Genomic DNA, 123,738 nt, shown 5'->3' on the forward strand with positions numbered 1-123,738 from the left:
AACTAAGGCCGGAGCAACTCCACTGATGAAGGCTGTATGTCATGGGCACATAGACGTGTATAGATATCTTTTGGGTATCGGAGCTAATGTGTCACTGGTGGATGATGCTGGTAACACTATCCTTCACTTGGCCTGTATAAGGAGACAATTAAAGATGGTAAAGCACATCTTGTCACAGGAGGTAGTCAACATTAACTGCAGAAACAAGCTGGGGAGGACGCCACTGATGATAACGGCATACAGTGGAAATATGAAAATGTTTGAACTGCTCGCGAGCATTGGTGGTAGTGGTTTCCTTAAAGACACTTTTGGTTCAAACATACTACACCTGGCCTCTTCAACTGGACGTTTGAAGATAGTGAAGTATATCCTATCACATAACATGACAGACATAAATGCCAAGGACAACATCGGGTACACAGCAGCCATGTCAGCACAATCCGCAGGTCACCATAGAGTGTCTAACCTCCTTGTGTCAAAGGGTTGTCCATTACAGTAGGTGCAGCTGTGAACTCGAAGCTTTGTTGTAATACAGCTGGACGGGGATTTATTTGTTCTACACACATTTTGCTATACCTACACGTCAGTGAATTTTTGGGTATTTTTTGTATGTAATCAAAGTGTACCATAATGTGCTAATGGCGTTTTGGGATCATGGCACTATTTCTAACTGATACTGATTTGTCAACTGTACGTTGTATTTTAAATACGCTTGTGGCAATCAGGTAGCAAACGTTGGATATTGTCAATGGTACAAGAATCTGTATCGAAACGTTGCACTCACGTAACAATTAAACTTATCCAGAGGTTGATGAACAATTACTGCAAAGGTTGTCACTGACTAACGAAAATTGATAGCTTAAGTAAGTATCCATGTCTTTAAATATTGTTGAATAAAATATCTTGAAATGTGTGTCAGACACCTGTATCTCTTCATGGTGGGAGAATATGGAAATATATTCGAGTGAGTTTGATGTGCCTTAAGCCTGAAGGCTGCAACAGGTATATCGCGTACAGCGGTTTGACCTGAAGATGTTCCAATATGTTGATAAAATTAGGATTCGAATGGTTCAACAAAATTATCACTTGTCGGTATTCGGAGTGTGTCACAAGTGAACTAACGTATATGGCACTGCTGCCATAAATCTGGCTAATTTAAAATGAATATACTGGGGAAAGTATGGGGGACCCCTAGAAACGTCCTCAGAAATGTGCCCAGCGGAGTGAAATATAAGCACAGTGTTTACGTTGAAAGCTGATTAGTTATTTTACATATAAAATTTGGAAAGTCGTGTTTTTTAGAGTAAAGATTTGTTAGTGAAAACACTCAATTGGGTCAATGAGAATCGTTGTGTAGAGAAACGCACTTGTGTATATGAATCATTCGTCGTTTATGTCATCAATAAAATCGTTTAGACAATAACATTCCGTTAGCTATGTTCCTTATAATGTCAGCACGACGGTACATGCACATATGTCATATTTGGGATTTCACTTTCTTAGTAAAATACAAATTCTAGTACTAGTGGAAGTAGCGGTGGCTGAGCGGGTGAGGCGGCTGACTCTGAGGGTGCGGATTCGAATCCCGGATGGGACTCAACCAAAAATATACTAGAATTTGTACTTTACTATGAAAATGAAATCCCAAATATGACATATGTTACATTTGACCACTTTCTAAAGTGGCATTGTGTATAGAATATTTTTTGTGATTTTGTCAAACAGTCACATAATGCCATAACATATTTACTTAACTCATGTTCAACAGAATCAGAGGCTTTTCCGATACCCCAAAAGAATAGATATGCCTTATCTTCATAAACTTCTAGCAGACTGACCAAGAATGGCTCTGTTTTGTATACATCCTGCTTTCCTCTTTGTCGATTAGATAATCAGTTACAGTCTTAAGCATGTAAGCCATGGCTTTTGCAACCATATGTCTAACGTTGTCGTCTACGTTTGGGAGTTCATAATCGAAAAAAATAATATCTTTACGAGTTGCTGCTAAGGTAGATATCATAATAAACAAATATCTCTTTAAGTATTACATTTTCCACTTTACTAAAGAGCCATCATTTCTATTTAACGATAATAGAACACTTTTTCTTTGCCTATCTCTTTCTAAGTTAGTAACAAAAATAGCGTGTGCCCTTTTCTGCCCATCTTACTATGGATCTGATAAACACACTTTCACGTTTCTCTTCATACAAAACTTTCAGTCCATCTGACAAGTGTTACGTTTATAAATGTAAATGACAAAAGGTATAAGAAATATCCTCAGAACCAGCAAAATAGAATACAGACAAGTCTATTTTCAGTAATACGTATTGAGCAAACAAGAGGAAGATACAAAGAATCACAATAGAGGTTTCATGTACTGTGCAACTGAATGAAATCTAAAGTAATGGGTCACAAATATAACATCAACTCACAAAAGTCTTTGTTGGAGAGTGAGAAACAGTTATAAATACTAAATGTTACACGGCGAGCGGTCAGGCAGCTGTAGGTCAAGCGTGGACGAAGAGACAGGCACATGACGTAGGTCGAATAATGCACTCCAGTTATCCGTGTGTGTCGTCAACACAGCGACCAGCCTTATATCTAGACAGTCGCTGATTCCTGATTATTCGAGAACTGTACGACCACATCGCCAACAGCTTAAAACTTTCTCGCAGGTTCCCTGAAGTAAACGCAAGAAGTCATGATAGGTTACTCTAAAACATTACCTTAAAGGCCTGCCACTAAGCACTGAACATTGTTGATACGAAATATGACCCACAACAACTATCAGTCAAAACAATGTGACAAAATGATAACAATCGCTTAATCATTAACACAATTTACAGAAAATACACCCCCGTAACACAATTCTTTAAGTTTTAGTACATTATCCTCTCTCTGGTTGTCTATTAACATATCCCCTAAAGTAGCTACTTCTTTTATGAGCCTCTTTTCCTCTTTATGGGTATTTTTTATTGTTTATGTTTATTATAATCTCTACTTTATAAGTTGTATGCTTCTCTCGGGGGTAATATGGTATGATGTACTTCTCTTTGTAGCAGTGTCATCACTCGCCTGGTAGATGAATTACCCTCTCGAGAAACATACAACGTTTTCATCTTACCGCCATGTTAATGTACAAAATATTATTTTATTTTGAAGATTGCAAAATGGAGTCTGCCTCCCGACTTTCGACTTGACTTAAAATCAGTGAAACATATTCTGACAAGCTTAAAAACTGCTTTAAAAACTGGGGTTTATGTTTAAGTTTAGTGGTTGCAAACGATTCAATGTATAAAATCGTGTAAATGAAGCAGCGAAAGTCGATAACAAATGTGTACAAAGTGAACTCAAAACCAGCTAATTAAACGGTTTTCTAACACCGTGCACTGCATGCGTCCTATTACTTCACATAAAAGTAAAATCCTCTTTTGAGATTTGATAATGATTCGCCGAATTCTTCGATTTTGTTATCATGGCATGTCATCTGATATATTTGATTATAGATAATTTCCAGGAATGCTTCCGCCCACAGGATGCGTCATATTACCACGTCTTACGATTGTTAGAGATACAGCATCTGGGTGGAGATCTCCGGTCACCTTGGCAGCGGGTAACATTTATTCCAGTTGTCACCCTCTTCTGAGGAGAGCACGGGAACCTGTTACAGCGTCAATGACGAGCGAAATTAAATCAGTTGACATGAAGTTAAAAAACATATTCATAGTTACAAACTTGATCCTTTCCCACTCTGGGAGTGGGTTATTGAGTTCGTCATCTACATGGTCTAAATAATTACTTATTTTGTTAACATAAGCACGTGATAGTTGATCTGGTCTTCAAAAGGTATCTCGACAGAAACTAACTAATGGTATGTATTAATTCTAGGTTTAACTGTACCAGATTCGATATTTTTGTACAAGGGGGCACAATATTCAATCACTGACTGAATATGTAAAACGTTCTTATGAAAATTAAGACTTCTCCAACATCGAGTAAACTATATTCATCGTTTAATTCACGCAGACTTCACTGAGCATCGTTTAATCAAAGACCGTCCTGGGAAGGGTTTAGGACACAATCAGAATCGTTTATTGGCATTTTGGAAGATGCTAAATGATGAATATATACATTTTCCTGGCAAGAACAAGCCCCGAAACTGTGTGGTCAAGAATAAAAAACAAGAAGATGTAAATCAAGGGAATTCTCTATATTCATCACCAGCCATAATAACGCTACGATTGGACTTATAACTTGGACTGAATGATATTCTTCTTAATTCGGAAAAACTAATTGTCCCTATCTCTTATAATATTAGTGACCTAATTATTAATATCCTGGTAATATGTGCCATTAATTTTAATATTCACTAAATCAAGGGACATATTATTCTAAAAGATTTTATATGTTTCATTAATACCAGACACAGCAACTGTCCGCCCTCCCGTGATTAAAAACAATATCACAGCCCCATTGAGCTATCCGAAACCTTTCATCATCCACATAATTAGGGGTTTCTTGGATAAAATAAATGTCTGCATTTATGTCTATCAAAAACAATAAAATATCCCTTCTTTTCTAAGGATTTCTTAGACCCTGGCATTTAGAGATTCTATATTAAGACAAACAGAACTATTTTGAGAACAAACATAACTGATAAAATATTGTTGTACATGCCACATCAGCGAGACACTGCAGAATGTTGTTGAATAAGAAAACTAAACTGGCCCCCGCTGCTAGGTGTTCGATGTATGTTCTGCCAACCAGCCTGATTTATAGGCCAGATTTATTGCTCTGAATGAGCAACACGTTTCTGGTGTTGTGACAATGACACATGTACGGAAAATACGCAGCCAGTCCCATACATACTGAATGCTATCGATTATACTGATAGTGCAACCCATAACACAAACTGCTTTCAGTGTCAATTTGCAAAAGGTGAAAGTGGAAAACTTTAAAATATTTTGGTCGTTTTTACTTTTTTAACAAACAATGCAAGGATTTCACGAGGTAGTATTTACTGGTGAACTGTGCACAAACGGAGGAGTTGAGCATTCCTTGTATATTCTACCCTGGTGTCGTGACCCTGGAGCTATACTCTCGGGTATTTAATGCCTCTTGCAAAAATACAGTTTGACAATAAGAAAATATCAACAGGTTATCCTCTTGAGATAATGATTCGCCGAATTCTTTATTTGTGTCATCATAGCATGTCCTTTCATTATCGATAATTTCCAGGAATGCTTAGCTATTTTCTTCCTGTATATGCATATATACTTCAAAATAACTAGAAGGAAACATATTCGCTTTGAACCTTTTCTGTTAGTTACGTTTCTGTAGCATGTATACTTGTGCAGTGTTGGTAATGAAGCCGAGCAGGACCAGGGTCCGTATTCTTGAAACCGTCATAGCCCTAAAGAATTCTTAACGCTGATCGTAGCCAATGTGTTAAGATCGGGCTCAAGAAGTTCGTAGGGCTACGCAGGTGTCGACATAGCTATCTAAGTCTAAGTAGAAGACACAATGGTGTAGACCGGTTGATCGAACAGGGATATGCATCGTTTGTTGTCAGTCTAAGGCACTTGTTCCTGACTTTTCAGATGAGAAGTTCACTTAATGAGATGACAAAAGGGGTTCTCAGTCTCTTGCGTTGTATAATCACGATGAAGTGACAAAGGTGGTGCATTTGGTACGTCCAAAGCAAGACCATTTTGAACGGTATCATTTGAAAAATGAAAGTGCCAAAAGAGTGAGAATATTTGTCAAATGTAGTCAGAAATAGATCTGGATTTATGTTTCTTATTTTTTGTTTAGGTACATATCTCCTTTCTGTCACGCAGTTTCTGAACATTTTTTTAACGTTACGATATAATCTGAGTGCTTTTTCCCGGTTATCGTAGCAGCAGTTGCTGTGGTATCATTTTGTGATTATCTGTGGCAGTATATTTCACTGGTATTATCGACATGTCTTCTGTGTGGTCTTGTGCTCAGAGTATTGTGCATATTTTCTACCTAATTGTTTCCATTCATAGGCTTGTCTTCGACGTGTACCAGAACGTGAACATTCAGTCCTCTGTGAACACTGCAACATGACACAAGGATGTTTAAGTTGTTTAAGTTGTTTAAGCGACTGTAAAAAACAAATCCTAAATGTATCAGTTATTCTGCTGTTTTTATTTTCCACATCAAGTACCACGGACTGTCGACCTGAGATGACCGAGTCTGTGATGAATGGTTCTGTGACTTTCAGGAACATTGGCATAAAGATGTGCCAACAAAAATGTATTGAACATGGAGCATGTTTGAATTTCGAATACAACACTGAAACATTAACCTGCCGTTTATCAAGAGATGGGTCAAGGAAGACTGACGAAGGATACATTAGTCTGTTGAAGAATCATTCCAATGTAAGTACAATTACTCTCTGATAAAAGCAGGTTTCTTTCACAAACACTTGCAAATGCAAGTCAATTGCTAAGCTTAAAAACACGCCTGTAACCTTGATGCGGGCCCGACATCATTTTCATTACTTTTGCATCTAATTCGAAAATGCATCTGACAAATGCGCTAAAGGTATCCTTCATATCTTTGATAGGAAATCATGATCAAACGTTGTGATATTGTGGGGATATTTCATATTCACCCAATTATCATGCATATTATCATCTGTCACATAATTACCAGTATTTTATGCGCAGATGTATATGTGTTACCGATATAGTTCTTACTCCGATCGCTGGATTGAGATGTTGAATGTTTTGGAGTATCTAGTTTACATCTCACTAAGCTAAAGTTAAGTACCTTATTTGGTCTTAGAAGTTATTCTCTTTCGTATGCAAAACGAAAGAACCATCAGTAAGTAGAATTCAGTTAGTGCCTGAGGGGATGGGTAATTCTAAATATCTTACCCCATCAGTATCATATAGGTACAGTGATTAGAATGGCTTTATTGCTTAAAGCTTATATAGTCTAAACTCCAAACATATTTAAAACAAATATAATTTATTCATGACATAATTTATAATATACATTTCCGATTGCGAAAACAACCCAAATAAACATTATTATAAACATGCAATCGTAAATCCAAAGTGCAATATTTTGTCCTTCTGTTGCCTTCCCTCGAAAAGAAGCAGCCGTGATACCGAACCCAATCAGAACCTATGGGCGTGCACTGAAGTATAACAAAGACTTTCATTGGCTGCTTTATCGGTTAATATGCTGAGTTGTATGTATATAGAGATATTGGGTTTTGTAAATACATGCTTATTTTTTCTACATTTGTGTTCGATTCAATAAACAAATACTGAGATGGTGAACTACTGCGTGGCAGGAAACTATCGTTCGTCCAAGTATAAAGCAGAACTTGAAAGTGACAGCGGTTTCTGTCCGATCCGGTGCATCCGAGAAAAATGCAGAGCAGCATAGCTTTTGAACCACTTCTAAGCTCGGGTGAAATTAGGGAATCGTTTTAACTCCGATTTCACGGGCTTCTTCCTTCACATTAGTTTTCAACTTTACAAGTTGAATTTGCATATTGATAATTTGTTGTAAGTCCATACCTGAAAGTATTAGAATCTTGAAAAAGCACCCATGAGGATCCCCGTTAGAACTGGTCTTCAGCGACCCATGCTTATTTATCGAGGCGATAAATCGGGATCGGATGGTCCGGCTCGCGACTTGGTCAGCATTACATCATAAAAGACGTCGACGCATTTTTACAATACATCCTGTTTTAGATTGGGTGCCATAGTTTACCTCTTTCTTAACAGATGCTGAGCGCTTTTGCCGTGGTGAGATATCTGCAGGATTTCGTGACCAATTGCCCTTCTTACAATTCCACCGCGGATCACCACCCAGTATAACTTTTTGAGTGGGTTTTTTAGTTACCAATATTATTGCAACATCACGGAAGGGGGCACCAGAAATGGGATTCGCACATAATACAGAGGTGGAACCGCACTCCCAAGAAAAGAAATCCCCTGAGGATCATTTCTCCCTTACCTTTGGACTTTATGACTTATTATTAGCTTCTGACCTGAACTTTCAGATACATGTATTTTCTCGTAACTTTAGGTTCCTTTCAAAACGTTGACATTTCAAATATCTTCTCGTCACTTTGTTTCTTTCACAAATTTCAAATTCAACTATTTTCTTGTTACTTCAAGTTTCTGTCAAAAACGCTATTTCAATAATTGTCTCGTTCAATGATTATTTACTCGTTTCTTCAATTATTCCCTCGTTCCTTTAACTTTCTTTCAAAAACTTCAAGTGACGAGAAAATACTCGAAGCAACACCCAAAAATTTCAAGTTTTGGAAAGAAATTTTAAGCAACGAACAATACTTGAAATTTCGAGAATTTGAAAAAAATCAATTGATTCTCGCTTTTGACTGAAACTTGAAGTAATGGGAAAATACTAGAAACAGCGAAAAAAACAGATGAAACAACGAGAAAGTAATCGACTCAAAGCAAAATTATTCGAAGCAATTCTAAAACACCGAGAACATACTCTGAATAAAATATTGGATTACCCTTAAAACTATAACACAAGAACCTATCAATAGGTAAGGCAGAATAGCCTTTCTTAATCTTTAAATGATTAAACGATCTCTATTTTTTACAGAGCTGGAAATTAAAATGTTTTCTATTTTTAGGGTATTGTATTTATTGTCTATTCCGAAATTGTCTTTCTTCCTTTTTAACCTTTTTTTATTATTCTCAAAGTAATAATACGTCTCTAAAACTCATTTGTTGTCAAATGAATCAATGCTGAACCTGATCAGTATCAATCTGATACCAATACCATCTGGCCCCGATTTCTCGAAACAAACTTAAGTCTGAGTTTTGACTTAAGTCTGAGATTTTTCTCAAATTTGAGAAAACACTTTTCACAGAATGAACTGAAATCGGCACAAAACGCAAACTATATTAAACAATTGAGTTTCGTGGATAGATTACTTAATGTGTTTGGGTTTTTATATTTAGAAATGCAGTTGAGTTAAAAATTCAGCTGTTTCAAATTGTGAAACTCAGTTTGAGATTTGAGTGAAAACTTAAGTTATATTTTTCGAGAAATCGGGGCCTGATGTGAATCTAATATCAATACACTATAAACTATACAATGAACAACGCCTGTGCACAACAATCCCTGTACATAACAACACTTGTATATAACAACACTTGCACACTACAACAACTGTATATAGCAACACTTGTACATAGCAACACATTTACCTAACAACAACTGTACATTACAACACCTGTACATAACACCTTTACATTACACCATCTGTACACGTATGCATAAGAAAACGTTTACATAACAACGCTTGTGCATTACAACATTTGTACATAACAATGTGTGCAATACAACACTTGTATATAACAACATCTGTACGTAACAAAGAACGTATCGCCATGTTCCTGTGTTTGAAGGTCTCGGGTTGTGGCTGTACAACCAGAACCTACAATCTCGGGCTACGATGTATAGAAACACGATCTGGTAAAGCTGTCTGTGTACGAGGTAAGGTTTGATCTTATTCACTGTCTCTGCCATGTAATTCTTCAAACGTATTTATAAGTTATAGACACGTACACACATTCACTCACTCACTTGTAGCCGCATACACACTCACTCACTCAACACAGACACATAGACACGCACACACATTCACTCACACACTCGTAGCCGCATACACACGCACTCACTCAACACAGACACATAGACATGCACACACATTCACTCACTCACTTGTAGCCGCATACACATGCACTCACTCAACACAGACACATAGACACGTTCACACATTCACTCACACACTCGTAGCCGCATACACAGACACTCACTCAACACAGACACATAGACACGCACACACATTCACTCACACACTCGTAGCCGCATACACACGCACTCACTCAACACAGACACATAGACACGTTCACACATTCACTCACTCACTCGTAGCCGCATACACACGTACTCACTCAACACAGACACATAGACACGTTCACACATTCACTCACTCACTCGTGGCCGTATACACACTCACTCACTCACTCAACACAGACGCATAGACACGCACACACATTCACTCACACACTCGTAGCCGCATACACACGCACTCACTCAACACAGACACATGGACATGCACACACATTCACTCACTCACTTGTAGCCGCATACACATGCACTCACTCAACAAAGACACATAGACACGTTCACACATTCACTCACACACTCGTAGCCGCATACACACGTACTCACTCAACACAGACACATAGACACGTTCACACATTCACTCACTCACTCGTAGCCGCATACACACGTACTCACTCAACACAGACACATAGACACGTTCACACATTCACTCACACACTCGTAGCCGCATACACACGCACTCACTCAACACAGACACATAGACACGCACACACATTCACTCACACACTCGTAGCCGCATACACAGACACTCACTCAACACAGACACATAGACACGCACACACATTCACTCACACACTCGTAGCCGCATACACACGCACTCACTCAACACAGACACATAGACACGTTCACACATTCACTCACTCACTCGTAGCCGCATACACACGTACTCACTCAACACAGACACATAGACACGTTCACACATTCACTCACTCACTCGTGGCCGTATACACACTCACTCACTCACTCAACACAGACGCATAGACACGCACACACATTCACTCACACACTCGTAGCCGCATACACACGCACTCACTCAACACAGACACATGGACATGCACACACATTCACTCACACACTCGTAGCCGCATACACAGACACTCACTCAACACAGACACATAGACACGCACACACATTCACTCACACACTCGTAGCCGCATACACACGCACTCACTCAACACAGACACATAGACACGTTCACACATTCACTCACTCACTCGTAGCCGCATACACACGTACTCACTCAACACAGACACATAGACACGTTCACACATTCACTCACTCACTCGTGGCCGTATACACACTCACTCACTCACTCAACACAGACGCATAGACACGCACACACATTCACTCACACACTCGTAGCCGCATACACACGCACTCACTCAACACAGACACATGGACATGCACACACATTCACTCACTCACTTGTAGCCGCATACACATGCACTCACTCAACAAAGACACATAGACACGTTCACACATTCACTCACACACTCGTAGCCGCATACACACGTACTCACTCAACACAGACACATAGACACGTTCACACATTCACTCACTCACTCGTAGCCGCATACACACGTACTCACTCAACACAGACACATAGACACGTTCACACATTCACTCACACACTCGTAGCCGCATACACACGCACTCACTCAACACAGACACATAGACACGCACACACATTCACTCACACACTCGTAGCCGCATACACACGCACTCACTCAACACAGACACATAGACACGTTCACACATTCACTCACACACTCGTAGCCGCATACACACGCACTCACTCAACACAGACACATAGACATGCACACACATTCACTCACTCACTTGTAGCCGCATACACATGCACTCACTCAACAAAGACACATAGACACGCACACACATTCACTCACACACTCGTAGCCGCATACACACGTACTCACTCAACACAGACACATAGACACGTTCACACATTCACTCACACACTCGTAGCCGCATACACACGCACTCACTCAACACAGACACATAGACATGCACACACATTCACTCACTCACTTGTAGCCGCATACACAGGCACTCACTCAACACAGACACATAGACACGTTCACACATTCACTCACACACTCGTAGCCGCATACACACGCACTCACTCAACACAGACACATAGACACGTTCACACATTCACTCACTCACTCATAGCCGCATACACACGCACTCACTCAACACAGACACATAGACATGCACACACATTCACTCACTCACTCGTAGCCGCATACACACGCACTCACTCAACACAGACATATAGACATGCACACACATTCACTCACACACTCGTAGCCGCATACACACGCACTCACTCAACACAGACACATAGACACGCACACACATTCACTCACACACTCGTAGCCGCATACACACGCACTCACTCAACACAGACATATAGACACGCACACACATTCACTCACACACTCGCAGACACATAGACACACACAGACACTGCCACACAGACACGCACAAATATATACACACAAAAACAAGTTTGTATCACAGAGGGTTGCAGAAGATTATCGACAAGATTTGGAAGTTTCATCTGTTTGTGAGCTGCCAAGCCACGTAAAAGGGTTAACAGCTTTCATCATCTAGCCTGTAAAAATCTAGACGGAAAACAAGAGCCTAGCGTGCAGGTGCATGTGTGTGTGTTACTGTGTCTGTTTATAGCTTCTATTCTAATTAAGAAAACACATTGCCTTTGTGGACATGTGACGTCAAACAGCGTCACATTATAACTTATAAGTTGGTTACATCCTTGATAGTATCCTAATGCAATGGACGGCTCTGGTACATTGATGTCACTTTACTATTATTATATATTAATCTACAGACGGGAAGCAGAACTACCCCGAGATATCTACACCACCCAAAACGGTCAGTCAGGACACGTCAGAGGACATGTCACTTCACGATGCCTGTAGAAAGGGGCACCTGGGACGAGTGAGGTGCATCCTGTCCCGGAGTGTAGAAGACGTGAACCGTAGAGACAAGAGTGATGGAATGACACCACTCATGTTTGCAGCTCAGACTGGACGAATACAAATATTTGACCTTCTCATTCAAAAAGGGGCTAATCCTTTACTTGTAGATTACTATGGCAACAACATCCTGCATATAGCCTGCATGACAGGGAACATGGATATGGTGAAACACGTTGTCATGGAAACTTATCTTGACATCAACAGTAGATCGAAATCCGGAAAAACACCCTTGATGAACGCTGCGTATAAAGGCCATACAAACGTGTTTGAATTTCTCGTGAGTAGAGGAGCTAATGTATCACAAGTGGACAATTCGGGAGGAAGCATCCTGTCCTGGGCCAAGAAAGGGGGACGTACAGTGATGGAGGAGCATGTACACAAATACCTAAAGGGACAACTCCCCTGAAGATATTGTATATCATGAACAAATAGACATGTATATTATCTTGCTTATGCGGAAACCAATGTGTTACTGGTGGACAGTGACGGTAGTAAACTCCCACACGTGCCCCACATAGGGATACATCTGATGATGGTTAAAGGACAAAATTAGCATTGACGGCAGAGTGAGTGAGTGAGTGAGTTAAGTTTCACGCCGCATTCAGCAATATTCCAGCTAATATGACGGTGGGTTGTAAATAATCGAGTCTGGGACCAGACAATCCTGTGATCAACAACAAGAGTATCGATCTGCGCAACTGGGAACTGATGAGATGTGTCAACCATGCCAGCGAACCTGACGACCCGATCCCGTCGCCTCTTTCGACAAGCACAGTCGCCTTTTATGGCAAGCATGGGTTGCTTGAAGGCCTATTCTAAACCGGATCTTCACGGATCTATTGACGGTAGAGTGAAGTACGGATGGACACAATCAATAATAATGGTGGACACGGATTTGTTTGAACTGTTTGGGAGTAGAAGTGGCGCACGTGCATGGGTGGTTTTCAAGGGCAATAAATCACCGTAGTCCATTAATTATGAAAATAATCTTGCGTCAGACAAATTGAAAAATGAAGTTCCCCTACTGTTTAAGAGCATATTTAATTCGTACCAATTGGTTCTAGATTGAATCAATTTGATACTAAGTGTTCTTCTGGTAACAGACTTTCATAACATCAAATTATTATGGTCAAAGGTATTGATGAGAGAAATGGGCGTAAAAAAAACTTTTGTGCAACCTATGTTATTCAGGTTATTTAAATATTCATTTATTCAGAATACCAAATTGTTTCAGTAAGTTTTCCAACTGTTCTCTTTTGTCTGTTAAACGTTTTCACCTATCTGCTCTTATAAGTGTGCTAGGAAAGGACCCTTAATTCCAAGTGTTGTCAGTATATGTGCATTACATTCTCCTAATGGTCATCAGATGTTCCTTTGTACATATGTACGTTGGTCATTGGTCAATAGCAGACCAGCGACGGATTGCGCGGCAGGTTGGCCAAAGGATGCCGTCCATCAACGACTACATCGACGATGAAAACGTCCAGTGTCCTGCCTGATGTGGAGGTCTCAGCATCGGAAACATTTGCCTCTCAGTCAAAGTCAAAGTCAAAGATGTTTATTGTATTTCAGGCCTCCTGCCCATATACACTGGAGTTACATGCATTATACAGTCACATACAGCTTGAATACACAGATGATAACAGAATATCACGCTTAGACACTGCATTGTGAATGTATTGTGATAGTTTCAGGAATGCTAAATGCTACAGTAGGTGACTTGGAGACGTTCAAGAAAATGCACCTGCTAACCAATATTCAAACCCGCACGGTTTCCGTATGCACTAACCATATCCACTTTTTATGTGATTGTATTGTTGTGTACACCTCGGGAATGAACGAGGCCAATTGCACTACCGCGTCAAAACAGAATACTGTCACCTAAATAATTAACAATGGACTTTTACTTGTTTCCGTTGGCACTTTTTTCCGAGTAAAACCACCCTGTGAATAAGAAGCTCCTCTCACGAAGCAACCTTAACAAAGGATAACTTAACTCTCACCTTTTAACATCGCACTAAGGTTACCTTAGTGACTTACGACCACCTTAGTACTCTGTGAAAGGAGGCCCTGCGTGCTGTTGTACAAAACAACCTTACAGCTAAGGGTACCTTAAGTCTATGTTAAGCCATAGGAATTCCGGTAATCTTTACGCTAAGGTCGCTTTGTACAACGACACCCTGGTCATTTAGTCTAAGACACTAATATCAAATAACTAGGAAGGTGTTAACAGTGAAGTGGCCAGAGTATACCATACAGTTCCTCCCTTGGTTGTTGAGAAATGTAGCCGGAGTGAAAGCACGAGAGAGTGGGTTTAGTTAGGTCGCTTTTATCAATATTCCAGCAATAACATAGCCGAGGACACCAGAAATGGGCCTCACACATAGCACACGTGTGAGAATCAAACCCAGGTCTCCCGTGTGACGAGAAAACACTTTCACCACAAAGCCATCCCACCGCCCCGTGAAAGCATGAGAAATCTCTTGATGGGAGTTTAAAAGGCTTGCTGTTTTCATGAGAGACAGGCATGATAACTCGCAGCTCATCTACTTACCAAAGACTGATGATGTCTGAAAACAGTGAATGTCTCCATCAGGTCTATTAGTCTCAATGTTTACACTGATTAAATTAGGTCATCACAATATTCCTGTGGCGAGTTATTATAAATTATTTTGTGGTATCAATAAGTCGTATTAGTTCACAAAACTCGATGATTTAGTATCTGTGATACAGCATCTGTCCAATGGGACTACACGTTGCTTTGAACTCATTTAAAGACTAGTGTAATTCGTGTAACGTAAAAGTGAATAAAATCAAAACTAAAATAGGAATAATTTAAAAGCATCAAAATTGAATTCCATTTGGATGGTAAAGTACTTGAAATAGGGATCAGGATCGGATCGGATTGGGTTGTGATGCACACTGACGTGGTTGACACATGTCACTCCAACTGTGTAGAGAGATGCTCATGCTATAGATTGGATGTTCACTGGATTGTCTCTTTTAAACTTGATTATTTACAGACCATATAGTTGGGACATTGCTGAGTGCAACGTAAAACTAAACTCACTCACTCACTCGCAATAACTACTGGCTCACGCATCAGAAAGCCGGACCTTTCACATCAAAATGTTTGGTGTTTAATGGCCCTCTAAACAATATCCAAGCTACATTATGACATTCTCTAAATAAGCTAACATGACATCAGGAGCAGCCATCCACACAGTTGAGATGAACACATGTCTCCAAGCCTGACCATCCAATCCAGTTGGTCACCTCAGCAGGACCAGTGTTTACAATACTATTCACTCCTAAGAAAAATAAATTATGACATAACTCGTCAAAACCGTTTCACATGGCAGCAGGTCTTGTAATACCTTGTGTTTAAGCATACACTGCCAAAATACATGTAACTTGCAAGACAAGTCATAGAACAGGCAGTTGACTGTTACTGTTTTCAGTCATTTAAAAAACAAACATCACCCAGCATGAGGAAATTTCCGAGATTTATTTTTCAAACTTTGGTATCTGATGCTGCTGTTGTAACAACAATATGTTACCTGCATGATGAGTATATACAATATGTACAGTTAAAATAATTGGACAGTTCCTCTGTATTTTATCACTTCACAAAGCTGAGAATGTATATAGAAACATGATTCACTGTACACAGAAGAGATTCCTGAAGGTCCTGCTCGACATTGTAGCTTGGAACAGAGTGACAGTTAAACTAAGGTTACAATTCTCAATGACTGGTTACAATATACTTCCAATACCGTATGGATCACATTATTGCCCAGACTCTAGGTTTAAATGGCTGACTCTTAGACAAATTCCAACAACTGCATGGGTCATGACCATATTTTCCTGACTGGCTGTTCCTAGGTTACTCACCTTGATGTACCCACAGTTATAAAAAAAAAAAACATACACTCCGTCACTCTAATGAGTTGTTCAAGTAGTGAAACTAGAGTTTCTGTGATGTTTCCAGGTACTGGATGTATGAGACATTCATAAAATTCATCAGAATAGAATCTGACCAACATTGAGAACCAGCCTGATGGTCTAACCCAATTGAGAGGACAACTGATCAGATGATAAATATAAGTGATATCAGGCACCAGCCTAAAATTAGTCTGATGGTCAGATCAATCATGTTAGATTAATGGTAGGAACACACCAGATGTAAATCAGCAGCTATAACACAGCAACAGATCTCCCCTTCAACATGCCCTGTCATCCACATGTCTGGTTCCTTCAAGAAACTCTTGTTGGACATACTGGTCTGCTGGGGGCACAGGACGCCAGGAGAGACTGTTGATGACAGTGATTGCTGAGTGAGTGAGTGAGTGAGTGAGTTTAGTTTTATGCCACACTCAATATTCCAGCTATATTCCAGCTATATGGAGGCGGTCTGAAAATAATCGAGTATGGACCAGACAATCCAGTGACCAACAACATGAGCATCGATCTGCGCAATTGAGAACCGATGACATGTGTGAACCAAGTCAGCGAGTCTGACCACCTGATCAAGGTAGTGGCCTCTTATGACAAGCAGAGTCGCCTTTTATGGCAAGCATGGGTTGCTGAAGGCCTATTCTACCCCAGACCTTCACGGGTCTCAGTGGTTGCTGGTGGTTAATGAATGTACTGTTCTGCTGAAGGAAGTGAAGGTCACACAACATCACAGGACACCAGGAGAGACTGTTGATGATGGTAGTTGCTGGTGGTTCATGAATATACTGTTCTGAGGGAGGAAGTGAAGGTCAGACAACTTCACAGGACACCAGGAGAGACTGTTGATGATGGTGGTTGCTGGTGGTTCATGAATATACTGTTCTGAGGGAGGAAGTGAAGGTCACACAACTTCATAGGACACCAGGAGAGACTATTGATGATGGTAGTTGCTGGTGGTTCATGAATATACTGTTCTGAGGGAGGAAGTGAAGGTCACACAACTTCACAGGACACCAGGAGAGACTGTTGATGATGGTGGTTGCTGGTGGTTCATGAATATACTGTTCTGAGGGAGGAAGTGAAGGTCACACAACTTCATAGGACACCAGGAGAGACTGTTGATGATGGTAGTTGCTGGTGGTTCATGAATATACTGTTCTGAGGGAGGAAGTGAAGGTCAGACAACTTCACAGGACACCAGGAGAGACTGTTGATGATGGTAGTTGCTGGTGGTTCATGAATATACTGTTCTGAGGGAGGAAGTGAAGGTCAGACAACTTCACAGGACACCAGGAGAGACTGTTGATGATGGTAGTTGCTGGTGGTTCATGAATATACTGTTCTGAGGGAGGAAGTGAAGGTCACACAACTTCATAGGACACCAGGAGAGACTATTGATGATGGTAGTTGTTGGTGGTTCATGAATATACTGTTCTGAGGGAGGAAGTGAAGGTCACACAACTTCATAGGACACCAGGAGAGACTGTTGATGATGGTAGTTGCTGGTGGTTCATGAATATACTGTTCTGAGGGAGGAAGTGAAGGTCAGACAACTTCACAGGACACCAGGAGAGACTGTTGATGATGGTGGTTGCTGGTGGTTCATGAATATACTGTTCTGAGGGAGGAAGTGAAGGTCACACAACTTCATAGGACACCAGGAGAGACTATTGATGATGGTAGTTGCTGGTGGTTCATGAATATACTGTTCTGAGGGAGGAAGTGAAGGTCACACAACTTCACAGGACACCAGGAGAGACTGTTGATGATGGTAGTTGCTGGTGGTTCATGAATATACTGTTCTGAGGGAGGAAGTGAAGGTCACACAACTTCACAGGACACCAGGAGAGACTGTTGATGATGGTGGTTGCTGGTGGTTCATGAATATACTGTTCTGAGGGAGGAAGTGAAGGTCACACAACTTCACAGGACAGCAGGAGAGACTGTTGATGATGGTAGTTGCTGGTGGTTCATGAATATACTGTTCTGAGGGAGGAAGTGAAGGTCACAACTTCACGGGACAGCAGGAGAGACTGTTGATGATGGTAGTTGCTGGTGGTTCATGAATATACTGTTCTGAGGGAGGAAGTGAAGGTCAGACAACTTCACAGGACACCAGGAGAGACTGTTGATGATGGTAGTTGCTGGTGGTTCATGAATATACTGTTCTGAGGGAGGAAGTGAAGGTCACACAACTTCATAGGACACCAGGAGAGACTGTTGATGATGGTAGTTGCTGGTGGTTCATGAATATACTGTTCTGAGGGAGGAAGTGAAGGTCACAACTTCACGGGACAGCAGGAGAGACTGTTGATGATGGTAGTTGCTGGTGGTTCATGAATATACTGTTCTGAGGGAGGAAGTGAAGGTCAGACAACTTCACAGGACACCAGGAGAGACTGTTGATGATGGTAGTTGCTGGTGGTTCATGAATATACTGTTCTGAGGGAGGAAGTGAAGGTCACACAACTTCATAGGACACCAGGAGAGACTATTGATGATGGTAGTTGCTGGTGGTTCATGAATATACTGTTCTGAGGGAGGAAGTGAAGGTCACACAACTTCATAGGACACCAGGAGAGACTGTTGATGATGGTAGTTGCTGGTGGTTCATGAATATACTGTTCTGAGGGAGGAAGTGAAGGTCACACAACTTCACAGGACACCAGGAGAGACTGTTGATGATGGTAGTTGCTGGTGGTTCATGAATATACTGTTCTGAGGGAGGAAGTGAAGGTCACACAACTTCACAGGACAGCAGGAGAGACTGTTGATGATGGTAGTTGCTGGTGGTTCATGAATATACTGTTCTGAGGGAGGAAGTGAAGGTCACTCAACTTCACAGGACACCAGGAGAGACTGTTGATGATGGTAGTTGCTGGTGGTTCATGAATATACTGTTCTGAGGGAGGAAGTGAAGGTCACAACTTCACAGGACAGCAGGAGAGACTGTTGATGATGGTAGTTGCTGGTGGTTCATGAATATACTGTTCTGAGGGAGGAAGTGAAGGTCACACAACTTCACAGGACACCAGGAGAGACTGTTGATGATGGTAGTTGCTGGTGGTTCATGAATATACTGTTCTGAGGGAGGAAGTGAAGGTCACACAACTTCATAGGACACCAGGAGAGACTATTGATGATGGTAGTTGCTGGTGGTTCATGAATATACTGTTCTGAGGGAGGAAGTGAAGGTCACACAACTTCACAGGACAGCAGGAGAGACTGTTGATGATGGTAGTTGCTGGTGGTTCATGAATATACTGTTCTGAGGGAGGAAGTGAAGGTCACACAACTTCACAGGACACCAGGAGAGACTGTTGATGATGGTAGTTGCTGGTGGTTCATGAATATACTGTTCTGAGGGAGGAAGTGAAGGTCAGACAACTTCACAGGACAGCAGGAGAGACTGTTGATGATGGTAGTTGCTGGTGGTTCATGAATATAATGTTCTGAGGGAGGAAGTGAAGGTCAGACAACTTCACAGGACAGCAGGAGAGACTGTTGATGATGGTAGTTGCTGGTGGTTCATGAATATACTGTTCTGAGGGAGGAAGTGAAGGTCAGACAACTTCACAGGACACCAGGAGAGACTGTTGATGATGGTAGTTGCTGGTGGTTCATGAATATACTGTTCTGAGGGAGGAAGTGAAGGTCAGACAACTTCACAGGACACCAGGAGAGACTGTTGATGATGGTAGTTGCTGGTGGTTCATGAATATACTGTTCTGAGGGAGGAAGTGAAGGTCAGACAACTTCACAGGACACCAGGAGAGACTGTTGATGATGGTAGTTGCTGGTGGTTCATGAATATACTGTTCTGAGGGAGGAAGTGAAGGTCACACAACTTCATAGGACACCAGGAGAGACTGTTGATGATGGTAGTTGCTGGTGGTTCATGAATATACTGTTCTGAGGGAGGAAGTGAAGGTCACACAACTTCACAGGACACCAGGAGAGACTGTTGATGATGGTGGTTGCTGGTGGTTCATGAATATACTGTTCTGAGGGAGGAAGTGAAGGTCACACAACTTCATAGGACACCAGGAGAGACTATTGATGATGGTAGTTGCTGGTGGTTCATGAATATACTGTTCTGAGGGAGGAAGTGAAGGTCACACAACTTCACAGGACACCAGGAGAGACTGTTGATGATGGTAGTTGCTGGTGGTTCATGAATATACTGTTCTGAGGGAGGAAGTGAAGGTCACACAACTTCACAGGACACCAGGAGAGACTGTTGATGATGGTGGTTGCTGGTGGTTCATGAATATACTGTTCTGAGGGAGGAAGTGAAGGTCACACAACTTCATAGGACACCAGGAGAGACTATTGATGATGGTAGTTGCTGGTGGTTCATGAATATACTGTTCTGAGGGAGGAAGTGAAGGTCACACAACTTCACAGGACACCAGGAGAGACTGTTGATGATGGTGGTTGCTGGTGGTTCATGAATATACTGTTCTGAGGGAGGAAGTGAAGGTCACACAACTTCACAGGACACCAGGAGAGACTGTTGATGATGGTGGTTGCTGGTGGTTCATGAATATACTGTTCTGAGGGAGGAAGTGAAGGTCACACAACTTCATAGGACACCAGGAGAGACTATTGATGATGGTAGTTGCTGGTGGTTCATGAATATACTGTTCTGAGGGAGGAAGTGAAGGTCACACAACTTCACAGGACAGCAGGAGAGACTGTTGATGATGGTAGTTGCTGGTGGTTCATGAATATACTGTTCTGAGGGAGGAAGTGAAGGTCACAACTTCACAGGACAGCAGGAGAGACTGTTGATGATGGTAGTTGCTGGTGGTTCATGAATATACTGTTCTGAGGGAGGAAGTGAAGGTCACACAACTTCATAGGACACCAGGAGAGACTATTGATGATGGTAGTTGTTGGTGGTTCATGAATATACTGTTCTGAGGGAGGAAGTGAAGGTCAGACAACTTCATAGGACACCAGGAGAGACTATTGATGATGGTAGTTGTTGGTGGTTCATGAATATACTGTTCTGAGGGAGGAAGTGAAGGTCAGACAACTTCACAGGACACCAGGAGAGACTGTTGATGATGGTAGTTGCTGGTGGTTCATGAATATACTGTTCTGAGGGAGGAAGTGAAGGTCAGACAACTTCACAGGACACCAGGAGAGACTGTTGATGATGGTAGTTGCTGGTGGTTCATGAATATACTGTTCTGAGGGAGGAAGTGAAGGTCAGACAACTTCACAGGACACCAGGAGAGACTGTTGATGATGGTAGTTGCTGGTGGTTCATGAATATACTGTTCTGAGGGAGGAAGTGAAGGTCACACAACTTCATAGGACACCAGGAGAGACTATTGATGATGGTAGTTGCTGGTGGTTCATGAATATACTGTTCTGAGGGAGGAAGTGAAGGTCACACAACTTCACAGGACAGCAGGAGAGACTGTTGATGATGGTAGTTGCTGGTGGTTCATGAATATACTGTTCTGAGGGAGGAAGTGAAGGTCACAACTTCACAGGACAGCAGGAGAGACTGTTGATGATGGTAGTTGCTGGTGGTTCATGAATATACTGTTCTGAGGGAGGAAGTGAAGGTCAGACAACTTCACAGGACACCAGGAGAGACTGTTGATGATGGTAGTTGCTGGTGGTTCATGAATATACTGTTCTGAGGGAGGAAGTGAAGGTCACAACTTCACAGGACAGCAGGAGAGACTGTTGATGATGGTAGTTGCTGGTGGTTCATGAATATACTGTTCTGAGGGAGGAAGTGAAGGTCAGACAACTTCACAGGACACCAGGAGAGACTGTTGATGATGGTAGTTGCTGGTGGTTCATGAATATACTGTTCTGAGGGAGGAAGTGAAGGTCAGACAACTTCACAGGACAGCAGGAGAGACTGTTGATGATGGTAGTTGCTGGTGGTTCATGAATATACTGTTCTGAGGGAGGAAGTGAAGGTCACACAACTTCACAGGACACCAGGAGAGACTGTTGATGACGGTGGTAACCAGTGGTTAATGAACATACTGTTCTGCTGGAGGAAGTGAGGGTCAGACGGTTATAGAGCTGTTTGATGGCCATACTAGTTCTGTAGATGAAACGAGGGTCAGACAACTTCACAGGACACCAGCAGAGACTGCAGCGCCTTGGCGTATGCTGAAACATGATAGGATTTAACATAGTGGGCCTGCAGAGATTTTGTCAGTGTCACTGAAACAGCTTTACATTCAGACAAAGCACATGAAATCCAGTCCTTCAACTCATAACACTCATCAACAGATTAGGATAGTTCAGCAAAAAATACAGTTTACCATTTCTCTATAAAATGCTTTTACTGATAACCTAGATTCAAGAGAGGGTGTGAGTGTGTAATGTTTCTTGCTACACACATACCTCTATTGTGTGACATTGGAATGCTCTAGCATCAAGGTTTCCAATTCAACAGCACTCATTCCTGTACCCTACCACTATTGTATGAGTCTGCAATATCAGTTACCCACATATTTTCATAAATAGCAAATTCATTGACTAACAGCACAGGTAAATCTTCCAATATTTTCTGTTGTAAGCAGAAAATGACACAGGCCATCTTTCGTTGCTTATAATGTACTTTCCGGGATGTCTACATGGAAGCTCCACTACAGTGTACTCAACATTCTGGTAACATACTTCCATTTGTTTGTGAACATGACATCTAGTAAACATGGTATTGTTGCTATATCATGATGTGTCAGCTTCATGTGCAACCAAGCCACAAGTGATGTAGGTCTCTCACATACAGCAGTTTTGTGTGTAACTCTCACAAGCATGTGTACTGGCAAATTGGGATTTCAAACCTATGATCCTGCCTACCAAGGGAAGCAACTCTGCACAGGACCTTAAGACAACTCTACCATGCACGACCTCAGCTCCTAAACCAATCTGGCTGCAACTGACAACATCAGTCCTACAGTATATGTTGGTAGGTGTCAGCAGGAATAGAAATTGCCTTCCGTCTGCTAGTGCAATACTGGCAAAATTTTCACAGGATTAGAAACATTTCTTTTTACTATTAAGCAGATGGCAGCACTGAGGCTGATCATATTTACACACAAGTGAAAAGGACTGACCTTTAGGGTTCTTGTAGAAGAAACAGTTGTTGGCACAAGTGTCAGGGTTGGTGTCCCACAGGGTGTCGCCACAGCAACACAAGGGAGGTAACTGTACCCCTTTCTTCACTATCTTTTCACGTAGGTTCTGGCGTAATGCCTCTACATATCTGAAACAGCCACACACAATATAAGTAACTGCTGCTGTAATCATGAAAATCATCGTAAGTGGCATCTGAAGCATTAAACGTATTTAGACATATCTGGAAAATGTAGAATGGATTTCATATCTTCAACAAACATGGGGGCAAATCTATTCAGTGATCCAGTATTTGAAGGGGAGCTCTTAATTCATTAAATGTTTTCATATTTTACATAACCAGGGCCCTGTTCTACAAAGTGGACTGATTGATAAGATTGTCAGATGTACATGCTAAAGTCCATATAAACAAGTACAGACACAAGTTGGTTTCAATCAGAGTTAGTTGTGCCATCAGTAATACTGATGATCATTCGCATAGTCTCAGTAATTTCCGAAAACTACAACCACTTCCACTGCATGATGCACAAACATTTCTTGTGAACAGCACTCGAATAATGACATCACCATTGCCCTTATTAACAATGGGCAAGCTAGTCATTAAATGCTTTCTGTTTGACATCAACAAAAACTCCTTGTTGATTCCTATACTCTCTGCTGGTGTCTGATTTTCAGTTAGACATGAAATAGTGAGTCTATGCTTCGCATGTTGATCAACTAGCTCCAACGGGGCAGACGTATTGGATCGAGGTCAATGTAACACGTGTTCTGATTGGATGGAAAGAAGGGAGATAAGTTTTGTAGCGATTCTTTGCTGCTAGAGGATTTTATGAAAACTGGGATATACAGCCATATTAGAAAACAGGTACATGGGAAGATATGACTGAAGTAACAGTGGATAGAGAATGCTAATGTATTTCTCAATACCACAATGTCAAGGCCATGTTCAGTCAGGTATTCCTATGACTAGTAATAATCATTAATCACATTAGACAACCACATGACATATTTTTTACATTTGTTACTCACTAGTATCACGTACTAGCTTACTTCCTGTCATTACAGTGATTCATGATTGCCATAGCACTAAGATGACTTCAACAAACAGGCCCCTCCATAGGCCATAAGCAGCCAGTGGTTTACCTCTCCATTTCCTTGTGTCTCCGTCGGCTGTGCTCATGTTGTTGCAGGGTGTCCCGTATGTGAGACTGCTCCAGTTGATCCCGGAGGAATGCTTCGCCCGATGTCTCCCCAGTCATCGGGTCACAGGGCTGCACCATGCGCAATGCCAACTCCTCCTCTTCCTTGCGAGCCTCCTCCTTGTCCTGCTTCAGTCTGATAGACACAGACATACCCTTCATAGTCACAGGTCAGATAGGGCACATATATAGTTGGACACAGATCAGAATCATGATTAAACATCTATCACATACCACATCTAAACAAATAAAACCATCTGTAATGTTAATGACTCCATGTGTCCAAAATCAGCTACATAGACAAGATTAATTACTTTTGAATCCGTTTCCGATGTTCCTGCCGACGAAGATTCTCCTTTACTTGCTCACGCTCTTGGTCCATGAAGAGTCGGCGGTAGAGGGCAGTCTGACTCCGCTGTCTGCGTCGGTTCTCTTCCATCGTTACCCCTGAGTAGATGTCTGGGACAGACACAACCGGGGCTGGGCGGTGCAGCTCTGTGCCTGTCATTGTTGGCACTGCAAGACATACATACATGAGTAGGAGAGTGAGTTTAGTCTTATGTCACTTGTAGAAATATTCCTGAAATATCAGGAAATGGGTCTCACACATACTCAAGTGGGGAAAAAAAACCCTGTCAGCATGACAAAAAAATGCTTTATCCACTCTTAAAAAGAGAGAGTGGAGGAGAGACACACTCAGATTCTACTGAGTCTCATGAAGTGGACCTTCCTTCGTTTACAATTTTGTTATGTTATTTACAGATTTGTTATGAATGAATCTAGCATTTTTAACAATGTCTCTAACTTCTTTAGCTTGTATATTCTAGATTTGTTTGTAACCCATGTGGACTTGTTATTACAGTGGATCTACATTTACAGGGATAGCCTGAAACCATGGTTACAACAACCAAAGGGAGATAACTGCATGACAATCACCACTGCGTCGCTGGATCCTCTCTTGTCTTGTCTCTGCCCTTGGGGGTGAAAGATCGAAGTGTACACTCTTCATCTGGCGCCGCCATCGATTTTCACTTTCCTCCTCATTCTCATCTGACAGAAACAGATTGAAATTGAAAAAACGTACTCTCAATTTGATCAAAAAAGGTTATGAACAGTCTCAAAAGTTCAGTCAACAGCTAATAAAAATCTAGAAACCTTCATCTTACCACCAATAATCTATACAGAAGAGCATGAAAAACTTTCATAAATGAATGACAATTCATCATTCCAAAATCAGAAAAAGGACAGAGTGTTTTTGAAATGTAGGAAATGTTTAGAACACTCTCTGTGATCAAGTCCATCTTCTCCAGCCATCATAGTTAGGGTCAGAACTCCTTAGCCAGGGCTGATGTGTTGACATTCATACCATGAGTGTACTTCTCTTCATCAACATCATCATCTCTGTCCTCTGTGTCTTCAGTGTTGCTGTTGTCACTGTCAAGGTCAAGGACATCTCCATCTGCCATGTGTCGAGATGATGGGTGCTGCAATGCAGAGGATCACATACAATGCCCTGATCAGCATAAGTGTTTCTGTCACCACATCTTTGCCCATACCCATGCACTGACTCACATCTCTACAATTACACATGCACTCATATCTCTCAATGCACACTTACTGACATCTCTACCCTTACTCATGGACTCAAAGCTCTACCAATACACACAAACTCTCATCTCTACTCTTACACACTGACTCAAATCTCTACCCTTACACACTGATTCACATCTCTACCCTTACACACTGACTCACATCTCTACCCATGCACACTGATTCACTTCTCCACCCTTACACACTGATTCACTTCTCCACCCTTACACACTGACGCACATCTCTACCCTTACACACTGACTCACATCTCTACCCATGCACACTGACTCACATCTCTACCCTTACACACTGACTCAAATCTCTACTCATACACACTGACACAAATCTCTACCCATACACACTGATTCAAATCTCTACCCTTACACACTGACTCAAATCTCTACCCATGCACACTGACTCAAATCTCTACCCATGCACACTGACTCAAATCTCTACCCATACACACTGACACAAATCTCTACCCATGCACACTGACTCATTTCTCTACCCATACACACTGACTCAAATCTCTACCCATGCACACTGACTCAAATCTCTACCCATGCACACTGACTCAAATCACTACCCTTACACACTGACTCACTTCTCTACCCATCCACACTGACTCAAATCTCTACCCATGCACACTGACTCATATCTCTACCCTCACACACTGACTCAAATCTCTACCCATACACACTGACTCAAATCTCTACCCATGCACACTGACTCACATCTCTACCCTTGCACACTGACTCAAATCTCTACCCATACACACTGACTCACATCTCTACCCATGCACACTGACTCAAATCTCTACCCATCCACACTGACTCACTTCTCTACCCTTACACACTGACTCAAATCTCTACCCATGCACACTGACACACATCTCTACCCTTACACACTGACTCAAATCTCTACCCATACACACTGACTCACATCTCTACCCATGCACACTGACTCAAATCTCTACCCTTACACACTGACTCACTTCTCTACCCTTACACACTGACTCAAATCTCTACCCATGCACACTGACTCACATTTCTACCCATACACACTGACTCAAATCTCTACCCTTACACACTGACTCACTTCTCTACCCTTACACACTGACTCAAATCTCTACCCATGCACACTGACTCACTTCTCTACCCTTACACACTGACTCACATCTCTACCCATGCACACTGAATCTCAACTCATCTTTTGTGGAATTCAACTCAAGAAACTATCACTAGGAAAGAGTAATCCCCAACATAACATATGTTACATATGAACACTTTCTATGAGGCATTGTGTAATCATAGCCTTCAGCCGTGGGCGCCATACCAACAAATACTTATCAGAGGGGTACACAAAGCCTGCAGTGTGGACTACCAGTTGTCCGACTTTTATTTTTGTGGGAGTCACAGTGGCTAAGTGGGTTAGGCAACTGACGGTGTGTGCTGGTGATTAGGTGCCTGACTCTGAGGGTGTGGGTTCAAGTCCTGGATGGGAGTCAGGTCAAAAAGAGTACTAGAATTTATACTTTACTAAGAAAGTGTAATCCCAAATATAACATGTTACAAATGACCACTTTCTAGATGGCATTGTGTAATCATCATCTCCTGTGATTCATACAAATGAGCTTCACTCATATCCCCACACACAGGCACACATCTGAGTATATATGACAAGAACTCACATCTCTTGTATGCGACACCCTCCACACTCCTCCTGGCAGATCATCACTGATGAAGTTGTCTGTCAGTATTTGTCTACCCCCAAGCTTTCGTCTTGCCTCACTCGTGAACTCATGCACCTAAAACAAACCACACACATTTGAGAACAAGTCACTTTTTACACTGATCAAGGGTCAAGGTCATCCATATCTCAGACATCATGGCTGAAGCAACTTGGCATTTCTAAATTTGTGAATCACCAACTAGCGATACTCTGAGGCATTTATTATTGACACATGATGGATTTTAGAAGAGCACCTGTTCAAGTGTTTCCTAAATTAAATACAAGAACGAGTACACACGGACAAGTGTTTTTACACAGGCTCAGATGGCCTGAGTGAGACTTGGTGGGTCATAGAGACATCAGTATGGAAACACCGACCTGGTCTGTCTGGTCCGAGAAGGCGTGTGTCCTAGTTGACGGTTCACTGTGTGCCAAGCCTCCTACACAGAAGTATTGTACATTAGTCACCATTGTTATACATTGTACATTAGTTGCCAGAACTGTAGGCATTGTATATTAGTCACCATTGTTATTAGTCACCATTATTATAGACACTGTACAGTTGCCACCAGTCTTATAAACACATTTTACAGTAGCCATTAGTGTTATGAAGACATTTTTCTTTAACCATCAGTGTTAAAAAGACATTTCACAGTGGCCATTAGTATTGTAAAGACATTTCACAGTAGTCATCAGTGTTATGCAGACATTTCACAGTAGCCATCAGTGTATTAAAGACATCTTACAGTAGCCATCAGTGTTATAAGGACATTTTACAGTAGCCCTCAGTGTTACAGAGACATTTTACACTGGCCATCAGTATTATAAAAATATTTCATAGTAGCCATCGGTGTTATAGAGACATTTTACAGTAGCCTTCGGCATTATAAAAACATTTTACAGCAGCCATCAGTGTCATAAAAACACTTTACAGTAGCCATCAGTATTATAAAGACATATCATAGTAGCCTTTAGTGTTAGTGTGAGTGCAGTCCCTGCCATACCTTGTGTGTTTTGTGTTGCTCGGGACTTAATGCTCAAGCCTTGGTGTAATCTCACTGAACAGCTGTCTTTTCGGGACGACTGATGCTGAGCTGACAATGTGCTTTGTCTAACTACACGCCTCTCTCGCTCAATCTGAAATAAGCACACATACATAACATACCTAATCCCCATATAGTACATCAACATTGCTCAAAAATGTATTTGGCAACTTTTTATCTGTCAGTTCATCACACTTACAGCATTAACCATTGACTGTGCCTGCTGTTGTTTCTTCAGCCTATCTAAATGCCGAACTCTTTTCTTCACCTCCTCCTGGAAGCGTCTCAGACGGTCCTCTTTCTCGCGCTGCATTTGATACATCCGATTCTCCTCCTCCATCGCTGCTTCCTGAAACACCAGACACATTCTATAGGACTACCATGGCCACATTTTAACTTCTAAACATGTTAACCATGTATGCTTCAGTTAACAGAAAAAGACTACAATTTAACATCAAATTGGACAGTGTTATATATACCTATCCATCAAACTAGGTATCTAATGCTCCTATCATGCCTGATAAACCCTTCCATTCAACAACTTTTCTTCCTGTTATATTATCTTAGCTAAGCTAGTTTAACAAGTCGATGACTTATCTAATCAGCCAAAACAAAAAAGAAGTGATATAAATAATTCATTCTCGTTTACTGGTACATGATGCCTGACCTTTATACATGTGTGCTAGACCTCAAACTAGATCAATATTTCACAAATTTTCTTCAGATTATTTTGGATTCATTCTTTAAGGAAATAGTTCACCATACCATCACTCACTACAAACCCTAGGAATTGTGTAGGAGTGTCTACCCATGCCAACCTTAAGGATCAAAATGTGGAATGATGGACATGGAATAGTGATTCCACCAGTAGTGACCAAACCTAACAGTGAGTGAGTGAGTGATAATGGTTTTACGCCACTTTCAGCAACATTTCAGCAATACCACAACAGGACCGGGTATACCGAAATTAGGTGTCACACACTGTACCTATGTGGGGTATTGAACCCTTGTCTTTGGCATGATGAGTGAATGCTTTACCCACTGGGTTACCCCACGAACTGTCATCCCCAAGAATCATGCAGGGCTGTCAGATCAGACATAGGTACCTAATTGTAATGAGCACGAGGAAGTGCTTCATGAGAAGGGGATCCATGAGCTGAGTTAAGATAACATAAACACCCTAAGTGTTTCCAGCTCACAGGATGAAAGAGGTTCTGCAAGTTTGAAGTGGGCTTCGACCAGGAAACTTCACTGCTGTTACGTTTTTGCGATAAACCTATGTGATAAATACTCAACATGGCTAGTATTAACTTCGTATCAGTCAGAACAAAATACTAAATAAGAACAGGAAAACTAGGAGACTATACAAGGAATAATTTATCATGAATGTAAAAACCTCTTCCTGCCTAGACTACAAATGTCACACACATAAGTGCACAGAGTAAGCATGATAAGCAATCTCTTGATTATCACATTGTGACTTCAAGTGCAAAATGAACCAATATGTGGAGAATACTGCAAATAGCACTGACACAACCCTACAATTTATATGTGATTGTATCCATGATCCTGTGGTCACACTCACAGGTAACGTTGTAAATGCCAGTGGCAACATTTTCCTTCTGATGTTTTTCCTATCATTGTTTCTATAAGTGGCTTCTAATCAATCCTGTCATGTATATCCAACCCTTCTTGTTGCATAAACACTCTCTACATCTATAGTATTATCATACGGCTTAATCCCTTTCAAATCTATATCAAAATACATCACTTAATCCCAATGATCTCTGTACATCTCAATGAATACACTCAAACAGGGACCAAGCCGAAACGGGTACTGGATATATAACCCAAACCAGCCCCACACCCGAACCAGCCATTGGGTTAATTAACGGCATCGATGGTTATGGTATTTATCTTTAATGGATAAAGATTACAATTTATATCTTGAAGTATAAAACATAGACTCAACTGACAACACAGACATATAAAGATTTCAGATCATCTGTGTTATATAAACATAGACATTTGGTTGGTTGTTAAATATTTAGTTTCCTTTGATGACAGATCAGTCTTAATAAGGTTGTTAAATATCGGTGTTAGATTTTATATTTTGAGAATCGATTTGTTTCTTGAATATAATTATAGACTGATGTTGCTAGATTATTACCATCAATCTCATTAAAATGGCAATCAGTGTACAGAATAGTTTTGATGTCAAATTCTTTGGTGTAAAAGTATTTGTTTAGTCTGAAGGACACCAGACAAAAATTATGATGGGTCGTCTGTGGAATGGCCACAAGGGCAGGAGGGGTTTTCAGCTAAAACATAGGCATAATTGACAATTCAGACAGATAAAGATTTCAATTATTTTACTATATATATACATCTATAACAAGTAGTTTCTGAAATGACAACACGACACGGATCTTTTCCCACATGTTTCAGTCTCCCTGAAGATACAATATTGAATCATGTAGAAGAAGATCTGTGTCGTGTTATCATTTCAGAAACTACTTGCTATATACATGTATAACAGTGTACGGTAAGTTGACAGTGAGTGAACACAATCAGTGTAAAGGAACAGCATATGCATAAGACAACAAGTAAATTAATTTGCTCATGACAATCCAAACATACAACACAATCAGTGTCAAATAAGAGCATATGCTTAAGACAACACGTACATTAATTCGTTCTCAATAATCCATTCAAAGAAATATAAAAACAACACATTCGCTTTAATCGCTCATTGAGACGTGCATAAAATAACAGTTTAATTTTGGAGCTGAGGAATGTTTTACTTTTCATAATGTTAGCAGAATTCAAGGTGTGAAAGGTGGTTAAGGTGTGTTGAAAATATTGACAGATTTTCACACATGGAAACGTGAGCAAACATGATAGACGACGTTCCTGGAAACTTTGGCAGAACAAAGGTGAAACGGGAATTCATGATGTGGGATTTATGAGCTATTCCTATATTGGATTGATGTGTCAATTCTGTGGATACGATACAACTAAATGTAAGCACACATGTTATTAGAGTTTAACATAGCATCGTTTTTGCAACTGATCGTTTAGATTCTTACAAGGATTACATAAAATGTCCTCTATTACATGTAAAGACATGTGAATAATATAAATTTCAACATTTACCTTAAAGGAACTTAAATATATATGTAAGTGCTGAAATATTTACTTCTTGGGGTTGGTTCAGGTCAAATATCAGGGGTCGGTTCAGGGGTAACTCCATCTCAACCTGTAATAGTATCTCACTGTTCCCTTTACATAATACATGTATATATATTTTGCTTGATAGCATATATTTTGTCATTCATCTGATGAAGGGTTCAAGAAGTGCCAGAAACGTTTTGTTGTAAATATTAACAGTGATTAAAGAACTTGTAATCCATACTATTCATAGTCATACCCTCACGTCATGGGTTCCTTGGTATTAAAACATTTACAGCTATGAATACGATCGCTGATATTGTTAAGTCACATGAACACAACCTAGACTTAGACAACATACCCCCACATCATTTAATGTCAATAAAACACTTTTGTCATTCTGAAGTTCATAGTTGTCCGTACGACAGGCCACTGTGCACAAACTCTGGTGATGCCATGTTTTCGTGGCATTCAGTACTGATCAAATTACAAGTGCACAGCATGTTTCACAATCTCACACGCTATAAACAGCCAATCCGGAAGTGCCAAAGTAGGTTTACAGTAATAACAAAGTTGATAAACTGTAATATGGTCAATGATTTTAGAATTAAGAGAACATTCACATTTCGTCTGCATAAATTTCCAGTTCACACAAAATATGTAGAGTTAATCAAAGGAATACATGAAATGGAACATGAAAAAAACCCTTAAGAGATGACTCTATGGAGCAGGGATTCTTCTCTTGGTCACATGATTATTTTTATTGTTTACATCAGCTAGCAGATGAGCTATGTTTGGATAGCTTTGAAGTTGAATAAGTTTATAGAAAATGTTTGTGAAGAAAAGTGGCATTACCTGCTAGACATAAAATACAAAAATAAAAGCTAACATATTCTCAGGATTAGATTTTACTGTTCCAGAATTTTTCAAACAATCTACAGATTTACTACTGCCACACCTTGAGTTGATATTTAATACCATTTAATAAAGGGGGAACTTTCCCAAGTCATGGTCCATTGGCATAATAGTTCCTATCCATAATAGTTCCTATCCTATCCATGACCTGAATAATCCCAAAAATTACAGAGGCATAACGTTGTCAAGCATATTTAGTAAAATATTTACATCCACTATAAACAGAAGACTGGTTGAATGGGCAGATACTTTAGACAAGATATCAGAATCACAGGCTGGCTTCAGGAAGGGTTACACCATGATTGACAATATATTTGTTTTACATTCTATTATCCAGAAATATCTTAGTCAAAAAGGACAAAAATTCTATGCCTTATTTGTTGACTTCACAAAGGCTTTTGATACAGTTAATAGAAATAAATTATGGAGTCTCGTAGACAAACAAGGTGTCAGTAGCACAATGGGAAAACTACTTCGCTGTGTATATGAAAACGTGAAAATTTGTGTCAGAAATAACAATGAATTATCTGATACTTCTGTAAGCCATTTAGGAGTGAGACAAGGTTGTATACTGAGCCCTTTGCTATTTACCTTTTTTATAAATGAACTGGCAATTCAAATTCAAGAAAACTGTTCTAACGGTATCCAGTTGCATCCAGATATTATTCAAATATTTCTTTTATTGTTTGCAGACGATATAATATTATTTTCTAGTACAATTAACGGTCTTCAAAGTGAAATTAACAAATTAGAGAGGTATTGCAAGAATTGGAAACTATCAGCTAACCAGAGAAAAATGAAAATTGTTTTAAGTTTAGGGTTAGGGACCTAATCCAATGTAGTAGTTAAATGCATGAGTACCAATTGTTTTCCTTTTCCATTTTTAATACTTTGTTCACAAAGAAAGACGGGAGACCAAAAACGTCAGAAGTTAAATAAACGATGAAATGGTTTAATGTCGAAATTTTGGGCTGATGGAAATCGGCCTCCAGCAACTTTCACCTCTAGATCTACATATTTTCAATAATAATTCGAAGTCCAACTCACCGAACATGCCCATGTCTCACTCATTCCTTAGCGCGATCCACATTATCCTTACTGTGTTCCCTACAACACTTTTCTGTCACGACAGCCCACAATGATTTTTATACAAGCACACCATTCATGCATGCACCTTGAAATCAACGTCTGACGCCTGATGTCAACAACCGTTTTCAGTTCAAACCATATCGGCTGATTCAACACAGCATGGTATCTTGTAGATTACGGAATAGGGCGATCGTGCCAAATGATATCGGGACCATTCGGCAACCGTCAGTAGATTGAAAGCACGAGGCACCAAGTCTACCCGTAACCTTCATAATAGTCCGCAACCAATTCGACTCATTCCGTTCATTTCCGTGACGTCACAGGAATGACTAGCTAAATTTGCACACTGTGCAACAATGTGGATGTAACTCAGTCGGTTAGCTGTCAGACTAACAATCCAAAGGTCGCGGGTTCGCGTCTGATGGGTTCTCACAAACTGGTTGCCTGTCTCACTGACATGTGACCTACGGCTGGGAATGTCCTCACGAGAAAATGTGGTGCTGAATTCTAAAGGTGCTCCTTAAATTTATATCACTTATGAACAATGCTAGTAAGAGAAACTTAGAAAACTTGTCCATCTATATCTATAAAGCATTTAATCATAGAAACAGTGTATTGCTACCCACAGATGTTTCATGTAAATGTAAATTTTGATTAGTACTATAGGCCTGTGGCCTTTGAACATGTTGAGTATTAAATAAAGATTCATTGATTGACATAAAGTTACATTAGTTTTCATTAATAGACAGTAGAGGACGTAACGTGTACGCGAGACGGTCTGCCATTACGTGTACATGTGACTACCTGATAGATGGCTGTACGTAGGCAAAGTGATGAACATGATGAAAGTCTGATCATGTTTCGCTCACACCCGTGATGATCTACTGATGAACGTAAACAATCAATAGGTGCCGCAATTTGATGAGTGGCATGGAAGTAAATATGTCATTAGAAAATACCACGGGAAACGTAAGTACTACCGCGGAATCAACTTCATGGTATATCCATCCGAGTATATCCATCCGAAAAAAAATCGGAAAAATTGCGCCCAGTAAAGTGCACTACTCCTCAAATTGCGGTTAGAGAGATTCTGGTCGGTGATGGCTTATACGTAAACTCAGCAGTTATATATATGGACTAAATAATAGTTAAAGGTTAAATTCAAAAAGACACAAAATTCAGCATTGTTTCCTTAATAGTTTAAATTTGTCAAGCATAACGTATTGTGAACATCCTATTTTCCATATCACATCAAAACATGATCGAACTTGTTTAGAAGTCGATGTAACACTACTAACTATTGCGTTGGGATGACTGTTGATTATCTGTTCAGTAGCAGGCTGAACCCAGGCACCAACGGGCCTGATTTCAACATTCCGATTTCCCATCACATCTGTGCTGATCACAGGCTTCATCATTGCCTTCATCCCGGCAGACCCAAATGTTTTTGTTTTCGCCGCCATTTTCTTTGAATGTTGTCGAAAAGTATACTTCCTTTTTATACGAATAGACGTTACAGTATAATTCTACACATTGACTATCAAACTTGCATATAGCCTTGATAGTACACATGCACTACCCTTTTTGTAATTTGTGGTATCAACCAGTAACTTTGCAAGTTTTGTTCTGAAAAAGAATGATTATTGTTCGGTTTATTCCAATCTACACCTTTACACAAAGATGTAAGGGAGGCTACTCTACAGGCCAATAGATCAAAACTTTGAGTGTCAGCAGAGCGTGAAAGGGTAAGACAGAAAAAAGTGTTCAAGACAATAAATAGTAGTGTTTATGATTTGAAAACAATAGTTGCATCGCTGCAACTGACAAGACTGGCTAGGGAGAGGGGAGGATTGGCAAGTACCACTACCAAATGCGCTTTGACGCGGCTCTCGGATTGTGATTCACAAAAGGTTGATGGTGTAACAGTTGCTACTCCCTGTTCGCCTACGACCTGATTCGATTTAAATGCTCGGATCCCTCTTTAACAAATAAGATTAAAATGGTGGTACTTAGAAACACAACCATTCACATATACACAATGCAACGGCTTTTGAGACCAAAGCATTACGCGTTAACAAACCATAAAGACTAAAAGAGAAATGGTTTACAAAATATATTTATCATTTAGATTTATTAGTTCTCCAAGTGCACTTTCAGTAAGGTAACTACCTCAGGACCATGAGCGCCATCGCAGTTGCTGAATGCTCATTAAACGGGTCATAAGCACAGAAGTAAGGCAAAAGTGTGAGAAAAAAAACAAAAACACTTCCGCTTCACAGTACCTCACCCTTCCCAATCCTATTCAATTGTTTTTTTCACCATCGTTTCCTGGACTGGCAAAATGTTTTTTCAAATTGGATTACACTGCCCAAAGGTAAAGTCTAAACCTCTGACCCTAAGGATCGGAAATGTACCCTAACCCTAAAGATCTGAAAAGATGCTATACCCTAACCACTAACCCTCTAAGGATCGAAAAAGGTTGTTTGACTCTAAAGATGCGTCAGCTTTGTAAGTATTGTAAAGGGTACCTAACCCTACATCCTTCCCCTAATAATGGGAGATGGGCAGTGAATGGAGATGGAACAATTACCGCGATACAGCGAGACAGCACTGGAACACAGTATCATGATAATTGCTCCGCACCAAGCCACAAGGACTGCACCCAGTAAAGTGCCCTCTATCCGGTAACTAGTTGGGTCCTTTTCATCATGACATGAATGTTTCCTGGAAATATTCCATCCATGACCAGTGATAATTGTAAAACTGAGACTAGGATACGCTTCCAAGCTAAAATATTCAAAATATGTTGTTGTCAATTACTTACTTGGATATAAGATGTCCATCAAGTTAGGCGTTAACCTCAGGTAGCGTGTTATACTGATTTCAGAGGTAACATACTTGAACACAGTCATCATCAACTCATTCACCAAGAAAGCTTTCTTCAAACCATTGTGATAAAATATTTACCTGAGTTTATGCTACAGAAAAAGAATGGAAACATTACAGCAAATTGATCAATGATACATTAGTCCTGGCCTTTAAGGCAAGACAGCAGTTGTCCAAAGCAATATAGATGTGCACTTGATGTGTTTTTGAACTAAATGAATTGTGTGGACTGGTACATTATTGTGTGATACAACTGAAAATTTATTCCCCTGTTCCTGCAGTTAGAATGACAATCAGTTTGCAAATGCTGTTAAGTTGTAGGAAGGATATCCCATCATCCCAGTGACAGAGTCCATGAACATTCGTGGTCTCCAGAGATCAGGACTGCTGAGTCCTGAAGCAGACGGAAAAAGTCAAAACACTGCACAGAGTGGTCTCCCCTTCTCTTCACCCACACAGGCCCAGCATATCCCAAACATGCCGGTAGGTGGCACTAGTTTGTTACAGGAGAGAGATGTAAAACCATCAATTGCAATCCAATTTGTCCAATATACTACATTTTCATGAATGCAACTTTTCTGCCTCACCTCAGATGGAGTATGTTTGTATGCATAAATAACCTTCTTATTTGATGGACCTGAGAAACACTAGTAACTTTGGATGAGGAATACCTTCATAACATGTATTATGCTCTCTCTTCTCAGTTCTATCATCAAGGGATGAGTTTTTTTACAACATAAATTAACTGAAGATTTGCTTTAAATGCAGACTGAGCAGTCAGTGTGGACACCAAATCCCTGTTCCATTATCATATGCAGACAGTATTATGAGAAAATAATCTTTATTACAAGAAATCAGTCTTTTGTCCAGTAATCAAACAGCTTTCACATTAAGCAGCGACTAACTTAAGGTTGGTTTTCAGGATTTGTTAGCATCCAAGGACCCTCAAACCATTACAGTACAAGACATGACAAGAGATTTTCAACACTGATCACTGTGTATAAGCTAGTACAGAAATCTTAAATAACTTACTGTTTTACATAAATGATATTTTGTTTGACTATACAAACAGTATTTGCTTGAAAAGTTCATCAGCTTTGCTTGCAGGTCGTTATCTCCCGTTGGTCATAGACATCAATACTTTCATTAGTATTGCTTATTTCATCTTGCAGAACTGTTTTGTAGATGGTTTCTTGTAGAAAAGAAAGGCAGAAATGACCTGACTGTTTCACTTTCTAGAGTGTTTTATCTGCATGCTAATTTTTAGGTTTGTTTTGCAACGGACCTTTTCATTGTACCTGTTTAAGAGGCTGAGGGATACCAGTCTTGTATATCTTGAATTTGCAGCATCTGGATATGTTGGTTTCAAGGAGAGATTATTTGACCTCATCCATCCAGTCAGACTAAGTAAACGTATCCTCAGTACTTTTCGTTACACTCCACCACTGAGTCTAACAAAACCTTATGGGAGGTCACGTTAGGTAACCTTTGAGATTGACCAATCAGAGCACAGCTTATCAAATCGCGAAAGTGCACATTTGCACATCCCTTATGAACTGTTCATCTCGAAAAGGTTCGTACCCGAACGATTCCGAAAGCTATTTAGCGTACAATCGCTTCCGGGTGATGCACACACGTACATACAGCCATGACAACGGTGAGTAAACAGTCACTGAAAATAGTGTTTTTGACAATATTCAAGGACGTTATCTTGCGGAAATATTAGCTAATGGTAACCATGTCATCAGAAACCCCAAAGTGTATATACTGCAGGTCAAATAACTGTGTTATATGCTGATTTTTGTTTGTTGAGAGATCTGTGTCGGTGACCTGAATATTTTGAAAGTCCCTCCAGTCCTTAAATAGTAGCCGTTGTCTGATTGGTTAAATCTATTTAACCTTCTCGCATTTGATTGGACTGTCATTGGTTGCTCAAAGGTTACCTGACGTGACTTTTTACTAGGTTTTGTTAGACTCAGTGGTGGAGTGTAACGAAATACACTGAGACAAAGTTTACTTAGACTGTCCATCCAGTGTTCATGGTTTTCACCAAAGTGATAAAAGTCTTCAACAAGCTTACCCTGATTTCCTCATTATGCTTAGACTCCTTTATAAATCTGCCTTAAAATACCTTTTAACTGACTGATATAAGAGAAGACTTAAAGAGTCTCAATGACTCTTATGAGTGAATATTTGAGTGTCATTCAGACCACAGTTTACATCATGTAGTGTTTTTTAAGAATAACTTAAGTACTTGCTGTATCTGGTGTGATATGATTTACATGCTGATCTGTTTCTACAGGGATCAACTGCATATCCACTGTCAGGCATGTCATTGGTTTCCCAACTTGCATCACCACCCGCAGCAGGAAGTCATGCTGCCGCTCTCCAACAGCTCCATCTACAAAGCACAGCAGGGTAGGCAACTCTTCAGTTCTCTTCAGGGCAGGTAACTCATTTAGCTCTAACTGGGGTAGTTGACTCATTCCTTAGTACTCACTGATGCAGGCAAGTCATTCAACATTCAAAATGGTGGATAACTCATTCAGTATTCAACAGGGTAGATAACTCATTCAGCACTTAAACAGAGTAAATATTCTCACAACTCACAAATGGTGTCGATCTCACTATATGCCTAAAATGCTAAACAAATATGCCCATGTGATTATAATTCTGTGCAAACCTTTGAGCCTGGGCCAGATAATCCAGTGACTAACAGCATAAGCATCAGCAGTTGAGATATGATGGTATATATCAACCATGTCAGCGAATCTGACCACCTGATCCTGTTATTCACCTCTTGCAAGCATGGGTTACTAAAGACCAATTAGGGCTCAGGAATTTCCTTGTACTCTGTATATGAAGTAGTTGCACTTGTTATCCAATCACTACCGGTGGCTAAATCATTCAAGGGTAGCCCCATGCAGAGATGCAAGTTTGATACCTTTTATGGATCAATGTCTGAATCCTGTGATTACTTCTATAATGTTGTTAAAATATTTCTAGTTTACAAGATACAGGTTATCCCCATATGAATATGTTTGACTTACGTTACCAATATAGCAACTAAATGGAAAGAGGATTGAATGAGTGAGTGAGATGGGTTTTACAACCCTTACAGCAATATTCCAGTAATATGACAGTGGGTGACACCACATGTAGGCTCTATACATTGTACAGTAGAGAGGAGACACTAGAGATCACTTTTTGGATTGCAGAGTCCAGCCAGGCCAGAGTTTACTGAGCAGCTTCCCCAAGGTAAGCCCTGCAAGGAATTTAGCTGGGAGGTTTGGTGTGAGGAGTTCAGCTGCCCGGGCGACTCACCCCCAGGATTACTACTACCGGAAGTGGCGACGCCTCAAGAAACTCATCAAAGACACCGTGTTTGTAAGTTATCTGTCTCATTTCATGTCAGAGTCAACTCAACTTTACATTTGACGAATATTACAATAATCACTGATGATAAATGTATGCAAATATAATCCAAAATAATTCATAAATCATTTGGCCAAATGGTATACATTGAAGATTTATTAGATAAGCTTTTATATTTTCCTGACAATGTAGATCAATGGGTCTGTGTGTGACGAGGTCATTCGCATAGAAGAGAAGCTGGCCCGGTCCAAGGAGGAGAGAAGGTAGGTCTGCTGTCTGTGATTAGATATGTGTCATGTCTGAGATTGTGTCAGGGTAATGAGATGAGACATGTCTCATGCATGAGATTGTGTCAGGGTGGGGAGGTGTGTTATCTCTCATATAAGATTGTGTCAGGGTAAGGAGGTGAGATATGTGTCATGTCTGAAATTGAGTCAGGGTAATTAGATGAGATATGTCCCATGCATGAGATTGTGTCAAGTTAAGATGAGATATGTCTCATATCTGAGATTGTGTCACAGTAAGGAGATGAGATATGTCTGCAGTCTGAAGTTGTGTCCAAATATGGATTTGACGAAGGTCTTCCTTAGCCTGTGGGTGTGGGTAGCACATTGTCAGGGTCAGGAAATTATGCAGTGTACATGAGAATTGTTAGCATATTGACTTCACTGATGGACATGACTGATGTAGGTTCCTCCTGAGGAAGCTGCTGCAGTATCAGTCTCTGAGCGAGGCACCAACACCTCCGGTCAAGCAGGAAGTGACCACACCATCAGTTAAGACAACAAAAAGTCCAGTTGTGTTGGCATCACCAGCATCCGAGACAACGATGCAAGAAACAGCCACACCCATCCCAAGCAAGTCCAAGTCAGCAAAGAAGAAGGCCCCGCCCACCTCCACAGACAAGAAGAAGAGTTCCGCCAGCAAAGAGCTTATTGGTGAGTCACCACATACCTGATAGTGCTCATCTCACAAAGTCTGTGTAGACTGACCAGGAGCATTTTCCAGTAACTGTTCATATTTCATTTGTTAATTTTCTTTACTAAAGTATTGCATTTTTTTTCATTTTCCAACATAAATAATGTTATTAATCCACAGAAATAAATTGTCAAAATATCATAGCTATGATTTGTCTGTATTTATAACATATATGCCATAGGTCATATTCAACTAATTGCAAGCTCTCAGCAGCATGTGCACCAACTGGGTCAACATTCCACCAAGGCTTATCATTCAGGTAGCTGATCTCAGCTGAGGTTTTATGTAGGCGAATTGACTGCTTGACTGGAAAGGTACTTGTTCTGCAAATGCTCTTGTTTTCATATCCGATCAGATGAACAGTGTATCTATTCTTGTGTCTTAGTTTCACTTCATGGCTCATAGTAAAGTTAGGGGAGGTGTATTAACTAAGATAGAATCACTAGTCTGACAAGAGGCAGACCAGACTAACTGCTTCTTGACTAGAGAATGGTGTTGTGCCTTAATGGACCTGTTACTCACGTACCCACTGTTTTCAGAGTCTATGCAACCAAAACCGAAGAAGAGTAAATCAGCAGGAGCCAATCGCAGGATAGCGATTCCCCTCATCCCCCTGGACCCCACCGGCCGCCCTGTCTTCCCACTCGTTCTAGGGGACTTGACTGTCCACAGCCTAGGGGAGGTAACTGCTTACTACCTTAACACCTTACACAACTGCACCCTCTTGCCTCTACACCTTTGTGTCTGACACAACCACAATCATTTTCTGTATGACAATACTTTGTGTATGACAGTTAATTTGTGTATGACATTGACTATGTTTACAATGATTGTATGTGTAATGATAATGATTGACATTGTGTATGACAATATCATTTTTTGACTTTCACATTGTGTTTGGCAATTACCTTTTGTATGACTTCTTGCCTGCATTACAATTGCACCATGCATACTTTCAGCTGAACCCAGATCGCTCCTGTTTCCACTCTGCTGAAGCTATCTTCCCCGTCGGCTTCTGCAGCACCCGTGTCTACGGTAACATGACAAACACTGACGTTCGCTGTCTGTACACATGCAAGATATCCGACTCCGGCTCCAGTCCAGTGGTGAGTGACACTGGCAGGGTGAAGGAGGTTGGATTAAACAGGATTTATCTCCACCCACTCCAAGGGTGGATGTCAGGTCCTCATTATGTAGGAGGTGCCAGTAAGAAGTCCCTCATGGGAACTGAAAAGATTTATTTCATGTATATTGCATTACTGCAAAGGACAAGGTATGATAAGGGTGGTTTTTGGCCCACTAACAAAATTGGCTGAAAACATGTTATTTGTTTAGAGACAAGTTAGCTTTGCATAAAAATGCTATATTTTATATGTTCTGAGGTGTAATTTTTCTGCAGAGGGGCCCCAAATGGGTTTTATCAGTTCCCATGAAAAATAACAACAAGTCTGAAATATCATTGTGCCATAATGGCTTATTTACAACTGTTATTTTATTTACATACATATTACAGCAGTTTTACGACAGCTAGTTATGCTGAAAAACATGTCAATGTCAGTAATAATGTTTTAGCTTCAAGGGGCCCAATTAGGGTTGCAAAACATTGTTAATTCAATTACTTGCCAATTGTGTCCCCAAAATTGTGTCATTATTCACAGCAATCTTTGCAAATGTAATCCATGGGTCAATTTTACAACATGTAAGCATGATAACAATCATGTTGCACTAAGAATTACAGGGGCCTGTTTTGGGTGAAGCTACATTTTGGGCACAGCTTCATTCTAACAAGTAAGTGGAGTCAGTATTTACCACCAGTTTTAGCAAATATACAGTTACCATCTCAATCATCATATGTTATTACAATAGCCAACCATTTTGCACTAAAAATCACAGGTCTTGACCTCAAAGGGGCCCATTTCGTGTGAAATTTCATTGTCAGTGCAGGTTCATATTAACACCATGCACATGTTAAAGTCAGTATTCAAAAGACTTCACAGAGTAATTATTCACAACTTATCCACTTTAAAGATGTAAAACATACATTATTACTCTTCATTCACACAGTCATCAATCTCAGTATCTGATTCACTCTCAAGAACTGCAGTATTCAAAAGTGTATAAACCTAAAGTAGATCAAAATGTATAAAATATGAATTTAAAATATTGGGAACAAAATATTTGGGCCACTAGACCCACTTGAAAAGGTGAATGGTCAGTGTCTTAAGAAAAGATTTACATGATGTTAATTAAAGCTTGTTTCACCAGTGTTGTAACATAGATTACCAAACTTAAGAAAAAAATTACAATATTTGGATTTGATGTGAAACAGTTTAGTTAAACAATGTAGGCTTGATAAACAAACTTTGAAAAAAAGAAAGAAAAGTTACATGGATTTGAACCTGCATGTCTGATAACAAAAGAAACCAACAGTCCACTATTGCAACCATTAGGCTACATATTCCTTTGCCTCCCAGTGTGAATTTAAGCTTATATATTACACTTTACAACTATGTATGACTTGACCTCTGCTTGTGTTCATCACCTGCTAGACCTTGATACAATGTTCTTATTCTAGCTAAAACATCCTTTTCATACAGTTAAGTGTAGTCATTTTGGTTAAATGAAATCTAATATGTCATTGGAAACATCAAGGTACATAAGTTGATGTTGGAAAAAGCATATGTTTATATGTATACATGGCAATCCTGTTGAATGACAGTGTTATTTTGACAGTGACAGGTGACTCAAAGGTGTCTGATACACAGATGATAGTAAAACTATGATCAAATTCGTACATAATAACAAAGATTTTCACTTTTAGAGTACTGCTTGATCATATTTTGAAAATCTTCAGACATCTTCTTACTTTTCTAGCAGAGACCATCAACCAAACACCAGTGTTTACATCTCATAAATCTGCCTTGTTGAGTGCCTAATATGATATTGAAAATTTTAATAACGATGTTTGATATGTGTATTTTAGAGCACAAAACCATTCAAAATATTTTGTTTTTAAAGATTGTTTTTAAAGATGTTAGTTTAGGTCAATGTTTATTTTTTGAGATGTTGTATGGGGCAATTTCATAAACCGAAAAAATGTACTTTTTTAAAAGTTTTTATGTGAGCAAAAGCGTGACCCACCACAATTTTTTAGGTGTACATTCTAATTTACTCGCTTCATATGTGGTGAAAAAATTGGGATGGGTCACGCTTTTGCTCACACTTTTCTATCACTCTGAAAATCAGAAAATGTAGGTTTCTAGAAGATGTTGTAAAATATGTTAACTTTGAGGTCTTTAAAGAGGAAAACTAACAACACTATAAACATAAAAATGCAATTGGAGGTAACTTCAACAATTAATTTAGCTCCTTTTATGCTAAAATTATCGTGTTGTAAAATTTTGATAATCATGACATGTTGTGAGTCAATAAGGGCCTCTATCATACCTTGTCCTTTGCTGGCAAACAAAGATAAGTTGGTCCGGCTCAGAGAACATGTTTATGAAAAGTAGGCAGTGCATGGCAATGAACAAACACACCTTGCTCATAAAACACTCACACTTCACACATCTCACTACACCCTGGCCCGTGGACAACCAGGGGTTTTTCGCTCACAATGGCAAGCCCCAGTAGGTGGTACTCATACATGCTGATACAAGTCAAATGTCAGGTCGATGTTCAACTTGTCCTTGTTTGCCATGTTCAAGTACCCCCAGAATTAATTCTGCTTTAGCTTGCCTAGCAGTAGCAGATATTGTGATTTATGGTTTATACTGTGCAATTTTAGGGAATGTAGATTAGTTCATTTCATCATTACTTTTGGGGAAATTAAAGTTTCCAGATCTTGGTCTGTTTAGGAATATACTGGAGCTCATTTCTTGTTTCCTAATAGTGAAATCTTGTAAAGCCTCAGATGTGAGAAACCTACCACAGACCTGTTTCTGATGTCTCCCATGTCATGTTATTGCTAGAATATTGCTTAAATGTCATAAGTCACTTGTGATGCTCCCTCATGATGATGGTGGTGTATTGCTCCAGATGTCTTTAAACCCATCTCACTTCCTCTTTGCACTAGTTTGAGATTGCCCCTGACGACTGCCCTGACAAGGTTTGGAAGGCCAAGTCCCCAGCAGAGTGTCACAGCATGCTACAACGAGCCATCGTCAAGGCCAAGTGAGTGGGACACGCCTCTCATGACATTTACATTTAGGTTGAGGGTGACAGTATGTCTTTTTTCAATGACCAGGCTATGGGGTTGCATCGTGGTTGCATCACCACGTTGAAGACCTGGGTTTGATAACCCACATGGGTACAATGTGTCACGCCCATTTCTAGTGTCCCCCACCAGGATATTGCTGAAATGTTGCTAGAAGCAGCGTAACATGAAACTCACTCACTCACTCAATGACCAGGCTACACCAATCTAAGTAAACTTAGTCTCAGTACTTTTCGTTACACTCCACCACTGAGTCTAACAAAACCTTATGGGAGGTCGCGTCAGGTAACCTTTGAGGTCGACCAATCAGAACACAGCTTACCAAGTCGCGAAAGTGGACATTCGCATATACCTTTTGAACTTTTTATCTCGTACCCGAACAATTCCGAATGCTATTTAGATTACGTGTGCTTCCGGGTGATGCACACAGTGTATGTACAACCATGACAACGGTGAGTAAAAAGTCGCCGATAATGGTGTTTTTGACAATATTCAAGGATGTCATCTTGCGAAAATATTAGCTTATGGTAACCATGTCAACAGAAACCCCAAAGCGTATATACTGCATGTCAAATAATTGTGTTATATGCAGATTTTTGTTTGTGGAGAGATCTGTGTCAGTGACCTGAATATTTTGAAAGTCCCACCGATCCCTAAATAGTAGCCATTGTCTGATTGGTTAAATCTATTTAACCATCTCGCGTTTGATTGGATGGTCATTGGTTCCTCAAAGGTTACCTGACGCGACCTTCTACTAGGTTTTGTTAGACTCAGTGGTGGAGTGTAACCAAATACACTGAGACAAAGTTTACTTGGACTGCTGACTGCACAGATGACTGCACAGGTTAAAATGTACTGAAGTGTACAGACACACTGCAGATAGGGAATCTGTTAACACAGTGCACACATTTATACCAAATATGAGATGGAAATCACTTCAGATAGAACAGGGACTTGATTGTGTCATCTTTTCATTTTGTAGTTGTTTTTAGATAATGCAAATCATTAAATTTTTGCGAGCATGATATATTTGCAAAAATTGCGAATGACTTAAGCTCGCAAAAATATCATGACGCAATTTGCTGGTAGAATGCAATGAACAATCAGCAATTAAACCTGTCCTATCTTTGCTTTATTATTCACCACTTCATATAAATTAACAATAGATCTAGACAATACATATATTAAGCAATGACAACAACGCGAAGAATGACAAATTACTAGCATTACTCGTACTCACATGTCACATGTCAAACAATGGCGCCAACCACGAAACACACATTTCTTGGAGACTGTTTGAAAGGCCAAGACCATCAGGTGGGCGTGGATAGCTTTCATGACACTTATCTGGAGATCAACAGCTTCGCCGACACTGACTAGACTGGTCCTTAATCAGTGCCAATTTATTAGAATCATTCCGTTTAATTTATTCCCTTTGAACTGTTTTAAGCTTATATGGCCTATTCAGCAAGTGTTGTTTTTAGGAAAACATCACTGATTGCATACATGCGGAAGTACTCCACTAAATGGTGTTCAAGATTAGCAGCAAACTTTAATATGTGATTGGATTTACTTCAGATAAAACTTTCAGATGCAAGTGAGCTTGGAAACTGTCAAACTAAACTATTTCTGAGAATTAGGCAAGTCGCAAAAATATTGTGACGCAAAAACATCTGTTGGTCGCCACTCGCAAAAATATCATGACGCAAAAATTTGGGGATTTGCAGTAGTTACTTTATGTTGTTTTGACATTTTCCAGTTCTATATACCACCAAAACAAATGTTTTTTTTATTTAATTATGTGGTCAGCCCTATTTAAGTGGTCAGCCCTATTAGTAAACACCCAGGACAATGTTGCATAACCTTGTCTTTTCATGCTGCAGGGGTGTGGAACTGACCCCGACAGCCACTAGCGGGGTGGACTTCTTCGGGTTGACCCACCCTATCGTCCAGAACCTAATACAGTCTCTGCCAGGGGCCAGGAAGTGTGCAGGCTACAAGTGGCACAAGTTCGAGGTCAACAAAGGGGAGGTAATCGACAACATCATTCACTGTAAGAATGATCCAATGGTCAACTATGAGGCACTGCGGAAACTGGTGGCAGCCTCAGGTAGGTTGTGACTTCATCATAGTGATTCATTGTGTCCTGATGGTTTATAATGCCATGTGTGTCACACAGGACTAGAGTGAGTGAGTGAGTTTAGTTTTACGCCACACTCAGCAATATTCCAGCTATATGGCGGCGGTCTGAAAATAGTCGAGACTGGACCAGGATTAGAAGTCAGAGCTATCATAATTCAACAAGACAAGTGTAGCACTAACGTCTGTATGGAGAACTTGTGCCTGGGTCCTGTTTCTGAAATCTGTGGTAACTTTAAGAGGATCTTATCTACTCCACAAGTGTATTGTAAACATCACATAAATGACTCCATTTACCATAAATATTTGTTAAACATACAACTGGTTGCCAAATAAATATGATCCATATGAGCTGTTACATATACAACAAGATCATTCTGTTATTTCAGGAGCTAAAGCTCAAACCATCTCTGCATCTGCTCATCTGGAACCTTCAACCAGTCTGAGGTCGCTGTTGACAAGTGGGCCCTTCAGTACGGCCATGTATACTCAGAAGTGATTGTAGAACAATGGGCCCTTCACCTGTCATGTATGCCGGGAAGAGATCCCTCTTGCCAGTGGCTTCAGTACAGACATGTATGCTCAGAAGTGTCCACCTTTTTCAACCAGTTTGGCATCCTTTTGACAAATGCACAAGTGCTGTCACAGTCTCTTCACTAAAGGCCTCATATATCAGTGGGAGATAACTCTTGTAGCCTCTAAGGCTCATCTCACCAAAAGATTCATGTAACAGAGATACTGATAAACATAAACTGGTGATCTTAGAACATGTAGAAGAGAACTGAAGAGTTCACGCTCACTGGCATTGTCTCAGTCATTGTCATCATTACGTCTCTTGTACCTTCACCATCATTGCATCACAGTCATCACAGTATCAGTCATCACAGTATCAGTCATCATAGTATCAGTCATCAATACACTACAATCATCATTATGACCAATGCAGGATCTATCTTCATCTGTTATTGAAAGATGTTTGTATATAAAGTTGAAATACATATGTTTGCCTCAAAGAATGTTAGCATCAGGTGTTTGATAACAGGATACCAGTTTTGATCCATGTTGTGGAGTGTGAATGTGTCTTGTGATTGTCTCCTTGTATATCGCTGATACATGTCCTACCTATCTACTTGTTAATATGGTTATATGTTAATGAAATATTTGACAGAGAAATACATACTGGCACTAATTTTATTTTTGTGCTGAAACAAAACTAAGAAAATAATAAAGATCAGTTATTTTGTTTTCAATAGTTAGTGATGTATTTTCCTGAATTATTACTATAGAGTCACATGTGGCTGATGCCCAGAGAACAGATTCTGTAGTACTATGATCTGATATTCAAAACTACTGTCTATTCAGGACCTTTATTGTTTCTCAGAGCAGCATCTTCAAACGTCATCTGAAGATATGCATACAAGAAGCTAAGTCTGTTCTGTAGATGTGTTGAGCCTTACATGAATAAAGTTTTCTCACATAATCATAATTGTGCTCTGAGTAAGTTGTGTGTTTAATCCTCTAGATAGCCTCAATCAAACTTTGTGTGCAGACTCTTTCAGTGTTGTCACAACCCCCTAGTGTACAGTACACAACCCTGTGCACTTAAAAGAGCCCACCAATCTGTTGGTATATGACCAGATGGTGGCCACATGAATATGTGCAAACACCTAGTTGCGGGTGCAGCAACATACTGTGAAATCTGACAAAGTACTGTCACTATGTGTCCTAGTCCACCCAGCTGTGAATGGGTACCTCGTTAGGATGAGACTGCCCCCATAAAACTTGGTGCGCCTAGTGGCAGCAAGAGTTGTATACTTCCCAGGGAGTTGAGATTGATAATACGATGTGCTGGTTGAGATTGACATCCGGTGATCGAGAGAAAAAATACGAGTGCCTTGAGCATGCACTAGTGCATGAATATGTGTAAATATGCTTTATCATATCAATCGCCCTAGTCTTTCTGGGACAAACCAAAGGATGTTCTCGATGATTTGGGACATGAGATACACTGGTGATTAAGTGATATGAGAAGCCAGTTTCTGACTTAGTGAACATAGTTTTTGGCTGCACTCAACAATATTCAACAAAACTAAAAATGGCAGCCATATGTACATAACCGAGGGTGCACCAGACAATCCACTGATCGATGGTACAACCATCGACCTACACAACTGAGATTCAATGGCATGTGAAGCAAGTAGGAGAGCCTGTCCATCCGTTTGTCACATCTTTGACAGGCATGGGTTTCTGAAGATCAATTCTTACCTGAATCTTCAATGGATGAAGTCCATAATGGTGAAATATTGCTAAGAGCCGTTTAAAACCACATTCTCTCAATAAATACTACTGTATGAAACAAGTTAAAAACAGCTACCACCTCGGCAGCAAGTAGACGACACCCATTTCGTCCTCATCACTGTAGATTCGATTATTTACAGACCACCGCCATACAACCTAAATATTGCAGAGCGGGGCGTTGATTAAACAATAACCATCCGTAGGCGCAGTAAAGAAGGAAATATGACATGTCGGTGAAGATAAAGAACTCTCCTAGGTTAAGTGCTCCCAATCGCAAGTGTTGTCTCCATTGGAGACCTCATGCAACGTCGATATTCTGGGGTCGGATTTGGTCGAGGTGCATGACGTCATGGCCAGATGCCGTAGATAACGTGGAACTGTCGTCACAGACAGATACACCTCTGTTGATGGGTGGTACAAATGTCGGAAATGCTTGTTTCGAATCCGTCTGTTTTCATGTACGGTCTTACTTTAATTACTGGTGGGTGGCACTTTGAGGATGTTCCATGATTTGATGAAAACGCCACCATAAAAGCCAAATGGTGTTTCACAAGAAAGGCACTGAAAACATTCGATGTCGATTACATTTGCCCCTGAGCGTATGATTCTTGGACAGTCCGAAATATTCTCGTAGTTATTGTCATTCTTCAGAGATCGAAGTTTCCCTTGTGGTTGTTGAGAATTTGAATTAAAGTTTCAAGATAATATCAAAACAAGATCTCAAAGATTTGAGAAAGGAAAACGCAATGTCGTGAAAAGGAAAACACTAAGGGTACATTGGGAGCACGGAAAAAGTGCAAAGGTCAGTCAACGTATTGGTACTGGTGTATGTTGAGCCTCCTTTGTAGGGTAGTGAATGATACAGGGTTTTATTTATGGACGTCGTGGTGTACGTATTTACAATCGTGGTAATCCAGTTAGAATTGGCAACTAACTTACTGTAATTGGTTGATGAATGGCACGTATCCCAGTTCATCTCAGTTGCGTTTTGGTCCTCAGTAACCCGCGCTTGTATGAGATAACTAACAGGATGGAGTGCTGAAGTTCGCTGATTTGGTTGACACGTCATCATTTCCCAAGCACGTAGATCGATGCTCACGCTGTTGATCACTGCACTGATTGTCTGGTCCTTTTCGATTTTTTTCACAACCGCTGCCCTATATTTTGCTGGTAATATTGCTGAACTTATATACTGTAATAGGTATAGGATATTATATTGTACTTAAGGCATACGTTATCATGGAAAGGCTGCAGCACAGATCACAAACGAAAATGTTTTACATTTCCAAGCTATTTAGATCATTTTTATGTAAAACTGCACGAAAATATCTTGTAAAGAGAATTGAAAGCAGAAATAAACAGCTTGTAGATCAAACTAAACATCTATAAATTAACTGTAAACACCTATAAGTCCATAGGCTATGTTTAAAGACCTGTTGTCGTTACTACTGTCCATCATACAAACTGTATCATTGAATGCTGCACATGGTCTCTGCGTTTCACCTGTTTTATTTCATTAAACTAAGGCTAGGCATCTATGAATTCCCGAAGAGGGTTAACTGAAGGTGTTTCAAGAAGAATCAATTTTCGTTTTAAAAGCCGGCATAACTTTTGTATCAAGTAAATAAACAAGATGGCAGCCACCACTGAGAAAATGAAAACGTTGATGAAACGAAAAGACGATCTCGAATCTCAGGTTAAGGAACTTCACGCCTTGCTTGACTCGGTAAGAATTAGTAAGACTATGATATGTATGTATGGATTTGTAATGAATCTTAAAATGACACTGTCAAACATAATGGCAGCACTCTTCAAATTTAGCATGCATGACATGGCACTTTCTTGTTATAAAAGGAAAAACAGAGCCCTTCTAGGATTTGTTCGCTACCCAGATATGTTCGCCACCCTTGCCTATCAGAGTGTCATGAATCTAGCGAGGATGCCTAGCACTCACAAACATGAACGTCTCCTGAATGGAGAGATTGTATTTTCATTGTCTCTTGTGAATCGTATCCAAGAAAACAGGAACACTTTGTCATGATGTGCTTATTGTTAAATTGCGCTGCATGTGCCTACCACTTCATCATTATTGAAAGGATCTAGTTATGTCTCTGTTATACAGCAAAAAAGTGTGGGAACAGATGGTCCTCTCATTGACACAGAAGGTTTTCCCCGATCAGACATTGATGTGTACTCAGTTCGGCACGCCAGACATCAGATAGCATGTAAGTTTTGAGTATTGTATGTTCACTTGCACCCTTCAAAAGTGTACATTATTATGATTATTTATTAAGACTTTGCTCTATTATTGCTTCTTAGAACCACATGGGTATCATGTTAGCACATTGTGTGTCTAGATGTTTTTATGTAACTTTATAAAGACTCATTGGCAAAGTCAAAAAAAGGTTTATTTTTCTCAAATACTGAAATCATTTTTTAACAGGAAAGAAACACTCCAGTGGTCAAAATGTTGTTGAGGAAGGGGAGTAATTTGATTTCCCAGCAACCATATGTCAGTCTGTACAATCTGGTATGCACACTGTTTTCTGAAAAAAACTTGAGTTTGTAAACAACTTGTTGAATATTAGTTTAAAAGGTGTTGCCATCTTTTCCAAGTTTGATGTATTTCAGCTTGACCTTACTCTTGAACATTACACATGCTTTCTTTTTGGTTTATATATTCATAGGTTGATATTATATATAATGGTTGACATTAAAGGTCGATTTACGAGGGTTGGTCCATCAAATCAATATGCTGATTCTAGCAAGACGCTCCATCTGAATGATAAATCATATTTGACAAAAGGTACAAATAGATTGCTCAAATCAGCATGTTGCGAGTGTGTAGAGCCAGCTGCAGTTTTTTGGCAAGTTGGATGTATCACATCCTCGATATCTCCAGGATTTACTTTCCGAAAAGTCTCCACTATACCCTCGATTCATCTACGGCTATGCCCGATAAATTTATCACCTCCCTTTACTGGCTTTTTATCCAGTCAGGTGTCTACCCTGGGAAGTTGAGCGAACCAATCACAACTCACTCTCGCTTTTTAACCCCCTGGATGCCACAGGGACATATATGTCCCTCCTCTACATACCTCACCTGGAAATCTAATAAAATTCTAAATATACCACGCATATACAAATACTTCACAATTTTGAATTCTGCGGAAAATTCCCAGTTTCTTGATACCATCCACTATTATCTCAGACCAAGCTATAGTGCTTAGAATCGCCTTTCAAAATAGGCTTCATCGTAAATGTTGCCATTTTTCAAACTGTACAAAATCGAGATTCACAGCGTTATTCGCAGTATGTTTTGAAATGTGAAAATCGGATAATTACTGGTAGTAATGAATTTCAAAAATAGTATATTAATGATCACTGATATCAAGTTCTCATGTAACCAGTAATGGTAATTCTGAAACGTCACCGATGTACCCAGAATCGGTTGGGGTGTTTTCGAAAATACGCTTACACGAACGCCGAAGTGCGCTTTCCGCCATATTGGATAGTGTTTACAAAATCACGTTTCGAGAAGGCCGGTATTGAGACGCCTATTGCATCATGTACACTTCATAGTTAGCAGCGACAAATGCATCATTGAATTCCCCAAGCATCTTATAATCAAATTACAGAAGGTCTTTGTCACCAATACCAACTGTCTAGACAAAACGGAACGAAATATACTTTGTATGAAAACGAACACGGTGCTCGAAAGACAGCGCTTGACTGAAATGTAAACAAAGAAAAATTCCAATTTTACACTGCGTAGCATTTTCGGAAATTTTCCAACATCCAGCAGCCTAATCATTGCTTACAATGGCTCAATACGCTTAGTATATTCAGGGGAAGAGGATCGTAGCAAGAAAAAGCAAATTGAAAACAGATACAATGAAAGCATTTGGTAATTCATAAGAAACTGTCAAACTTTTAGTGCAACGTGACGCCATGATTGACGCAAAATCACGCAGAACGACAACGGTACTTATCGGCATTTCTGGCTTCTTCCGTCATTTACAATGTAAACGACAAGAACATATAACAACACACAGATAGTCAGAATAATTCTGATTACTTACATCTCACATTTATATACGAAAGATCCCTGAATCAAGCAAAAAGTCCTCGCAAATTCTCAGCGAAGCCGCCATTTTGAAAGAAATCGGTTGTCGGTAGTGATGTCACACGTCAACATTGTTGCACATATTAGGCAATTTCTTTGAGGTGAAGGTCGGTTGAACAAGAGTAAACACAATAACCATACCATTCCGATTGCACTTTTAGTATTTTGATGTATATTTTGCGTATCGTTCAGACACCTTTTCATGAAACTGATTTCAGTATGTACATATATCCATGTTCAACACCATATCACGTGCGGATATAAGGTATTCGTTTTTATTCTTTGAAAGCTTTTGATTGTTTGAATAATACATACATGGGAAATTGACTCAGTAAGTGAACTATACCACATTTTAAGCCTCTACACAAGTGTTGGAAGATCACACGTAGCCATTACTGCAACATGTGCTTTAGTTCCGGTGATGTGCAATATTCAATACGTTGGGGCATATATTGCAGTTTCACATGAACAGGTTAATAAACAGCGACTTAATTCCAACTTGTAAGTAAAACGGATAATATTAATGAAAATGATTTGTACATTTTATGAAATGTAGGGGCACACATACTACCATTTAAAGGAATTGTCTTGTTCATTGTATTGGTTTGTGTCATTTTTATAAACAAAACTATTATGAATATTAATTGACCAGGTGCGAGTTTGTCAAAAACGTTTCATGATTCATTATCATTTTTTTTCGATAATAAAGTCAATTCAAATTCGATTAAAATATATCTGATGGCAGAATATCTAACTCAAACACTATTTATACGAAAATTGTTAAAAACATATAAACCAGGTCATGTCGTAATTTGGACAAGCCTTACGTCCATATTCTAATACTTCTGTACTGAAAAAGCGATCTCTTTGTACCTTGCATTGCAAACTTATGAAGGGAATTGATTTCATAATCATGAGAAGAAAAGTCTATTTCCTAAATGAATATTCAATGAATAATCAGGTATTGTGAAATTTTCATTTACGCTAAATTGATGCTAGGCAGGTGCGCGTGTTGCTCACAATAAGATATGTAGTAAAACCGTGTAATTGTTGATATGTTCAGGATTTCAGTGATAAAACCATTCATTTTATATTTTGGGTAAAAAGTGTTGAATTCTGACACAGAAGCCGAGATCTTTTACACATTGAGTGGAAATTAGGTTAGATATTTACTAATCAGCACAGCTGTCTTTTTCCGACGCCACAAAATGCACAAAACATGTCGTGACGTCAACTAAAATGTCGCATTATTTTCAGTTTTTTCATTACATTTGAAAATGTGGCTGTTACTTCGTTAATAATGATGCAAAATTAATAAAAATACATCTACACAAACAGGAGAATATATGGGAATCTAAGAACTAAAATATGTATCGGATAGGGCCATCCAAATCGCTATTACCTGCTTTTTCATGTAGTACACTGGCATCTTTTCTTACAAATTGTGAAACTACCAAAAGGTATCCTCTCACACTGGGGAAATTTGTATTGGAATAGTTTGGTTCACTGTGAACAAAACATAACGAAAATATACTGTCCGTATCCACAGCAAATTCTCTCCATGTGATCGGAGTTACATTGACCTAATGTAAACCATAGCTGAGTTATGCCCCCTTATCTTTATACGTGCATGAATACTCTGTCGACGTTTGACGTCATAGAAGAAAATCGATTTTTGACATTTATTGCAGGTCATTTTTGATTTTGTGATTATGACATTATGCATTAGCACATACATCCATTTCATATACACTTATGTCGTTCAGATATCAAGCTGTATTTTCTTCGCTCACACTTTCCGTAAAGATGCCAAATTAAAAAAAACGTAGCAGAGTGTTTTTATTGGTGCACGATAAAAAACGGAGAAATTTACTGTTTTTCAACACACACAAAAGTTTTATACAACTTTTAGCAGTGTCTGTTTCTCAGACCCCTGAGGCAGCCGCATATATATTTATACTAACTGATGGGAAATTAAATATTCTACATTTCTGTGCAATTTCATAGCCGAACGCAGATCCAGTACCACGCGAGCGCAAATCACGCACAACGTTCACTCTTCAAACCTTACGAAAGTGTGCGCTTGAAAAAAAACTCGGCATCCAGGGGGTTAAATTATCTAACCGATTAAACTTGGCAAACAAACCATGCAGAGGTTCTCTGAAAGAGGTAGATGGGGTTCTTGCGTATATATTTAAAAAGTTTCGGACCTGTAAATTTGTCTGTATGATTTCCCCAAATTGTGAGTCGCACGGCGAGCAAACCTTCTCAATTGCGACTGCTGCCTTTGTTGATACTGGCAAGCTTGGTTATAATGGCGGCCTAGCTGATTGGCTACTGTGAGAATACGGAGCCAGCAAAGGGAGGTAATAAAATTATCGGGCTGACCCGTAGATGCCTCCAGGGTATAGTGGAGACTTATCGGAATGTATACCCTGGAGATATCGAGGATGGATGTGACCACAAATTTTGTTTTGGTGTCACTTGGTAAATGTTTCTAAATGAGCATGAAACATGACAATGTCTGCTTCAAAGTAACCATGCCTCAATTTTTCACAATTGTTTATTTTCAATTTCATGTTCTTTAATGAGATGGTTAGATGTTGTTGAGAATACAATCTTTATCAAACAACTTCTCTTTTTCTTCACTTTGGCAGTGCCGATTTCTTCACATTGTATAGCGCAGCAGATAATTGACACAAGTTCAGACATTGTAAAACCATGGAAACAAAAGGCTGCGAGATATCATGAGATTGACACTAATATCAACAGATCAAATTGTGTGAGAGGTATTCATCACAACCACCAAATACGTACAATGTATGGAAATTGTCAGGTCATTACGACGTGTTAGTCACGCTTTGCACTTATCATTTGGAAAAGGAATTTGTGTAGTTTGAAAATGTGATGGTGTCTAAGGTCAAACTGCATGAACAAAACATTTACCTTTGAAGTCGTGTGCTGCTGTCACACCAAGCATCATGAAGGGGTCAATTTGAACTGATGACCAACACATTCCCGAAGGTGAAGTGTCCTTTGTATTTGGGGCTGTGGCCTGATAGAGGGAGAAATATAAGATATCATGAGATATGTCAGGGAGACAAAGGGTGGTATGGAATATGTTCCTGGTTGTATAAACTTTTGATACGATTTCTGTCACTTTTGGGAAGATCTCTGCCACATTACCAACCCTAAAACAAGTCATTGTGACCTTTTGTATGGCAGATGGCCCCTCTGCTTTGAACTTGGAATTTACCCCATTATGGTTGGTCAATCACATATCACATCAGAACAGCCACCTCTGATTTAAACAGTCATTTGACTTGTGCTTCACTGTAGATGCTAATATTTATAGAAAACTGTTTCTGTCATTGTGAGCAGTCATTTTTAGAAAATAATATGTGCAGTTATAGGGTATAAAATGCATGTTTCCAGTTTCCACTATATTTAAAGTAGCGATTCAGTTTCAGTTTTAAAATTTGCTAATAGTGTATCTGTTATTTATTAGGGATCACAGTAAACTTGAACCTTCTGTATTGTGTTGACACAACTATATCCATGTTGGATCAGTTCAGCTCCACTCTGTGTGCTTGCGTTGACTGTTGTGGTCCTGTTACAGGTCTGCAGAACGACCACAAGGAAGTGATGAGGGAGATCGAGGAGGAGCTGGTCAACATCCACGCCCAGGCCAGACAGCGTCTCAGCAGCCGGGAGGAGGACATGGAGGTGGACAGGGAGAAGCCAGAGGAGAAACCTTTGGTTGCCTTTGCCAGGATCGACCGAGTGGAGGTCAACTGTCCAGCATCTCAGGGGGTAAGGAGAACATGGACATACTGAGATGTGCATCCCATAGAACTCCAACACTCAAGTTTGTTTAAATGCCCCAGTCTGCTCAAACATTCCAGACTGCTCGAAGAATCAATACTGCACAACCACTCCAGTCTGCTCAGACACTCAAATTTGCTCAAACACTCCAGTCTGCACTAACTCTCCAGACTGCTCAAACACCCCAGACTGCTCAAACACTCCAGACTACTCAAACACTCCAGGCTGCTCAAACATTCCAGTCTGCTCAAACACCCCTGACTTCTCAAACACTCCAGAATGCTAAAACATACAAGACTTCTCAACGCTCCAGAATGCTAAAACACTCCAGACTGCTCAAACTCTCCAGGCTCCTCAAACACCCCAGACTTCTCAAATGCTGCAGAATGCTAAAACACTCCAGAATGCTAAAACACTCCAGACTGCTAAAACACTCCAGATTGCTGAAACATACCAGACTGTTCAAACGCTCCATACCACTCAAATGCTCCAGACTACTCAAACACTCCAGACTACCAAAACACTCCAGGCTGCTCAAACATTCTTGTCTGCTCAAACACTCCAGACCACTCAAACGCTCCAGGCTGCTCAAACTCTTCAGATTGCTTAGGCACTTCAGACTGCTCAAACACTGTAGACGACCAAACCACTCCAGGCTGCTCAAACATTCGAGTCTGTTCAAACACTCCAAAGTGTTCAAACATTCCAGACCACTCAAACACTCCTGGCTGCTCAAACATTCAAGACCACTCAGACGCTCCAGCCTGCTCAAACATTCCAGACCACTCAGACACTCCAGTCTGCTTAAACACTCCAGCCTGTTCAAACACTCCAGACTGCTCAAACATTCCAGACCACTCAAACGCTCCAGGTGCTCAAACATTCTAGTCTGCTCAAACACTCCAGCCTGCTCAAACATTCCAGACCACACTCCAATCTGTTCAAACACTCCAGGCTGCTCCACCAGACCAACTCAAGTGCCTACTTGTGGTAAAACACCTCAGTGTGCATCAGTCGACACATAAAGTTTAAACTTAATCTATTCACTCATCATTGAGGTGGGCTGTACACATGTCTTATGGTGTCTGTGTTTCAGGGTGTTGAGGTTGAGGATGAGGTGTTAATGTTTGGCTCAGTGACAGCCGACAACTTCACAGGTCTGCAGAGTATCGGTTCCCTAGTACAGCATAGCAAGGATGTGAGTGCCGTTTGTATTGTCTTACAATACCTGTGTAACATGATCACTGCAAAACTGATGATGTGTGGAGGACTGCTCACTCACTCAAGGAGTACTGCTCACTCAGTGACAAATGAAATAGGATCTAATTACACATTGATTGAGCAGCAAAGGAAATGCAAGTTTAAAAACAAATGAAATCCCATAAAAGTTCATGTTTATGTCTTCTCTTTAAAAACTTGACAACATAACAGAGTTGTGTGTCTTCTGTTGTTCAGTATATCTTGCTTTCTTTTGTTTCTGACTAGACTTGTTTGTGGTTTCAGAAAGCCTTGAGTGTGACAGTGAGAAGGAAGGGCCAGGTCCTGCGCTTGAGTGTAACTCCTAAAACATGGAGTGGGCGAGGGTTACTTGGGTATGTAATATCAGCAGCTTTGACTTGTGTAAGGTGACAAGGTATTGGTGGAGGGACTGGTAATTATTTCACAGAGTGGGAAGGGCTGGGGCATGAGTTGAGCTGGGAGTGATGAGATGGGTTACCACTGTATCAAAGCCTCACATTTTAAGGAAAATGTTTTTGTCATGGTAACTTTTTACTGCTGAAAAATATTTAGGTTCCAAATGTAAATTCTTGAGTGTGAAGGCACGGTCTGGGGGCTAACAATGAATACCCAATAGAATAAGAAAGCATCAGGACATCTTTAATTCTTATAGTGAAATCATACATAACTGATGAAAGCGGGTGTGAGTAGACTGGGGTCAGAATAGAGTCATGGAGTGATGATGACACAGTGGCCAAACAATGGGTTGCGGTACAAAACAAGATGTGTTAGGCTTCAGTTTTGACTCATCCTCGATATCTCCAGGGTATATGTTCTGATAATTCTCTACTATACCCTGGTCGCATCTACAGCTCAGCCCAATAAATTTATTACCTCCCTTGGCTGGCTTTTTATCCAATCAGGTGTCTTCGCTGGAAAGTTGAGCAAACCAGTCACAATTCATTTTCGCTTTTCAAGTCATCTAACCGATTAAACTTGGCAATACAAACCATGCAGAGGTTCTCTGACAGAGGTAGAAGTTCTGTATGACTTCTTAGTCGCATGGCGAGCAAACCATCATAATTGCAACGTCTACCTTTGTTGACACTGGCAAGTTCGGTTATAACTGCGCCCTAGCTGATTGGCTTCTGTGAGAATTCCAAGCCAGCAAAGGGAGGTAATAAACTTATCTGGCCGACCTGTAGATGCGTCCAGGGTATAGTGGAGACTTATTGGAAGTATACACCCTGGGGATATTGAGGATGGTTTTTACTTCTCCTCTTGGAATTTTCATGTGAAAGAAATTGTGACTTTTTATTAATCAAACATCACTGTTAGGTGCAATTTAAATGATTGTTTACAGGCTCACAGTTCAAATGCAAAACATCATTTCTCACACATCACTTGTAAAACGTCAGTCACTTCAAGATATATTAAAATGTGATAAGAATTGTGTACTGTGTTAGTAGGTTTGTTAGTTTGGTGTGACATATATGAAGATGTGGCATGTCATGTATAGAGGGCAGGAATTCAGAAAAGGAAGTTTATGTACGAGACAGTAAGGTATATTTTCTTCTTACATCTCTATTTCAGATGTAACATTGTGCCTATCAAGAGGTGAAATATTTCCACCCACACATCTACCTTTCACAACTGATGAAGACCAGGAAGGGGACTGATGCCCACTTCCTGTGATGGTCAACAATATGGAGATTGCTATTGAGTCCTCTGTCCTCAGTTTGTCTCCTCGTTTGCAGAACCTGCAGGGTCTTGTACCACCATCAACTGACAGTGACAGCTTGAGTGGACAGCTTTTGGAAATGGTTGTGCATTTAAAATGAACAGATGTTTCGCGCAAATAATTCAAGAGGCAATTTGCGCTTGGAAACTAAATATTAGTTGATTAATTGTGTCAGTGTTAGTCAGGATTTCTGTTTCTTTGCCGTTGAAAACATATCTCCAAATCGTTTAGTTATGTTCCAAATTGTTTAGTTATGTTTTGCATTTAATGTGAACAGCATTTAAAATTCAGGAGGCATCTTTGCACTCAGAACCCAGATGTGTGTAAAGCAGGGGAACAGGTAATTTGTGACATGGTACCTCCATCTGAAGTCGGTTGTCCCTCTCTCTGATAAAGCTGGAAAGTTGTTAAGAATAGAAATATCCCAACTCACATACACATGCTGAGAGTTTGATTTTCTTGTTTAATTAAAACACTGCTACTATTATACTTTATAAGGGGAATTAGTTTCAACGTTCTAATTCACTGGGCCGAAATGATCTGTTGTTATAGCTGGTTACTTCTTCCATGTCAGTTTTCTGTTATTTGTTGCATTTCTTTTTGAACAGAAGCTGTGTTCTTACCACAGCCTTGTCACGAAACATTCATGTTTTTCAATAAAAGTAATGAAAATAACTAATGATAAATCATGTCATTGAGTTTCTTGTCAACTGTCATGACATAACAAAGTTTACTGTTCACACAAACAACTCTGTACACATGTTCTTATGTTGATCTTTCAATGTGTAACTGACAACTGATGTCCCTTGTCACCAAGCAGTGAATGGGTACCCGATAGGATGACAAGGTAATGTGACTGTTGACCTAGACCCTCATTAAGCAGCTTGCGTTGTCCTCTCTCCAAGCAGCAGAGAAAGTAAATTTGAGCTCACACTCACACACTGGTGACTGCATGTGAGGGTGTGGGGTGGTGCATTGTCAGTATGTACATAATTATCAGCTCCTTGAACTGAAAACTAATAAACAAATCTTTCAGAATAAGTAATAACAAGATATACACTGAGACTGCAATTCACATGGGTGGTTTATTCCATGTGACATGATTCTATTTACACAGATGACTCTCACATACTGTATACACGTATACACATCACCCACCTTGCTGCACAACAGTCACAGTGGTATATGCACTCTTGTCAGAAGACATAATGGCCTCTAAACACAATATCAATACAAATGAAGAAATCAACTTTCTCTTTCATCACTGAATATGGTCGATTTAAATATAGTGGAATATAGTCCTTATCCCAATATGAATGCACCTTATTAAAAGAAACTACTTGGTACAACATTCATTTAAAAGAGTCATAACATCAAATGTTTACTACAATGTAAATATCAAAATTTAATTCTCACTGATTATAAATATTAATAGATGAAGGCCCACAAGTGGGAATAATAGAACGAAAGAAACAAATCTGGAATTTGACTACAAACATGCTTTGGAAACATGGACTATAAGACTAACGTAACATTTGGAATTACCTGTCTGCAACTGGATACATATCATGCTTCCAACGGGATCAAGGAACATAATATTCACCAAGCAGCAGGCCATGAATGGAACTCCATGTAGGAAAATCAGCTGGCAAACAATGGCCACTAATACACATGGATAACACAATTAATACCAGTCTGGCTGGTTCAGTGAGTACAACCACATGAAAATCTGAAACAAATGCCAAAATGACAACTTGAGGGTGACAGTCTTGTGTCTCACACAGATGACAAAACGTCTTGGGGCCCACCTGCACAAAGCAATCATAGCACTACAACTATCTTCAGCCTATGTTGGACAATACTTGTTACAACCACTGCAGCACTAAGATAGCTTTGTGTAAGTAGGCCATAGCTGTGAGGGAATATGGAGCACGGTTGTGATGAAAGTGGCATGTGTTTGTTCTTGACATTCCCAGCTTGATTGCATCATCTAGTATAAGACAGTTATGTACACTCCCTGTGCAATTTTCAATGTTATGATTGCAGAATACAATGTGTGCTTAGCTAGGAGTCAACTCAGTGTATTAGGTTACAGACTAGTGTACAACACTGTACGAAACTGTACAAGTTACAATCTGCTTGACGTTGCTGTACAACAATGGGTATCAGTCTAGTTGAAAATGTTGTATGGTTCTGTACAACAATTGGTAACAGTCTTGACAATGTTGTACAACATTATGCTACAGAATGGTTGACAATGCCATACAGTTCTGTATAACAATGGGTTAAAGTCTTGGTTACATCTCCGTAACACTAGGTTACAACGCAGTGTACAACAAGGGCACATGTCTCTTCAGACTATGTCTAGATCTACAGTTCAAGTTAGATAGCAACAACATGTTGTGGCAAAATAATAAGAACAATACGATACATTTAAAGAAAAGATTCAATCACACACAGAAGCACAAGCTGATTGAATATTCATCCATACACTCATTCACATACAGATTGTAATTGTTGGGCAAGATGTTCACAATGACAAACTCATTCCCATTCACTGAAGACACGAGTGGGGAGTTTATGAGCTTGTTGGGACAAGACAGTGAGGCAAGAAGTTGAATGACATCTGCAGTTTTTAAATGTCTCAACAATAAGAGCAACAATACATTTACTGACAAATTTACCATTGACTAAACAGGTAAAGGAAGCCAAATGTTGATTGAGAGCTTAATGGTCAGATGATCCAGACCATGAATAACAATTCTACCACTCACTCCCCTGTTAATGAAGGCAAGATACTTGGTATCAGTTTAGTAATGGAAGTTTGACACTGGATACATAATTTTGATCAGTTCAAAGGTACTAAACATGGTACAAATGCAAGTATAGCATTACAAAGACACAGTCAATATATCCAACACCAGGTGTCAATGACTGACATACAGGACTATGACCTACTTTTTCATTACTAGTTATTGTCAGAACTATCACTAATTCCCATGCATTCATAGTCTATAATTCAAAGATAGGTTGTCTCCCTTGTTTCCACTTAACCATACAAACTGATTCCCGTATGTTTCTAATAGTGTGTGATGACCAACTCTCTCACCCAGTCATGCAACTCCTCACATCACACAGCAGTTTCACACTCAACAGCATCTCTAACAAATGAACCATCTCACTCAATGTCAAAGCATAACAATAATAGCCGCCACACACAAAACACCACCAAACAAAAATCAATGAAATTAGCTGATATATTAATATGATATACATGTATAAAGAAGCATAATACTTTTTAATCTTCACACTTCGTCCATAGAAACCATGGCAACAGAATCAGACATCAGCACCCAGAACAACACATGAGAATAAATCTATAACAATGATGCCGCCAAATGGGACTGGGTGCACAGTACACACTCAAAGGCACAAGCAATACGTTATTTCAGAAATTTCAATCTAGCAATATTTTGGTCCTTACCAAGTTATCTTCTGAACAGTTCTGACAGGTGTTGAAAACAGATGAATGTCATCATCATGTTAGTAAATTTCAGATGTCATTCAACTTATATAACCAGTTACTTGTACCTCTTTGTACAAATCTATTCGCACTAAGTTGACAAAAGTTAAATCAATTTACCTCCTACTACCTGACATATAATTATGTATGTATGTAAAGATTATCTGACATGACTAATTGCAAACATCATCCTCTATCTTCAGCATAATACTATGGAGCATATGTTGAAATTGTCACATTCGCAAATAATTGTTTTACGTTTGGAGAGGTCCATCCTCAATACTTAATGGTTTATGTTGTGATAAATCTCCACTAGTACCCTTGATGCATCTGCAGCATTTTGCTAGCCTTTATCATAATGTCAAATCAGGTGTCTAAGCTGAGAATTTGAGCAAACCAATCTCAAGTCTTCTATCATAACTTTTTTTCTTCTTTTATACACCCAATAAAAATTGGCAACACAACTGTTGCTGTGGTACCCAGAGAGCAACGGCAGTAGTTCTCGCATATATTTTTTGGAAGGTTTCTGACCTGCCTATTTGTTTGGATAATTTTTTCCCCTAAGTCTGAGTCACAAAGCGAGCAAACCCTCATGGCTGTCCCTGCAATCTTTGTTGACATTTGCAAGCTTGTTTGTAATGACATCTGATTAGTTACTGTGAGAAGGTGGAGAATGCAAAAGGAGGCAATACCATCATCAGGCTTTAGATGCATCCAGGGGTAGTGGTGATTTATTTGAACATATACCCTGAAGATTATCGAGGATGGGATAGGTACTGTAGAAGTGGAAACTGACACAAACACAGACATCTGCTTACATCCCATCTATCACTGTCACGGTACCAACGTTTCATTCTCTCCTGGATAGTATTGTGATAAAGTAATAAAAGTTGTACAAAACAAGCTATAATGTACAAGTGCATGTTAAACTATCTACATCAACTAAAGGTCATCTTGAACAAGGAATCATTCTTCTATCACAATTCAAGTCGGTCCTATCTACCAGCATAAAGATATTTACCAATCAAAGTACTTTTCTCTAAATAATTAATATAATTCCGAGACATATTCAGAAAATGGTTAATCTGATGCATTGGAATGGTTCAACATTATTTCTTACATTTTCTTACACTTATCCTATAAAGTAATAATTCTAATATTCAATCACACAGTAATATTCAGCACTTTAGTAAACAGGGCTGTCAAAGTGATATTTATTTCTCACTTTTCCTAATACTAAGAAAAACTAATGATATTAGTGCTCACATCATGCACACATAAAACCAAATTATTCAAAGACCTGGTACGTTCTGGTAAATTTCTTTCACAATGAAATTCCATTCCCTTACTTATATTATTTCTTTTTAAATTCAAAGTTTCCATGTCAACACTTTACATCAGATAATTCTTTTTATTATAAACAAAAATGACCGTAAAGTCCATACCTTCAAACTTTTTTCACAGTATTACAAACTATTATTAACTTCTTTGTTTCAATATCTATTGTACATGACAAGCCCTGTTTATCTGTATAACAAGATAATTTAGGGTCCGAATGATGGGACCTCAATGCCCAGCTTCTGTGCAACACGGGTCTGTATCTGTGAGGCATGGAGCAGGGAGAACAGGTGTGCCATCTCAGCCTCGGACTTAGACAGTTCTATTGCCTTGTTGAAGTGGTATTCCGCTGCTGTCATGTTGGTTCTGTAAGAAACACAAACATTATGTCACATATCAAATTTTATTGCTTATTATATATGTATATGTCCTTATCATAAGCCAATGCCATTTGAAAGCAGCCACTACACAAATTGAGAATTTGATGATCACATGATTGATATGGGGAGCAACAAAAGGTATGGCTAGGTAATGCCGACACACAAGTATGAAATTCACCAGACTTGTGGACCTGATTCAATTACTTGATTATTTAAAGCAGCATAGGTTTCTTCCAAATTTTTCCTTACAAAGAATCCTCAAAGGGATGATCGAAAGTGAATTCAAGGTCAGCTGAGGTTTGGTTCACATCAAAGTTTGGTTACTGAACATACCAACATTGACTTCAGACCAATTAATGTACACAGGGCTGCTACATGAATTATGTAAACTTTGTGCTCTGAGTCTCTTTGGGACATATGTGCACCATAGTGTACACCACAGAGGATTATCCTACAGAGTATTATCACTAATCCAAATGGACCCATGAAGATGTGTGCTAGAACTGACCTTCGATAAACCATGCTTGTCACAAGAGGCAACAAACAGGATTGGGTGATCAGACTCACTGATTTGGTTGACACACGTCATCATGTCCTGATTGCATGAAATGATGCACATGATATTGATCACCGGATTAGTCACAGACTGCTGACATATAGCTGGTATGTTGCTAGGTCCAGCCTTAAACAGCAAACCAAGTAACTAACTAATCCATATGTGTCTCTTCCAACAAGCAATAGTTCATGACCAAATTCTCACCTCTGCACCTCAATAGTGCCAATGATTTCATGTGCATATTCACAGAGCGGGTCAACTTCCACGGCTCGCCGGATGATTTTGAGGGCCTTGTTAGGATCTTTGCTCGTCTGCAGACACAGCAACCTGGAGGGGCAGACATTCAGACTGACACCAGCAACTCAGCAACAGGATAGCAAGAATACATGAATACATGTTTTATGGATAACAACAAAGATAACAACCTAACCATGAAGCCAATAAGATTCTATTAATGCAGAATGATAACAACATATTGTGCATTAATCCTATCTTAATGGCTTCATAATTATGTTGTTATCTTTGTACATTCTCTCTCCTTACATTGTGTAAACATGTTTCATCTTTCTACATATTCACTCTAACCACCGACTCAGCATTCACCTCATGAAGGAGCACGAATTAGTCTGTAAAATTTGTCATACATTCATGTTCATCCAACTTCTAAATGCCTTCAAACATTTTAACTGGTGAGCATAAACTAATTCTTCATGATATCACCCTAGTCAGATATCTCAAGACTCTACTAAGTCATTGATGTAAGTGAGTTCTTCCTTCCAACAGTACATCTACTTGTCAGTACAATGTGAGTGAGGTCTTCCTTCCAACAGTACATCTACTTGTCAGTACAATGTGAGAGTTCTTCCTTCCAACAGTACATCTACTTGTCAGTACAATGTGAGTGAGTTCTTCCTTCCAACAGTACATCTGCTTGTCAGTACAGTGTGAGTGAGTTCTTCCTTCCAACAGTACATCTACTTGTCAGTACAATGTGAGTGAGTTCTTCTTTCCAACAGTACATCTACTAGTCAGTACAATGTGAGTGAGTTCTTCTTTCCAACAGTGCACATACTTGTCAGTACAATGTGAGTGAGTTATTCCTTCCAACAGTACATCTACTTGTCAGTACAATGTGAGAGAGTTCTTCCTTCCAACAGTACATCTACTAGTCAGTACAATGTGAGTGAGTTCTTCCTTCCAACAGTACATCTGCTTGTCAGTACAGTGTGAGTGAGTTCTTCCTTCCAACAGTACATCTACTAGTCAGTACAATGTGAGTGAGTTCTTCTTTCCAACAGTGCACATACTTGTCAGTACAATGTGAGTTCTTCCTTCCAACAGTACATCTACTAGTCAGTACAATGTGAGTGAGTTCTTCCTCCCAATAGTGCATCTACTAGTCAGTGCCATGTGAGTGAGTTATTCCTTCCCACAGTACATCTACTTGTCAGTACAATATGAGAGAGTTCTTCCTTCCAACAGTGCATCTACTAGTCAGTACAATGTGAGTGAGTTCTTCCTTCCAACAATGCATCTACTAGTCAGTGCAATGTGAGTGAGTTCTTCCTTCCAACAGTACATCTACTTGTCAGTACAATGTGAGAGGAAATTCTGGGTGGAGGATAATCTTGCAGTGTATCAATAAGGTTCATGGGATTCAACATCCATGATACATAATTACACTAAAACTGTCAAGTTTAATCAGTAATTAAAACAATTCCAAGCAAGCATGTACATCTGACACCTGACAGCTGTATCAAAAACAAATACGGGCATAAGTACATTGTCAGTGTCAGCTATTGTCAAGAGAGGTTTATCTTGAACAACAAATCTGGTGGTCCTTGGGACCCAAATATTCAATTTGTATTGTTTATGACCATGAAGTGACAGAATTGTAAGATTTAAACTCACTCTAAATAATTTTCCCTCTTTTAAACTGTCCTCAGATTTGATTGGAAAAACTTGAAACTTGATGTCTGTCTTCTACATTCTTGACAACAATATGAAATAATGTGCTCATTTCAAAGTAATACCATGCAAGTTAAGTCTATGTCACACTATTGTGGTATTTTCACTGTGAAGGGTAAAAACAGGCACTGCCCAGACTGCATGTTATCACTGAACAAACAGTGAGGCTTTTATCTGCTTGATTCACATGTCCTTGATCGTACAAGAGCAAGCACAGCTTTATGAACATAGAACATACGAACCAGCAAAATCATAGAATAGTCAGGACAAGTCTGAATACCACCAGCTTAACCAACAAAGTATTCTCAGATACTCAATACGTACTTTCATGTAAGTCAGTTAAACTAAGTGACAATTTTGTACATTCAGTCAACTTCCATAAGTAAGAACTATTGGTTGACTGCTTGAATTGTCCCCCTTGAATCCACTGTCCCAAATTATTGTATGAGGCTTCTTTGCTGGCAGATATATAAAACTAGAATCCTGGGTGAAAGGTCATAAGTATTTGTGCTGTCAAAAAGTCAGCAATCAGTCTTTTGTCATCATCATCCTGGCATGAAGTGGCCACTACTTACCCACGATGCACCAGGATGTTGGCGTTGTCAGGCTCTAGGCTCTCAGCCTTGGTGAACAGCTCCTCAGCACGGGTGAACTCTCCCTGGTCACATTGGGCCTGTCAAACAGAAGTATTAAACATGGGTGCTACGATCTCATGTGCAGCTCAACTAGTCCAAACATTACAACACTAAATCTATGCAACAAAAGTTAAAAGACCAGTGTGGAAGATACAAGTCTCTCATGAACATCAATCACACGGCCAAGCATTTGATATTCTTTCAGTTTGGGTATGGTTTGTTGCTTAAATTGCCTTGGCATGGTATACAGGGGATCTACACTGTCATACACAGCATACAAAGGACCTACACTGTTGGGGATCTACACTGTCAGACATGGTGTACAGGGGACGTACATTGTCTATTACCTACACTGCCATACATGGTGTACTGGGGACCTACAATGTCAGACATGGTGTACAGGGAACCTATAATGTCAAGCATGCTGTACAGGGGACCTACACTGTAAGACATGGTGTACAGGGGACCTACAATGTCAGGTATGGTGTGCAGGGGACCTACACTGTCAGACATGGTGTACAGGGGACCTAAACTGTCAGATATGACGTACTGAGGTGTCTCTCGCTGCAGTACAACTTATAATTTATGTCTTTCCCTGACTTTGACATACCTGTCCATACAGCAAGTAGATGTCTGAGCAATTGGGGAACTTCTCTAGAGCCTGCTTAAAACTGGCATCAGCCTTCATCAAACTCATCGCAGACTGCTGCGTGACTGCAGATCTGTGCTCTGTAACATCACAATTAACTGTACTTTAAAGAAAGCAACAAATCAATGTAAAACTTAGCCTTACTCCCAGCCAAAGTTTCACAAACGCAACTGCAATATCTACTTGGGTCTTGAGCCACCATTACATGTTGCATTTTTGTTTCGGTCACCCATGTTCATGACTATCCAAGTTAGGCCACCAGCATCTACAAGACAAGGCAAACTTCACATCAAAGAACGGCATATCACATGAGATTAGGCATGTGTAGCTGTGTACCTGCATAGGCTCTCTGGACATAGGATGTGGCGAAGTCTGGAGAAAGGCTGATGCTCATGTCAAAGTCCTTGATGGCATCTTCTAGTCTCTCAACCAAAAGCAGTTGCTGAAAAAAACAGTCCACTTGAACTTACTAAACATGTTTGTTACTCTGAATCAGTAACAACAAAGTAACTTCACAAAAACCAAGTAACTTCAAAGAAACATCGACAGCAACACCATCTGGAACACACCATATTTTGAGCCATGCCATTGTCGCTTGTATTTTTGATATTCAAAGATGCACACATAGTAATTACAGAGAGTCAATGATGGCACATTTTTAAATTGATTTCAGTCTAATAAACCAAATGTAGTTTCACAATACTAGATCAATGGGAGTTTGTTTTAACTGTAACTTTCTTACAATGCTAACTCGCACATATACAAACACTGCATGGTGTTAAACAGTGTCAGAGCACTCCTATGACAGTGTGCACTTTATAAACAACTATTATACATTTTTGACTGAGTTTGGTTCAAGGCAGTCATGATATGATCAAAATACAGCCACGCTGTCATCAGTCAAATGGCAGTTCCGAATATTTTCATTCTTCTGAATGAGTGAGTTGAGTTTTACACCACACTCAGCAATACGCCAGCTATATGGTGGCGGTTTGCAAATAATCCAGGCTGGACCAGACAATCCAGTGATCAACAGCATGAGCATCGATCTGCGCAACTGGGAACTGATGACATGTGTCAACCAAGTCAGCGAGTCTGGCCCTCCGATCCGTTTAGTCGCCTCTTACAACAAGCAGAGTCGATTTTTTATGGCAAGCATGGGTTGCTGAAGGCCTATTCTACCCCGGACCTTCATGGGTCTCTTCTCAATGAAATGAAAGGCGACATCAGTGGCAACACTGTAACATCACCATGATCACAGTAACCTCACACAAGAACTTGTGTTTCCTTAACATTATGCAATATCACATATGTGAATCAGTGGGAACTTCAATGTTTTTAACATAATACAGCAGCGTGACATGAGTCACAGGCAAACTGTAGCACAAATAAGGTTGCATAGCATGGAGAATATGACCAGTCTTCTTAAAGCTAGCAAAGGTTCGCATCAGTTCGAAAACTATTTTCCATGTACAAATGAAATATCGCCACTATCAGAGGTATGCACTCATTTGTTCACTGTTTTGTGCTCTCAGATTTCCAACACCATGTTGAATAATTACTCACGTCAAATATATTTTATTCGACATTTTAAGGGCAACTCGTGGTTCATCACATCGTTTTTCGCCTCAGTTCCCCCTGCCTGCTTCTGGTTCAATGGAGTGAAGGAACAGGAGGACATTATTCCATACTGGAATACTTATGGAGTTACCTCCCCTGCTTCATTATGCAGAATAAAAGTTCGGAAATTATAACAGTAACAATGACAGATAAGACTACTCCAACAGGTTCGTGATAAGATTAGGCAAAATGATATTTCTTTTTTATTTCAGCATTTTTTTGTTCCTTCACTAAGCTAAATCGCAAAGTGGCAGGGGTAACGGAGGCAAAGAACGATCTGAATACCACAAGTGGCACTTTAAATGTCGAATAAAATATATTTCACTTGAGTAATTATTAAATATGTGGTTGGAAATCTGAGAGCACAACCAAGTGAGGAAATGGGAGTGTACCTTTGATGGTGGCTATATTTCATGTTGACATGTAAAATATTTTTCGAAGCAAAGCTAGGGAAGTACTTTGCCAACCTTTGCTCGCTTTACTCACATACAAGTATGAGAAGATTGGTCATATTGTCTATGCTGCGCAACCCCATTTGCACTACACTTTGCCCGTGCACGAGTCAATTCTCAGTCAATGAAACTGAATTATACTTCAACATTGTCACCAAATCGAGCCTGTGGTTCACACACTAGATCTCATTACATGGGATGTTTAGCCCATGTTGTTGTTCTACAAGACATACCACATCAAACACCTTGACCAGTTAATCCTGTTTTAGGTTTGCAGTTTTGGCAAACATTGTGGGAGTAGTCTGCCCTTCAGTCTCAAAATGTAAGATCAGGATCTGGTTTACTCAAAGTTTAGTATACCAGTGAAAACCACCAAGGCCTAATAAGGACAGGTGACATCTATATGTTAAATGACAATATGGACTGACCTGTCCACGGTGATGAAACACGTCAGAGTTCTTGTTATCCTCCATCTCAGCAGTAGAGAAACACACCAGAGCCTCCTGTGCATTGTCGGCCTGCATCACCAGACTTCCCATCTTGATCAAGGCATTCACTCGCACCTGATGAACATCAACAAACTCTACAATGCTCAGCTCATACTATCTACTGTTCCCATTGGAATATATCTCTTGTATTTGTATAGCGTGGCATAACTAGGCTTGATGACTAACTGTACTTTCAACTGTACTTTCAACTGTACTTTTCTCAGTATTCTCTTCCCACAGAGGTTACTTGTGATATCTTCCTACGAACCTCTGTTCTAATACGGACATATTTCGCGGTTCTCATGAAATCCCCTAGTGGCAGACAAATGGCAGCAGAGTTATCTCCCTTTTTTTCTGTCCAATCAGAACACGTGTAACATCAACTTAGATTCAACTTAACTAATGCAAGCAATCTGGAGAAACAAATATGAGAAACTGAGTTCTGTCAAGAAGAAACATTTAAGCATCATGCTTGGGAAGAGGTTCTAGTTTTCATGATACTTCCGGAAATCTTACGAACGATCACTTTTGAAACCAGGTCGCTGATTGCACTACTAAATCTGATTACCTCCAATCACGAGTCTTGAACACTTGCATCACGAAAGGGTCATATTAGAACAGAGGTTATGTAGGAAGATGTGACATGTAATCACGGTGGGAAGAGAATGTGTTCTCAGAGGCACTGGATATTTTTTTAAATCCCATTTTCATTTGTACTGGTTTAACCAGGCTTGATGGCAAACTGTATGTTGAATTGTGACACCTAAACAAAAGTAGCATAAAACCTGACTTTAATATGAGTGTTGTATGGTGCTGACCTATGTTGTAATGACTTGGCTTGAGATTTCTTACAACTTGATTGAATATGACCTCTCAGTTGGATCACTTGTGATGGAACAACTTTTTCATTCATAATAAACATGCAACTTAGAGTGTTTCCACCAGTGATGTTAGCCGAGTGAAGCAACCCCAAACCAAGCATGGTTGCTACAGAGTAGTTTACTGTAGGAGGTTGTAGGAGGAAATGGCAACTAATATGCAGTGTGACATCAATTACCAAGGGGACAGATGATAATGATATAGTAACTTCATCATAGTTTGAGGTCATGCAAATAGTCTACTACACTACAAAGCTCTTCCGCAACTTCTTTATGAAACCAGTCATTTTGAAACCATTTGTACAACAAAAAATATGCTATTTTGTCAATTTAATGTATGTAATACATGGATAATAAATGCAATACCACACTCAAGGCCTATTACATTTGAAGAAGGTTTAAGGTCACGAGTAATGAGACCTAGTGTAGTAGTCTCTTTGTTCTGACCTTTTTCTCCACGCCATCCATCTCCAACAAAAAGGACAGATCCTTCATGGCTTCCTCTCCCTGGCCATACAGGATATACATGGTGCCCCTCATCAGTAGGGCTTTGTGGCGGTGCGGGGTGTCTGTCAGCTCCAGCTCCTTGGTACACAGCTCGATGAGCTGTCCATACTGATGCTGGTTGACTAGGTGCTGGGCCTGCTCAAAGGGGCTGAGGAGGAATACGGGATAAGACTTGTTAACTGATTGTCTGTTGTTCAACTGTGGTGCAGTGGAGAACGTTTACTAACACTGGACCCTGACTTGTGGTGGTCAAGAGACCGGTAGCCCAAAGTTTGTTAGAACCAAACTCACAATGCAATCATGACTGTCAAGAACTCCTGTAAGTGTGTAAGTAACATGAGTAAAGGGAGATAATCCATAATTCTATTCACTGTAAGCTGAACAGCGTGTGTTTTTTTTTTTGTTTCTTTTATGGCCAGGAATTTCAATAATTTACATTAATATTAGGAATTTCAAAAATTTATATTAATTTTTGCTACAGATTTGGTTAAATGTCTGCTTAAGGTTACAAAAAGACTAATATGAATACATATCAATAAATGACAGTGCATGTCATGGGAACACAAGTATTTCTGTATTTTGGCCACTGGCTGAAGTTTCTTCTGATCCTCACCTTTCTTCGTTTGTAGTGCCCTCTGCTTCTCCATTAACCACAGTTTCCTCAGTTGTCTCCCCTTCCTCGGACTTTGCCAGGGGTTCAGCCTTCCCAGCACTGGATGTTTTGAAGATAGGGTCATGACAGAAGCCAGCAAAGTAATTCTTCATGAAGAACTGTGATGGCAGTGATGGTGTGCGACTCTGAGGAAGAAAGTCAGTGAAAATTGTTCACATTTATAACAGTAGACAACAGAACCTTGAGTCCACATTCAAACTTGGACACATATTTCAAACAAACAGGCTGACCATTCTCATAAACATGACTGAGAACAAGAGTTTGCTTTTATGCCACTCTTAGCACTGTTCCAGCAATATCATGGTGGGAGACACTAGAAATGTCCTTCACACATTGTACCCATGTGGGGAATTGTACCCAGGTCTTAAGCATGACCAGCCTTGCCCCATCGCCCATTCTCATAAAAACACAATGAGAAACTTGTGGAATGTGAAGCCTGGAATCGCTAGGCAATGAAATACCTCCAACAATGTTGAACTCCTTTGTCAGTGGTGGGGGCAATCACAGGCCCTCGTGTCATTGAGAGGATGAAAGACTTTTAAAAAACATATGTATAAACATTCTGAGATGACCCCCAACTTGAAACACTTCACAGTACAATACTAGTGTATCTACACAAGGCCGGACACTTTGGTGTACCCCATCCGCCTGCTTTGCCGATCGCTACGCTACCATTGATTAAAACTTCATCTAAACATAATCATGGGTGATCGGCCTATTAATCACCACTCATGACAACTACCAGTTCTTTACTGTTATTTCTACAAATCGACTGAAAGCTGATGTTGACCATCAACTAAATGATATTGACACAAATGGCGGATGATAGCAAGCGCCAACCAATGAGATGGCTTGCATTGACCACACCCCTTTATGCGACCTGATCATCCTTGCAATGACGCACTTACTGAATATGCTTCACGTGCCTTACTCTTGCCAAGCAGTTTGAGGACACGGTCAGCCACGACCAGACTCTGCTGGTTCTGAAAGCCTTCCAACAAACAGCATGCTGTGATGTCTGGAGAGAAAAATGTGAGAAGGTTGAGACATTAGACAAGTGAGATCTAGTACAGAAAGACAGCGTGCATACATATGAATCCGACAGTTATTAGTAATATGTGACCCTACAGCCAAGCAACATCTTACCTTCTAAAGCCATTGCATAGTTTTCTGCAATCTCATGAGCCCTGGCCCGACGAGCAAGTGCTTTGGGGTAGCGTTTGTTGAGGGATATTGCCATATTCAGGTCTTCAAGAACACTGTTTTTTTCTCCCTAAGAAAGATAAAAATTAACTGTACAGATCTCCAGATTCGATGTACATGTGTAAGATATGCAGAATAAAACTATAGCTAGCTACTTCATTTTTGTTCCTTGTTTACTTATACATTTGAACTGTCTTTTTTTTCACAAAAAGTCAATTATCCACTGTATCCTTCTCAAATGGTTTGCTTGGGTTTCTTTGGTTCAAGGCTCATAAGCAGCCATCAAATCAGTGTTCAGTTCTGGAATAATCTTATTGAAATTTGAAGAAAAGAAAGAGTAAACAAAAAAATTTAAATTTAATCAGCAGTTTAAAAAACACTGACTGACACAGAATTACCATTTCATAACCCCACTTCCTACTTGAAGAATGCCACAGTTGGTGCTAAATTTAGAAATTCTATACAAGAGTCATCAGAAGATGACATATCCCCCCGGCCCCCACATATGTGAAAGGGCAAATCATCTGACAGTTAATGTCTTTTTAGAAACAAAGTCCATCTGTCCATTTTGAGACTAAGTCTGAATTGTTTCCATGGAAACCAGGAGAAATAAATGTGCCAAAACTTTATACATAGCAAAAGGCATGACTTTGTAGTCTGCCTCAAATATTTGTCAAGTTTTGCAAAAAAATATTGAACAGTTTTTGAGTTCTGCTCTGGGAAGGAAGCCAATCCCTCCATTTTGAGACTAAGTCCAAAACGTTTACGTCGAACCAAAGAAAATAATAAATCACAGAAACCTGTAAATAGCAAAAGGCACCACTTCAGGTTCTGATTGATATGTCTACCAAGTTTTGCAGAAAAATATTGAACAGTTTTTGAGTTCTGCTCAGGAAACGAAGCCCATCCCTCCATTTTGTGACAAAGTCTGAAACGTTTCCAAGAAAATAATATATCACAAAAACCTGTAAATACCAAAAGGCACCACTTTGAGGTGTGCCACACATATCTTCCAAGTTTTACTGACAGATATCAAGAAGTTTTTGAGTTCTGCTCTGGAAACCAAACACACCTCTTACTTTTTGAGATTAAGTCCGAAACGTTTCCATGGAAACCAAGAAAATAAGAAATCCCCAAAACATACCAAGTTTTGAAGAAAAAATATTGAACAGATTTTGAGTTCTGCTTCGGAAACGAAACTCAACACACCATTAGATTAATACCAAAATGTTCCATGGAAAAACAGAAAAGATAAACATGGTGGGTGGGTGGGTGAGTTTAGTTTTACGTCGCACTTAGCAATATTCCAGCTATATGGCGACGGTCTGTAAATAATCGAGTCTGGACCAGACAATCCAGTGATCAACAACATGAGCATCGATCTGCGCAATGGGGAACCGATGACATGTGTCAACCAAGTCATACTCTGACCACCCGAACCCGTTAGTCGCCTCTTACGACAAGCATAGTCACCTTTTATGGCAAGCATGGTTTGCTGAAGGCCTATTCTACCCCGGGACCTTCACGGGTCAGATAAACATGCCAAAACTCTGTAAACAGCAAAAGGCACAACTATAGGTGGACATTATTTTATCTATCAAGTTTGGTCTAAAACTATTGAACAGTTTTCGAGTTATGCTCCAAAAACAAAATGATTACGGGCGGATGGACGAAGCTTCAACTATATCCCCCACATTACATGCCGGGGGATAATAATTTCATGGCACTCAGTTTTCCACTTTGCAGTAATTGTAAGTTTAAAATCACATCTGTTGACAATCTCAAGGCATTTTGAAGGCATATTCTTCAAACCTGATGGTCTAAATTCCAAGCCTTTTTTATACATTCCCTCCTGAACAAACTTTGTGATAATATCTTGAATTCTTCTGTAAGTAAACATTCAGCCAAACTGAGATCATTTGAAGATCACAGTAGATAGTTAAAACAATGCCAACTATTACCAAATTCTCTGCTCATAGCAAATATTGCTATTAGTGTGATCTGTACAAGGGTATTGTAAAGAAGTTTCATACTGCGATATACTGCAATGAGAAATCATGCAATATGCACTGCATTACAATAAAGAAGTTCTTTCTTTTTAACAAACAAAATATGAATAACCAAGTTAATGTTTGATTTATTAAGCAAAAACACAACAACATCACTATGCTTGATTAAGATTTACAAAAACTATTACATGAAAAAATAAAATGCACACATATGAAACAAGGAAAAGAACAATTTACATCAACACAGTGGTTACTTAACTCACTAGTCTGAACTTTCCTCTACTCTCAAAAACAACGCACTTGGAACTTAAACAGCAACTTGACCTGGTCAGTAAATATCAGACATCACTGGTCATCAATGACTAATGATTAAATATTTAAAACATTCCTATCCCAAACATTGCCAAACACTTTAACAAAAACTAAGAACACAACTTCAAACCTAACTTTACTTTTGGTGAGAAAAACAGAAATATCCAAAGATTTCCAAGTGTATGAAGTTTTCTGAATACTTGTCAAAATACCAGTTTTCGGTCAGCATTTCCCAATAATATCATTTTTATACCTGAACCGGTATACACTTACACTGATAAACTGCCTTAATGATGAGTAAATAACAAAAACTTACTAGTTGTTCAAAGGCTGCTGCACGGTTCTGGTAGAATGTGGCAATATCTCCAGAATGTTCCTGAGGACACAACTTGATGGCCTGTGTGTAGCAGGAGATAGCAGATGTGTATTCACCATTCTTGAAGAAAACATTACCTTCCTTCTTTGATTCCTGAGCTTGTTCTTGCAGTGACTGAAACACACAGTCATAATAACATTATACCACACTTACAGCATCACAGTCATCATAATAACATTATACCACACTTACAACTTCAGTCATCATAGTAACATTATACCACACTTACAGCATCACAGTCATCATAATAACATTATACCACACTTACAGCATCACAGTCATCATAATAACAATATACCACACTTAAAACTTCACAGTCATCATAGTAACCTTATACCACACTTAAAGCATCACAGTCATCATAATAACATTATACCACACTTACAACTTCACAGTCATCATAATAACATTATACCACACTTACAGCATCACAGTCATCATAATAACATTATACCACACTTACAGCATTACAGTCATCATAGTAACATTATACCACACTTACAGCATCACAGTCATCATAGTAACATTATACCACACTTACAGCATCACAGTCATCATAATAACATTATACCACACTTACTGCATCACAGTCATCATAATAACAATATACCACACTTACAGCATCACAGTCATCATAGTAACATTATACCACACTTACAGCATCACAGTCATCATAGTAACATTATACCACACTTACAGCATCACAGTCATCATAGTAACATTATACCACACTTACAGCATCACAGTCATCATAATAACATTATACCACACTTACTGCATCACAGTCATCATAATAACAATATACCACACTTACAGCATCACAGTCATCATAATAACATTATACCACACCTACAGCATCACAGTCATCATAGTAACATTATACCACACTTACAGCATCACAGTCATCATAGTAACACTATACCACACTTACAGCATCAAAGTCATCATAATAACATTATACCACACTTACAGCATCACAGTCATCATAGTAACATTACACCACACTTACAGCATCACAGTCATCATAGTAACATTATACCACACTTACAGCATCACAGTCATCATAATAACATTATACCACACTTACAACTTCACAGTCATCATAGTAACATTATACCACACTTACAACTTCACAGTCATCATAGTAACATTATACCACACTTACAACTTCACAGTCATCATAGAAACATTATACCACACTTACAGCATCACAGTCATCATAACAACATTATACCACACAACTTCACAGTCATCGTAGTAACATTATACCACACTTACAGCATCACAGTCATCATAATAACATTATACCACACTTACAGCATCACAGTCATCATAGTAACATTACACCACACTTACAGCATCACAGTCATCATAGTAACATTATACCACACTTACAGCATCACAGTCATCATAATAACATTATACCACACTTACAACTTCACAGTCATCACAGTAACATTATACCACACTTACAGCATCACAGTCATCATAGTAACATTATACCACACTTACAGCATCACAGTCATCGTAGTAACATTACACCACACTTACAGCATCACAGTCATCATAGTAACATTATGCCACACTTACAGCATCACAGTCATCATAGTAACATTATACCACACTTACAGCATCACAGTCATCGTAGTAACATTATACCACACTTACAACTTCACAGTCATCACAATAACATAATGCCACACTTACAGCATCACAGTCATCATAGTAACATTATACCACACTTACAGCATCACAGTCATCATAGTAACATTATACCACACTTACAGCATCACAGTCATCATAGTAACATTATACCACACTTACAGCATCACAGTCATCATAGTAACATTATACCACACTTACAGCATCACAGTCATCATAGTAACATTATACCACACTTACAGCATCACAGTCATCGTAGTAACATTATACCACACTTACAGCATCACAGTCATCATAGTAACATTATGCCACACTTACAGCATCACAGTCATCATAGTAACATCATACCACACTTACAGCATTACAGTCATCATAGTAACATTATACCACACTTACAGCATCACAGTCATCACAGAAACATTATACCACACTTACAGCATCACAGTCATCATAGTAACATTATACCACACTTACAGCATCACAGTCATCATAGTAACATTATACCACACTTACAACATCACAGTCATCATAGTAACATTATACCACACTTACAGCATCACAGTCATCATAGTAACATTATACCACACTTACAGCATCACAGTCATCATAATAACATTATACCACACTTACAGCATCACAGTCATCATAGTAACATTATACCACACTTACAACTTCACAGTCATCATAGTAACATTATACCAAACTTACAACTTCACAGTCATCATAGTAACATTATACCAAACTTACAGCATCACAGTCATCATAGTAACATTATACCACACTTACAACTTCACAGTCATCATAGTAACATTATACCACACTTACAACTTCACAGTCATCGTAGTAACATTATACCACACTTACAACTTCACAGTCGTCATAATAACATTATACCACACTTACAGCATCACAGTCATTATAATAACATTATACCACACTTACAACTTCACAGTCATCGTAGTAACATCATACCACACTTACAGCATCACAGTCATCATAATAACATTACACCACACTTACAACTTCACAGTCATCATAGTAACATTATACCACACTTACAGCATCACAGTCATCATAGTAACATTATACCACACTTACAGCATCACAGTCATCACAATAACATTATACCACACTTACTGCATCACAGTCATCATAATAACAATATACCACACTTACAGCATCACAGTCATCATAGTAACATTATACCACACTTACAGCATCACAGTCATCATAGTAACATTATACCACACTTACAGCATCACAGTCATCATAGTAACATTATACCACACTTACAGCATCACAGTCATCATAATAACATTATACCACACTTACTGCATCACAGTCATCATAATAACAATATACCACACTTACAGCATCACAGACATCATAATAACATTATACCACACCTACAGCATCACAGTCATCATAGTAACATTATACCACACTTACAGCATCACAGTCATCATAGTAACACTATACCACACTTACAGCATCACAGTCATCATAATAACATTATACCACACGAACAACTTCACAGTCATCATAGTAACATTATACCACACTTACAACTTCACAGTCATCATAGAAACATTATACCACACTTACAGCATCACAGTCATCATAATAACATTATACCACACTTACAGCATCACAGTCATCATAATAACATTATACCACACAACTTCACAGTCATCGTAGTAACATTATACCACACTTACAGCATCACAGTCATCATAATAACATTATACCACACTTACAGCATCACAGTCATCATAGTAACATTATACCACACTTACAGCATCACAGTCATCATAGTAACACTATACCACACTTACAGCATCACAGTCATCATAATAACACTATACCACACTTACAACTTCACAGTCATCACAGTAACATTATACCACACTTACAGCATCACAGTCATCATAGTAACATTATACCACACTTACAGCATCACAGTCATCGTAGTAACATTATACCACACTTACAGCATCACAGTCATCATAGTAACATTATGCCACACTTACAGCATCACAGTCATCATAGTAACATTATACCACACTTACAGCATCACAGTCATCGTAGTAACATTATACCACACTTACAACTTCACAGTCATCACAATAACATAATGCCACACTTACAGCATCACAGTCATCATAGCAACATTATACCACACTTACAGCATCACAGTCATCATAGTAACATTATACCACACTTACAGCATCACAGTCATCATAGTAACATTATACCACACTTACAGCATCACAGTCATCATAGTAACATTACACCACACTTACAGCATCACAGTCATCATAGTAACATTATACCACACTTACAGCATCACAGTCATCGTAGTAACATTATACCACACTTACAGCATCACAGTCATCATAGTAACATTATGCCACACTTACAGCATCACAGTCATCATAGTAACATCATACCACACTTACAGCATTACAGTCATCATAGTAACATTATACCACACTTACAGCATCACAGTCATCACAGAAACATTATACCACACTTACAGCATCACAGTCATCATAGTAACATTATACCACACTTACAGCATCACAGTCATCATAGTAACATTATACCACACTTACAACATCACAGTCATCATAGTAACATTATACCACACTTACAGCATCACAGTCATCATAGTAACATTATACCACACTTACAGCATCACAGTCATCATAATAACATTGTACCACACTTACAGCATCACAGTCATCATAGTAACATTATACCACACTTACAACTTCACAGTCATCATAGTAACATTATACCAAACTTACAACTTCACAGTCATCATAGTAACATTATACCAAACTTACAGCATCACAGTCATCATAGTAACATTATACCACACTTACAACTTCACAGTCATCATAGTAACATTATACCACACTTACAACTTCACAGTCATCATAGTAACATTATACCACACTTACAACTTCACAGTCATCGTAGTAACATTATACCACACTTACAACTTCACAGTCATCATAGTAACATTATACCACACTTACAGCATCACAGTCATCATAATAACATTATACCACACTTACAACTTCACAGTCGTCATAATAACATTATACCACACTTACAGCATCACAGTCACTATAATAACATTATACCACACTTACAACTTCACAGTCATCGTAGTAACATCATACCACACTTACAGCATCACAGTCATCATAATAACATTATACCACACTTACAACTTCACAGTCATCATAGTAACATTATACCACACTTACAGCATCACAGTCATTATAATAACATTATACCACACTTACAACTTCACAGTCATCGTAGTAACATCATACCACACCTACAGCATCACAGTCATCATAATAACATTATACCACACTTACAACTTCACAGTCATCGTAATAACATTATATCACACTTACAGCATCACAGTCATCATAGTAACATTATACCACACTTACAACTTCACAGTCATTGCAGTAACATTATACCACACTTACAGCATCACAGTCATCGCAGTAACATTATACCACACTTACAGCATCACAGTCATCATAATAACATTATACCACACTTACAACTTCACAGTCATCGTAGTAACATTATACCACACTTACAACTTCACAGTCATCATAGTAACATTATACCACACTTACAACTTCACAGTCATCGTAGTAACATTATACCACACTTACAACTTCACAGTCATCATAATATCATTATACCACACTTACAGCATCACAGTCATCATAATAACATTATACCACACTTACAACTTCACAGTCATCATAGTAACATTATACCACACTTACAACTTCACTGTCATCATAGTAACATTATACCACACTTACAACTTCACAGTCATCATAATAACATTATACCACACTTACAGCATCACAGTCATTATAATAACATTATACCACACTTACAACATCACAGTCATCATAGTAACATTATACCACACTTACAGCATCACAGTCGTCATAATAACATTATACCACACTTACAACTTCACAGTCATCATAGTAACATTATACCACACGTACAACTTCACAGTCATCATAGTAACATTATACCACACTTACAACTTCACAGTCATCATAATAACATTATACCACACTTACAGCATCACAGTCATCATAGCAACATTATACCACACTTACAGCATCACAGTCATCATAGTAACATTATACCACACTTACAGCATCACAGTCATCATAGTAACATTATACCAAACTTACAGCATCACAGTCATCATAATAACATTATACCACACTTACAACTTCACAGTCATCGTAGTAACATTACACCACACTTACAGCATCACAGTCATCACAATAACATTATACCACACTTACAACTTCACAGTCATCGTAGTAACATTATACCACACTTACAGCATCACAGTCATCATAGTAACATTATACCACACTTACAGCATCACAGTCATCATAGTAACATTATACCACACTTACAACTTCACAGTCATCGTAGTAACATTATACCACACTTACAGCATCACAGTCATCATAATAACATTATACCACACAACTTCACAGTCATCGTAGTAACATTATACCACACTTACAGCATCACAGTCGTCATAATAACATTATACCACACTTACAACTTCACAGTCATCATAATAACATTATACCACACTTACAGCAATACACAATCATCATGATAACATTATAATTTGTACCACAATCATTATAATTAAGATATAGAGTTCAATAACTATACATGGGATAGAACAAACTCTATTTCTTTACTAAGATTCCAAATTTAATTCTTACCAACCCTTAACCTGAGGCAGAGAACAAACAGAGAAACAACAAAGTCGGTGATCAGAATAGGTGATCCCCATTCAGGGCTATCAAATGTACCGCTCTATCGTCATTTCCCCCCAACACAAACATACATCAAATCACATGTTAGCATGAGTGAGTTTAGTTATATTTTAACAATATTTCAGCAGTAACTTTCACCGGAAAACAAATAATATACAGTTTGAAAAACGTTTACATTCAGGTTAACTATTTTATCAATATTTTTGTAATTGTATTATCATTAACCATCAATCAGTACAACTCAACATAAGCTTAGACCAGCATATCCAACTAATACACCAACATGAAGATGACCAATCATGCAGCATTTCCATACACAAGTGACACTTGCTGACTGAAGCAATGCAAGCCAAGAAATGTGGTGCTACAAAGTTAGTAGTACTCTAGGTGACTGGAGAACTGACATGAATTGTGATGTCAGTTACCTAGTATATGTTTGATTACAACGGGGTAGGCCTACAATGGGGTAGGCTTACAACGGGGTAGGCTAGAATGGTGCCTGATAGTGATAAAGTACTGATGATTCCTTTGACCCCTTAACAAATCATCTTAGACTAACTATATACCAGCTCAAATATCTTCATTTGAAGATCACAGTAGATAGTTAAAACAATGCCAACTATTACCAAATTCTCTGCTCATAGCAAATATTGCTATTAGTGTGATCTGTACAAGGGTATTGTAAAGAAGTTTCATACTGCGATATACTGCAATGAGAAATCTTAGGCTTACAACGGGCTAGAATTTTGCCTGATAGTGATAAAGTACTGATGATTCCTTTGACCCCTTAACAAATCATCTTAGACTAACTATATACCAGCTCAAATACAACACACAATCATCTTAAAACAAATATACCACCAGAGTGGTACACACAATCTTTATGATTGTTGAACACCACACTCGGCAATATTCCAGCAAAATGGCAGTTGTCTGAAAATAATTGAGTTTGGATCCTGAGATCAACAGCATAAGGTATCTATGAAACTGGTATAGCAAGTCAGCAAGCCTAACCACTGATTCAGGTAGTTGCCAAGCTAAGCACTGATCAGACTGGCAGATCACTGGATGAGAGTAAATTAGATGATCTTCTTTCGATATAGATCAAGGAGATCAAAACCCATTCACTAAGTATTGATTGATCATTGACGAATATCAGGGATGTGAATATATTTCACATCCCTGGTGAGTAGTGACACATTTAAGCATGGATTATATACTAAAGAGCACCCTATAGCTAAATATGATTTAGAAAGTGTCTAGAAATAAGGACAGAGCAGTGTATTGTGTAGATAAACTAGAAGTTCTAGGAGAACTACAATTCATCAGAATATTATGTACAATGACACCAAAAAAGATTCATATCAATAATAATTCTTCCCATATTTCAGATCATCAATCTTTTTAATCAACAATGACAACATTATTATTTAGCATTACTGGTGAGAGTTCCGCCTGTACCCCGAGAGCCAATCCAAAACCATAATTACAAACTGACATGCATGCCTCACCCTAAGGATACATTCAGTAAACTAGAATAGGCATTAAAATCAATCAGTATATATAAACAGAAAGGTGTACGGGCGGAACTCTTTCCGCACTACTAATCGCACCGCGTTATCCAGTATTTTTCCTAGAATACTGAGTGACTGTCATTAAAATTTTGAGGGACGGGAACATGAATTTTAATGTTGAGACGACTGCCGATGTTACTTGTCTCCGTCTCCAGCCATATTACTGTGGGGTGTACATGTACTGTACTAAATATGAATTGGGTCACACACATGACTGTTGAGTGCCTGCACAGGTTGATTGCGACACGCATTCACATAAAATTCTCTGGAATTAACCAAAGGGTTATTTATAAACATGGGGATTTACGCCATTCCCGTTTTACCTTCGGTTTAGCAGACGCCTTGTTGTTGGCATTTTGGTTGGAATCAACAATGTCGAGTTTATCGACTTTGACCTCTCCTTTCCTTCTCATGTAATACCAAAGTCCGGCGATCCCCAGAGCCCCCACACCCACAACTAATCCAACCTGCCATTTATTCCAACCCTCGGTCAGATCATTCAACTTCACGGCGGACGCCATGCTTGTATCCCGTCACGAGCCTTCCGAGAAACAGCGAGAGGACGGGTAAATATAAAATATAACACAGAATAATAATTTTAAAACGGAATAAGGTCTTCTAATTTGTAAGCCCCAAGATTCACAATTGTCCTCTTTTTCAGAGCAGACAGATCCTGCTCATATATAATTAAGTGTCCATATGTAAATGTATCCGTGTATTTTCGTCAATAAAATTATGCTTTCCAGAGGTCAAAACGTTCGCTGATCACGTGGAAGGCACGGGTTCGATTCTCGAAATGCATAGAACGTGTAACTTCAACATTCCTGAGACCCCCGCCACAATGTTAGACAAATGTATATCACTTTTCCGATATTTGGTCATTAATATATGCCTATTTCCAAGGTCAAAAGTTACTTAGAGGTGACTAAAATGGCTGACTGAATATCTGTTGCATTGCATTTCACTGACGTGGGCACTTCCACATGTGCTATCGACCAAACGTTTTCTTGCCAAGACCTTATATCGACATTATTTCGGAATGCGGCATTAAAAGAGTGAATTACTTTAGTTTTACGCCACACTCAGCAATATTCCTGCTATATGGCAGCGGTCTGTAAGTAATCGAATCTGGAGCAGACAATACAGTGATCAACAGCATGAGCATCGATCTACGCATGTGTCAACAAAGTTAGCGATACTAACCACTCGATCCCGTTAGTCGCCCCTTACGACAAACCTTAGTCTCGAGCGAAGTGATCGCTTATATCCTTTTTGTATCATTCAAACTGTTGAAAATGAACATCGATCATTTCTATCTTAAATGTCCATTTTACAATGATCTCAGAGAAAATACAATTCTCAAATATTACCATAATCTCCCATCACATGAGAAACTGTTTCAATTGTTCATGTCAAAGAATATAATTGTAATTAACAGTCTTGGAAAATGGTTATATCTAGCTCTTTACGTTTTTGCGATTGTAATGTCCCAACATCGTCATATGTTCTTTCCGTGCTAGGCGGCATTCATGTCAATGATGATATTGGCGCGTGTTCAATTGTGCACTTGGCTAAACAAGTATAATGGGCCTGTGCCCCCCCCCCCCCCCCCCCCCCCCCCCCTCCCCCTCACTGAAATACACTAAAAAGAGCACTGAATCTCCAATTAAGTCACTGCAGCCAGAAGAAACAGCCTTCGGAGGCCTGACCAGTCGGGATAGGGATATATGTAAATTATTCATTGACACACTGATGAAATATCAATTATAAAAATACCAATATCCTTAACTTATTTTGTCCAGTATAGTTTATCGTGAATTTGAATGGTGTCACGGTAAGAGATTTTACGTGTCCATGTTGTGGCTGGCTCATGCTGAGCTTAAATATTTGAAATAGGAATGTCTATTGCCAGCACTGTGTATAGCTGGTCATGCGATGTCCTGATGTAACTGGAAGTATATGTTTCATAGTAGATACTCAGCACCATTGACATCAGGGGGTGGCCACATACCGCTCTGCAGGCGGAGCATCAACAAACGACAACTCAGTTTGAACCATTGAGGAAGAAGGAAATTGTCCAACACTGATTTCACAAATAAATAAATCAATAAAATGTCTGGTTTCACTTCCTGGTAAGTATGACATATTCTGATCGCGTATTTCAGTGTCAAGTGTACTTATGAGATATCAGGTCACTGATAACATGTGGCAGGATGTGACTGTTATTCCTCATCGGTAAATATGTGCCCGAGTTCAAATTTCGCTCAACCAAAACTTACCTTATGGTCTGCAATAAATGCGTGTGACTTAACATTTTTTCACTCACTCTTAATCGCGCGAGATGATTCTATCCGGCTTTGAACTGGTATTCAGCCACCCATACTTGTCGTAAGAGGCGACTAACGGGATCTGGTGGCCAGGGTCGATGACGGTTGACACATGTCAGCGGGTCTAAATTGTGTAGATCGATGCTCTTGAAGTTGATCACTCGATTGTCTGATACTGGATCTAATATCTACAGACCACCGTCATATAGCTGAAATAATATTGAATGCGGCGTTAAACACCAAACAAAACCAAGGAAAAAACACCGACGTGTTGGTAATGTTGGCAGTAAACTGAATGCTGTATGTCACACAATTTCACCGTTCGTGATTCAGGACGAACCCTGGACAGTGGGATGCTCACACGACGAGAATGCGGAGTTGACTGACCCATTCACGCTGCTCTTGAAGACCAAACGGGTATGGACTCGACAGACTGGCCTCATCTCCCTGTAACTGGCGCGGCATCTATAGGTTTCATCGACTGTGTCTTGTCTTGCCGAGAGAACTATGTTCAAATGTCGTATGCGTGATATATTCAGGGTATTGATATGATAGCACAAGAATACAAAAATTATACATGGATTCCAATAAGTACCTATTCCTATCGACCTTCCTTACGACTTGTTGTCTATTTTACTAGACACAGGCTAGCGGGTCAGTGGTTGTTTTATACTCTGGTGGCACGGTTAGTAGGATCTTCACCACCCTGTAAGAGACCCCGTGATACAACCCCTGTGATATTCACCACCCTGTGATACAACCCCTGTGATATTCACCGCCCTGTAAAAGACCCTGTGATACAACCCCTGTGATCTTCACCACCCTGTAAAAGACCCTGTGATACAACCCCTGTGATCTTCACCACCCTGTAAGAGACCCTGTGATACAACCCCTGTGATCTTCACCACCCTGTAAGAGACCCTGTGATACAACCCCTGTGATCTTCACCACCCTGTAAGAGACCCTGTGATACAACTCCTGTGATCTTCACCACCCTGTAAAAGACCCTGTGATACAACTCCTGTGATCTTCATCACCCTGTAAGACACCATGTGATACAACCCATGTGATCTTCACCACCCTGTAAAAGACCCTGTGATACAACCCCTGTGATCTTCACCACCCTGTAAAAGACCCTGTGATACAACCCCTGTGATCTTCACCACCCTGTAAGAGACCCTGTGATACAACCCCTGTGAGCTTCACCACCCTGTAAAAGACCCTGTGATACAACCCCTGTGAGCTTCACCACCCTGTAAAAGACCCTGTGATACAACCCCTGTGATCTTCACCACCCTGTAAAAGACCCTGTGATACAACCCATGTGATCTCCACCACCCTGTAAGAGACCCTGTGATACAACCCCTGTGATCTTCACCACCCTGTAATAGACCCTGTGATACAACCCCTGTGATCTTCACCACCTTCAAATTACCTTCAGAACAATGTAATATACTGGTCACTTACACTGTATCAAGCTATTTTACGTTGTAATTTTAATTTTATTGTAATTTGATTGTGATTTTCAGCACTTGTTCTTCTGGGAAACCTTATAGGCTGTGCGCATTACCTGCCATGGGGTGTCGCCACTCAGGTGATTAATCACTAATTAATCCCTGTAGTTCATTTGTGATGTAGTTCAAATGAGATATAGTTCTTATTTGAGTATTTGTGACAAGAATTAGAAAAAAATATGTTTTTGCAAAAGCCGTGTGTAAGCAGGGCCATTTTGGAATGGTAGCTCGCCTTTTGACAGTTTTGGCACGTAGATTGTTCGGAAACACATGTAGTGTCTAGTTAGGTCAAGTAGTGACCTCTGCGTCGACTAAAGGTTCCATATCCTGTGTCTTGGGATGGTGCTTGTAATTGAAGATACCTAAAATGGCTTAGACTGAAGTAGAGTCGCCTGATTTCAGTCGTCCGATAACGTTGAGTACTTGCAATTCCCATAACAGATAATCATAAGACAACAATTCACGTTCATTTCATGTTTGGCTGTCGCGCCCCACGTGATTACGTTTGCCCAATTCTTTTTGCATTTTTGGGGACGTTCTTTATTCTACCCCTACAAATCACCCTGATGCAAACAGACATGAGGAATTCATTGGTATTCACTTTGCATATATATCAGCAATATTCAGTTAAATATTTTGTTCTACTTTTGCGATTATTTGTGTTCAGAGTATATTCCACATGTTTATGTTTTCTTGCTACTCTTTATGTACAGTAAGGTCAAATTTATTTTGATCAATAAAATCTGCAAACTAGTGTTTCCTCTTCATGGCTGTCTCAAGTACAGATCACCATGTCATGCATTATACTGTTCCTGGACAAAATGCATTTCAAATTCATAAAAGTGTATTGATATTCAAGGCGAACAACTGATACAAAACAAATTGTATTGAAGGTCCTGGTATATGTTTCAGGTTCTTTGTTTCAAAAGCTCAGTGTTGACAAATACTCCAACAACTTGAAATTGGTCATCTTTTTCATTGCACAACATGCTAGTCAATTCGTGAGCAAGTGGGTTGGGTTATTACGCCGATATAATAGTGAACCAAATCAACACGGTGATGAACAAGAGGAATGGGTTGCACACACTGTGTCCATGTAGGGAATCGAACCTGGACCTGCATGGCGAGCGAACGCTGTAGCCACTAGTGAGTCAGTGAGTGTAGTTATATGTCACATTTAGCAATATTCCAGCAAACATCACATCAGGGGACATCCTAAATGGGTATCAAATATTGTATCCATGCGGAGTGGGAGGGGGGGAGGGGGCGGTGGAGTAGCTTAGTGGTCAAAGCATTCGCTCGTCACGCCGAACACCTGGGTTCGATTCCCCGCGTGGGTTCAGTATGTGAAGCCAATTTCTGGTGTCCCCTGTCTTGACATTGCTGATATTGCTGAGAGCGGCGTTAAACTCACTCACTCACTTACTCTTTCTTTCGGGTTTTCAGTAAAACAGGATACACTGCAAATTGTCTAAATGGATATACTGCTTTTGTCTTAAGGTATGCATTCCTTTTATCTAAAGAGACACACTGCTATTATCTGCTTTGGATGCTTTGCTATTGTCTAAATGGATGCACTGCTATTGTTTAAAGGAATACATTGCTAAAGTCTATAGGGATGGATTGTTCTTGTGTACAGGGATATACTGCTATTGTCTGAAGGGATATACTGTTGTTGTCTAAATATACTGCTATTGTCTGAAGGGGTATGCTGCTATTCTCTCTGGGGATATACTGTTATTGTGCAAAGGATGCACAGCTATTGTTCAAAAGGTATACAATGATACTCTTGTCTGAAGGGATACACTGCTATTGTCTAAAGGGATATACTACTATTGTCTAAAGGGTTATACTGCTATTGTCTGAAAGGATATACTGCTATTGTCTAAAGGGATATACTGCTATTGTCTAAAGGGATATACTGCTATTGTCTGAAAGGATATACTGCTATTGTCTCAAGGGATGAGGGATATACTGCTATTGTCTCAAGGGATTAGGGATATACTGCTATTGTCTAAATAAAGGGATATACAGTTATTGTGTAAAGGAATACACCGCTACCCCATAGAGGGATGTGGTGTTACAGAGTGGTATGTCACAATATACTGGTAAACACATATAAGATCATCCACGACCTGACAAATGACCCCAATTTGCATACTTGAGAACGCCCCACAGAACGATCCACTTGAAACAAGAGGGAGACAGGTTGTCTGACAGATATCGAGAAGTTCATTTTCCCCGTGCGTTTCACGCATGAATTGTTATAGCACACTCGATTTGGGAACAGGTACAATCCCAACGAATTGAATCAACACAATATACTGAGCAAATATGTTTAGGACCACCGATCCATTTCACGAAGCAAAATTAACAAAATTGTTGAATATCTGAAATGCTTGTCAATGCCTCAATCATCTATTTGTCTTCGTTTTAACTAAAGGTTAGCGTGGAATATCAGTATCTTATGCCTGAAATTGCAGTCTTATCATTCGAAGGAATATGCGGTGTTGTTTTAATGGGTAAAGTTGACTTTTCGTCTGCTAAATATTAAATAGATAATAACTACATATAGTTAATTGTGTTTCATTTAACTTTTTAATATGTTAAAAGTTATCTGTTACTGAATGGTGGTGGCTAAATCAGAGTAGCAAGGGGGAAATATTTTTATCCCATAATTTTGTTCTTATTTCTCTGTACGGGCTGATTTTCGTCCATAATTCCTCTGGTGATCGACCGGGAATACATGTCTTGAAACGTATATAACCGGTTCCAGAGAAATTGTTAGTATTCAAACAATATTTCCAAATTTCTGTCATATTTTTATTATGGTCACCAAAATTGTGTAGAGAAAACTGAAAATACCTTTTGACATTGATAAGTCAGTGAGAAATATCTTTGTACACAGATTTGTCGGTTTAGGGATTACTCAGTAGATTTATCAGCGTCTAAAAAATATATATAATACAGACAACTCACCAAAGATTACTCGTTTTTTATGACAAAGTGTGGGAACAGTAAAAACCTGATATTGTATGTGTCAATTATTATACAAGACACAACAATGCTGGAAAATTAGGCGGACTTACTTATTTATGCTTTAATGATCACTCTCTGAATCAGTCTCGGTTACTGAATCACTTGCAAGTCCTAAGTCAATCACTAGTCTGTCAATTTCCCTTTCTACTGCGATTTCGCGTTGCCAGTAACCATCTTCAATTGTTTTAACATGTTTACAACATTCCGACCATTCATTTGCACCGATTGCAGACATCCTTTCATTTATGGCAACTCTTAAGGAACTTTTTGTCAACTGCAAGTTTTGTGAAGCGACATAATATTTCACATTTGCCCAAATTAACTCAGTCGGGTTTAGATCTGCTTGGTATGGAGGGAGACGTAGTACATCATGACCACGTTGCTTCAACATCGTGTCTACTCTGTAGACAGGACCCGATTTGTTGGATTTTGCAAGAAACAATAGTTCGGCTTTAAGCATTTTCTCATCAAATGAGATATTTTGCCTTTGTAGCCACGCTTATATTTCATCTTTCCTGTTGGCGGTTGTCGGACATTTGTCCACTTGCTTGCTATGATATGGTGCATTATCCATAACTTTGACAGAGTGCAGTTGAAGGTTTGGGATCAACTTTTCCTGGAGCCATTTGGAAAAATTATCAAAGTACATCTCGTCATGATAGTCTGCTGATTTGAGTTTGGAATCAAAAACAAGCAAAGCATTTGGAACAAAATCGTTTTCACCCCCTGCATGAACCACAATAAGCCGAGGTCCGGTGCCAGACGGAGGTTGAACCCCATTTATTACGACTTCACCCTCAAGTTGCCAACACTTTGGGACAATGTGGTGTACATGCAACCATGTTTCATCGATAAAGATGAGTGTTCGATTTTCCTCTCTGTATTTCTTTATTGCACGCAAGTATTGCAAACGCTTGGAAACAATGTCTATACGTTCCATTAAAAGTTTACGGTTTGATTGCGTTTTTCGCCACCTAAACCCCATGTCTTTCGGATTTTTTCGAAAACTTTCCATAGAACACTTGTAGTTCAACTGGCACTTTGCCAGATCATACATCGTATCCAGAGTGGGTAGTTTTTTTACGCCATATAAACTTTGTACAAATTGACGGACTGCACACCGGTCGAAATCATCAAGTTTGTAACTGCAAGTTTTGGGTTTGCGCAACTTGGTGGGACTGATAAATGTAGGTCCACTCGCACTCCTACCACCTTCTGCCTTAATTCGCTTTAAAATTGCCATTGAGAGTCCAGTAGCAAGGCTACCTTGTAAAAGAGAATCTGTTTTGGTTGCACAATTTTTGTCCTTATACATGATAACATTGTATGCTATCTCCCTTGCCTGAGAATGAACTATTTGCCCATATTTTCCTAACTTGGACATTTTTTTACTACAACTGAAATCTGTTTAAGAGTATTGAGACAGGTGTAAAACAGTAGCGAGACTGGTATTACACAGTAGCGAGACAGGTGTTAATCAGGAGCGGTGTTGATTTCATGTCACGGTTAGCATGTATTGCACGTCCATAATCGTCAAGCTACCTGTAGCAGCCAAGTGTTGTACCGCCTCTCTTGTCACAAATGCGTTTAGTGCGCAGGATCATCTAATCTGTGTCTAACAGTATATGGAATATTATGTGGACCTGAGTTGGGGTAGGTGAGATTATGTGCTGGAGACAGTGAGTTTGGAGACAGGTTACAGAGGGGAACGTGAGGTTGAGGGCTCCTTGGGGCAGGTAATGTGGGTTGGACGTCATGCTGTAGAGTGCAACGTGAAATGTTATAATAGGGCATGTAGGGAAAGTATGTTGTCACGGGGTAGCTGTAGGTGGGAGACCGGATATGGTATCTCTAGAATATGGTTCATTCTATTTAATAACACACAAACAAGCTGTCGATCGTACCCGCCCTATTCAGTAGAGCAATATGGATTGAAGTCTTAGACTTTGTGAACCCAGATAGAGTCAAATTCTGAAAGCAACAGATTGTATACATACATCAGCTCGGCCTGCAGAGGTTTCACAGTCAGCTTCACGCACCCGTAATTCTCTACTCACAATCACTACTAGTAACTGGTGTTGCGTTTCGTTGCTTATTATCCATCTAATGGGCTGCGTGATTACAGGACAGGGCCCTTGATGAGCGTTTGTAACAGACCAGATACTTCATGCACCCATATCGTGAAAAAAGCCATGTTGATTGCTCTGATTGTTATGTGTCGTCATCCTGGATCTACAGTTTCGCTACTGAATACAGCTGGGAGAACCAATACTAGGACCGGTTCCAGATCCGTGATCGATTATATGTAACTTTATATACTTCCCGTTAAATGTTTAGACTCACTAGTGTAAATATAGCCACTTACGTAAGACATCTGTTCTAAACTAGATTTTGCAAAATATTCCAATACTGTTTAAAGGTACTGTTTTCACATGAACTAATATATTGTAAAACAAATTCATAACGTTAAGATTATTGTCATGAGTTAAGTAAATGATAAACATTAGTGAAAATTATTGCCAGTTCTTAGCAAAACCTTACATCAAAACACAGCCGTTCACATTTATGATGCTTGCACAAGCGTTTCAGCAAATTTGATACATGATCCTCGTGCATCTCATTTGCATGAGGATCACGGAAAATGTCCAGAGAGCCAAGCTACATTTAGCGGGCATTTAGGGGACCAGTCATCACCCCCGACAACGACAGTGTGAAGCACAAGTGATATTAGTCATCTCCAAATTCGGATTACGAAACTATTTAACGTAAACTGGAATGTCGGCGCAGACGTCGCTGACGGCGAAGACTGTCTTGAAGTCCTTTACACGAATATGCATGGCGCCAGGTCTTTGTGGAAGTAACAGTAATTATGTCCACGACAAATACAGCGATATATGTGCATGTGGTGTCACAGCACGACCACGAACCACTTTGGGTCGTCATCTCCGACAATATGTTTGTGCTTCTCACCGACGCCATTAACAACGATACTACTTCCGGGTACTTCCGCAAGCATCACTGTAACCGGTTGCTATAGGCAAGTAGAGCGTGTGAGTGGGTGTTGTTGTAACAATTTCCCACTGAAAGCACCTGTGTTGGATGTATGTGTGTGTCTTTATGTCGGTGGAGGACGGTCTGATCAGGTTGGCTGGCCTTGTTACTTGATACTGACTACTAGTCTGTAATCGTATCAACTGTTTGTGTTGTTTGCTACTTGCAGAAGCTGCTAGTTCATGAGATAAACATGGAGGAGAAATATGTCATAGCCATAGCTGTGTGTGTGCCTGCAGTTGTGGTCATCATCACCGTTGTCGTCGTCGTCGCGGCGGTGTTAATCAGACGTCGGAGAAGGGTTGTTCGTAAGTACTGACTATATGTATGCTACGGTATGTATAATTTGTCCAGCACAGCCTCACCAAACTACATCGTCAGCGCTATACACATGAAGACTTTACTACTAGTAAATGATATTGCAATGAGCATTGTTCACTGTGCAAAATACTAACTTGCATTTTTTAACAATAGTTGTGAACTGTTGGTAACGATAGAAAATGCCATGTGAATGTCTGATTTTAGGGCAAACTGCTCTACCCCAGACGGTATATTTCTAGTTAGCTACAGTAATATTCTGTTGAAGAAGTGAACATTCCCTTCACGAATGTGTATTGTATCCCCTAGCTTCTATTCATCACTTCTATACATGGCATGGTACCTGTAATCAAAAACCAATCAAAAACATTTCCACAGAGGTTAGAGGTCGCTAGGATGTCCTAATGTTTATCACCTTTGACAGTCACATTCTACCCCTCTAGAAAGAAATCCTGCCACGGAAAATTTTGCCCAACCTGCCATTATCAATTGTTTGCGTTCATGTTTGCATAAATTTCCGCTCAGTCAGACTCCACCGCCAGCACCCTCTTCACCTTCAGATATTTGTATTTCGACAAACGGTTTAATGCCTTTAAGCTATGTATTTAAGATGTGTGACGGAGAATGTGTGTATTTTGTATTTAGACATGAGGGCAACGTCGAGTCGTTTACTAAGACCGATTCATCCGGCAGTTTCAAAGAATATGGTTTCATTCTTAAAATTGTATGGACCACATCTAGAGTGGTGTCCAACATCACTGGCAATTTTGTCCATTAAGCGAGATGTGGGACGTCACCGGTCCTGACCTATTTATCATATCTAGCTGGTGACACCCATTCTGTATTATACTGCAGATATCTGCGACACCTCAGGTTATATAATTACCTACAAGTGTTTTTGCACGTAACTTTTTTCTCGTGAGTGTTAAGATATCGAGACAGATTCTAATGCGTGTTACTTAAATGATGATTAATTAGGTTTAGTCTTACACCACACTCAGCAATATTCCACATACATGGAAGAGGTCTGTATAGAATCGAGTCTGAACCAAACAATCAAGTGATTACATGCATGAGCATCGATCTACGCAATCTGGGTGTTGTGACATGAGTCAACCAAGTCAGCACGCCTTTCATTTACACCCAAAGAGTCGTCACGTACACACTTCTGGTGCAAATAAAGGAGGGAGTTTTAACAAAAAGAAATATCTGAACTCTTTTATATATAATTATATCAATTGCTTATATACTTGCAGAAATTCCTTGCTACTGCTTTTTCTAGGCAGACGAGCGCAAGAAACAAGGCCAAAAAGCTCAGTTTCTGTTGAGGGCGTCCAGCAAGTTAGTAAGTATGAAAATTTATATCATGTGATTGTTTGTATTTGACATTTCATCTGCAAAAATAACAAAAAATTGAAACGTTACCCGCCATTCTGTTGTCTCCATGTCGCTTGGTTTCACTTCACAGACCAGCGGGAAAATACGTGATAAACTAAATCTAACACACTAGTTGATTGTGTTAACTTAATGTTTCTTTAGTGCTGTCACAAACTAAAGGGTAAGACTTCAGTCCGAGTCCCCCTTTAAATTTCATTCTAGTCAAATCATATCACCTGAGTATATATTCCTCATCTGATAAGATTGAGTTTTTAACATGTCTTACATACTGAAACACATATCCAGCATATAAAAACGGCAGTCTAAGAACGTCTTTCTCATTGTTAAAACATAGGGGGGATACGGGCAGAAGTCTTTCCAACTAGAGTAAACACAAACCCCTTATGTGCAAGTTAATGTAATTTATTAACTAAATCTGTCTTATCTGCAATAGTTCATATAGGCGTTCGCAATTACATTCTCACATCACCAAACACGCTCACACTGTTTTCCCTATACGCCCAAACACGCACATGATTCCTCACCATCACACATATACTTCTATACACTCTCATCCGCACTCACACCAACCCTCAAAATATCACAACACTACACATGTTATTTTTAAAGAAACACACAACAATTCATATTACTATTATGTTATATTCAAGGAAGGTGAAACAATTCAAGAAAGCACAAATCAATAAATATTGTATTCAGAACAAATCACTAACGATGTTACTATCACCACATATGAGATTTCAGACAGTCGGTTACAATCGTGGTAGGTTAGGGGTCCTTTCCCTGCATGTAAATGTGTTTACACACTTATAACTATGATCTCTGCTGATCTGTCAGCACAACCTTACTGACGGGGCACGTACACGCTTCCCCGACACACAGTACTGTGGTCGGGATTCATCCCCCACGATAGGAGGGACAGTCTTACCGAGTGTAAGACCTACCCCGGACACTAGATACAAAAAGCACACAATGTACTTGGTGACTTTACATGTACACAATATATATATTTCACACACATAGGATGTGTTTACATAGGTGTTTTACAGTCACTTGATACACAACACTGCCACTAGACATTACACATGCATTCTGACTGAATGTTATCATTATGCTCGTCAGTCTAAGGAAACATAGTCTCAGTGTTATTCGTTATATTCCACCACTGATCAGTAGTGGAGTGTAACGAAAGGTACTGAGGCTAAGTTTATGCTAGTATACTAGTTCAGGGACATTCTCAAATGTTTTCATATACATCACAATTCCATCATATTACTAATCTCAACAATAATATTACATATATTTCAACTCAGTTAATGTTCCGTATTTTAAGGCGAATATTAAATGTCAATACATTTACAAACAATTCACTGACATATTCTCACTGAAACATAACATAAAATATTATACTCATGCTAGCTGAATAGGCAGGGAAAACTGCCAACCTGGCACGCACATACACTTTCCAACAACCAGTTGGAAACTCACAACTTCCAAATCAGTCCTTATACACCCCCAAAGGTACTTGATCGCCCCCATGCATACTGTCCAGATACATACAATGGTCTCACACACTGCACATCTCAAACACAAGCAATTGCTCTCAGCTTACATCACTGATCTAGCTCGCATTTCGTAACTCCAAACACTTCAGATACGACATACTTTATACTATTGTGACCTTGACAAGTACATGCATTTTGCTCGATTTTTTTCAGGAGCTCCAAACATTTACCGAATCAGTCGCGATGACATCGTTGAGAGATCAGGTTCGTCATAAGATCATACTGATCATAAGATCAACTGAGAGATATCGGGGACCATACCAAGTTTTCACCTGATTAGACAAGAATGGCCAAGTCTGTTGTGGTTGTGTATCTAAATTTATTTGTCTTGTATCAGACCAAGGTAGTCATGGTTCTCATTCAATCATTTACAGACTTGGAGTTCCACCTCCGTCCATGATAGGGTCAATACGCGTTGTTCCTTGGGGCGACTGGTAATTTCTGTGCACGGTGTAATCAGAAACTGATCTCTTACAGGGAAAGACGACCTGGAGCTTAAAGGCGTGACCGTGAGTCCGACAGGACAAGAAGTTTCAGGTGATTATCACGCAGTGCTTTTTACCGGGGGTTGGGGGAGGGGGCAGTTGAATAGCACAGTGGTCACATCGAGGATAAGGGTTCGAGTCTCTACATGGATCCATTGTGTGAAGCGCATGATATTGCTGTAATATTGCTAAAGGTGGCGTAGAACCCAATTCACTCACTCTTTACCAGGTACTGAGAGTACTTGTCAATACCTACATCGAGTTAGTAGCAAGACCCTGAATGTTCCCGGTGTTTTTTGGTTTTGTTTGTTTTTCTTCCAGCTGAAACCAAAACTTCTGGACTTAAAAGAATATAGTGCGAAATCAACACACAGAAAAACAGTTTATGCGAGAAGTGTTTTTGTAGAATAAATGTTACGAAAATTCTAATAAAAACCAACAGGTTCATGATAAAATTAGGCAATATGGTATTTCTTTTTTAATTATTGCTTATTTTTGTTCCGTCACTCCGTTCAACCGGAAGCTGGCAGGGGTAATGGAGGCGAAGAACGATCTGAATACCACGAGTGGCGCTTAAAATGCTGAATAAAACATCTTTCACGGTAGTAATTACTAGGCATGGGGTAGGAAATCTGAGAGTACAACCAAGTGGGGAAATGGGAGTGTACTTTTGATACTATATTTTGACTTAAAAACTATTTTTCGTTCCGAGGAGAGGAAAGTACGCTGCGAACCTTTGCTCGATTCGCGCGCATACAAGAAGACTTTTCATACTTTCTATGCTGCGCAAGCCCATTTGCGCTACAGTGTGCCTGTGCAATAACGCTAGTCGGCTAACGATTATCTAACGTGTACAAAGAGACAAACATGTTTCTTTAAGCATAGGATACGTTTCGAGAAAGTTTTAACTTAGCTGGATCATTCCGGCTGCAAAAGAAGGTTCCAGATTACTCTTTGACTTCCATTCTAGATATATACTGCACAGCCAAAGAAATGCATCCCTGGCTTTTTGTAAAGTTTGTTAATTGAAGACACAAACATAAACGCTTATTATTAGGTGACTTCATTTTTTCGAAACTTGCGTTTTCTTTGCTGTTCAGTATAGCTACGGACACACCACTGCCCCCTGGTGAATCTGAAACAATGTTGTATAAATACAACACACAGAACAATGGGACCCGTATGTCTCGTCAGGCGCTACTTCCGGTAATAGATTTCCGGTGATATGCATGTATCAGAGAAACAGTTTTGGTTCAAAATATGACTTCCCTAGACTGTGTTACAATAATAATTATTACTTAATTAATAGCAAAAATATACAGAAAATACACACTCGTACCAACTGGACCAAGTGTTCTACAACGCTTGACTGCACAGTTGTTGACAGATGTACACGTGCTATTCATGCAACCTAGTCCAAGTGTGTAGCCTGTTGTTTGTCAAAGTTTTCTGAGTCGGGCAAGACCCGTGAAGGTCCCGGGGTAGAATAGGCCTTCAGCAATCCATGCTTGCCATACAAGGCGACTATGCTTATCGTAATAGGCTGACTAACGGGATCGGGTGGTCAGGCTCGCTCACTTGGTTGACACATGTCATCGGTTCCCAATTGCGCAGATCGATGCTCATGTATTTGGTCACTGGATTGTCTGGTCCAGACTCGATTATTTACAGACGCCGCCTTATAGCTGGAATATTGCTGAGTGCGTCGTAAAACTAAACTCACTCACTCACTGAGTATGTCGAGAGTGATAAGCCAGGACGTGACCCTAGTAACAGTGCTGTCGCCATTGCGGAAAAACGTTGTTTGTTACCGGAAGTACTTAAGTCTCGCAAAGTGTCCTGACGTCCTTACGCACCTGCCAAATGTCATCAGGCGATCAAGACAACAATCCTTGTTTCCATGTGTTATGTACCAGGTATGCTGCAGAGGCGACTCTGATTCAGGTAACTAGGATGAATTCAGAGATACACATAAATAGGATGGACTTGGTTGTTTGCTGCACCTGTCCTAGATTTATGTTGAGATACGTGTCCACTATCTTTTGTGCATTGTTTGGCCAAGAGCATTTAAAATATTAAATTATCACAAAGTAGAACAGGAAATCCATGAAGATCCAGGTTAGAACTGATCTTCAGCAGCCTATACTTGTCGAAAACGTCTCTATTGGGTTGACATATGCCATTGTATCCAAATTACATAGACAGATGTTCATGCTGTTGGTCACTGGGTTGTCTGGGTACTCGATTATTAACAAATTGCCGTCATTTTACGTCGTGGTGCACGGGTATGTCCCAGTGGAAGTTATGGGCAATCGTTTGATGCTGAGATGACACAACCTTTGGGATTATCAACTTCCTTATTTTAATAATTGTGTTTATTATTAACAGTTGCGACATTTCGGTATAGGTTCTTATATGCTTAACGGTAAACGATATAAGAATCAAGACGTTGCAGTTGTTAAGATAAAGAAGTTGATCATCCAGAAGTTGTGTCATGTCAAGACTAGCAACTTCTAGAATACCACTCAAACAAATCGCTGCATATATACATTTTATGATTGAACGGGGTTTTGTGGGCCTTGCATTTGCACTGTTTGGGCGGATTATGAAACAAGCGTGTTGATGACATTGGATAAGGGAGTTTTTCGCATTCGAATTTTCTTTCTAGCGCTTTATGATGCCTGATAAAATCTGCTCTCCACCGTGCATTATTCGTAGCATGGTCAGCTTGTCCCATACGACTATGATTAAGATAGAATGTTTCACATATGGATGAGCAGTGATAAAAACGTATCTTGCATATCACAACAAATCACCTACCCAGATTGCATTATGATACATGACCCTTTCTGTTACTAGCTGTGTGTCCCCCGACACCGCCCGTGGGTGGAGTTCAGCCGCCGCATCTCCCGCCCATATAATACTAGGACAAGCTCACCACCATCTACAGCTGTATCACATGACAACTGAATAGACGAAACAGTTCATAGTGCATGAGTACAGACTGTGTCACATGACGGTTGGAGTCAGTGTAAACAACAGCGTCTGACGTCATGAATTCGTCGGGAACGTTAGCAAATCAGCGTTTGATATGAGAGTGAAAAGACACATGGAGATTATACATTTCCTGGACATGACGCGAGTTCATGAGAACTGGTCCAAATTGCGACATATTGACATAATAAACATATAATAATGATAAATATAAGGAAATCGGCAGGGACCGAGATGTCAGTTCGACACATCCGAGAATTCGTCTCAACCGAGTTCGAGACAATGGGGTTCGACTGTAATTGTGTGTGTGAACAACAGAGTCAGACATGGAAATGGCGATCTAGACATATTATTACATTAGGCGTCAGTAAGTGACAAGATGAGCTCCACCTGTAGAACTGCTTGTGTGATGTGAAGTCACCTGAATCGAAACTCCAATAGCTGGGATGTTATAGGATTTCACAGTTGTGTGGTTGTGTATACGGTGGGGGCTACAGAAGGATTTCTGTTCAGGGCCAAGCTGTTCCGGAGCTCTCTTAGCGCTAGGATAGTCGTAAGTTAATGTTAAGTGGGTTAATGTTGATGCATGACACTTACTGTCATGTTTACACTGAGACAGTTTGACAGTTGCATATAGAAGTGAAACAGATGTTAAAATATGTTCAACAGTTGGTAATGCAATGTTTGTTTGTTTAAGCCGTACTCGGCATTTTGTTTCACTGAATCTCGATTACAAAATCCTCAAGTAGTTTGACTAATTCTCAGAAACGTTAAGCTTGAAGCTCATGAGACATACTATTCAGCCACCAGCCCGGTCGTAAATCATGTATGGCTCAGTGAAAGGGAAGTAACTGAGTCGTTCTCACTTTGTAAATTGACCATGTGATGATGATTTAAACCGTTGTCCTATCATTTTAATCTATGTATTACGTGTCTCAGGAGTGAGTGTGTAAAAATGAAATCTGTGTCGTGATGCCGCGTATGACCAGGCACAATGACGAACCATCTGGATATTAGCAGGCACAGTAACGGTCTATCTGGATCAGTCACTGGGCACAGTAACTAATTATATAGATCCTATCAGGCGTATGGCCAGGCACAATGGCGAACCATCTGGATCCTATCGGGCACAGTAACTAATTATATAGATCCTATCCGGCGTATGACCAGACACAATGACGAACCATGTGTATCCTATCGGGCACAGTAACTAATTATATAGATCCTATCAGGCGTATGACCAGGCACAATGACGAACCATCTGGATATTAGCAGGCACAGTAACGGTCTATCTGCATCAGTCACTGGGCACAGTAACGAATTATATAGATCCTATCAGGCGTATGACCAGGCACAATGACGAACCATCTGGATCCTATCGGGCACAGTAACGGTCTATCGGGATCCTGTCAGGCACAAGAACGGTCCACTTGGATGCTATCGGGCACAGTAATGGTCTGTCTGATAAGAGCGTTGGTAGAAGCTTTACAAATACGCAGTTTTACTCCTCCTATTGAAGAACGAATAAGTTCAATTTTTGTACTCTTTTAACCATTACATATGAAAGACTTGCGGTTAGTCTTAAGTGGAAAACCAAACTCATTCTTAAAAAACTTGTGGTTAATTCATACCGAGCGACTAGAAGTTGCCCAAAAGCCGTATGCTTCACTCTCGCTCGTCGACGAAACCACAGACAGGTTACGTAACTCTATCGCCACAGCCCTGCAGTGACATCACAGGAGGAACGATTGTCAGTTAGTTATATAGCAAATGTGTAGGAAGCTCGTCATTTTGTTGATTTCTCGACGTCGACAAAGACATGCCGAATTGTTGGGTTGCCGTCGATTGCTCCTAGGGGTCGAGTGATGGTGTCACTATGCACAGATTTCATGGCCAAAAGGATGTTGCATGACACAACTTGTAACATATCGACTTCTTCCATGAAAGCGAGGTGGGGGTCGAAGTGACAATATCATTATAAGTAAAATCACATTGACCACCGCCTCGCCTCCAAAAGTGAAAGTGTTATGTTATAAGCAATGCCATGCAAAATCCTATTGTCCATCAATCAAATGCATATTTTACTACCAGTAGGAAGTTATTTTGATTTTGTAAGTAGGTGAAAACAAACTTAAATAGCATTTATCATCAGACAGGAGCCGCCGTTTTTGAAAATCGTGAAGTCACGGGCTAAAGTCCATTTGAAATAATGAGATTATGGTTTGTTTTCATCAAGTAAGAAAATCAAAATACTTCCTCCTAAAAGTTGAATATGCATTTGAATCATGACCAAAAGGATTTTGAATGACACATAACGACTTCTTCCACAGAAGCGAAGTGTAAATAACGTGCGATAAATTTCTTCACTTGCTATATTCCCTTGGTTTGTAAACTTTCACTCACCAGTATGTAGACACTTGTCAATGTAGTCTTTATCTTTGGTCTTATAATCCTATAATCATACTTATATGCATTTTGAAACTTAATAAAAAGAAGCGATCTGCTAATACTTATAGCGAATTATTACAGGAATGTCATACCTAGACATTTTATAGTTGGCCAATGCGAATCATAATTAGCACGCACGCCTTAGTGTATCTTGTCTGTATCATTTTACTTCACGACGAAAACAATGATTCTGTTGAATGATACGGCAGCTTAATAAAAACAAAATGCAAACATTAAAATTCACACAAATCAAAAGTTATAGGAGAATGTCAGGCTATTACATTGTTTGAGGAATGTATCCATCAATATGCACAAAAACGAGCGATGTACCATTCATCTGCAGTTTTCCCAAGTGATGTGTCTTTCAACAATCTAATATACGAAGAAGTGATGTATCGGTTTAGGTTTTTCACATTGCTATATAGTTTCACTGGTTACCCAAGATAGCACACCTGGCAACTAATTGCATGATGTCCGTCATTCTTTTCAAAAAGTTATTTTTAGTTAGTTAGTAATGAGCAATCAATCAATGTATTGGCGGTTAATCCTTTGAAAGAAGACTTTTGTTTTTACAAAGACACAGACACGACAAAGTGTATTCAGTATAGATTAGTAGAATAGTCCTTCAGCAACCCCTGCTTGCCATAAAAGGTGACTATGCTTGTCGTAAGAGGCGACCAGCGGGATCGGGTGGTCAGGCTCGCTCACTTGGTTGACACATTTCATCGGTTCCCAATTGCACAGATCAATGCTCATGTTCTTGATCACTGGATTGTCTGGTCCAGACTCGATTATTTACCGACGCCGCCATATAGCTGGAATATTGCTGAGTGCGTCGTAAAACTAAACTCACTCACTCACTTGATCGATCCAAACACAAGAAATGCCAAATGGGGACCTTTGTTGGGTAATCTAAGTGGCAACCTAGTGGTACCCAGTGATTTTGACAGAATCGTCTATGAAAACAAGCAGGAGATAAAACTGAATGATAGTAGATTATGAGAACAAATGTCTTTCATTTTTTCAAAACAGCTGTAGCCATTTCAGGTTCGTACAAACGTTACTGTGAAATAGTTTACCCCCTGAAATGTAGATGAATTCTGCATAGGCCCTCATATTACGTCACGGAGACGTGCCGCTCTGATTGGCTGAAATTACGCTCGCGGCTGAGAATTGTGCACTGTTGTCAAAAAGGTCGAGTTAAAGATCGAAATGAGTAGTTTTAATGACTGGGTTTCAGTTATAACGATGCCAATGAGTCATTTATGTATTTGTACCCCTAGAGTACATGTGATCATTTTATAGAAATCAAGGCTATGACATCCCCTCAGATTACAACCACCTTGTCCACATACAATCATCGACTCAACACACTCTGGCTTCACCCCAACCTCCCTAACTCGCCACTGGTTTCCCACTATTTAATCCCTAATCATCTTGGCTTCTGCCGAATTAACGTCCTTGCACCAATTGTCAGGGTATTAACACTCATCTCATTTTGGTATGGTAAGCTCATCAGCATGTCATTGTAGCCCATCATATAACTTTCTTGTATGCTGTGTTTTCCCACATTTGTCATTGTTGTGGCATTATCTGATCTTGTATATAAAGTGGTATACCCCACCATTCCCTATATCCTTGAAAACGGTATAAGAACCAGTATCGAAACGTCGCAATTCTTAAAATAAAGAAGTTGCTCATCCATGAAGTTGTGTCATCTCTATCTGGATACTATGGGACATAATAAAGAACAGTAATGGTGTAGCTGGATACTAGCAGACACAGTAACAGTGTAGCTGGATACTACCAGACACAGGAACGGTATAGCTGGATACCAGCAGACACAGTAACAGTATAGCTGGATACTACCAGACACAGTAACGGTGTAGCTGGATACCAGCAGACACAGTAACGGTGTAGCTGGATACCAGCAGACACAGTAACGGTGTAGCTGGATACCAGTAGACAAAGTAACGGTCTAGCTGGTTACCAGCAGACGGAGTAACGGTCTAGCTGGTTACCAGCAGACGGAGTAACGGTGTAGCTGGATAACAGCAGACACAGTAACGGTATAGCTGGATAACAGCAGACACAGTAACGGTATAGCTGGATAACAGCAGACACAGTAACGGTATAGCTGGATAACAGCAGACACAGCAACGGTATAGCTGGATAACAGCAGACACAGTAACGGTATAGCTGGTTACCAGCAGACACAGTAACGGTATAGCTGGATACCAGCAGACACAGTAACGGTGTAGCTGGATACCAGCAGACACAGTAACGGTGTAGCTGGATACCAGCAGACACAGTAACGGTATAGCTGGTTACCAGCAGACACGGCAACGGTATAGCTGGATACCAGCAGACACAGTAACGGTGTAGCTGGATACCAGCAGACACAGTAACGGTATAGCTGGATACTACCAGACACAGTAACAGTATACCTGGATACCAGCAGACACAGTAACGGTGTAGCTGGATACTACCAGACACAGTAACAGTATAGCTGGATACCAGCAGACACAGTAACGGTCTAACTGGTTACCAGCAGACACAGTAACGGTATAGCTGGATACCAGCAGACACAGTAACGGTATAGCTGGATACCAGCATACACAGTAACGATGTAGCTGGATAACAGCAGACACAGTAACGGTGTAGCTGGTTACCAGCAGACAAAGTAACGGTGTAGCTGGATACTACCAGACACAGTAACAGTATACCTGGATACCAGCAGACACAGTAACGGTGTAGCTGGATACCAGCAGACACAGTAACGGTCTAACTGGATAACAGCAGACACAGTAACGGTATAGCTGGATACTACCAGACACAGTAACGGTGTAGCTGGATACTACCAGACACAGTAACGGTGTAGCTGGATACCAGCAGACACAGTAACGGTGTAGCTGGATACCACCAGACACAGTAACGGTGTAGCTGGATACCAGCAGACACAGTAACGGTGTAGCTGGATACCAGCAGACACAGTAACGGTGTAGCTGGATACTACCAGACACAGCAACGGTATAGCTGCATACTACCAGACACAGTAACGGTCTAGCTGGATAACAGCAGACACAGTAACGGTATAGCTGGATACCAGCAGACACAGTAACGGTGTAGCTGGATACTACCAGACACAGTAACGGTGTAGCTGGATACCAGCAGACACAGTAACGGTCTATCATTATTGCGACTCGCATACATGCAACATTTCTTACATCCTCCACTGGATGCCAACATGCATACAATCATCACATCGACATCATCCTCTCATGCATCTCAGCGATCAGACACCATAACAGTACCAACCCCTGCAGACACTCGACACACATATCGTAGTACATCGGTATTCAGTTGTGTAATCCGAGTATTATGCAGGAACAAACACTCCTGGTTCAGACATCACACGTTTAATATTTAATGTTCATGAAGAGTCCAATGACGTAAGACTGAATGGCAGTGTAGGTCAGGTTTACTTTGTATACATACAGTGTGGGTCAGGTTTACTTTGTATACATACAGTGTAGGTCAGGTTTACTTTGTATACATACAGTGTAGGTCAGGTTTACTTTGTATACAAACAGTGTGGGTCAGGTTTACTTTCTATACATACAGTGTAGGTCGGGTTTACTTTGTATACATACAGTGTGGGTCAGGTTTACTTTGTATACATGCAGTGTGGGTCAGGTTTACTTTGTATACATACAGTGTGGGTCGGGTTTACTTTGTATACATACAGTGTGGGTCAGGTTTACTTTGTATACATACAGTGTGGGTCAGGTTTACTTTGTATACATACAGTGTAGGTCAGGTTTACTTTGTATACATACAGTGTAGGTCAGGTTTACTTTGTATACATACAGTGTAGGTCAGGTTTACTTTGTATACATACAGTGTAGGTCAGGTTTACTTTGTATACATACAGTGTAGGTCAGGTTTACTTTGTATACATACAGTGTAGGTCGGGTTTACTTTGTATACATACAGTGTAGGTCAGGTTTACTTTGCATACATACAGTGTGGGTCAGGTTTACTTTGTATACATACAGTGTGGGTCGGGTTTACTTTGTATACATACAGTGTAGGTCGGGTTTACTTTGTATACAATACAGTGTAGGTCAGGTTTACTTTGTATACAATACAGTGTAGGTCAGGTTTACTTTGTATACATACAGTGTGGGTCAGGTTTACTTTGTATACATACAGTGTGAGTCAGGTTTACTTTGTATACATACAGTGTGGGTCAGGTTTACTTTGTATACATACAGTGTGGGTTGGGTTTACTTTGTATACATACAGTGTGGGTCAGGTTTACTTTGTATACACGCAGTGTGGGTCAGGTTTACTTTGTATACAATACAGTGTAGGTCGGGTTTACTTTGTATACATACAGTGTAGGTCGGGTTTACTTTGTATACATGCAGTGTGGGTCAGGTTTACTTTGTATACATACAGTGTAGGTCAGGTTTACTTTGTATGCATACAGTGTGGGTCAGGTTTACTTTGTATACATACAGTGTGGGTCAGGTTTACTTTGTATACATACAGTGTGGGTCAGGTTTACATTGTATACATGCAGTGTGGGTCAGGTTTACTTTGTATACATACAGTGTGGGTCAGGTTTTCTTTGTATACATGCAGTGTGGGTCAGGTTTACTTTGTATACATACAGTGTAGGTCAGGTTTACTTTGTATACATACAGTGTAGGTCAGGTTTACTTTGTATACATACAGTGTAGGTCAGGTTTACTTTGTATACATACAGTGTAGGTCGGGTTTACTTTGTATACATATAGTGTAGGTCGGGTTTACTTTGTATACATACAGTGTGGGTCAGGTTTACTTTGTATACATACAGTGTGGGTCGGGTTTACTTTGTACAAATACATTGTGTGAGTCAGATTCAGTTTGTACACATATAGTGTGTGTTTCAGGGTCAGTTTGTACACATACAGTGAGTAGGTCAGGTTCAGTTTGTAACATCCAGTGTGTGGGTCACGTTCAGTTTGTACACATACAGTGTGTGGGTCAGGTTCTACATATACTTTGCGTGGGTCAGGTTCACTTTGTACACATACATTGTGTGAGTCAGCTTCAGTTTGTACACATACAGTGTGTGTCACGTTTAGTTTGTACACATACAGTGTGTGAGTCACGTTCAGTTTCTACATATACTTTGCGTGGGGCAGGTTCTCTTTGTACACATATAGTGTGTGAGTCAGTTTCAGTTTGTACACATACAGTGTGTGAGTCAGGTTCTGTTTGTACACATACTTTCCGTGGGTCAGGTTCTGTTTCTACACACAGTGTTTTTGACAGTGTCAGTTTGTACACATACATTTTGTGAGTAAGGTTCAGTTTCTACACTTACAATGTGTGAGTCAGGTTCACTTTGCACACATACAGTGTGGAGGTCAGGTTCAGTTTGTACACATACAATGTGAAGATCAGGTTCTGTTTGCACACATATAGTGTGTGAGTCATGTTCAGTTTGTACATATGTGAGTCAGTGTCAGTCTGTACTCATACATTATGTGGGTCAGGTTCTCTTTGTACACATACATTGTGTGAGTCAGGTTCAGTTTGGACACATACAGTGTGAAGGTCAGGTTCCGTTTGTACACATGCAGTGTGTCAGTCACGTTTACCTTGTACATAAGTGAGTCAGGTTCAGTTTGTACATGCACTTTGCGTGGGTCAGGATCTGTTTCTACACAAACAGTATGTAGGGCAGGTTCAGTTTGTATACACACAGTTTGTACGTCAGGCTCGGTTTGTACACATACAGTGTGTGGGTCAGTTTCACTTTGTACACATACGCTGCATGGGTCAGGTTCTGTTTGTACACAACAGTGTGTGAGTCAGGTTCAGTTTGTAAAATACCTTGATTGGATCAGGTTCTGTTTGTACACAAACAGTGTTTTGTCAGTGTCAGTTTGTACACATACATTTTGTGAGTAAGGTTCAGTTTCTACACTTACATTGTGTTAGTCAGGTTCACTTTTGCACACATGCAGTGTAAAGGTCGGGTTCAGTTTGTACACATACAGTGTGAAGGTCGGGTTCAGTTTATACACATACAGTGTGAAGGTCGGGTTCAGTTTGTACACAGTCGATGTGTGGGTCAGGGTCTGTTTGAACGCATACAGTGTTCTTGTCAGTGTCCGTTTGTACACTTACATTGTGCGGGTCAGGGTCATTTTGTACACATACAGCGTGTAAGTCAGGTCCAGTTTGTACACATACAGTGTCTGAGTCAGGTTCAGTTTGAACACATACAGTGTGTGGATCAGGTTCAGTTTGTGCACATACTTGGCGTGAATCAGGTTCTGTTTTCTACACGTACAGTGTGTTGGGCCAAGTTCATTTTGCACATATACAGTGTTTTTGTCAGTGTCAGTTTGTACTGCCTGTCAAGCCCATGCTGGTCCTGTTACTGTTGGTACCTTGGGTTCTTTGAGCTGTGCCTGGTGCAGCAGGGTGCTGGTGCAGTTCAGTCAATGCTGGTGTAGTGAGGTGCTGTTCAGTCGATTGCCTGTGTAGTGACGTGCTGTTCAGTCGATTGCCGGTGTAGTGAGGTACTGTTCAGTCAATGCTGGTGTAGTGAGGTGCTGTTCAGTCGATGCTGGTGTAGTGAGGTGCTGTTCAGTCGATTGCCTGTGTAGTGACGTGCTGTTCAGTCGATGCTGGTGTAGTGAGGTGCTGTTCAGTCGATGCTGGTGTAGTGAGGTGCTGTTCGGTAGATGCTAGTATAGTGAGCCCTGCAGTCAGATGCGAGGGAGAGGCGGTGGCCGTTCTTCATTAACTGACGGAACGGGGGGACACACGGCTGACAACAGAAAAGAACAGCAATTTGTCCCAATTTACAAACAGTTTAGCCGACAACCCAGAATTGTTTATATGAGACAGTAACTTTTGCACCCAAGAAAAATGTTTTTACCTTTACTTGGTAACAGGTTTGCCTGTAACTGACAAGCCAAAATCAGGTTTACCTCTAACTGAGAAAACTACACCAGGTTTACCCGTGATTGCCAAGCCAACATCGAGTTTATCAGTAACTGACAAGCCAACATACATTTTACCTGTAACCGACAAGCCAACATCATGTTTACCTTTAACTTTATCACCTTGTACACCATTTAGCCTCAAGTCATCTCTTCCTGGAACAAATCAGCTGTGTCTCAGTTTTTAGTTGAAGAGCCAAGGTAGTAGTTACTAGTTGAAATAGCTATGAAACAAAATAGCTATGACTGATATCTTCAGTTAATGTGTCAAAATTGCAAATGTTAACGTTGAGATACAGTTCTTTCAAACATCTTTTTTATTCTATCCAGAAAACTCAGCAAAGGACATTCAGGTTACAATTCAATGAGCCTATGATTTACAAATTATCTGAACAGTTCATGACAGGAAGACTAAAACTTATAAAGGGCGCTGATATTACACTGCATTTAAGAAGAGCACTTTGTTATCATATAATAATGTGACGTGTGAGTCTAATAATGCCAAGATTGTTGGTCAGAATCTGAAATTGGAAGTTGATTTTGTTGATGGCAATGTACTACTGGAAGGTACAGCGATTGGAGCAAACCGGGTGAAGTTATTCACAAAGTCTGATCAGAGTCTGTCCTTTATTGAGAAGCTCTCCTTTGCCCGAATGAAGTCGGCTGGTTTCATGTGTAAAACTGATGGATTCCTTCTTGTTGCTCAGGACCAGTCACTTCCGTACCGCAATCGCCAGAATGTGATTCTTGATCAAAATGTTTACATGGATTGTCGACTGTGTAATCAATGAAATATCTCGCTTGCATCCCAAGTACACTCTCGTTAGGCTCCCCATTGTTCATGGTGCCCTGGGTTTCGTACTCCAAAAATCACATCAGCAGAGTGCGTGGGTTCTCCACCAGAAGCACAGTCCTTCTGACACTCTGGGTAATTCAGAAAGCTGCTGTGTTTTGGAGCTTTCATATTCTTCGAAAAATTCTTGGTGGGCTCGACAAGGCAGTGTTTCCTGAGAAGTCCCATTTGCTGTCTGGCCTGCGTGTAGAGGGGGCAAATGCCCTGAGCTGATGATGAGCTTTACCGGCCTGACTGTGCCAGGATCACACGAACCCTATCTACTGCATACTATCTTTAATCAGTAAAACATTGAGAGGATTATTGTGTTTGTCTGGAAAACTAAACAAAACCTTTTGTTAATATTTTGATATTGATAAGAGCTTTACGATTTAGCCAAATGTTTTGCCAGATATGGTTAACTTTAATGCAAGACAACAAACAGTGATGAAGTGTCTCATTTTCGTCTTGGCATTATAAGATGTGATGCCGATATGTATGTATGTATGTATGTATGTATGTATGTATGTATGTATGTATGTATGTATGTATGTATGTATGTATGTATGTATGTATGTGTGTATGTGTGTATGTGTGTGTGTGTGTGTGTATTGGAACCATAGTAGATTACTGTCATTGGTGCATCTAAATGGCATCTTGTTATTATTTTTCCAATCTTCAAACAAAGCTTCGTTGTTTAAAATAGGTTGCTCCCATTTTTGAAAGTGTAACATACACAGGGTTGTCCAGCACCATAAATAACATAAATAACTCACACAATTTGATTTACTCAAACTCACGTGTCCAGTTACTCAAACTGGTGTGTCCAGTACAATTATATCATTTTCATCTAGCTCATGTCTATCTATATCATGTATATCGGCAACATATGTCAACTTCCCTCCGCCTGCACATGCAACTTCAAAGAGAACCAAAATGATTTATGAAAACAAAACTAATCCCCCTTTAGAAATTCCAATTAAGAGTTTAGTCCCACTCTGTTGCACAATGCAGATTTGAGCTGGCTGTGATAAAACCGTCATGGTGACTTACCTGAGAACGATACGAGTGCACGACCTGAATAATAATAATATATATATATGGATGAATATAGTTTGATAAACTTTCAGATCATATATCATTTACTTATGCTAATTCGGGGACACGGACGATTCCTTCATAAATGCATTCATCATCTGGTTAAAAAAAAAAAAGTGTATACAGCATCTGCACTTTCACACAAGCAGGCACGGTTCTTGCTGTGACTTTCCAGGTTCTCATTTTAACAAATCATTGCCTGAATTAACCTTGACGATGTTTTTTGGTTTCACTGCACCACATGCATGATCGCTGGTTTCAGCAGAGTCAAAAGTGTCTGATGTGCATCGCCTTTAGATAAAACCGTCATGGTGACTTACCTGAGAACGATACGAGTGCACGACCTGAATAATAATAATATATATATATGGATGAATATAGTTTGATAAACTTTCAGATCATATATCATTTACTTATGCTAATTCGGGGACACGGACGATTCCTTCATAAATGCATTCATCATCTGGTTAAAAAAAAAAAAGTGTATACAGCATCTGCACTTTCACACAAGCAGGCACGGTTCTTGCTGTGACTTTCCAGGTTCTCATTTTAACAAATCATTGCCTGAATTAACCTTGACGATGTTTCTTGGTTTCACTGCACCACATGCATGATCGCTGGTTTCAGCAGAGTCAAAAGTGTCTGATGTGCATCGCCTTTAGATAAAACCGTCATGGTGACTTACCTGAGAACGATACGAGTGCACGACCTGAATAATAATAATATATATATATGGATGAATATAGTTTGATAAACTTTCAGATCATATATCATTTACTTATGCTAATTCGGGGACACGGACGATTCCTTCATAAATGCATTCATCATCTGGTTAAAAAAAAAAAAGTGTATACAGCATCTGCACTTTCACACAAGCAGGCACGGTTCTTGCTGTGACTTTCCAGGTTCTCATTTTAACAAATCATTGCCTGAATTAACCTTGACGATGTTTCTTGGTTTCACTGCACCACATGCATGATCGCTGGTTTCAGCAGAGTCAAAAGTGTCTGATGTGCATCGCCTTTAGATAAAACCGTCATGGTGACTTACCTGAGAACGATTTGCGTGGACGAGCTGGAAAACAGAGAGCAACGTATATAGATATATAGATATATGTAGTTACGGATACGGGGAGAATGTAGATGGGTGGCACTAACTGGATGAATATATTTTGTTACGATGTCAGATCATATATTATTTTTCATTGAGACCGAAAATGAGTGTCATAGTGATTCTGGGACAGGGTCGATTCTTTCACAGATGCATTCATCATCAGGATAAAAGAAAGGAATGTGCATACACATCAGAACCCCTAACGGTTTATTTCGCAGGAGGAGTGGCTCGTCTTCGTGATTGATACCACTTGTCATTGGCCCATACACATGGACAACAGATATACTGTCATGATCCAGGTCACATCCAAGTAACCCTCGTCTTACTGAAAAGGCAAAGTTCAAGCAGACTGCGTGGTGACGACTAACGAGCACACAGACGTTCACCATTCTGTAGTTATACTCAGTTGTTATTGACCAGTTTGCTGATTTATAACATTTCAAATGGGAACTGAAGTTATGTTCAACCACTCCACCTGACGCGTGCTTACCAAACTATCTTTGCACAGCTTTGTTCAGATGTACGTTGAAGTGCCTATATAGCTTAAGTTGAGACACCAATTGGCTGAAAACATTTTGGTAAGATCTCAGGTCATAGATTAGTTTTTGTTGCACCAGAAAATGGGTGTTGTGCTCCCTAACCGATTTTGGAGTGCCCGTCTTAGTCAATGACAAGTGGTATCAACCACGAACACGAGCAACTCCTCGTGTGTAATATTGTAAGGGGAAGTTTGATGGAAAGAACTCTTGTGTTTCTGTGACGAGGAACAAAAACCTACTTAGGTCACTCAAACGGTCCTTTACAGCGTAAAAACGGACTTAGTAACTGCCCTCATTGAGATGGAGAGCGCTACTGAAGGTGACTGAAACAACTGAGAAGAACCTCTAGATACACAGGAACATATAGCGCCTCTTATGAATACAATAATTGAGCTGGAAATTGGGGTTAATTTCATGGGTTTTTAGAAAGAAATCAGAAACGACTGGGAATATGTAGTCGCAGAGGCAATGTTGTGTTATCTTGTCTTCCTGTAAAATTGAAATTAATATAACAGTAAATTCACGGCACAACGACTTTTAAGAACCTCCTTGATTTGGACTTATATGTGACCTCCTGTGACTCCGTAGAAGTGGTAACAGCATATTTATGCCTGAAAGCTGGGCACAAGACGTAACTAAAAATATATTCAGTGTCCTCATTGACCGGGGCGAATCCAGTGATGCATTTATATGCTTAAGTATAACAAAACTGCTAGTGAAGTCCTTGCACTTTGCTCGTTCTGTAAGTACGCTTGTCATATCATCATACCTTATCACGAAACCATATTACAAACATTTTAAATAACCGCTTGGTGTTGTACTCGGGCAGCTTGGGTATGATGAATGAAGAACAAGTAGGTATTACAGCAGACTATTCAGATTTGAGCTTGGCTATGTGTGCATATGAGAGGAAGAATGAGGACTATGATTTATGGATATACAACTTCTTTTATTCAGTGAGTGCGACGTTTCGACATAGATACTAATGTCGTTCTCAAGCAAATGGTACAGGGTAAAAAATTGTGGAGGAATATCTACATGAATTGTTGTTACAGTGAATGAGAAGACGATGAGTTGTTTATACAATTAATGGGAGTGATGTACACAGGCTGATGGGAAGCCAGAAGTTAATAAGGAGTAGGGTATAGGAGACTGGAGGCCAGTAGAGTGTTGTTATAACAAAGTAGATTGAAGTACAGAATTATTATATCAAGTGATGATATGCGAGTTGGATTTGGTAGCCCTCATCTCTGTCGCACTCACTGAATATATGAAGTTGTATATCCATAAATCATAGTCCTCATTCTTCATCTACTCAACTTCTAGAATGCCTATCAAATATGTCATATGAGAGGAACTTTGAGATAAACACCATTCCTTATATTTACTTGTGAGAAGTTTTCAACTCCGATGTAGCGTATGGACATGGTGCTGAGAAACCAAGAAACATCGTCAGGGTAAAGCGGTATTCCATCCAACCGTTAAAGGGTCCTGGTGGTCCAAAGGGATGCAGCTCGGTGCAGATAAGGATCTCAATCTCAGAGGAAGTGTTGGTGTAAACTCGTTATGCCAGTAGGGATCGTAATCACTGCGATAATTTCAGGCAATGATCAGTGAAAAGAGAACCTGGAAAGTCACAAAAAGAATCGTGACTACTTGTGTGAAGTTGCAGATGCTGCATACAGTTTGCTTTCTTTTCTCTAGATACCTACGGCGCCGAGTAAGTCAGCACAACACCCATTTTGGGGCACAACAAAAACCGGGGTTTTAAGACCGGGGTCCTCACCAAACTGTTTTCAACCAGTTGGTGTCATAACTAAAGCTATATAGGTACTTCAACGTACATCTGTACTAATATATATACAGAACGGCATATATCATATATATAGAGTTTGCTCTCTCTATATATGTTGCTTTCTATTTTCCAGGTGAATACGTATGGGAGTCAGGGTCAGGTAAGTCACCATGACGGTTTTGATCTCAGCCAGCTCGAACCTATATTGTCTAACCGGATGGGACTAATCTCTTAACTGGAATTTCTACAACAGTCAAGAATTGCTGGCAGTCCAAATTGACGCAGCTTCAAGTAGATAAGGATCTCAACTCAGAGGAAGTGTATGTGTAAACACGTTTTGCTAGTAAGGATGGCAATAACTAAGGTATTACAGGCAAGGATTAGTGGAAAGAGAACCTGGGAAGTCACTGCAAGAACTGTGACTACTTGTGTGAAGGTGCAGATGCTGTATACACTTTGTTTTCTTTGATCCAGCTGATGAATTCACCTATGGACACATCAAACAGGCAGGTAAGTCACCATAAAGGTTTGATCTCATTCAACTCTAAACTGCATTGTGCAACAGAGAGGGTCTAAAGTCTTAACTGGAACAGTCCAAGATTGCTGGCAGTCCAAAGGATAGCAACTCGATGTTGGAAAGGATCTCAGTCAGAGGAAGTCTTGACTTCTAGGCTCTCTTTTCAATGATCATTGCCTGAAGTAACTCAGTGACTGCGATCCTTGCTGACATGCCGAGTTTACATCAAAACTTCCTCTGATTGAGATCCTTTTCTACATCGAGTTGCTGTCCTTTGGACTGCCAACAATTTTGAACTCTTGTAGAAATTCCAGTTAAGAGTTTAGACCCTCTCTGTTGTACAATGCAGTTTTGAGTTGACTGAGATTACACCGTTATGGTGACTTACCTGTGTACAGTGCGAATTGTTGTTTGGGGTCCCCGGGGATGCATCCGTAATCATCTGAATTACCGTCATCGTCTAGATCACCGTCACCGTATGGATCACCGTCATCATCTGGATCGAAGAATGCAAACTGTATACATCATCTGCACTTTCACACAAGTAGTCACAGTTCTTGCTGTGACTTTCCAAGTTCTCTTTTTTCACAAATTATTGCCTGAATTAACCCTCGCGATATTTCTTGGTTTTTCTGCACCACATTCATGAACGTTATGAAAAGCGTCATTGAAAAGCGTCTGATGTGCATCGCCTTTAGCTTTATGGCTGAGGCAATCATTCATTCACTCACTCACACACGCACTCAGAAGACTTTTTCGGGTTATACTCACGAAACTGCGTGGTGTTCTCTACAGGAGCTGAAATGTGTGGTCGCTTTTGTCGCCGGCATGTGCCTAAAGAAAAACATTTTATAATCTACAATCTATAAACATTGAAAGACGTATCGCACATACATTGAAGATATCACACACACACACACACACACACACACACATACACACACACACACACACACACACACACACACACACACACACACACACACACACACACACACACACACAGATTGTTCGCACCATGAGAATTTTTTTGGGCTATCCTCCATTTTTTTACATTTGCGGAGATTTGAGTTTGACATTTTGGCTCATTGTTAAATTGGCTAGCTGATTACATAAGTAATCGTTCACAAAGCGTCTTTATAAATGGAGCCCTATCCAAGCCGAGATATTTACAAGCTGGTGTCCCACAAGGGTCAGTCCTCGGTCCTTTCTTATTTCTTGTTGGGGGCGGTGGGGTAGCCTAATGGTTAAAGCGTTCGCTCGTCACGCCGAAGACCCGGGTTCGATTCCCTACATGGGTACAATGTGTGAAGCCCATTTTCTGGTGTCCCTCGCCGTGATATTGCTGTAATATTGCAAAAAGCGGCGTAAAACTAAACTCACTCACTCACTTATTTCTTGTTTATGTCAATGACATTGCTGATGACTTAGACTGCTTTACACGATTATTTGCTGATGTTTCGTCGCTAGGCTTATCTTCTCATGATCATCTATTCATTGAAAGAGAACTGAATTCAAACTTGGAAAGACTGCGGGCTTGGTCAAAGCGGTGGCTTATAACATATAATCCTGATGAAACTGAGGCAATTATTTTCACCTTACATGAGAATATTGAGGCACTCAATCTCTACTTTAACGGGGTTCGGGTCAAAACCGTTGAATATCATAAACATTTGGGATTAACGTTTTCAAAAGATTGTAAATGGTCTGACCACATTGATAATATTGTAAAAACAACTTCAAAAATGATTTCTTCTCTACGTAAACTCAAATTATTATTACCGCGCTGTTTATTGAATAGAATATATGTCATGTTCATAAGACCCCATTTCGAATATGCGTGTGAGGTATGGGATGGGTGTGCTCAATATTAAGCAAATAGATTAGAACAACTGCAATTAGAAGCAGCAAGAATTGTAACAGGTTTACCCAAATATACACATCATGAACATCTGTATTATGAAACTGGTTGAGAATCTTTAGCAGAGCGTAGGAGAAAGCGAAAACTTTGTCTTTTCTACAAAATACAGCATAATATGGCACCATCGTACCTTAATGATCTTGTTCCTGGGAAGGTAGCGTCAAAAAGTAGCTATAATTTTCGCAACTCTGACGATATCTCGCTTCCCTTCTCCCGTTTGAAGTTTTCTTATAATTCGTATTTTCCATCCACAATTAGAATGAGGAATGAATTTCCAGTTGAAGTTAAAAAAAGCGTGTCACTGAATGCTTTTAAATCAAACATTGTTGTAACACATAACACAGCTCCCAAATACTTTGATTTTGGACCGAGAATCACTAATATCACCCTTACAAAACTACGGTACAAGTGTCATCAACTGAATTACGATCTATTCCGTGCTGGCATTATAGATAACCCTAAATGTTCTTGTGGATATATTTGTGAAAACTCTTATCATTACCTATTTGACTGTCAACTATATACTCAACAGAGATCTGCCATGATGGCTAATTTACGCAGTGTTACCAATGTTACTATAAACTCTGATTTACTGTTACGTGGCAATGCAGATCTGACTGATCATGCAAATCAAAACATATTTAAAACTGTTCAAACATACATTTGTCAATCAAAAAGATTTTCTTAATTATTGCAATCGCCCCAATCTTTCTCATCTCTCTGTTCTTGTCTGTCCATCTTGTATAATGAATGTAAATAATATTATGTAAATACTACGGAGAAGGTGTTCTAAGTTGTATAACTTGTACCCAATCCTTTTCTCATAAATAAAATACGTTTAAAACTAAAAACATTTTGGCATAATGGTAATTATGTACTTTTCAATATTATGTCGTTGCATATGACTTGTTTTGGTATTTATTCTGTGTGACTTTAACAATATATTTACGAATGCGTGGTAGTGTATTTGGGACAAGAGTATTCAGTGCAGACGCACTTGGGTCCGCGCATTAATTAAGTTCACGTGATGAGTGTGCTTTAAAAGGGCGGACCGGACGTGAATCAGGCACTTGAGATTCACGACTGACGGGACAGGACTGCTGTTGCACGTCTCGGCTGCACACTATAACATGGAGCATGGATGATGGTGTTCAAGATTCTTCTTCTCCGAAACGTTCTGAACAATCAAAAGGTGACGAATTTCAGTCATTTCAGCTGTTCCGGGACTATTTAGACGCTAAACCCTCAACACTTAAGAGAGAATTTATCAGTGAATCTGAGCAGCTGTCTTTGTCTATTGCAAAGAAAGTGAAATATGATAAATATCCTAACTTCAAATATACTGAACCGCAAAAGAAACGCGAAATTTCCAAATGGTACTTTCAAGTGTAAACTTTAGTGAAAATTTATTGAATATAAAACTGTAGATAACTCAAGACATAAAAACTTCTTTCTGCAACCCCTATAGAAGGTAACCTTAGGATTGATCCTGAAACGTAACGCCAAAACGGAGCACATCTGAGCGCCATGGGTAGAGGTTGCAGAGACAAAATGAACGTGCATCTCATGTTGCCTCTGGGTATAAAACTGTGGAGAGTGGACTTTTGGCAGTTGTTGTTTGGAAGAATCAAGCATGCCGCGATTGACAGCAGCAGAGAGGGAACAGGCTATTGGTCGTTTACAGGCCGGACAGAGTGCCCAGGTGGTTGCAAACGTTTTCAGCGTCCACGTGAGTACCATCCACCGTCTGCAACAGCGTTACAACACCACCAACAGTACTGCAGACCGTGCTCGCACTAGACGCCCCCGGGTGACCACTCCGAGACAGGACTGCTTCATCCATAGGCAACACCTTCGAGATCCCTTCAGGTCAGCCTCCTTGACAGCTCGACAGACTATTGGCACCCGACAGAGACCCATCAGCGAGGATACAGTACGGCGTCACCTTGCAGCACACAATCTGCGTTGCGTAGAGTGAGAGTTTGGCGTAGGAGGGGTGAACGTTCCAGAGATGATTGTGTTGTGAAGAGAAATGCATGGGGTGGTCAAAGCATCATGGTTTGGGGTGCAATAGGTCAGAATGAGAGGATAGGACCCCATATGTTTCACAATGTTGGTGCAGGACGAGGGAATGGCATCACAGCTCAGCGGTACATCGACCAGATCTTCAGACCTCACGTCGTACCATTCTTTGCACGTCGCCTGAATCACGTGCTCAAACAGGATAATGCACGCCCCCATACAGCTAGGCTCACTATGGACTTCTTACGTCAGCACAACATCAGAACCATGCCATGGCCAGCCCTCCAGATCTGAACCCACTCGAACACCTCTGGGATGAGATTCAGAGGCGTCTGCACCAGGTGGTTCCAAGACCGACAACTCCTGCTGATTTGCAGGCAGCTTTCCTCAGAGTGTGGGCACAAGTACCGATGGGTTTCGTGAACCGCCCCATTCACTCGATGTACCGACGTTGTGTGGCAGTGTTGAACAGTCAGGGAGGGCATACCCTGTACTAGGCATGTCATGACTACCTTGTGCCAGATTTTCCCATGAAAACACAACATAAAACTAATCATGTATCATTTTTTTGCCTATGTGTTAATGAAATTAAAACTCTGTTGACAATTACACATGTCTCGCGTTTCTTTTGCGGTTCAGTATATAAAGGAAAGTCTGTACAATATAAGTTTAATTGTGAGATTTTGGATGGTTTAGACAACATTAAGTCATCACTAAACAAG

At 39.9% G+C, this 123,738-nt stretch overlaps 5 protein-coding genes across 6 annotated transcripts; 3 read left to right on the top strand and 2 right to left on the bottom strand.

The window, feature by feature from the left end:
• Positions 1-16,236: 16,236 nt before the first annotated feature.
• On the bottom strand, positions 16,237-36,025 carry LOC137283691 (trichohyalin-like). The gene is made up of 11 exons (XM_067815384.1): positions 35,856-36,025; positions 29,582-29,731; positions 29,344-29,476; positions 28,718-28,779; positions 28,299-28,415; positions 26,385-26,502; positions 25,955-26,068; positions 25,333-25,534; positions 24,963-25,154; positions 23,801-23,949; positions 16,237-22,847 (listed from the first exon to the last, which is right to left on the bottom strand). Exons 1-11 carry the CDS (start codon positions 36,018-36,020, stop codon positions 22,798-22,800), a joined length of 1,452 nt encoding a protein of 483 aa, XP_067671485.1. The 5' UTR covers positions 36,021-36,025; the 3' UTR covers positions 16,237-22,797.
• A 204-nt stretch (positions 36,026-36,229) lies between these two features.
• Positions 36,230-49,637, top strand: LOC137287217 (transforming growth factor beta regulator 1-like). The gene is made up of 11 exons (XM_067819407.1): positions 36,230-36,302; positions 37,759-37,926; positions 39,746-39,861; positions 40,662-40,830; positions 41,011-41,081; positions 41,509-41,756; positions 42,336-42,478; positions 42,756-42,902; positions 45,872-45,969; positions 47,896-48,122; positions 48,541-49,637. Exons 2-11 carry the CDS (start codon positions 37,798-37,800, stop codon positions 48,648-48,650), a joined length of 1,458 nt encoding a protein of 485 aa, XP_067675508.1. The 5' UTR covers positions 36,230-36,302; positions 37,759-37,797; the 3' UTR covers positions 48,651-49,637.
• Positions 49,638-52,004: 2,367 nt separating this feature from the next.
• LOC137283779 (26S proteasome non-ATPase regulatory subunit 9-like) lies at positions 52,005-62,045 on the top strand. Its single transcript, XM_067815497.1, has 6 exons — positions 52,005-52,175; positions 52,572-52,674; positions 58,195-58,388; positions 59,497-59,598; positions 59,904-59,992; positions 61,212-62,045. The coding sequence occupies exons 1-6, from the start codon at positions 52,083-52,085 to the stop codon at positions 61,237-61,239; spliced, it is 609 nt and encodes a 202-aa protein (XP_067671598.1). The 5' UTR covers positions 52,005-52,082; the 3' UTR covers positions 61,240-62,045.
• A 380-nt stretch (positions 62,046-62,425) lies between these two features.
• LOC137287226 (mitochondrial import receptor subunit TOM70-like) lies at positions 62,426-87,595 on the bottom strand. Its single transcript, XM_067819419.1, has 12 exons — positions 87,351-87,595; positions 78,867-79,040; positions 76,173-76,299; positions 75,935-76,044; positions 74,967-75,151; positions 74,294-74,501; positions 72,909-73,043; positions 70,745-70,850; positions 70,370-70,488; positions 69,700-69,797; positions 67,361-67,483; positions 62,426-66,586 (listed from the first exon to the last, which is right to left on the bottom strand). Exons 1-12 carry the CDS (start codon positions 87,546-87,548, stop codon positions 66,427-66,429), a joined length of 1,743 nt encoding a protein of 580 aa, XP_067675520.1. The 5' UTR covers positions 87,549-87,595; the 3' UTR covers positions 62,426-66,426.
• Positions 87,596-95,489: 7,894 nt separating this feature from the next.
• On the top strand, positions 95,490-104,630 carry LOC137287235 (uncharacterized). 2 transcript variants are annotated; one of them, XM_067819441.1, is made up of 6 exons: positions 95,490-95,560; positions 97,128-97,266; positions 98,559-98,621; positions 100,393-100,443; positions 100,717-100,776; positions 103,584-104,630. In XM_067819441.1, exons 2-6 carry the CDS (start codon positions 97,152-97,154, stop codon positions 103,643-103,645), a joined length of 351 nt encoding a protein of 116 aa, XP_067675542.1. In that variant the 5' UTR covers positions 95,490-95,560; positions 97,128-97,151; the 3' UTR covers positions 103,646-104,630. The 2 variants fall into 2 exon arrangements, with proteins under 2 accessions (XP_067675542.1, XP_067675532.1); XM_067819431.1 differs by lacking the exon at positions 95,490-95,560 and having other exon boundaries at positions 96,928-97,266.
• The last annotated feature ends 19,108 nt before the right edge of the window (positions 104,631-123,738 follow it).

This window comes from Haliotis asinina, chromosome 1 (assembly GCF_037392515.1).
Source record: "Haliotis asinina isolate JCU_RB_2024 chromosome 1, JCU_Hal_asi_v2, whole genome shotgun sequence".
NCBI classification, from domain to species: Eukaryota; Metazoa; Mollusca; class Gastropoda; order Lepetellida; family Haliotidae; genus Haliotis; species Haliotis asinina.

What these genes read in the sequence shown, in the direction of transcription:
- LOC137287217 (XM_067819407.1), top strand. Translation starts at nt 37,798, where the DNA reads ATGAACATTCGTGGTCTCCAGAGATCAGGACTGCTGAGTCCTGAAGCA. An exon ending in CATCTACAAAGCACAGCAGG is followed by an intron (nt 39,862 to 40,661) that starts GTAGGCAACTCT and finishes TTTGGATTGCAG; the next exon opens with AGTCCAGCCAGGCCAGAGTT. An exon ending in ACTCCGGCTCCAGTCCAGTG is followed by an intron (nt 42,903 to 45,871) that starts GTGAGTGACACT and finishes TCTTTGCACTAG; the next exon opens with TTTGAGATTGCCCCTGACGA.
- LOC137283779 (XM_067815497.1), top strand. Translation starts at nt 52,083, where the DNA reads ATGGCAGCCACCACTGAGAAAATGAAAACGTTGATGAAACGAAAAGAC. An exon ending in CGCCAGACATCAGATAGCAT is followed by an intron (nt 52,675 to 58,194) that starts GTAAGTTTTGAG and finishes GTCCTGTTACAG; the next exon opens with GTCTGCAGAACGACCACAAG. An exon ending in AGTGGGCGAGGGTTACTTGG is followed by an intron (nt 59,993 to 61,211) that starts GTATGTAATATC and finishes TCTCTATTTCAG; the next exon opens with ATGTAACATTGTGCCTATCA.
- LOC137283691 (XM_067815384.1), bottom strand. Translation starts at nt 36,020, where the DNA reads ATGGCGGCGAAAACAAAAACATTTGGGTCTGCCGGGATGAAGGCAATG. An exon ending in ACAGTCATCCCAACGCAATA is followed by an intron (nt 29,732 to 35,855) that starts GTTAGTAGTGTT and finishes CTGGTGTTTCAG; the next exon opens with GAAGCAGCGATGGAGGAGGA. An exon ending in AGACACAAGGAAATGGAGAG is followed by an intron (nt 23,950 to 24,962) that starts GTAAACCACTGG and finishes TGGCTGTTTCAG; the next exon opens with ATATGTAGAGGCATTACGCC.
- LOC137287226 (XM_067819419.1), bottom strand. Translation starts at nt 87,548, where the DNA reads ATGGCGTCCGCCGTGAAGTTGAATGATCTGACCGAGGGTTGGAATAAA. An exon ending in CAGCAGCCTTTGAACAACTA is followed by an intron (nt 76,300 to 78,866) that starts GTAAGTTTTTGT and finishes TATCTTTCTTAG; the next exon opens with GGAGAAAAAAACAGTGTTCT. An exon ending in GGCACTACAAACGAAGAAAG is followed by an intron (nt 74,502 to 74,966) that starts GTGAGGATCAGA and finishes ATTCCTCCTCAG; the next exon opens with CCCCTTTGAGCAGGCCCAGC.
- LOC137287235 (XM_067819441.1), top strand. Translation starts at nt 97,152, where the DNA reads ATGGAGGAGAAATATGTCATAGCCATAGCTGTGTGTGTGCCTGCAGTT. An exon ending in TGAGGGCGTCCAGCAAGTTA is followed by an intron (nt 98,622 to 100,392) that starts GTAAGTATGAAA and finishes GATTTTTTTCAG; the next exon opens with GAGCTCCAAACATTTACCGA. An exon ending in TGACATCGTTGAGAGATCAG is followed by an intron (nt 100,444 to 100,716) that starts GTTCGTCATAAG and finishes GATCTCTTACAG; the next exon opens with GGAAAGACGACCTGGAGCTT.